The 102,500-nt window shown below is 39.5% G+C and overlaps 9 protein-coding genes, 1 long non-coding RNA gene and 1 pseudogene across 13 annotated transcripts in view; 5 read left to right on the top strand and 6 right to left on the bottom strand.

The window, feature by feature from the left end:
• Positions 1–8,692: 8,692 nt before the first annotated feature.
• LOC146486449 (uncharacterized) lies at positions 8,693–10,752 on the bottom strand. Its single transcript, XM_085097408.1, has 3 exons — positions 10,661–10,752; positions 9,751–10,436; positions 8,693–9,636 (listed from the first exon to the last, which is right to left on the bottom strand). Exons 1-3 carry the CDS (start codon positions 10,750–10,752, stop codon positions 8,693–8,695), a joined length of 1,722 nt encoding a protein of 573 aa, XP_084953534.1.
• Positions 10,753–18,998: 8,246 nt separating this feature from the next.
• On the bottom strand, positions 18,999–28,881 carry LOC146486450 (uncharacterized). The gene is made up of 5 exons (XM_085100989.1): positions 28,656–28,881; positions 26,562–26,628; positions 26,308–26,414; positions 22,189–22,302; positions 18,999–19,066 (listed from the first exon to the last, which is right to left on the bottom strand). Exons 1-5 carry the CDS (start codon positions 28,879–28,881, stop codon positions 18,999–19,001), a joined length of 582 nt encoding a protein of 193 aa, XP_084957115.1.
• A 5,788-nt stretch (positions 28,882–34,669) lies between these two features.
• On the bottom strand, positions 34,670–36,376 carry LOC146486451 (uncharacterized). The gene has a single exon (XM_085100952.1). The coding sequence runs from the start codon at positions 36,374–36,376 to the stop codon at positions 35,594–35,596; it is 783 nt and encodes a 260-aa protein (XP_084957078.1). The 3' UTR covers positions 34,670–35,593.
• A 935-nt stretch (positions 36,377–37,311) lies between these two features.
• On the top strand, positions 37,312–39,870 carry LOC146486452 (uncharacterized; annotated as a pseudogene).
• Positions 39,871–41,279: 1,409 nt separating this feature from the next.
• LOC146486453 (putative ATP-dependent DNA helicase Q1) lies at positions 41,280–44,072 on the top strand. Its single transcript, XM_085097425.1, has 3 exons — positions 41,280–41,621; positions 41,780–42,058; positions 42,423–44,072. Exons 1-3 carry the CDS (start codon positions 41,280–41,282, stop codon positions 44,070–44,072), a joined length of 2,271 nt encoding a protein of 756 aa, XP_084953551.1.
• LOC146486454 (uncharacterized) lies at positions 44,038–52,773 on the bottom strand. The gene is made up of 9 exons (XM_085100768.1): positions 52,407–52,773; positions 52,117–52,287; positions 51,154–51,367; positions 50,387–50,463; positions 49,399–50,020; positions 48,392–48,678; positions 46,763–48,004; positions 45,467–46,111; positions 44,038–45,226 (listed from the first exon to the last, which is right to left on the bottom strand). The coding sequence occupies exons 1-9, from the start codon at positions 52,489–52,491 to the stop codon at positions 44,829–44,831; spliced, it is 3,741 nt and encodes a 1,246-aa protein (XP_084956894.1). The 5' UTR covers positions 52,492–52,773; the 3' UTR covers positions 44,038–44,828.
• Positions 52,774–55,163: 2,390 nt separating this feature from the next.
• LOC146486455 (uncharacterized) lies at positions 55,164–58,322 on the top strand. Its single transcript, XM_085100970.1, has 2 exons — positions 55,164–55,561; positions 56,940–58,322. Exons 1-2 carry the CDS (start codon positions 55,342–55,344, stop codon positions 57,383–57,385), a joined length of 666 nt encoding a protein of 221 aa, XP_084957096.1. The 5' UTR covers positions 55,164–55,341; the 3' UTR covers positions 57,386–58,322.
• Positions 58,323–79,773: 21,451 nt separating this feature from the next.
• LOC146486456 (uncharacterized) lies at positions 79,774–81,807 on the top strand. Its single transcript, XM_085100960.1, has 3 exons — positions 79,774–79,919; positions 80,089–80,130; positions 81,054–81,807. Exons 2-3 carry the CDS (start codon positions 80,111–80,113, stop codon positions 81,796–81,798), a joined length of 765 nt encoding a protein of 254 aa, XP_084957086.1. The 5' UTR covers positions 79,774–79,919; positions 80,089–80,110; the 3' UTR covers positions 81,799–81,807.
• A 393-nt stretch (positions 81,808–82,200) lies between these two features.
• Positions 82,201–83,420, bottom strand: LOC146486457 (uncharacterized). Its single transcript, XM_085100944.1, has 2 exons — positions 82,797–83,420; positions 82,201–82,613 (listed from the first exon to the last, which is right to left on the bottom strand). Exons 1-2 carry the CDS (start codon positions 83,236–83,238, stop codon positions 82,201–82,203), a joined length of 855 nt encoding a protein of 284 aa, XP_084957070.1. The 5' UTR covers positions 83,239–83,420.
• Positions 83,421–91,534: 8,114 nt separating this feature from the next.
• LOC146486458 (uncharacterized) overlaps positions 91,535–102,500 on the top strand; it is a 14,170-nt gene continuing 3,204 nt past the window's right edge. The window contains exons 1-4 of one of the 2 annotated variants that reach the window (XM_085100991.1): positions 91,535–91,689; positions 91,981–92,227; positions 94,029–94,085; positions 96,261–96,808. In XM_085100991.1, coding sequence (XP_084957117.1) covers positions 91,579–91,689; positions 91,981–92,227; positions 94,029–94,085; positions 96,261–96,283 — 438 coding nt within the window. In that variant the 5' untranslated portion in view covers positions 91,535–91,578 and the 3' untranslated portion in view covers positions 96,284–96,808. Of the gene's footprint in view, positions 91,690–91,980; positions 92,228–94,028; positions 94,086–96,260; positions 96,809–102,100; positions 102,158–102,500 lie in introns of those variants that run through there. The other variant, XM_085100990.1, reaches the window with a different exon arrangement.
• LOC146486459 (uncharacterized) overlaps positions 97,813–102,500 on the bottom strand; it is an 11,554-nt gene continuing 6,866 nt past the window's right edge. The window contains exons 1-3 of one of the 3 annotated variants that reach the window (XR_014860516.1): positions 99,301–99,489; positions 98,533–98,595; positions 97,813–98,017 (exon numbers count right to left, since the gene is read on the bottom strand). This is a non-coding gene — a long non-coding RNA (uncharacterized LOC146486459). Of the gene's footprint in view, positions 98,018–98,532; positions 98,596–99,297; positions 99,490–102,500 lie in introns of those variants that run through there. The other 2 variants (XR_014860510.1, XR_014860514.1) reach the window with 2 other exon arrangements.

A 102,500-nucleotide genomic window follows, 5' to 3' on the forward strand; every position in this document is an offset into this window, starting at 1 on the left:
CCCATAACCCTTACACTGCATGGTCACAACACAATCAAACTCTTTGCAAAATTCCTTGAAGTCTTTGGTGGATGTAGAAAGTGTTACGCACTCAAAACAAGTATCTGGATCTGGAAGCTGCTTAATTTCAGTGAACTTGACTGAAATTTTTCGTGGGAAGGAGCCTCCTCCAGCCAAGAACTGGACGAGGTCTTTTAAGGTAACCCCTGAAAAAAAGTCGGCATTGTTAACATCCTTGACTTGATCTTTACCGACCAACTTTGAAACAAATTTATCAGTATGTAAGGCATTTAACCCATTTACTCCTGTACTGGTCAAAGCAAAAAAATCACAATAAATTCCTAAATATCGAATCCTAAGACAAGAAATAAAATTACTATTCAAACGTTCTGCTAGGCAGTTCCATTGGAATGGTAACACCACAACAATTTTGCCCACAGTTTTACACGTTAGGGCGCCATATCTACGTCAAGGAGTAAAAGGGTTAAGGCACAACTGTTGTAATGGCTTTGTCTGTCCCACTCCCCCAAACATTATACCTTTACTTTGAGGGTGAAATAAAGTATTGTTGTTGTTGTTGTTGTTGATCTAATTCCGTTTTGATTGATAATTAACATGTTTTTGTGATCCTACAGTATTTATCAGTCTACCCAATACCACATCCCATTTAGTTGGCTTTGGTCACACTACCAGACTACTGATCCTCAAGCAGAAACAATTATTTCATAGTTTGTTTTGTAAACGTTCTTGCCCATGAAAGGTGACTATTTACATTGTAATGCTAAATACCTGCAGTTTCGTCGTTAGTAGCAATGATGTATTGCCTGAAGAAGTCAAGCACCTTCGTTTCCTCACTGCCCAGCTCACGGCAGTCAAAAGGTTTTATGGCATTCATTATCACTTGTGGATGAAGCTGATGTTGTTCTTGTGTGGGAAATACATCCTCAATATATCTCCGATTCCTCCTCAAGAAATCTGATAGAGACACACTATTAAAGCCACTCAGAAGCTGCTCCAATTCTTTAATACGCTTGTAAACCACATTGTATACAATGCACTCATACACCACTTGAGCTTTCGCTACAGGTGTTATTGTTGCAACAGAAAACCCGCTCTGTACCATTAGATCCAATATCTTGGGATTAGCATTCAGATCTGCCAGATCCTCTTCTGAAGCACTTTTAATGAAGGTTATTGACTCCTTAACCTGAAGGTCTGCAACATCATCTATGGTTGCTACTTCACAGGCAGATTCTGGACACCCTGTTGCTAGGAAAACCTTAACAGGTGCAGCAAGACCTGGAATCTGCTGATGTGCTTGCAGGAAACAATATCCCCATGCTTTACCGACCACACAAAACATTTCTTGCAACTGTGATATGCCCCTTCAGTCGGATGCCTCATGCCACTGAGCAATGCCATTCACATACTGGTACTCCTTTTCATAGCCCTTCTCTCTGAAGAACTTTGCCACGTGATAAGAAAGGAGTATTTCAGCATCAACCACCGATTGATGCTGAAATACAAATGCCTCAAAATTGAGTACATGATTGTGGTCACCACGTTCATGGTGTGGGGTGCCTGTGACCGGATCAATTTCTGGTACATACAAATGTTGTGAGAAGTCAGCACCAAATTCTTTCAATAATTTCACAGTATGCCTCAACTCGTAGGTTGCCACAATGGACCTCAGCATATCAACCATACTCTCAGGGGTATACAGTCGAAACGGCCAAGGAGAGTAACCAGGAGGAATCAAGGATCCACGAATATGTGCAATGGCATTTGGGAGACTCGATCCATCTCTGACTTGCAGGTTGAATAGTACATTATCCCTCCTGTTTACTCATTAGCATTGAGGTAGCCACCCCAGACGAGAAAACCCGTCAAGGTAAACCAAAAGGTGCTAAGAAAGTAAGCAAGAGGGATGGGTGGGAGGGGCACCTTCTGGTTGAGGACTTGGCGAAAATGATACCCATGCATAATGGATGGGGTCTTATATAATGCTAATGACGTCACCAGGAGAGCTATGAAGGCTGACTTTAATGAAACAGCTCAAAAAGCGTGGGTAAAGCCAATGAGGTCATTCCTTTTTTGATAAAGTTCGGCCAGATTCATCGAAAGACTAGCCAGTGTGTCACCCGCACCACCAGGGTGTACCACCTGAGTCAGCTTTATATAATGACGGGCAGATGAAGTGGTTTTCCAGCCCAAATGGTCCATTATTCTACTCATGTCAACACCCGAAAGTGCCAAGGATATTGCACAGCCCCTACACATACCATGCAAAGTAATTTGGCGATGCTTGAAAACATGAGATAACTGCTGGGCATACATTGTCAACCGAACTTGTGCTGCACTGGAGTCAAAATGGCATGATACCACTTCCCCTGACGGATTAACCTTCCTAAACAGGAAACCCTTGTAATCGGAATGTTAATCAATTCACAAACCTGAATGTATGTTTCAGTGGCGACCACCGGGCACAGCGAAAGTTCCGTATAATGTTTATTGAAACAAATATTCGAGTTACCGTCACGCAAAGATTTCGTGAGGACATGATTAAAAAGGAGACCTTCCCTCTGAGGGAAATACAACAAACTCTTTAGTCTTAAACGTGCCGAGATCCCCAGCCCTATCCCCGGCAAAAAATAAGGTCTTATAAAATGCCTGATCTCGAGCCAATAGAAAAAGCTGAGTTGGGGGAATAGACAAGCTGGATAACCGCTTAGAGATCTCAGCGGAAATAGCCGCCAAGTCAGAAATAAAAAACGGTTCTGCTTGAGTGGGTGTGGTCTTGGCCAGAAGCTGTTCCTCCTTCAACACCAACAAATAAGTCCAGTCCAAATAAGTCCATTGTTTAACAATGCCTTTGCGCTGCCATAACATTTAGTATTGGCCACCAAATTGGTAACAGAGAAAGCCGGGGAACCACTAATGTGACAACAGCTTTTCTAATTGAAGGAAACGCAACAAAGGAAAATAAGAGAAATTGGCGGGAAAACATATGCGTTCACCACAACGCCATCACCGATCGAAAGATCTTGATTGAAAACATTCACGCCTGAAGAGTGTGGTGTAGGATAGGAGGTAAAATGATGCAAAAGAGATCCCGACTTATCCAGATGCGTGTTAGAGTCTAACGACATTAAATCCAAATTATGGCCCCAACCCCACCAAACTCCGATTGCACTGTATCCCAACACAAGAGAAAGCATGGAGTCCAATCGCAAGAGTTTTCAAGAAAACCAGTCCGCTGGATTGGAGTTGGAAGGGACAAAAAACATAGCCAAAGAAATATTCTGTTGTGTGACCAAATCGAAGATATGTTTTGCCACCTGAGTTAACTCATGCGAACGTGGACAACGCCCAGCCCATGCCTCGAGAGCAACCTGGCTATCAACCTGCACATCAACTCTGCAATCCTGAACGTCGCATGAGAGAGATTCCAGAGCCTTATAAACTGCAAGCATTTCCTTGACATTGAAGCTGAGTGGAAGGTAGCCCTTGTAAACCCCCTTCTAAAGAAGGCTGGCCTTGATCCAGTGTTCAAGAAGCTATGACCTGTTAGTAATCTTCAATTTCTATCAAAACTGACAAAACGTGCTGTATTTGATCAGATGTGCAATCACATGATGAATTTTGGCCTGTTTCCCCTTGTTCAGTCTGCCTATAGAAAATTCCATAGTACTGACACTGCACTCCCAAGGGTCCAGAATGACATACTAATGAATATGAACCGCCAGCGTGTGATACTTTTAGTTCTTCTAGATCTCAGTGCGGCTTTCGACATGGTAGACCACAAAATCTTACTTCACCGCCTACGTTCAACTCTTGGCATCTCAGGAACGGCTCTGAAGTGGTTTGAATCGTACCTTTCCAACTGATCACAACACGTGTTTTCAGGGGGCTGTCTCTCTGACAGTATCAAGTTACCACATGGTGTCCCTCAAGGTGCATGTTGGGGACCCCTGCTATTTACCATCTATTCTAGCAAGTTATTTGAGGTGATAAAAGATCATCTTCCTGTAGCACACGCATGCGCAGATGATACACAACTCTACTTGTCATTCAAGCCTGACACCTCATCAAGCCAATCTGAAGCAATGGAACTTTGCATAAAGGCAATCAGAGCATGGACGACTACTGACAAGTTAAAGTTGAATGATGACAAAACTGAATTCTTAATAATTGGTACATGACAACAGCTTAGCAAAGTTCATATCGAGAAGTTGTCAGTCAGTGATGTCAGCGCGGCTCCTGTTATTTCTGCAAGAAACCTTGGAACTTGGTTTGACGCCAACCTCAGTTTAGTGACGCACCCCAGGGACCGTCACGAATGAGTAACTACACCAAACATGTGGGACCAAACCTAAACTAAAAAACGCACTTGCGAAAAAACTCCACCCAGAAGGAAGAAACTACCCAAAATAAATACCACTAGTTTGTCTCCACCAGTTTCCTTTTCCACCTGGTTGTCGAGGAGCGCTCCCTGTTGAGGTACATGTGTCGCAGCGCTCACCTCTCCCGAAGCCGGCGTCGACCAGAATGTTCAGCATTTGGCTCTTCTGGAATGGCTGCAGGAACGGCTACTGGAACAGCTCCTGGAATGGCTTGTGGTTGAACTTGCTGTTGAACTTGTGGCTGAACTTGTGGTTGAATTGCCTGCACAACGGCATTTACTTATTGTGGCAAAGCTTGGGCCGGACACGCTGGAGCGGGAGTGGTCATCATAAGCACCTTCTGGTTGAGGACTTTCCAAAAATATACCCATGCATAATGGATAGCGTCTTATACAATGCTAATGGCGTCACCAGGAGGGCTAGGAATATTCAAGAGGTTTGAATAAGTCAATTATAATTTCTCTTGGAATGGCATTATTGGGTCTTCTCACAATTGGTGTCTCATCAGGGTTAACTGGAATTTATAATAAATTAAATTATTATTATTCTAACCAAAAATAGTTTCAACAAAGAAATATTATGTTTTCTACTCATAGCAACAATAACATCACTTTTTACACATTTGCAGTTTTGTAAAATTTCCATACCCTTGGCTTATCTTATTATGCAAGTAAACATTTCAATGAAAGTTGGTATAACTGTTGTTAACATTTACCTCCCTGAAGTAGCAGCATTTCCAGCAGTTTCTGCTTTCCAAGTTTGGACACGCTAATCCTTGAATCGTGTATTAGCTGCCATATGTGGACAGACCTGGTTTCACCACAAGTTCGCAATGTCAAAAATTGATTATCAGGCACTGTACCTAGGAATTAATGGAAGTGGTTGAAAACTAACAGCAAAGTAATACAAGCATTACCAAGTAATAGCAACTATCGTAAGAAAAATATTTACAACATTTGCCCATAGAAAACTTTACAAGTGTTGTAATGTGATGGGTACTTATATGTACAATTGTAACCAGTGTTGTTGAAAACAGCGAAACAATTGGGGAAATCCAGGAACTGCCATTCAAAGTATAAGGTCTGACAACTGTTGTGAGTACAACTGGCTGCAGCAAAACCAAAACCAAGGGTAATTACTCTGGCCTCTGTCAAAACAAACCATTTTCCAATACCAACAAGCCGAAGCCCTAACTTCACGAATGTACTGGTCTTTTAAGCTGTAGTATGGAATGTACTGCACAGGGAGAGCATATGGCTTTCAGTTCCTCCTCTCGTCCGATGCCATTAACGCTAGCAATGGGTCTCAGATACAGACTTGTCACTCTGAGAGTCTTTCAAAGTTGCCACTACAGGTGCAAGACCTGGATTATTTGGGTCCAACTCTCCAAGAAGACCTGAAAGAAGTTGCAGCCAGTTGTTACTCTGTTCCAGAAGAACCTGAAACTCCACGACCTCCCAGTTTAAACATCTAAGAGTTTCCTCTTAAGTTGTGTCCTTTTGCATTTTATCTTCTCAAACTCATAAATAATTCATCAAGAGAAAACAAAGGAAATCACTACCATGACCGTGGTTTGGATATGTGATCCTAATTACCATAAATTTTGCCAACTGTAGCCTTGAATTTCTCCAGGAATTATTGATCATTTGAGAAGCCATATCAAACACTCGAAAGCGTGTTTCATCAGATATCCAAACACCTCGAAGTTGTTTAAATAAACTCGGCTGCGCCTTGTTTTTTCAACCTACTTCTCGGTGTGTGGATATCTGATTAAACACTCTTCCTCGTGTTTGATATATTACTTGAAACTGTTTGGTAGCTTTTTCTAGACCAATGGTTAAGAATTCTATGTCTGTTTCAATGCTATCAATCACTGTTGTAACACTCTGCTGGAGACCATAAAGACCATCAGCTTTTGCTGCCTCATTGAATAGTGCACTTCTTGCATCATACTCCTGTCATAGAGCTTACAACTTCCCATCACCAAGGTCCACGTCACCATTCCATTCTTTTCTCATGGATTCAAGAAGCGCAGCCTTTGTATCAGTTCCGTCTAGTTTGATCCAGAAACGCCCTTCTGGATTAGCAGTGTTTAGTTCCTTTAAAGCTGCAACCTAAGAAGGACATATACTCTAGGCAATGAATGATAACAAGCTATGTTGAAAAGCAACTACATGTTAACTAACTTTAATTTTAGAAATTGTAGAAACATATTAACATGCAGATAATAAACAATGAGGTTGAGCATGATATCATGAATTATCAAAACAGGCCTCAATTTTGATAATTTATAATATCATGCGAAAACCGGATTCAATAATTGTTTTATTACACATTTTTTACACAGCTAAACCCATTTTGTCAGTTCTGAGGAGAACACTTCAAGGGCTAGGTAACCAGGCAGACTTTGAACTTGACATGATAAATGCAATATCTGCAGCATGAGTTTAAAAAATCTGATTTTAAGTTATACTAGGCTTGAAAAACCTATTTAAAATAATTTCATTATCCAAGATAATCATCAAAGATGATGTTACCATCGAGATTTTTAATGCTAATATGCATAATGCTTCGCCTGCATAGATAAATATTACTGTTATACATCAGACTCATTATGAAAAATATGATTTGTCGAGAGCATTCAATCAATTTACAATAGCTTTTGAACTTGACACGAAAAAGGCAATATCTAGGTTGTAATGCACCTGTGATCATAATTACATGTTAAATTGAACAATCAAGTAAAATGTTAATTGCAAAAAATTACTTTGCACAAGACTTTGATGAGGTCTACAAAATGTTTGATGAAAAATAGCCCCCTGATTATTACGCTAAAGACTACTTTCAAAAGGTAAATAAACTGTTCAAATGGAAATGGAGTTAACACGTTATAAGTTCTAATTGAACTAGTACTATGGAAACTACTGTAATTTTATATTTCAGTTTAAAATCAGCAAACTGTTGTAATCCAGCATTATGGCAATTTTATCTGAAGAGTGCTACACTGATCTTGTAGTATGTGGGGAATTTTCCTAGTTGCCCTGTCCCTAATTCCCAGTGACACCAAAGACTCACAAGTATGATTTGAACACGATCTGTATTTCTCTTTCGATCAGCTGAAACCTAGATTGCACAACAACTCATCTGTCAATAAAAGTCACGCGTACCGGAAAAGGTTTGATTACAAGTTATTTTGAGTCCTTCTGGAATGTTCTAGAATGTTCTATGTAAACAATGAACCCTATGCATCGCCCTATTAATAACTTAATCAACAACATTTAATCAGCACGAAAATCAGATAATAGCTTAAAGATGACAAAACAAAACAAAGTCCTAATGTCCGGTTAATGTTCTCCACACACTCCCCCTGTTAAAGTTCTCCGCAACTTTAATATATAGCTCTTGTCAGCGCTTCAGTCCTCTTCATCCTCGTTCACCATTATGCCAACCAGTCGGTTCCTTGCTGTTTGACTTGCTTGTCGTTCCGCTCTGCTTTTATGTGGAAGTGTGCTCTCTGTTGGAAGACCACCGTGCTCAGTGTTACCGCTGACCGGTCTACATTCGTCATTTGCACCACCAATCTCCTAATCACATATCAGCTGAAGGGGTCTCTCGACAACGTATCCATTTCCTGTCAGGATCTTGTATTTCCTAGTGACTCCGTCCTTCCCTACGATTGCCTCTACAATACGCCCGATCCTCCAATTCGCTCTGTGCTTCGTTGAATCCTTAATAAGTACAAGTGAACCAATGCCCATTGTTGCTCTCTGTTTCTCTGTATGATGGGTGTGGTGACGCTCTTGCAGAGCTCGAAGGTACTCATTCAACTAACAATTCTGGACGTTGTCTCGACATGTCTTCAAATATCGTAATCTTCTGGTCATCTCTGTTGCTTCATCCAGGTCTTTGCTGTTTTCTTCTAGAAAGCGAGTTGGTTGCCCACGCAACAAGAGATTTGGTGTAACCACTGGTGTTTCGAAGTCTTCTCCCATGTAACAAAGTGGCCGGTTGTTCAGGAAGGTCTCCACATCTAATAAGACTTCCTCAAGCTCCTCAAACTTCAGTAGTGCTCTTCCGATTGCTTTAGAAAGGCTGTTCTTCATAAGGCCAATCAATCTCTCAAAGAATCCGCCCCACCATGAAGCACGTGACATGTTGAATTTCCATTGTATGTCTTTGGTGGCTAAGTAGTTGAAGAGGTCTTCATCTTTTCGCAGCGTCGACAACCACTTCTTCGCTGCTTGGAAGGTCTTTGCGTTGTCACTCACTATCAGCTCCTGTGCGCCTCATCAGGCAACAAACTCCTTTACGCTTTGCTTGAATTCTTCGACTGTCATATCCTTGCATAGTTTCAAGTGCACTGCTCTTGTACTTGCACGTGTGAAAAGTGTGACGTAAGCTTTACCAGTTTCACGGTTACCGGATTTGTACAAGAGAGGCCCGGCAAAGTCCACTCCAGTGACCTTAAATGCTTCTGTGAATTCCGTTCTGAACTTTGGTAAGGCTGCAGTGGGTGGAGCACCAAGAACCTTCACTCGGTATTTCTTGCAATGGTCACATTTGCGGCGTACGCTCTTGACCAGTGATCTTAACTTGGGAATCCAGTATTTTTGTTGCACCTTGTACATTGTTGTCGCGACTCCCCCATGCAACGTTTGTAGATGACAGTGTTCTATGATGCATCTCGCCAAGGCTGAGTTTCTTGGAATGAAGATAGGAGTGCTGCCCTGAATCCTTTCATAGCACCTTTGAATTCCGACTTCATCTTTGGCGAGTCTCAAATTGGAGGTCATGTCACTTGTTGCTTGAGTGATTCGTACCCATGTTTCCTTTGCTTCGCAAATCTCTGATTTTCTGAGTGGCCCCTCTCGTCGAGTCTTTCTGCATTTGTTTATGAACCGATTCATGTAGGCGGTTATGCGCAGTAGCTTCCAGTAGGGGAGCTTCTTCAACATCTCCTCTTCCCAGTTCTTGATGGTTTCTTGTGACGAATCCTTCACCAGCAGCATCGTTTCTTTCTTGCCCTTCTCAGATTTGGCTTCCTTGGTTTCCAGAATCGCTGGTTGCGCCGGTCTGTTTGATTTGTCAGAGAGCCAGCTCAGTCCCTTGAACCATAGTACGTTGAGTTTACCAGATGCTGACCCTCGAGTTCCAAAATCGCTTGGGTTTTCCTTTGTTGGGACGTAGTTCCATGTTGCATCCGTCAGTTCACCGATCTTCTTCACTCGATTGCCTACGAAAGTTGTCCATTCTCCACGATTTGCCAGTCAGCATAGCACTGTAATGCTGTCCACCCAGTTGTGGTAGAATGAAATGGGGAATGAAACCAACGCTTTGCTCGCATTGCTCTGAAGTTTAGCCAATGTGTGTGCTGCGACCAACTCCAGTCGTGGGATGCTCATCTCTTTGGGCGCTACTCTGGACTTAGCCACAAGTAGGTTTTGGTCTACCGGTGTGGAGTCTTGAAATGTCACAATGTACAATGCAGCACAAACGGCAACCTTGTTGGCATCTGAGAACCCATGAACCTCAAAGTGTGTTCGTTGATGCCTGAAAACACAGCGTGGTACTGTAACAGTTGGAGCTTTTTGTAAGCTGGTGACCCATGCATCCCATTTCCTTTGAACCTCGTTTGGCACCTCTTCGTCCCTTTGTAGTTTGAGCAGACACACTTCGCTGAAGATCAGCTCTGCAGTAATTGTCACCGGAGCACTCCAACCAAGTACGTCATAGACGCTGTTTATCGCCGAGATTATTTTCCTCTTTGTCAACGGCTTCGACACCTTGAGGCATGTCTTGAAGTCAACAGCAAGCGTGTCCTTTGTCTTGTTCCAGAGGGTACCGAAAACCTTCGTCTCACTGTTCTCCTTGTGACCAACCAAAGCTTTGGCATATGTTTCCTCCTCGCCAGGTTTTTTGTTCGAGTTCAGGCCTGCCGCGTTGCTATGCCACTTGTGTAGTGAGAAACCGCCTTCCGATAGAATCTTGGTCAACTCTTCTTTGAACGCGATGGCGTTATCAACTTCATTGACGCTTCTTTGAACGCGACGGCGTCTTCAACTTCATTGACTCCTCCTTGGATGTCGTCAACGTAAGTATCTTCCAGTAATGCTTTTGCCGTGGGGGTAATTTTTTCCTGGTAATCTCTGATGTGCTTCTGTAGTGTCGCTCTAAGGATGTATGGACTGGACGTGGCCCCAAAGATCACTCTCGTAAATCGGTACTCTGTTACATTCCGGCTAGCAAGATTGTCGTACCATAAGATTCTTTGTGCTTCCCTGTCCTTTTCGTCTACTCTGATCTGAAGGAACGCCTTCTTGACATCTCCTGTGATGCAGAATTTCCTCATTCTGTTTCAAAGAAGGATGTCGAGCTGGAGAGGTTGCAACGGTGGTCCAGTGTCCAAGCAATCATTTAAGGATGGACTTTGGCTGTTCTCTCGTGCAGAACAATCGTACACGATCCTCATCTTTGTTGTCTCAGCATTTTCGTGAATGACTGCTTGGTGAGGAATGTAATGTACCACCTCCCCCGTTGGCTGTGGGGGCACTGGCTCGATGATTCCCTCAGTGATCTGGTCCTGCATGATCTTATCGTACTCTGGTAGCTTCCTGGTCCTTTCAAGCTTCCTCACCGTGCTGTTAAGTCGAGCTGCCGATAGATTCCTGTTTGAGGGAAGGGGGACATGCCCCTCTTTCCATGGCAACTTTGTGTTGGAGAAAATCTGCGTGAACTATAGCGTTCGTTTTCGTCTCGGCGTCCGAAAGTCCTAGTACGTCTAATGAGCACAACTTCCCAAATTCTTCCGGTCCAGTCTTCAGTAGAAATTGTTTCTCCGGTCCACATTCTGTCACCAGCTGTCGTCCGAAGATGGTCCAACCAAGCATCATGAATTCAGCGCCACGGTCCTTGTCTGGATTCGCTCCCAAGATCAGTGGTTCTGTTGTCCCTATCCTTTGGTAATCTGCCGCTCCGAGAATGATATGGACTGGAATGGAATCGTCCTTTGTTTCTTCCTCGCTGAAGGTTAGTCTTCTTAAACGGCCATGTTTTCTTTTCAAGGACTGGACACTTGGATTGGGCAGGTAAGTGAGTGTTTCCTTCTCAGCATTGATACATTCCACGTTTAGGGCAAACCCTTCCACAGCAAGTGATTGTATTGTCATGCTGTAACTTCCACGTTCCTTCTAGTTGTTCCGAACATCTGCTCAATGCAGCGTTGTTCTTTTCTGGCGGGCTTCGGGTTAACCTTCGTTTTCACGTTGGTACACACGTAGGAGCTTCCCACTCCCGAGTCGAACATCACACGCACGGTTTCCGATCCCACTTTGGCCAGCACGGTAGGGTGCAGGGTGCTTGAGTGACTCATCAGCGAGCTCATGCTCTTTTCCATCCTTGAATTATGAGCCAGTCAACGGTCGATTTCACGTTGTCACAAATAGAAGTGTGATGTTTTCCCTGGCAGTTTCTGCATCCTCTTGACTAACACTGAGATGCTGCGTGTCCTGTGCCTGTACAGTTCCAGCACAACCCATTTCTATGTATGATTGCTCGCCTGGCAGCTATGTCGAGAACCTTCGTGCAGTTGTGGCTGTAATGATCGCACGAGTTGCAGTACACACAGGTCGGCTTCTGATTTGACCTTGGCCTCCTATTGTTTCCAAAAAGCATCTTTGCTCTCTCTCTATCCCTTCTCCATGGGCGGAGCTTCTGGCTGTCATCTTGACGGTTCTTAGAGGTGTCGTCTTTCGTACCTGTGTCCTCATTTGCTCTCAAGGGATTCCTTTCCACGTACTTCCGAAGGTTTTCCACAAGCTCTTCTAGGCCCCATTCCTCCCAGTTGTCATCTTTCTGAACCAGTACTTCTCGAACAGGTCCCAGCCTATCCATCAAAGTGTACACCAGGCTTTGAGCAGAATGCAACCTTTTCATAGTGATGAGTGTTCGCCCCACGCTGGAGAGCTTGTTGTAGAAGTCGTGGATATTGCTGAGCCTGTGGATACTTGTGATTCCGGCAAGATCTTCGAGTTCCTTGATGAGTGCCCTGTGCACCTTGGTGGCCTTCCCCTAGGTCTGCTCCAGGATCCACTTGGCCTCCCTGAAACCATCTTCGCTATGTGGAAGTCCTAAGATATCATCCTCAGGTTTCCCCTTCACGAGCTCCAGTAAGTGATTAAATTTGCTAATTTCCGATATTGTCGAGCCGTCTTCTTCTACTGAGAATTGGTTCCAAAACAGCAGCCAATCTTTGTAGTCTCCTTTGAAGGGTGTATTTTTGCAATTTTACTGACTGTGGCGAGGATTTGTCGGGTTTTTCCGAAATCCGCCCCTTTAGCGTGTTCCGCATGACTTTGCCCGATTTGTTTTTCGAAGTCTAGTTTTCGAAGATACCATTCTTCCTCCCGTTGTTGCTGTTCCATTACCGCGTTCTCGATTTCCTTTTGTTGACGTAATTTGAGCCTCGTTTGCTCTTCATTTATCTTTTGTTGAACGTACAATTGCTTATCGAGTTCCGCTTGGTTATCTGCCCTAATAAATTCGTCCAATTTCTTTTTAATGTCGAGACGAGCATCTCGAAAGGGCTGGAAGGCCCCCTTGTTTTCTGTTTGCCATCTTTTGATGTACTCTAAGTCCTTATCTGACTCTATCAAATATTCAACTGTCCCCTCCTTCGATTTCTCAAGCCTTGTGATTAATGCTCCAATTTGGTCATGAGCTAGTGAAATGTCCTCTATATGCTCACTCAGCGACAGTTCCCTTATTTCCTCGAGTTTGAGTTAAGCTACCTCTAGTTGCTTGTTAAATTTGTCCTCTGTGAAAGCCATATTTCTGATGATTTCGCTACTCAGCTGATTACGCAACAAAGGAATTTGCAGTGTACCTATTTTCAGCTATTGTTTACATTGAAGTCCGTGTGAAGAAGTCTGTAAAGGCCGATCCAATACTGTCCTGGCAGGGTCGCCACCATTCAGTGTGGGGAATTTTCCTAGTTGCTCTGTCCCTAATTCCCAGTGACACTGAAGACTCACAAGTATGATTTGAACACGATCTGTATTTCTCTTTCGATCAACTGAAACCTAGATTTCACAACAACTCATCTGTCAATAAAAGTCACGCGTACCGGAAAAGGTTTGATTACAAGTTATTTTGAGTCCTTCTGGAATGTTCTAGAATGTTCTATGTAAACAATGAACCCTATGCATCGCCCTATTAATAACTTAATCAACATTTAATCAACACGAAAATCAGATAATAGCTTAAAGATTACAAAACAAAACAAAGTCTTTATGTCCGATTAACGTTCTCCACAAGTATGAAACTACATATTTGAATCATTTACATACATGTACATTCCCATACCTTAAAACAAGGAAACAGTTTTTCTTATGATGACTTATTTTATCCATATTACGTTCTGTAAGCTTGCTTGTACAAACTAGCAAGAATGTTGCTGCCAGATGTCAGCAGAGTTAAGTCTACAAATTGAACATGTAACGTCTCACCTTGATAAATCCCTAGTTAAATTACTCTCGTCCTCCCAACTGCATGATTCAAACGGCCATCCACGCCACTTAATTAGATATTCGAAGTTCCGAAAATTACGAAAATGTAATTGCATTGCAGGAAGGTACTCTACTCTAAGCCTTAAGTAAGGAAATTAAGCGAAAAAGTAAAAACAAGACGATGAATACACGCGGCACAACTAAAATTCTTTACGGCGGGAAACGCATACTTACCCAACGAACCTTCCGTCTGCTGATTATCCTTTCCACTTGGTATAGCTTATCTTTTCTTCTTCTACTTGCGCTAGGTGCACTATTGTACAAAACCACCGAAGAGACTGAATTCAACTGTCTGTAGTCCACCTTACTACACTTTTGACGGCTTCGATCTGCCATCTTTCCTAGTTATGGTTTTCTTTATTTTTTGGTTATAAACTGCCGACACCCCTGCGTGTTCAATTGTCCGAAATTTCTGCCAATGAGGTATGTTTACGTTTACAAAATGAGATATAAAATACCTTACTGTTAATCACATCTTGTTGGGTAATTTAATATGCAGGGATGTGCTCTAGCAGAGATGTGCGGGACTTGGATTCCTCAGGCTACTGGTTTTTATCCTTGTATGACCAGATCAAACAACATCGCTGGTTTCTGGCTTAAACATATTGTGCAATTTTGGCGGCAATTCTTTTAAAAGTGTCTTCTTGTCAGAACCATCAAGCTTGTGAAGTCATCGCAACCGGTTCCTTTCCTGTCAGCATTTTTCTTCTCCCATACATTAAAGGACACACCACAACTGTTAATAGCAGCTTTGAGTGAATCCAAGTGTTTGCTTGTTCTTTGGCTGGGGGGTTTGTTTAAATTTTCCTTTTGGTCCCGGGCGAGTGCTTCTTCAATTAAGTTGTTAGTCAAAACATCTGTAGATACAAGTAAACTGTAAATCATTAGTAACTTCTCCTACAGCTGTAGTTTCCAGGAGTTATTTTTTGCCTCATTAAGAAAGCAAAGTTTTCCCTTCTATTTCCCTAACATTTCAAACAATGTCAGTAGGATGAGTTAATTATAAAAAAAAAAAAAACCAAAAGAGTTTGACAAAACAGACTACATGTACCTGTTACTCTCGGCATCAAGTGAAGCTCATCAAGTGTAACATTTTGTAATGGAATTTCAAGCAAGGGCTGGTGGACACAAGACAACTTCTTGCTCTTCGCAGAGTCCCTCATGGTTTGAAGAGTTCTCACAAGAGATTCTTGCCAGTAGTAATCTCTGTACACACAAGAGAAATAAAAAAATATTGAGTTTATTTCATAACCGAACAATTCATTTAGGCAAACTGCTAGAATGAGTAGGATGTTAATTTACCTGTCTCTCTTGTGAAATGTACACCAAAGGCATGAATAATTGGAGGTTGCATCCTTCATACCTAGTATCAGTAGAAGAAACTGAAAAAACAAACAAGGGTAATAAGGACATAACAAAATCAACACAGTTTTTTGCCATTGTAGCTAATCAGGAGGGAATTTTGAAATGGTCCAAACTTAATTAGTTATTTACACATAAATGCAATTAGATACTTTACCTTGTAGTCTCCACCCAGAAACATTTCAATCGATATCTCCTTTCCATCAACTGTTACCTTGCCTTCCCTTAAAATCTTGTTAATGGCATTAAACAAATCTTTACATGAGGCCTTCAGAAGATCATAGCTTTCTTGACCCTTTTTTATTGCAACTGTATTATTCTCAAATAAAGAAAAATACTAAGTAAATGAAAGAGATGAAAGGAACTTCACAGGGAACAACAAATTGCCATTCACTGCATGATGTGGTACCTTTTGATGACATAACATCATCATTCTCCACAAGTGAGTATGACATAATGACTAAGTTTGTAAGTCTGGATATTCTTGCACAATCTCCACTGATCTTAACTTTACGTTTTGCATCTGGTTCATCTTGGATTTTCTGCAGATCATGATCATGATTACTATTATTGACATGATCATTAACATCATTAATATTGCTATTATAATATTGTGATCATTTCATATTATTAGTATTACTCTATCATTATGATAAATTATTGTGATTATGATGATGATGATGATGATGATGATGATGATTATTATTACTATTATCATACCAGGCATACCAGTTAAATGACTGGCACTGGTTTACAGAACACTAAATCGAAATGCTTACCAGTTTCCTTATTGTGTTCTGAAGTTCACTCTCAAAGTCAAGTTGAGCTCCTTTGCTGTACCAGTGGATCTTCGTGTGTGGATCAGCTCATTTAGCTGGTTCTTGCTTTGTCTCAACAGGTAAGGCCTAGGTAGACTTCCCCCCCACATGCTAATGTGAGTTCATGATAAGCTGCTCTCTTTAATTTTGTCTTGGTCTTCTTTGGGCAACTCTTTGAATGATTTAGGTCCTTGTCCATGGCAATTGATGTTGTGAGTCTTACCATTGTCATCTAGAAATTCCATAGAGCTTAACCTAAGGCCAAAAGTCTCTGCGAAGCATAGAGCTCTTTCAGCCTTAGTTTTTAGCTCTCTTAGCTTCCTCTGCTGTTGTTTTTCTTGGACTTCAGTAAATTTCTTGCCTGTGTTTTCTAATTTCTCAAGTTCCTCCAATTTTTCTACATACTGAGACAAATGGGCATTCTCCTCCTTTACCAGTTTTAAATCATCATACATCTCCTCTACTCTCTCTTTTGCTTTACGTTGTAGTTCCTGGGCTTCATTTATTTATTTCCAAAGTTGATCCATTAGCTCTTGAAGATCTTCATTATCGGGTAACAATTGTTCATTTTTCTCTTGCAATATTTTGTTTTGTTTCTTCTGTTCTTTCAACTCCTCCTCGACTTCAGCAATGTTTCGCACTTCCTCCTTACGTATGGCTATCTTTTTAACCTTGCTTCCAAATTTTTCATATTTTTTTGCCGGAAATTCCAACAAACCCCCTCTTCACTGTGGACGCGAGCCTCCTAAAAGTGGTTTTCAATTCTTTCGCAGTCTCTCCTTATCAAAATCCCAAACCTTTCACCAATCAATGCATTTGCGATGTGAATAAAGTTAACGTCTGCTCCAGTGCTTTCCAGTTGATGACACGGTTTCGAAGCGCTTTTCAGAGTTCTTTTTCATGCTTTTCCACATCACTAGCATCACTGACGTCATTGACATCACTGTCAGAGAGTTCTTGAAATTTATCTTTTTGCCACTTTAAATATTTGAGTATCTCTTTAACATTCATTCATTGTCGCAATCGATTATGTTGCAATCGACAATGAATGGTTATACAATTTTCAGAGGTACAGTAAATTTATTGACTCAAAAACTCGAAATTATTCACAAAATTGGACTTGTACCAACAACTAGTTTCATTGTGTATGACTCCCATCAAAATTCTCAGTTTCAGCAAGAGAGCAAAACTGATTATTCCCACCCACCAACTAGCAAGTGGACTATGGACTAGAAAACCCTCCCAAAATATATATTTACATGTTCAAATAATACTGAGTGAACTTCCCGGCATTTAAAACGTGATAATTTTCCACTTTTGACTAACAATATGCAACGTGTTGCTCCAGAAAGTATCCATACTCCCTCAAAGAGGGTTTTTTTGGTTTGCACCCACCCCCACTCTTTTCCCTCGGAATTTCTAATGGCCCTTAGGGTGGGTATGGATATTTGCTGGGACCAAAGATTTGTGAAATTGCACAAGGTCTATTTACATAACAATATATATTATACTACAGGATATTTACAGCCTTGTAGAACTTTGCATGAGTGTAAGTTTACAATGTCTAAAAACGTGAGATATAATGGAAAATATCTTATTTGTTTCAATAATGGCCTGTTCGGATAAAGAGTGCAATTGTTTTCGTTTTCTCAGAGTAATTTCTTTAGGCTTTGAAACTGCGTCTCCACTCTGCCCCTCCCCGTTGAAAATTACAAACTTTGGTTTGAATGCCAAATACTTTTCTTGAGGTATCACACCGTTTTAACTCATTTATACGCAAGCCCCTTTTAACCAACTCACATTCCTCTTAGGGCATTATTTTGAAATCTCAATTTTGAACTCTCAACTGAAAGTGTGGATCACTGAAACAAACAATGAAAGAATTGAAATTCAAAGGTTCAAAGGTAACTAATAGTAGGAACAGAACAGATGGAAATTCCTACACCATATGTATTTCTAATATTTGGTTGAACCACATCGAAAACCACTGGGCTTGTCGTCCAGAGTGAGGGACACTTCTCGCAATTAATGCTCCATGGCAACCTTGCCGATGAGAGTCCACAAAAATTAAATTGCCACCACAGTCAACAATTAAAAGTACTGCCTTTGCATTTAACACAAAGATGTTAAAGGAAGGTTTTACTTGAAGAAGTGACTGTGTGACATCTTCTAGCTGGTCTACAGGATTGGCTCTGAAGATATTGTACTCCTGCAAGACTCCACAAGCTCGACATTGTTCTCCAACTGCAGATGTGGCCTCCTCTGCAGTTACATCAATGCCTTGTCCATCAAACAGTTCATCGTGAATGTCATTGCCAATCCTGATGGCATCTTGTAGGGCAGTCTGCCATTGTTCATTAAGGAATTGTCCCGAAAGACGTGGGAAACTGTACGCTTGGTAGAGCAGACCAAAGTGCAAAGCAATAAACACACAGTGTTTATTGCTTTGCACTTTGGTCTACACTGCCATGCGGCTCAGAATTCTTGGAGTTTCCACCGAAGGCTGGTCATGAGACCTACACATAGATGTGGATGCAGGTGGATCTACTGCTGCCATTCTGGATGTTCCTGCAGGTGTTTCGGGCTCAGACACTCTGACTGCCCACCCTAATCCATTCACAGGAGGGCCTCTTCCTGATGGCTGTGGATGCACTCTCCTTGGCAGCACATTTGCCCTTACTCTTGGAGACAAACTTGTGAGGTATGTCTTATCCAATGCCTTCTTAACACTCTGGAGGGCACTCCTCTCCCATGTCAACTTCTTCACTAAGTAACCATGGAGGCAGCTACCATTTTCATCCTCGGATACATCTGATTTGTCAGAGCTTGTGTAATCCCATGTGAGGGCCCTTTTAATTGTTACTTTTTTTTTCCTCAAACCAGGGCATGGTTTTCAATAAAGATAGTTTCTCGTAATTTTCTGAAATAAATAAATATAAAATATCTGTCAGCTTCAATAATAATAATAATAATAATAATAATAATAATAATAATAATAATAATAATAATAATAATAAGGGCTAGGGCTGGCCGCCCAATCATTGTTTCGGTAATCTGAGCATCCAGAAGGTTTTACTGCCAAAATAATAGTTTCCCTGCAAGGAGGCCAAAACCTGGGGGGGGGGGGGGGATCATTGTATTCCATGTGTACACATACAAATATTGATGTATACATACAAGTTGATGTCATATCAAACATTTGAGCGCGCTTGAGGTTGTGGGAGTTGGTGAGGTGCTTCAAATATATGGAGAATAGCAATTGTGGACACAGAACCACGTCTTTTTTTAGTTTAAGAAATTGACAGTTATACTTTTGGAATAAGAAACCATGGGACATTTGAAGCAGAAGCTTACAGGACAGGAGAACTGATCCAAAAACATACAAGTCAATTGTCAAGTCAACTGACAGAAGCTGAAAGACCTATTTCAAAACGATGAGTTGTCAGACAAATAACCCTCAGTGACTGAAAGACTTCACTAGCAGTGTTCCAGATGAGAGGGGAGTCTCAGGTCAAAAACTCTACAAGGTCAGCTACGTGACCCGACAGATCAATACAAGCATCAAGAGTTTGGCGCTTCCGGTTGTGACACAATGCATTATGGGATAGGCTCTCCAGAAAAGTGGGCACCAACTCTCGAATGTCCGCCATAATGAATACATCCTGTCCCGATCGCGTTTGTTTACCTCCGATTGATACTGCGTTTTTCCACCATCGAACACTCCCGTTAAACCTTGAATATTAGTCAGCATATAAAGTGGTGAGTTAATCTATTTTGTGGCTATTGATGTTTTTCTCACGAAAATATTGCGGTAAAACTACATGAATTTCGAGTAGGATGTTGGCTGGTGATCGATATGCCTCACGTCTAAAGTCATTCTGTTTTGATTTATTCTCTAGGTATGGGATTTGGGCACCCGAATTGTGTAGTTGTTCGATGTCCCAACAGCGATAAAAAGCTGAATAAATGGGCCAAACAGACCTGTTCATGAATGTTTGAACAGGACACAGACATAGGCATGCGACTGTGAGCCACCATTCAAGCTGTTTCCCTTTCCCACGTCCTTTCCCGGGTGATCTTCCACAAGAAATACGGTAATATAACTAAGAAAAATCGGTGGTGAGGATGTTATGGCATCACTTTCACGAAGCCAGTCTTTCAGAGTAGATGGATCGGGTAAAGAAGATCCATTTCCCATATCTAACAACCAAGCTTTCTCGTTCGCAGTGGTTGCGATCCTTTCTTCAGCAGTCGGTTGGACAGGAGTTCCCATTTCCGAGGCTGCAAACACACGAGCAAACAGTTCTTGCTTGCTTCCGGAAACTTTCCAACATCGTTTACGGCAATAAAGCTTTAGAGCGTCTGAATGCCAAGTTTTAACTTCTTCCTAAGTTAGAGACTCCTCACAACTCATTTCAAACACAAGTTCTTGGCCTAAAATCACGACTTAAAATGTAATTGGTTCCCTCAAACTTATTCACAAAACTTCACTTAAATCTTTAGCCGTACTTAGCTGATTACGAATGCCAGTAGATGAATTGAAGAAGCAGAAATAAGCCAAGATACAAGGTAATCAAACGCGACCGGATATATTCACTATGGCGGACATTCGGGAGTTGGTGCCCACTTTTCTGGAGAGCTATCCCATAAGGCATTGTGTTGCAACCGGAAGCGCCAAACTCTTGATGCTTGTATAAAAAATTTAAAATGGTTTGGTGTGAGCACTGGAAATTTAACCCAATGGAATTCCTTGTTGACATGCTGCCTTAAAATCTTATCGGGAACCCTGTAATCGAGGCCTACAGCTGAATTTGAAGCCAGCTGTTGCATGACCAGTCACACAACCGTTCAAGAGACCTTGTTAGTCAGTTTGTAGCTCGAATAGTACATTTTGTATTACTGTTTACTTATGTTCATACCATTGTTGCTTGTAGGAAAACATTCAATTCTCATTTTCGCAGAAAAGTCAGAAAATTTACAGAATGCTCGCTCAGTTTATGATTCTGTCTTCGAGAAACATGGAATTTATTCTTGTGCAGTTGATTGTTCTTGATTTCACACCTTTCCATGAGAACAACAAATGGTTGTTTTCCTTCAAGCAACAAATGGTATAAATATAAGTAAACAGCAATACAAAATGTTTTATTATTCTTACCAGCGGGGGCAGTTTTAGTGTAAGCTACTCTTAATTATAACATGAGAATGACCATCACAGTTATGGACTCTACTTGAGCAGTACTGAATATAAGGCCTGAAAACAAATTGTATGGGCAGGGTTCCAGATAAGCTTGTAAGGCAGGAAGAGAACTACCAAATTTGTTGGGTCATGAAGCTGACCTTGCAGAGCTTTTGAGCAAGACCCTCTCTTATCTGGAACCAGGACGGGAATTGAACCCATGACCTCTGCGATCAAATATATGATTTTCATATGTATTCACTCTTCAAGTTATATTAAACATTTCAAAGGTTTCCAAGTTCGAACACTGTCTTAGAACAATAAAAATGGCCACAAAAATAAATCCTTTCTTCAGGTGGATAGCCTAAGTCGCAGATGTAAACTTACCTCAGTTAGCAAGGTCTGTGAAGCAGCAGCAAATTCCTTGTTCTGAATTGCTATATGTACCAGAATTTGAGCATGTGCTGTGATTAGCCCATCAAAGAAAGACTTCTGTTGACAGACCAATCATGGCACATACTCAAATTCTGGTACACAGAACAAGGAATTTGGTGCTGAATTGCAGACATTACTAACCAGGGTTAGCGTACATCTGCAATGCATGCTGCAATTGGAAATAAATAAATTTTAAAACCCACAGAAAAATGGAACCACAAAGGCCAAAGAGCCAGACTATTTCCACGTTTCTCAATTGTACTATAGTTATTGACCAATTACTCCCTCCTAGGACAGCTAAATTCCTGCTGTATTTTATGAAAACAACCATGGTAATTGCCTATTTTCTATGCCCTCTGTTCATATGTAAAAATGACGAAAACGAAATTTCCAGGGTAACACTTTTTCAAAACAAAATATGATTTAGCAACTTACATCACGCATTCTCTCCTGCCTTCTGCAAATGATTCTATGTTCTTCTTCCTTTCCTTTTTCCGTCCTGGCCAAGGCATTGGTTAAACTCTTGAAGTATGTGGTAGCAGCACCTTAAAATAGAAAATTAGTCATCCTGGGTTTATGAAAATACCATAAGAAGCAGGAGCTGAGCCACTGGGCCACTTGATATGAGACCATCAATAGTTGCATGTATGTCATGTAAGTCACTTAGAACATATCGTTTCCAAAACTCTTCCCACACACATTTCTGGTTTGCACACATAATCAGAATTCAAGATATGTGTCATGGAACACCAGCTCATTTTTGTTTTTATTTTTAAGTTTCCCCAATTACCCATCCTTAGATGAAAATAAAACTAGGGATTCCATCCATTCAAAACATTGGAAAAAACCACAGTAAAAGTTAACAAAATGACTACAGCCCAACACAATTATTTTAGAATTTCTCTTTTACCCTCCTAAAGCAGACAATGGCTTGGTTGGTTTCCAGTCTTCTTTTACTGTTTTTATATTACCGGTATATACATTTTTGTTCATGTTAACATGTTTTGGAGAAGTAAAGTTATGTTTATTTAAAACCAAAATGAACCAGGCAAAATTTTCCAAGTTCAAAGTTGACACTAGAGCATTATATAAAATCTTGCCTGAAACACAGAGTTCCACTTGATTAAATATGCTTAATACTGACATACTTTTCATTTCTTTTTTTTTTTTATTTATTTATTTATTTTTTATTTATTTAAAGCAAATTTAATTTACAGGGTACAACTTTTACACAACACACAGTAGTAATACGTAAACTACACGTACATTGATACTTGCGCAAACAATCTACACTACTAAAACAATTTTACATGCGCTAGTAAGGATGCATACATTACAATACAAACACTACTTGAATTAGGGTATATTAATAACATTGCTAATTTTATTACAGATAATCATTAACATCAGCAGCATATAAAATTAAAGTAAAAGATTCCATGTGCGATGAAAATTCGGGAGTGCTTTTTTAGCAACTGCAATTTCTTTAAGGATTTCAAGTTTTCCGGAAATGGACAAAAGAAAGGTTTGAAAATCCAAAACATCTCCGCGAAGGCTTGTGTAAAAAATGCAATGCTTGGCTATTAATAAACAATAATTTAGGACTTGCCAATGCTTTGCGCTATCATGCCAGCCGCAGAGTATATGGCTTGTGGATAATGCTATTGTTTCATTTGTTTTTTGGTACCACCAGTCTTGAAACAGCATCCAGAAATCGATTGTTAGTGTACAATTTATTAGCAGGTGGTGCAACGTTTGTTCTTCTGCGTTGCATAAGTTACATATGGGGCTTTCTGAAATGCCGTCTCGATAAAGTGTAGCACGGGTTGGAAGAATGTTATGAATAACTTCATACTGGAACATTATTATTTGTACTTCATTTGTGACTGCAAATGGCATGAGATAAACTTTCTGGATGGAATTTTCTGTAAATCCGTGTCGTAGAATTTTGGTTTCAGCAGTGGGAGGAACGAAGATGATGTTTAAAAGAGAGGAGTAAATAGAACAAGTCGGAAATTAGCCTTACACTTTCACCGATGTAGCGGCCTTTAACATAACCTGTTTGATCGGGGTTTATTAAAGTTGGCAGGACTTTTTCAATTCTCTTGGCTATAACTTTAGTGAGAATCTTGTAGTCGACGTTCAGGAGAGAGATGGGCCTTAGATTTTCCAGAATAGTTTTATCCTTGGATTTTTTTGGGATAAGCGAGATTATTCCATGCTGAGAAGCGAAGTTGTAGCTGGCTAGTAGCGCATGACAGATGTCGGGCCAAAAGAATCGATAAAATTCAGCCGGAAAACCATCAGTGCCCGGGGTTTTGTTATTGTCGAAGTCCTTGAGCGCATTTATGCATTCTTCTTCGCTTTACTACTCCTTCGCAAGATTTTTTTTCTTCTTCGCTTAGTGCGGATACATTTTCTGGGTTAAAAAAAGGCGAGTTTTTGAAAATTTCGGGATTGATGTTGGTGGAACAGTATAACGACTCATAAAACTTTTTTTCTTCTTCTAAGATTTCGAACTGATCTTCTAAGTAACAATTTTCCCCGACTTTGAGTTTTGTGACTGATTTAATATCATGATGACGTTTTTCTAAGCTGTAGAAATACTTTGTGTTGCGTTCCCCTTCTTCGTGCCATCTCACTTTGCTTCTTAGAATTGCGCCTTTGGTTTTCGTTAACCAAATTTTTTGAAGACGTGATCTAGCACGTTGAAGTTCCAGTACGATGTTTTTGTTGTGCGGATTGTTTTCTGCCTTAGCCTGAAGGTCATTTACTTTTTTGTGCAGTGATATTTCTTCATCCCGGTATTTTTTCGCTTTTCATTTAGAATACTTGATTGTGAAACCTCTTATTTCCATTTTTATGAGGTCCTAAAGAAAGCCTTGCCACCCCATTCGTTTTCCCAGATAGTTTCAAGCTCTTTGGAGCAGTATGATTCTTGCAAAAGCATGACACAATGATTTTGATTGTGTAGCCAGCGAGAAACAGTTCGGCGTTTGATCGATTTATTAAGACCTCTAACATTTAGCGACAGGCATTTTAGGTCGAAAGCATTGGCAGTATTGTCAGCGTTCAGTTTGTTGGCGGATTAAAGGAACACAAGCCAGGCGGAGTGATAAATAAACACAGGTTTCTACCCACGGAATTTTGTTGGCACATTGTAAATTGGGACAAAAAATAATTTAACTTTTTCGTTAAATGCATGCTGCAGGAATATGAAGGAACGAAAGAAGAAAACGCATATTTCAAGCGAAGTGGGTTACTGTAACATATAACGTAAACGAAGTATAGCAAAATAGACATACAGACCACAACTGCATAGCGCTTATATAAAAACATGAACAAAGCACTTAGCTTGATGAGATAGAGCCATTTCCCCGGCTCGGTTTTGTCTTTGCTCAAATTTGTCGTGTTGGAATGTTCGGTAAACGAATCAGTATATTAAGTAGAAGTTACTCGATACTCAAGTGGAATATTTGAGATGTTAAAAACGTTGTTATCAATAAAGAGAGATCTGTTGACTACCTTCGCGTCACGACCAGCTTGTTTGGCAGCAAACATGGCTTGTATCAGGGTTTTCCTTTCTTTCTGAATTTCCCGGGCAAAGTCTTGGGTAATATAGGCATTACCGTATCTGGCTGAGGACTTGAGCCGGTTTTTTACATTGAACACAGCATCCCTGTCCTCTCTCACAACAAATCTTGCGATGATCGGACGAGGGCGAGTAGGCGTAGCAACATTGTTTGGTGGTTTGCCAACGCGGTGAACCGCATGGAAACGTATGCCCTCGACGTTCATTTTGAGATCATTTTCTAAAACATCATAAATGATATCCTGGCAGTTTTCGCCTCGACTTTCGGGAATATTCATGAAACGCAAGTTTTTACGTCTTGTATAATTCTCAAGAGCGGCGAGGTTCTCTTGGGCTTCTTTCAAAGTGGGTTTAAGCTTCTCGTTCTCGGCTTGGATCTTTATCAGAGCAGCGTTTAGACTTTGGATTTCGGTAATTTGCTCGTCCAACATGTTTTGATGAGTGGATTTGGAGTCTTTAAGGGCTTTGGACTCTTGTTGTAAGTCCTCGATGCTTGTCCACGCGTCGTTCAGAGATTTCTCGAGTGCATTCAGTGTTGATTTGACGCCAGCAATTTCAAGTTTAAATTCATTAGAAAGTTCAGCGATCTGTGTGTGTAGATTAGAGAAGTTTTCTGCCATACGAGATTCTATGGCAGTTAATTTATCGAGGAGTATTTCCATGGAATTAAGCGAGTCGGTCTCTGCCATTTCCTTGCCTTTCTGTTTGTTTCGTTTCGGAGTTGGCTTGTCGGCGGAGCTTGAACTTGACGAACGTTCCGAACGCTTTGGCATGAATACTGGCGGCCAAAACGACAAGAGTTTTCTATTGCCCGTGTGTTAATGTTAAAAGGACATCACTGGTTGCATTTAAGTGGGCCTCAATGGCCGGGTATGACTCTTCTCAACAGCGGAATCACAGAGCGCGGAGAATACGTCCTTCGGCCATGATTCCCAGCGGATTGCCCACAGCAATCTACTTTTCATTTCTGCTGGAGACCAAGGACAGTTGTCAGCTCCACCTTGATCAGCCACCACTGCTTCAATGACTGCTTTCGTCACATTATCATTCTCTTGTGAAGAAACCCTGGATAAAAGAAAGATAATGTAAAATGTAAATAGAACAATCAAACCTGGACATTGAGACAGTACCGGGTATCAAACCAAACTTCTAAACTGTCCAGCTTCCAGTGTGGTGATAAATTTTGGGGCAAGACAGAACAATGAATATTACCTCTCAGATAAAATAAATCCAGCAAAGCCTTCTCCTCTTTTCATGACTTTATACATCTTCCTGAAGTCTTGCTGTGGTCAGAAATAAGAAACAAAGTGGGAAATTTGACATATTATCTAGCCAATTCCACATATCTAAGATGGATTATAGCAAATAAGCTGCCAAATCAGGTTTTACCATAAATGGTTCAGATTACAATCCACTATCATGCCGAAATTGTTGAAAATTTAAAGCAGACAAAAAGTGTGAATTATTTTGAACAGTATCATTTTGAATGCCACCTTTAGCAAATTACACTTTCCTGCAGATTTTCCCACACACAATCTCAGCTTTTCAGCAATGGCAGGACAACATTTCGACCCAGGCTGAAACTCACCAAATAATAAAATTATTGGCAATCAAGAATAAATGACCACTTGTGATTTTTTCAGAAACTAACTAAATTGTGAGAATAATTAACTAACTAACTAAATTGTGAGAACAATTTATGGTCTTTGACAAATTTATCTGTCCTCATTCAAATAATGTAATGATTTATACAAATATTTAAGCCCTGGCTAAACGATCAATTAACATTTTCATCCAACATCATGTTCTTCAAATATACATATAACAATGGGTGGCTAAATGCACAAACAACGTTAGACCAAACACCAGACAAAGTGAGTCCACAGAGCAATTTTTTGCGTAGTAACGCTGAGATTTTGGTCTCTCGCTGACATCACCACTGACAGTTGGGTCTGACCAAACCAAGAATGTCATGGTGATTTTTATGGCTTGGAAGTCAAATTAAAACCAAGCACTGTCATGTACCATTACTCATAACCGAAATGCCCCTAGAACAACCAAAAGAAAGATATAAAGGCATTTTGCCAAAGGGGAAGCAAACCATAATCTGTAACTTATTTCCCTACTTTTCCAAAACCTATGAGGAAACTATGCCCAATTTTATCAAGTTGCAATCCATTTCAATCCTTGCCATCCGCAGCCAAAGATGCTTATTTATGGTTTTGCTAAATTGGTAAAATAATAATTATTTAAACAAAACTGAACCATTACTTTTTAGTTTTCATTGCTTTCAATATCTTCTCCAGCTTTTCAAAGTAAGACTAAAAACTCGTGACATAGCACAGGTATCCCAAGCTGTATGAGCGTTAAAATAAAGACCTCTGTTTGACCTTTGTAATTTGAGTGTCACAATGAGCGTTATGCAATGGCGTAAATTATAAGGGTTTGTATGGGAATTTACGTATGGCGTTTTAGGTTCAATTCATACCCTTTACATGTATTTTCGATTCCAAAACAAGTTCGTAAATTCCTAGACAAACCCTTATAATTTACGCCATTGCGTAACACTCATCGTGACACTCAAATTACAAAGGTCAAACAGAGGTCTTTATTTTTACGCTCATACAGCTTGGGATACCTGTGGACATAGCTTCTTTAAACAACGCAATGGCGTGTGTTCTGCTGTAACATATACCTGCCAAGTTTTTCTGAGTCAAACGCTTGAGATTTTTGTCTCATCATGACCGGGATTTCCGAAAACGTACGAGCCACTTCCGAATATTTCCGACGATTTTCCGAAAGCTTCCGAACGTTGCCGAAAATGTCCGACGATATTCCGACGACCTTTGAACACTTACGATTCAAGGGGATTGTAGACATATGAAAGCTTTTGCGATTGTTATAAGGAGCAAATAAATAATACATAACAAATCTGAAATGAAATGAAGATTTTTTAGAGCAACTGGTCCGGATTTGTGAGTCAGGCGTGAGATATTGTCCTTGACGCGTGAGATCGATGTCTCTAGTCCCCAGGCGTGAGAGTTGGCAGGTATAGTAACGCAAAAAGAATCCCAACGAACAGAAGATTTGCAAAAAGATCAGCTTTCATTTAAATACAATAAGAGGAAGGATTGACTGCTAATTATGAAACAATAACGGCCCAATGGTTTCGGTGACATTTGATCGTGCACATGTAAACACAACGAAGGCACCAGGGAAAGTTAAATGTCTCACATTCAAGAGCTTTTGTTTTCTGATAGTACATATAGTTTAAACTAGTCAGTGATCAGAATGCTAAAAACATACTTATGCGACACTGTTTCGGCACAGCGACCTCTTTCTTTTTTTTCCTACCTACTGCACTGTTTCCCGATGTGTCCTCGTCGAGTTTCGCCGAGACTCGCTGCAACAGTCTTTCTTGTTCTGCGTCACGCGTTTCAATCATCTTCCAAAGACGACGGTTTTCATTTACGACGTTTTCAAGCATTTGGATGAATCGATCATTTGAGCAGACCGGAATCTCTTCCTCCATTTCAAAATCCAAACCTTTCCAGTATTTCTGTCAACAGAGCTTACAAAACCTGTGTTTGAAAGCTTTTCATCCCCAAACAGAGTGCTTTAGAAAGGACGCCAAAAAATGGCGTCAATTATTCTCTCACCTTATGATTGGCTTCTTGTGATTTCAAACTTTCTGATTGGACAAGTGTTCATAGGTACATCATTTATGTGGGCTTTTTTTATGATGCAGAATCAGTGTCAAGAGAGAAAGCGAGAAACAATCGTGGAAATGTTTTCGAGAAAGCGATCCCGGTCGAGAAAGCAAAATAAGATTTTCTGTAGCCATTGTAACGAGTATTTATCAAAGTCAGCTTTTTGGAAACACCGCAGGTCCTATTATGATGTGCAAAATGAACGATGGATAACTGGTGTAAATAGTACGGAATCTGGCAATGAACAAGATGCAAAGAGAGCGAGGCATATTGCTACTGGCCATGTAGAGGAAAGCCCTGTTTATTCTTCGGGGGAAGAGGAGCTTGAGGAAGCTGCATTGCATGAATTTGGAGGTACTGACTGACTGAACATTTTAATAAAGGGTTCCCAAAATAGTTTGTAATCCCGCTATTCCGACAAAATTTTCCCACAATTCCGTTTGTTTTTATAAGGTTATCCAAGGTCCAAAAATTATGCCCCTATCAATGTTAGTCCCGAGGGAGTGGGGATACAGGATGAGGTGGGGACTTTGATTGACATTCCCTGCCCTGGGTGGGGAATTTTGACAAACTTGGTAGAGAATGTTGCCCCCAGGGTGGGGAAGTTTGATCAAACTTTTAAACTGAGATAAGCTTGGACTTGACCATGGTAAAATACAAACTGCGATGCTGCCTTCTTAAAAATCGGTAGAGCAGAGCCAGGATATAAGTGTTAAGACAAACCATTGGTTTCTTTCGGTGTTCTTTCATCCCATTGAAAAAATTAAACTGAGATTTATAAACCTGAAGTGTTTGTATTGTTTAAGCATTTAACAGGTCAGCCTCTTGGATCTCAATCCCTACAGTAGGGAACTTTGAACTCGAAACGTTACCCCAAGGGTGGGGAGGTTTGACTCAAAATTTACATTTCGGATCAAAGTCCCCACCTCATCTTGATCCCCCCACCCCTCTCGGGACTAACATTGATAGGTGCATTAAGGATAGCAAACATGTTGACTGAGGTAGGAGGGTGTTACCAACATGGCACATTTGCTTTGACCGCGACAGTTGTTCCAAGTTTGAAAAAAAGGTCTGCCGTGGATAGTACGTCGTTTTCAAGGGAACTATCCTAACACCCATACCCTACACAGAGGCACATACACTATGAAAAAGGTTTCTGTTGCTGAAATAGAAGACTACCCTTGACTCAATGAGCAACCTCATCTTCTGAATTGTGTACAGCTGTATCTGACCATATCCCAGAGTCCATATCAGGTTTTATGCATGTGTTCTCTTTTTTTTTTTTCACCGTAAATTGCACCATAACACAAGTGGCTATGGAACCACATGCTGCAAGGGAGTTGTTCCACAGCAAACATTGACAATGTTATGACATAGTTTGTCAGTTTTAAACTGACATTATTTTGTAATTAGCAGTAAACCTGGTAAACGTAAATTGTTAAAAATGTTGCAGAAGTTGTCAATGGCTTTTCTTGATTTCTGGTTGACTACTAAAAGACAATTAAGGGAATTTCATTGACTCAAAAGTTGACAGCTGACATGAGCTCTATGCTTTGCATAAATTAAAATTTTTACTTACTGCAGAAAGTTAAATCAAATTCAAAATAGAACCTGGAAAAAAAAGCCTTGGAGAGATGTAAATTTAAATATGTCTGTACATGTAGTTTATTGATGAAAAAATAGCCAATCGGTGCACAGGAATCTTCACAGTCATTGTAAAAACTAAAATATAACATTTTATTTTTGTTCTTATAGGTTCCCAAGAGGATGTCAATGACTTGATAGGTGATGATAAAGAGTTTATGAGTGCAATGAATGATAGCAGAGAGGACTTAAAATCTGATGAGGTAAATAAGTACATGTATAGTCTCTGAAATTACTGTCTGATTTATTCAATTGAAAGAGAAGTAAATGTTTGCCAGTGGAGCAATGTTTTTTATTTTTTTTAATTTTTTTTAATTTTTTTATTAAAATAAACTTTATTGACAAATCAACAAACCGTACAACATTACATAATCTTTTACAATACTCTAGTTATAGCTGGAAGCACAAAAAAATAAATATGATAATAGTAATAATAATACAGTATAATAAAAACAATTATAATAATAACAATAACAATAGTCGTGATAGTAAAAGAATGGTGATGACCGATTTTAGCAGTAAACACTTCTCTTTTAGTAAATTGGAAAATCAAAAACACAGTAGTGAGCAGTGCCAAGAACGAAAATTAGAAGAAAATTAATGAATGCTGTAAAAAACAATAGCTTCTCAAAAGCAAGGAGGCCAATTGGGAAAAGCATACTAATTTGTTAAAGGCTTGTCATAGAAACTAACAATAATTATTGAAGAGGGGCATTAAAGGATCCCACTTCTTCGAAGTAGGAGCTTGTTTGTAGGATTCAATTTTAAATTGGGACTTGAGGACCGCCAAAAACATATTTAGTTGAGGGACCTTGTTACTGGTTTTGCAGCGCCATATGTAATGTCTGGCAATTAGAAAACAGAAATTCAATTGAAGAGCAAACTTTGTTGTGTCCGGCTTTAGTCCCAAAAAGATTGCGATGTCCTTCAAATAGTCGTGAGGTATAAGTTCACATTCAAGAAGTTTAACAGTCAGAACCCTCCAGAAAAAACTAACTTTTGGACAATACCAGAAAAGATGAATAATATTTTCAGGAGCTTTACTGCAAAAAGAGCATTGTGGGTCTTGTTTGATACCAATTTTTGTTAGAAAAAAGTTAGTAGGAAGAATTCTGTGCAAGAGTCTGTATTGAAAGTTAATGAGGGTCGAACTTTTAGTGCCCTTGGATGCCAAGGTGTAAGCTGCTTTCCAATCAGCCTTACAACCTTCCTGGGAAACGATGGTGTTCCATTTTAATTGGCTTTTCTCTGGTGCATAGCTATTAAGAGAGACAAGTTTCTTGTAAACTATTCTATTACCTTTGGAGCTTTCAAGAAATGAGTTAAGGAAAGAATCCGGTTTAACCGAAACATCTGTACTGGATTCATTTGGGAAATTTTTATTATAAAGACATTTAAGGGCAGATATAAGTCCACAAAATTTCAAGGGGTTTATTTGTATTTTATATAATTCAATAAAATCTTTGAAACAAAGAAACTTGCAAGGTTCTTTCATTAAATCTTTGACTTTTAAAATTCCTCGCAAAAAGAGTTCTTTCTCATAAATTGGCTTGTTATCAATTCTTATTAGCGAGTTATGCCATAAAGGCTGTTCAAGAAACTGTTGTTTTGTTTTTATAAGACCTTCAAAATTGACCTCAGACCAAATTTCTAACAGTTCTGTCGTGAAGTTGTTCTTTACTGGAAAAGTCTTGAGGGAATCAGTCTTGTTTAAATTGCCCTTAAAGATAAAGCTGCCGCCATGTTTTTCGAGCTCAAGGAAGACAATTTCTTTCCATTTTGCTTGGTTCAAAGTATCCAGATACTTTCCAATCCAAGTAGTTTTTAGCGATTTGTTAAAAGAAGATAAGTCAACCATTTTTAGACCGCCATTCTCGTAATCATTTATCAACACGGTTCGTTTAATCTTATCACCCTTGTTGTTCCAAAGAAATCTATAAAAAATGTCATTTATCTCATTAATAAAACTTTGGTTTGTCGCAAGAGGTGTTAAAATATAAGTGAGTTGGGATAAGACTAGACTCTTGATAACCTGAATTTTGCCAATTAAAGTTAAACGTCGGTATTCCCAACAGCTCAGAATATTTCTTATCTTGTCCACCTTTTCTGTATAATTCATATTTAAAGTGACAGCTGGGTCAGTAGAAATCCATACTCCAAGGACTTTGGTTTTAATCTCGGGCCATTTAAAATTCTTTTTGGGGGAGAGTTTTTCTTTCTTACCCTTCCTTGACCCGATCCATAGAGCTTCAGTTTTCTTGTCATTAAGTTTGAGTCCAGAAGATTTACCGAAGCTATTAATTGTATCAAGGGCCGTGGATAAGGAATCTTTGTTACCGTTAAGGATCAGGGTTGTGTCGTCCGCGTATTGGCTTAATTTTATTTCTGTTTTATTCACGGTGATTCCTTTAATGTTAGTATTAGCTCTGATAGCTTTTCCTAGGACTTCAACTGAAAGTATGAAAAGGTATGGCGACAAAGGGCAGCCTTGTCGAACACCTCTTTGTAACTTAAAGAATTTACTTGACCATCCATTGTTTAAAACGTAGCTTTCAATATTGTTATAAAACGTTCGAATCCAAGATATCAAAGAGGGGCCGAATCCAAAGTATTCAAGCGTACGATCGACAAATGCCCACTCAAGTGAATCAAAAGCTTTTTCGAAATCAATAAATAGTAACAACCCAGGGATGTGCTGTTCTGCTGCATAGTTTATGATACTGTCAATCAGTCTAATATTTTCTCCAATAAATCTGCCTTTTAGAAAGCCCGTCTGATCATTGTTAACAAGTTTTGGAATAACCTTCTTTATTCGATTAGCAATGGCTTTCGTAGCTATTTTAAGGTCACAGTTCAGGAGAGTTAAAGGACGCCAGTTTTTAATAAAGTGTGGATCAGCGTCTTTTTTTGGTATAAGTTTAATGATGCCTCGTCTCTGTGATACTGAAAGAGTCCCCTGATCATAGGCGTAGTTAAAGGCACTAATCAAACTAGAAGCTAACTCGTCCCAAAAGGTTTTATAAAACTCGGCTGGCAAACCATCGGTCCCAGGTGTTTTTTCTGAATCCATATCTTTTAAGGCTTCTAGGCATTCCTCTTCAGTTAAAAAACCTTCACAACTCGCGGCTTCGTGATAATCAAGGTGTGTGTCATTCTCGAGTTGAAAGAATTCTCTATCTGGAGGTATTGTGTTTCCTTGAGATGTGTAAAGGGTTTTATACAAGGTTTCACATTCTTCTAGGATTCCAGTTTCAGAGGTGATAAATTCGTTCTCGTTGATTTGGAGTTGACTTGTAGTGTTAAGTTTATAATGCCTCTTTTCAAGGTTAAGAAAGTACTTTGAATTTTTTTCACCTTCATTATACCATCTTGCTTTGCATCTTAGAATCGCCCCTTGAGTGCGCCACCTTACAAATTCCTCTAATTCTTTTCTGTACAATTCCAATTTTTCTATTAAGATATTTTTGTACTGTGTCGTGATCGATGGCAAGTCTAATTCTTTTTCAAGTGTTGCAATTTTTTCTTCTAAAATATGTTCTCTATCATTCTCTTTGCGTTTTTTCCCAATCGCGTAACTGACGGATTTCTCCCGAACTTTCATTTTGATCATTTCCCAAAGAAGAAAGGTGTTAACTGAATTATCGTCTGTATATTCTTCCTTTGTCTGCTCGATAGTTTGTTTAATTATGTCAATATAGCCAGCGTCACTTAATAACGATACATTTAGCTTCCAAAAACCACGACCCCTTGGATTTGTATGCAATGATATGTTCAGTGTTATCAAGGAGTGATCTGTTTTAAAACCTGGTATGATATCGGCTGAGACAACATTACCCATGAGGTTTTGGGAGACCAGGAAAAAATCTAGTCTGCAATGAACTTCTGGTTGCTTTCGGCGCCAAGTGTATCTGCTAGTATCTGGATTCAAAAGTCTCCAAGCGTTAACAAGATCAAATTGTTCGGCAATCTCGCACACGGTTTTTCTTGCCTTGTTATGCGTTCTGGGGAGGCCACCTTTCTTATCTTTCTCTACGTTTAAAACAAGATTAAAATCACCTCCAATTACAACTTCGTCCTTTTGAAAGTCTTCAATGTGTTCAGCAACAGTTTTAAAGAAATCTGGATCATCTTCATTTGGGGCGTAAACATTTACCAGGGTTACGAGTTTTCCATTTGCCATTAAATCGCATATTATATAACGTCCTGCAGGATCAATATAATTTTTCATGATTTGAAGTTCGAAATTGTTGTTGAATAGGATGCCTCTACCTACTTTAGTACTTGACGTGGTGCTAAAAAGGCATTTGTAGCCCCATTCTGTGGCCCATAGATCTTTTGTTTTTTCAGAACAGTGGATTTCTTGTAGCAAATAGATGGAAAACTGTTTGGAACGCAACCAGCTGAAGGTTTCTCTTCTTTTTGTATCATTCCCAAGGCCCCGCACGTTAAGAGAAGCTATTGTAATAACATTCTTTTCCGTTTTGAAAGCAAGTGATAAAAGCGACATTCCTCAGCACTGCTCTTTTGTTAAAATGTGAAAGTGTTGTCTCTGTTGGTTGGTAATTTGAATACTGCTTTGGTTGAAATGTAAAATAGGTTATGTTCATTTATCGATAATTTTCATGAGTGAAGTTTTGATGACAAGAATAAAAGAAAGATAAGGTTACATTTAAAATAAAGGGAAAAAAAGGTAAACACATACAAAAACGAGCGACTGAAAGCGACACAAAAACAAAGAAAACCTTTTTAAAAAAACTCATCGGTCTTCGGTCTTAATGTCTTGAAAGCACAAAACAAGGCTCTGCAATCACTGAAAGAAGAAGATTTGCTCGCCAGGCCACCTAATAGGACAATGTTATAGTACAGATACAATGTTGCAACACAGTTATCTTACTCATTTGCTTGATCACTTGTTTCTAGCAGTTTTCCATAGGGCCAGAATTTGCCATTTATAAAAAGCTTGTCAGGTTGACTCTTACTAAAAGAAACCCTCATACCGTTTCTCTGTGCTTTCTTGAATGTTGGCATCTGCTCTCTTCTGCGTTTGATTATTTCTTGTGGAAGATCCTGGAACATCTGGTATTCGGTCCCTTTAAGGCGCCTTCCCAGCGAAAAAATATCCTCTACATCTTTATACCGAAGGAACCTAGCAATTATTGGCCGCGGACCAGAGTCGCTGCGTCTTCCAGGGAGTCGATGTACACGTTGCATTTCAACTGTGCGGGCATTTCTGTGTTCAAGGTTGTCTTCCATGAAGTTTCTTAACGTTTCCCCGGTGTTCTCATCATCTTCCTCGGGGATGGAAAAAAATTTGATATTTTCTCGTCTGGAATATGCTTCAAGATAGAGGTTTTTAAACCTGAGTTCGTTCATTTGATCGCGAAGCATCTTTTCGCTTTCCAACAGCGAGTTTATTTTTGTGTTATTTTCATCCATCCGATCCTGAATTTCTTTGCAGCTGTCGCCATTAAAGATGCATGATTGTTTCAAGTCCTTTATATCCTTTGCTGCCGTTATTTCAAATTGCTCAAGTTTAGCTGTTCGAGCTTTAAGATTTGCTAGATTGGCTTCGATGCTTTTAACTGAATTCTCGATAGTGTCGAGCTTGTTTAGCCTTTCCAATATTGACTTCAGTTGTTCAGAGATAGATTCAATCTTATTTAAAGCCTCCATCACTTCTTCGCTCGACTCATGCTGCTTCGCTGCCAAGGTCGCCGATTTTGGTGTCCTTTAGTTTTTTCGCGTCAGGGGAAATTGAGATTTTCTCGTCGGAGCTTGTTGAGGATCTGTTTCTGCGTTTTCTGATGAAGCCAGATACAATTTCAGCCATGTGTTGCGCAAATGATTTGTGGAAAAGGCGGCCGGCTATCGAAGCAATGCTCACGCCGCCATCACTTGACCGAGCAATGTTAAAGACTCAATATTTTTGGTTTAACAGACATGGAGAACACTAAGATGAAGTGGTAGTCATGATATAAAGCCCTGTGTGACATTTAATAAACTGTTAGAATTTCAGCAGGAATTTGATATTAGGTCATAAGTCACTTGGAGCCTTATTCCACACCATTCTTCCTTTTGCACTTCTGGCTTTTAGATTCTCTTGCTGTAAATTTACATGTGCCATATGCTGTGAACAAGGGCCTGCAATTTTCACATTATCTCATTTTTTACACAAGGTGTTACATGTATGTTCTTCTTTATGGAAGGGGCATTTAGAGAACACTTTTGAAATTATTGCTAGTATTTCACTGATTTAACTAAGGATTTTAACTCTTGTTCAGGCAACTACCTGCAACAATGCTGGGTCTGACCTGGACAGTTCTGACTCCTGCACCTCCTGTAGTGATGATACAAGTGATACCGAGAGCCTTGTTGGTGACGAAGATCCTGATATGTGGAGTGACATACCAGAAGATCATCTCCTTCAAGATATTACAAATGATGAACCGCTTCCAAAGCCTAAGCAACATTAGTCACCTGTACAGGCAGTTACAGTAATACTTCAGTGGTTGGTTTATTTTCTGTTATTCTGGCAACTTGGCCTGAAGATTATTATTCAAGCAACTTGCAAGATTAGCGACAATGGTCTGGAATGGTTGTTGCGCTTTATGTTTCAGTTTCTTCACATGGCAGGTATAAGCTGCAACAATGATTACATCCGTCAAATGGCCTTTATGTTCCCAAGTTCATTGTATCTTCTAAGGAAATTTATCATGTTTAAACGTGATAACTTTGTTAAGATGGCTGTTTGTTCAAAATGTGCATCACTCTACAACCTTGAAAACTGCACAAGAAAAGTAGGGGGACAGATTGTCTCAAACATTTGTTCCAACAAACCTTTCAAGAAAGGTAAAGAATGTGGAGTATCATTGGCAAAGAAAGTCATCCTGAGCTCTGGAAAAGTGTGTTTTTATCCACATAAACTCTACTGTTTTAACAGTGTAATTGATCAGGTTGAAGGATTGTTGAAAAGGCCAGGAGTTCCAGAAATGTGTGAACAGTGGCGAGAACGTGAAGTGAAAGAGGACATTTTTGCAGATTTCTATGATGGTGGCATCTGGAAAGATTTTCTTAAATACAAGGGAGAAGTTTTCTTGGCTGTACCCAGAAACCTTGCCTTTGCAATTAATGTTGATTGGTTTCAACCTTTTAAGAGGAGAAAAGATAGATCCGTGGGAGTCATTTATTTAGTTCTTCTCAACCTACCCAGGGAGCAACGGTTCAGGTGGGAGAACATCATAGTTGCAGGCATCATACCCGAAATGAGCAAGGAACCTAAATCACTCAATTCATTTTTGGTACCAATTTTTGTAGATGAATTACAGGCATTGTGGAAAGGTGTCGAACTTTCAACCAGTTTAAGCAATACCCCTCTTACATACCGTGGTGCACTTCTTTCAGCGGCAGCAGACCTCCCTGCTATACCAAAGCTAGGTGGTTTCAAAGGATATGCGGCACATCGGGGCTGTTCAAAGTGTTTCAAGTACTTTCCTGGAAGGTTTAAAGACAAGACAGACTATTCTGGTTTTGACAGGGATACTTGGCCCTCAAGACATATTAGCAGTCATAGAATGCATGCAGAAATGGTACGAAAAGCTTCAACTCAAACACAGCGAGAGCGTCTAGCCACAAAGTATGAAGTTTATTACAGTTCTTTATTACAACTTGAGTACTTTGATGCAGTGAAATTTACAGCTATTGATCCCATGCATAATCTGTTTCTGGGAACAGCAAAGCATGTGTTCAAACTATGGACTAAGAAAAACTTGTTAACAAAGAAAGATCTCAAGGTGCTAGAAGAGCGTATCCACTCCTTTGATGTTGGAACTGGTTTTGGTCGTCTTCCCCATCGTATTGCCTCTAACTATGGTGGTTATACTGCTTCACAATGGAAGAACTGGACACTTGTGTATTCAATGTATTGTCTGCAAGGTCTACTTCCTGTATCCATTTGAGATGCTGGCAAACATTTGTCTTTGCTTACCAGTATTTATCTTCACCAGTTGTTTCTAAGGTTGACATTCTGAAGGCTGATAGGCTGTTTGTAAAGTTTGGGGAACGATTTGAAAGTTTGTAAGACACCAAACATGCACCTTCATTGTCACTTGAAAGAATGCATTACTGATTGTGGACCAGTTCATGCATTCTGGTGCTTCAGCTTTGAGCGTTTTAATGGAATTCTGGGATCAATGCAGGTGAATGGAAGGTCAGTTGAGGTACAGTTAATGAGAAAACTTCTGGCTGGACGATTTGTCTGGGATGCTAAATTTCCTACCGAGTTCAAAGATACCTTTATGCCTCTTTTTACCCAGGAAAGGAGTGACACTGCTGAAAGTTTAATTGTGGAAAATGCTACTGCACTATTTAATAGTGCATGTTGCTTGAAGTTAGGAGACTTTCAGTGGAGTGATCTTACGCATGTTACTCTTCCTAGATTATTCAAGCACTTTGCTTTGGATCTTGATGAGCTAAGGGTGCTTCTTCACTGCTACAAAACGTTGTATCCTCATGAAACAATTGAACTGCCCTTTTTGTCCAGGGTTGCTAGGAAGTATTCAAACATCATGCTTGGCACTTGAAAAGTTTGGTTCAAAGATGGACTGTCGTAATCGGCGCTCAGCTCGAATAATGGCTTCTTGGGCTGCCTCTGATCGCTTGAATGATATTTCTACAGTTAGAAGACCGGGAATAGTAACCTTCTATATTGTGCACAGTGTAAAGATTAATGAAAAATTTGTTCAGCATGTGTTTGCTGTTGTTTGGTGGAATAAAGGTGATAAAGACCAAGATTTCTTTGGAAAACCTGTCCAGGTTTGGAAGTTTGATGAATATGAACCCTGTGGACCTGCTCTTTTTATGCCTGTGCAACGAATTGCACAAAAGTATGCTTGCTGTTCAGTGACACTACATGGACACACTAAATTAGTAACCAGTCCACTTCCTAGATTGTTTCATTAAGTTTGTGTTGCAGCAGAAGACCTATTGAGTTTAAAGGGGCTATGCCATGGTGATTGTTACATTTTTGAGCTCAAATAAGAACAAAGGATCTCTTAGTATTATTGCTTAAAACCAAAATTCCCCTAGTTCAAGATATCAGCTAAGCTATTTTCTCAAAAGGGGAAGATGACCCTGATCTGTATTTGGCTATCTTTACCCAGTACAGGAGAATTTCAAAAAGTTGGCCTCCTTGAAAGCGGGCGGGTGTCACAAAAATCTGGGACGGCTCTTGGTGAAGAGGGGCATGCTGTACATTTCTTGGTTTGGGGCTTGATTTGGAGCTTGTTGAGTAGAAACAGAAAGTTCATCCGATGTCACAGCACCAGTTGCTCCAGCGATTGGCCTTGCTGGATTTGATAGACCTTGCAGTTGCTGGTTTTTTTTTTTTTTAGTTCCTTGCATTTCCCGGCTATGGACCTGGCAACCAGCCCTCCAGAGGGTGGAAACTCAAAGCTGCCAAACAGCGATATGTCCTTCAGGGTGCCAAGTTTCTCTGGTGCCTTTTGCCTCTTGATCATCAGTTTCCGGCAGGTGACACTCTTCATTGACTACACAAACAGAAAGCAAATTAAATTGAAGGGGAATTTGAAGGCGACATTATCTTAAAATTTTCATGATAGGGTAATAAAAAGGCAGTCAACTCCAACGTCTTTGTTGCACTTAAAATACGCTTACTTTGTTCTGTTTATTACAACCATCTAGGGGAGGGAAAGAAAAAGAAAAGAGCCACAATGATATAAGTGACAGTACCGTACTACACGTATTTCAATGTCATTGATTTCTTCATATATAATCATGTATACCCTATGTGATATTCCCTTATATGGTCATGAACATGTGCTCTCAGACAGAAGAGATGCCATGTTGGATTCTATGTAGAATGAAGTTGTTGTATTCATTTTTGTCCTGTAAATTAAAAAATTAAAAAAACAACAATATGCTAGTCCCTTTTTGTAATCAACCACTGATAAAGAGCCTGAGATCTCAGAACATAAAGTAACATAAAACACTGGTAATCATAGTATAAATCATGATGTTATGCTACATCATGAACACAATTTAAACAATAACAGCAAACTATTCAAGATAAGAACAGGGATTTTTCTATTTTTCTGATTTGACCTTGACTCCTTTACTCATACACAAAATGCTTCTATAAAATTCCAAAGGAAAACAAAAAATGGCCAATGCTTTCAAGTTACAATCAGTGCAGTGAATAGTCTGTGTTAACAAAACCAGACCACTCTTTGTTGGTTTCCATTGATATGAAGTAAAACTTGCTGCATTTGACAGTGATAAAGTAGCGTGATAGTGCCCCTTGAAAATTTGTAAAATACAATTGATAAATCATTGTTTCTAGTTGCAACATAAGTAAAAGTGGCAACATATGCAGACGCAGTAATGTGCTTTTCATTAGATGCTTTCATTCCTAACAAAGGAACAAATGATCCACATGTTACTGCTTATCCATATGTTGCTAAGTGTCTCTAGTGTGAACCATGCCTAAAGTTTGCTCAATAGCAGCTGACTCGTCCCCAGTCGTCTCTCTTGTCACGCGTGACGGGGAGCGTAAAGGGTGATGGGAAGGCGGAAAGGAGAGAGACGACTGGCAGAACCTGTTTTCAAGATGGCGGACAGAATAATGGCGGACGGAGGGGGAATTTCTAATTTTGAAAATAGACCCTTCCATCATGCTTATTTGGATCGGAAGTTACCCTGCCCTCATATATCTTGCAGAAATGAGGCCGGTAAAGTGTTTTTCCAAGAGATAGGGCTCGCACAACATTTTAGAGTGAAACACGCGGCCGTTTCCTTCGACGAAGAAAAATATAATCGAGAAGCGTGGCGGATGTTTAAGTTGTTTCATGGTGAAGAAACTAAGCGACACTTGGATTGGCTTTCCGCAGAATGCCTACTTCAGGTTTGTTTTTATATTACTTCTCTTGTATGTATGTATGTATTTTACGGTCTAGTTGGCAATGAATATTCATGGTGGAACTAGTTTTTGTTTATAATTTTCCCACGTCGCAGATTTTTGTTCAAAACTATACCCCTATTTCTTTTTTTTCCTTCAAATAGGGAAGTTGTTACGAACGTTTTACTGTTGCGACTGCATATGAAGGTTGCCGAGTCCTTGAACTGGTGGCCAAATCTCCAAGAGAATGTGCCAAGCTAGCAGGCATCATGTTAATGCATTTCGGTCGACTGAACGCATATGGCAATGGTGCGCCAGAAGTAATCGAGGTCAACAAGCCAGGGCTGGCCGTCCACTTTAATGTCTGGTTCTCCAAACGATCTGTCAGTGGCAGTGGCAAGTTAATAACAATAGTGGTGCCAGAGGCTATTCTTATCAAACGGGTAGGCGATTCTGTTTCAGTGATACTTGAAATATTTATTTACTAAAACAGTTGTCATCTCAGACCAAAATAGATGTCAGTCTTTTGCAAAAAAGGCACAACGTTTGACTTGTTTAGACCAATTAACTGCAGCCAGGGGAAAAAAGTCCCGCAGATAGGCCTGTTGTTTGCACATTTCTGGAACCGATCCAATAAGATCAAAAGATGGACCTGATATTTAGTTTTAGATATACCCAAGAATGGTTCCAGAAATGTCCCGTGAAAACACCTGGACCATTTGGATTTCTCCATGTAAATGTATCTTATGTAAATTTATCTTATCATGTAAATTTATCTTATCATTAATAAGGGTTGCTTTCCTGCAGGACCTTACAGTGGATTCACTACAGGACTGTACCATGCCAGTTGATATTCCAGGAATCGACATTGAACTCTCTGGAAATAAGGCACTACACATACTAAGAGGAGTATTTCATTTACAACAATTCAGAGCAAGTCAGCAAGAGGCAATAGAAAGTATTTTAAATGACAAAAATACTGTGCTGATCATGCCAACAGGTGGTGGGAAAACCATTTGTTATGCCATTCCTGCCCTGATGAAACAGAAAATAACTGTTGTAATTTTTCCCCTGTTGGCACTGTTGCTTGATCAGGTCGAGCGGATGCGGTCGCAAGGACTCAATGTCTGCTATTTTATGTCTGACATGGATCCTACTGAGAAAGAGAATATCATGCACAAACTTAATTTGACCCCACCAGAGTACACTTTCTTGTTTCTAACTCCAGAAACTGTCTTGTCACCAACTGTGTTTGAATTAGTGCAAAAATTGTCTGCAAACAATCTTCTTAATTTTTTAGTTATTGATGAAGCCCATTGTATCGACACATGGGGTTTTCATTTCCGTCCCGCCTATGCAGAGTTATGGAAACTTGGAACTTTTGGTCGTCCTATTTTGGCAATGACTGGCACAGCAACGAGACGGACAGAGGATGTCATTTTACGCAATTTGAGATTGTCAACAGAAACCAAGGTGATTCGCCAGTCTGCAAATCGTGCAAATATATTGTATCATGTATTGAACAAAAAGTCAGATGGGAAAGTTGCACTTGTTGAACTCATAAAGAAAGAATATCCAGAGCAGTGTGGTATTGTCTACTGTGCTGAAAGGAGCGAGACTGTGGATGTTGCCTACTGTCTTCAAACAGTGGGAATCAATGCTGTCTTCTTTCATGCTGGCATGGATGTCATTACCAAACAACAAACTGTTGAAAGATGGAAATCGGGAACTGCCCATGTCATGTGTGCTACAGTGGCATTTGGCATGGGTATCGACAAGCCAAATGTTCGATTTGTTATCCACCACAGTGTGCCAAAGGATTTGGAGAGTTATGTACAGGAATCTGGAAGGGCTGGTCGGGATGGCAATGATGCACATTCGTACATCCTTTTTCGGTTTGAGGACAGAACAAAACATTTGAGGAACATTTCGTCTCTTCCCAACAGTGACCGCAAAATCATTTGTCTAGATGGGCTTAATGATGTGGTTAAATACTGTATAACCCCTGTTTGCAGAAGGCAACAAATAGTGACCTACTTTGATGGTAGTGATATCTCTGGCAACCCATGCAACAAGTCATGCGATGTCTGTTCTGCAAACAAACATTTTGCCTCTGTGGACCACAGTGAAGATGCAATTGAGGTTATAAATTGCCTTGAATCAATGCAGCAACTTCATGAGAAAGTCACAACAAAGTTTTTGGTGCTAACCCTTCGAGGGTCAAAGGCAAACACTGTAACTAGTAAGGGATTTCAAAATGTAAGAGAGTATGGGGAGGGAAAAACTAAATTTAGCGAGAAGGAATTACTGAAATTCATACAATACTTAATCACTGAAAGTATTTTACATGAACAGCTGCGCCCTGTAAATGAGAACAGTACCACGCCTTATCTTGTGAAAGGAACCAATGCTAACAAACTCATCAGCAAAGAAATCAGGTTTTCTTTCTATAAATAATTACGTGTTTTAATAGTGAAATTTTGTCTTGAGGCTTAGCGAAAAATGATAATGACATAAGATACATTGTAATTTGTATTCTAATTTCGTTTGTTGTTTTTGTTAAAGCCTGAGAGCCACGTTAAAATGTACATATTTATTTCATTAGCAAGTAGGCACCTTTTGTGCCAGCTGGCATAATAGGCCATTTCCGAGTTGTTTTGAAACTCATTATTAAAGTGAGGCTTCGTGCATAGTTTTTGTTAAGAAAATTAGTTTTCATTCATATGCAAACAATACTAATTTTCTTAACAAAAACTATGCACGAAGCCTCGCTTTAATAATGAGGTTCAAAGCAACTCGGAAATGGCCCATTGAATGTGTGAATTAACTAGATACAATATACTTGCTTCACAGGCTTTGACTCAAGTGAGTGTGTACAGTTTCCTCCCATCACTTCTAATGCGAAAATATTTGATTTTTAGTAACGTACCCCGTCCAAAGAACGCTTGTTATGCTAATTTACCAAATGTTAATGTTGTTGCTGTGTGTACATTTCTTGAGAGGAATGGTCATTCTATGTATCTGGGCTTGAGACCAGCTGGAAATATGATTTTCCAGGCGGATTTAAAAACTGCCAGGGGTGTCCTTGCAATTGACCACTGTGGTCGAGATATGAGCTCTCTCCGCAGAGAAACCAGAGCCTTACTTCATTCTCACTGACTCGACCTTGAGACCTTGAGACCTCTCATCCCGCAGGATTACCACACTAATTTCTCACACCCCTTCTTCCACATCCTCATCCAGTTCATGGTTGCTTGGGTTTTCACCCTCTGGGAGAACATGAAAAGTGCTATACAACTTGCGCCCAAAGTTTTCAGTCACTTTGCTTTTGCCCTTCTTGTACACGTCTACCAGTGTGTTGGAAACCTTGCCATTTTCTTCACCCTTGTTTGAGAGCTTTGGAATGAAGTCTTGATCTCCAGGAGGATCTAAGAACTTCTGTTTGAGGCAGAACCACATTCCCTGCAGTTGATCTGGAAAAGGGTCTTGCTCACTGTGGTGAGTAGTGGGATGAACATTGAAAGCCTCGTGCCCTCCAAATGCATTTCGTACTGCTCCAAGGCAATCCAAGTTGACTGCAAGTAGCTTGAGAACTTCCACACTTGAATGTCCTAACAATAACATGAAGGAAAAGTTGAATCTATTCTTCTCTGGGGGGGGGGGGGGGGGGGCATAAGAGAGCATTATTATTTTTTGGAAAAGAGGGTGAGGAATCTGGCTCTGTCTAATTTTCCATGTGATCACAAAGCTCCTGCTTCAAGATGATATTCATGTCACCTGCATCTTGTGACAAAGACTTCAATAGGAGACCAGTCTTCAGGGCCAATTAAAAATAAGAATGTGTAACTTACCTGATGCATAATTCTTCAGTGGTTGCACCAAGTACGCCTCCACCCATTCATCAAGTGCAATGTTGTGACCGTCCTTCCCTTTCACATTAACAGAACAGTTGTGCTGCAACACCTTCCGGGTCACACTAGGCCAGGCTGCGATAAAATTTACAACATGGACAAAAGCTTCTGTCCAATAATTGCGTTTCTGCAGCTGAGCAAACAGTGGTAGCATTACCATCCAAACAGCTTCACGACCAACACCATCGCCAAACTTCACACTGGACAGGTACAATTCTCTTAAGGGACCAAAGAGGGTAAATAGCTGGCTATGGTAACGGAACTGGACTTTTCTGCTCTCAGATTCTAACCATTCCTTGAAAGAACTCAACAACAGTTCATGATGGTTTTCATTAGTTTTGTCATGAGCAGCAAGTGAGGCCTCGGATGGAAACAATTCACTCTCTTTAAAGGTCTGCACTGCAGCCAGTCCATAGGCCATTGCCACATCCCGTACTGCTTCGTCTATTCTGTTGAGGTTCTGGTGCTGAAATTTCTTGTCTCCAAATGCATCATCTGTTACCTTGTCTCGCTTCATCACAGTCTGTGCGACACACATGAATCCCCCAGGCCCCATAGTTTTCTTGCACACCTCATAAAGGTAACCTTAGAAATAAAAGAGGAAAACGTCTTAAATTTGAATGGTTCTTGCAGCTGGACAAGTCTCCTATTCTTTACCATTTCAATTTGATATTTTGGATTAGCAATGCACAGTATGAAAATTAATCCTTTCTGGCTTGCTATATCAGTGGATAATGCCCTTGGCTGAGACTGATGGTCCTTACGATTTGACATTTGCCCTTAAAGCTTCACATTTTTTGGACCACCACATCGCGGGTATTGTCAATATACAAGCCGCCTGAAGGAATTACTGTCTTCGCTAAATACCCAGCTTTCACTTGTGGAATAAATGTCAATCATCATACAACTGTAGCCAACCTACAGAAACCATTTTTATACTGACCCTTCCTAAGTCATCTCTCTTGTTGGGAAATGCAAAGCGCGAAGGGTGATGGGAAGGAAGAAAGCGTGATACGTCATGCGAGAAAAGAGAGACGACTGGGGCCGAGTCAGGTTTTTATGGATAAATGGTTTGTGTATTATGATTGTAATCGAGAATTGGAAAAAGGGATTATAGAGTCCAGGCTGTCTGTACTCTTGTGAATCTAGCTTAAAGGCATACACCAGAAAACCAACACAGACTCAATTCCCGAGAATGAGTCAGGTTAGTTGTTTGATAGTTTGCATGTGTCTTACCTCTAGCATGTAAATCTCCAGGAACCTCTGCTGCCCATCCATATGCTGACAAGGACTTTTCTTTCACGCTTCTGGTGATCTTGTTGGTGCCCTGGTCACCAACAAGAAGTGTTTTGCAACTCTTTGAGCCTCTGCTGTACACTTTGTCTTCATCGTCTGGTCCAGGAAAATGATCAGCAACAGGGGGATCAGTTGTGGCAAGTTCTGTTGCCTCCCAAACTTTCAAATCCTCTTCATCCTCTTGAGCCAAACTGTTTTTGAGTAATTGGCTGATATTAGCCAGTCCCAATTTGTCTGCAATTTGTTTCGGTCCTGGTACTGACGAGAAAAACTCGTTGTTGCAAATTGCAAAATTCTCCAGTAGAATTTTCACCATTTGTTCATCTCCCTTTAAAACGGCTAATGTCAGTGGAGTTGCTCCGCACCTCTCCTTTACATTGGGATTAATCCCAGCATTTATCAGGGTCTGTACTAATGGCACATTTCCATTCTGAACAGCATGGTGCAGTACAGTGCATCCATGATGATCTGTGGCATTCTCCCACTGTTCACGGTTGTTGCGCAGATATTGCTTAAATTCAACAGCAGCTGCTGCATCAACTGATTGGTTTGCTTGCCACATTTTGTCTGTTAGTTTTGTAAAAACTTTCTTAAATTTCCCATCAATTTTCTGGAATGTGCTTGCATTAGCCATGTTGTTTGACTCATCTTCAGCTTCTCTGTCACCGTCTTCTTCCAAAATTCCTCTGTCAACATCAGGGATTTGTTTTTCAACACGTGCCAATTGTTCTTCAAGCTGAACCATTTGATTTTTATGTTCTTGAAGCAAGTAAAGAAACTCGTGATGCTTCCTCGCAGCTTCGATGTTGAAGGTCTTCAGATTCTCGTCATATGGCAAAACCACTTTCGAATGATTGCACGGCATGCCAAATTCTTTACCAAAATGTTCAAGTACTGCAGCTGTTCCAGTTATGGTGGCATTGTTTTCAATGGAAAGAGGCAGGGTGATCGTTTTACTTTGTCCTTGGTTGTTCTTTTTGGGCACTGGTTGTTTAAGCTTGTATTTCTTCAAGTTGCTTTTGCTGAGGTCCTGTTTCTTCAACCAGGTTTTGAACTCGTGTTCACTCATGGCAGCAATGGGTTTCTCTGACAAAGGGACTGAATTAAGACCAACATCAAGCAGCTTTGTGAAGTATTGATCTTTAGCCTTTTCAAACACTTCCAGCTGGACAGGATTTGAATCTAAAAACAACAGAAACTGCCTTTAATCAATGCAAATGTACAAATTTGCCATGTTCATTTAAAAAATTGCCACAGAAAGTATAATAATACATGTAATTGCTAGGGCTGTGCTCTAGCAGTGACCAGGACTGCAGACTTCTAGAAACCCCACATTTCTTAATAAAGAGTCTCTCTGTGATTGTTTTGATGGCACACCCTTGGATGATACACAATTATTGTACGTCATGTACTTATATTAAATTAATTGACAAATTTCTGAAATAAATAAATAAATAAATAAATAATATATTGAAATTAGAAATTTGAGGTTAATAAAGGGAGAAGAGCCATGGAAAAATCCCTCAGGTTCACAAAAAAGTCAGAATTTAACACTTTATTTCAACGTACCAATGAGGAGATCATCAGCAGTTAACAGTGAAACTGGTCTCTGCGGTTCTTGCGAGGCTTCTTTATCAACTAGCAAATCCTCAAATGCATCGCAATTGGGAATGATGGCACCACGGATAGTGAAGTTCCACATCTTTGGTGCTGTAGACCTGAATAGTCTCTGATGGCGTGCTGTACCTCTGTACATGTTGATGTTGTCCATCAGCAGCATAACTGGAATTTCATTTGGAGCATGTTTCGCCAAGATTTCTGTGTAATTTTCCAGTCGTTTTTTCAAGTAATTTTTTCTGCAAAAAAAGGGTTAACATTTATTAGGTCATAGTTAAGTAAGAAACTGTGGGCAGTGTATGTGTTGTGATTTAATAGAATTTTTCAAGCCGGTTTCAAATCAATTTTAATTTTCCCATGTTAATTACCATAACCTGGAACAAAGGGAAATAAAATTAATCTGGTTTGTAAAATTTCGAACCACATGTGCTGATTCAAATATAGTGTAAGTAATAATCCTGACTCATCTCCAGTTATCATTTTTGTTGGATCAAACAAACAAGGTATGATGAGAACCATCAGCTCTTTATTCACTAACACCTGTGCCTCCTAACAAAATAGTCATTTTACAGCCAAACTTTTACAGCCACCATTTGTTTGCATTGTTACTCGCCAAGACCAGGGTCTCTCCAGTCATGTTTCATATTAAATAATCATTTCTATCTAACCTCAGGTATTGGACATGTTCTTACATAATGATTGAGTGATACCATACGTGTTGTCCCAGTACTTATATATTTTTTGTGGTTCAATTTTATCCTTGGTTTAAATTTTATTTCCCTTTGTTTTGAGGTATGGTAATGTATGATAATGAGTTTAAAACAATGGGAAATAAAAATTAAACCAGGGATAAAATTGAACCACAACATATTCAATACTTGTTACAGAGGGAAGGGGTTTTTACTTACATAGACACACTTAATAGTGAATAATTATTTCTAAATAAAAAGGTAACTCACATGGAATCATAATGAAGAGACAACCCAATTGACTGGAGCATGTTGATGAACTGTTTCCCTGCCCCATATGACATGCAGAGTAGGCCAAATAGAAGTGGGAAGTCGTTGCGACATTTTGAATTTCTGACATTCAACAAGAGAGCCAAGGCATGGTGTCCACGGAGCACTTTCTGTTCATTTGTTTTTTTAACATTTCTTTCACCAGTAGGGTTGCTAACAACCAAAGTCTCCACGATATTCCTCAGCAAGGGGCATCTTTCCTTGACAGCATCAACAAATTCTTTAAACATTGATGTGATGAGTTCATCCACATCTGAATATTGTAAGCTTCTAATACCAATGTTGCAAATGCCTTCCAGGATTTTAATTTCTTGGGCAATTCGTTCTGTTTGCTGTATGGTCAACTTTGCATTTTCAACATCCTTTGCTTGGGCCAGTTCTGCCTCGAAAGCAGTCAGCAGTGTCTTCATAAGACGGTCTCTTTCTTGTGCCTCTCGAGTAAATTCTGCCAGGAGCACTTGAACTTGTAGCATACCCTGAGTGGCAATGGATAACTGCTGCCAGATTTGTGTCATGACTTCTTCAGTTGCTTGAAGTCTCCGCTGGATATTGACCATCTCAGCTGTGAGAAAGAATTCCAAAGATAAATGTATATTTAAAAATAAAAACTGAAATTTTTTAGCTACAACACCAAAGTTTCAATACATAAACACATCATGTGCTGCAAGAAGTTTTGTACCCATGATAAAGAGTTCCTGTTTTGCATGACCCAGTTCAGATCACCTGTAACAGCAATGTCACATTTGCATTTACATGTACTTGGGTTATGAAGGAAAATAGAGTCAAAATTTAGAAAGTATCAGGAATATCTTTTTAAACAATGATAGGATTAAATCAATGGCACCAAACAATAAACTTTAATATGTGTTTACATCACCCATTGTTCATTGTTTGGTACAAAAATTCGTCAATAAATGTTATACAGTACCTGGCAATCCAGTTGTACACTCAGCATTAGTGCAAGATATAAAATGAGACTTGGCTTTTAGATTGACGTAAAAGGTTCTACAAATGCAGTTAAGGCATCATAACAATTTACCACAACTTGCATTAATATCAATTACAAATATTCAATAAGCTGGAAAGAAAATTAAGTAGCACTGCATGTAAGAGGTTTATAACAAAAACAACAAGGCCACAGCTCTGGGCAAAATCAGAAAATATAATTAATGTAGGTGTCATTTCATTCACACTCCACTCTGCACAGGCTGACCCCAGTTGTCTCTCTCAGTGAGAAGAGGAGTGATTGGAAGCATCACTTTTTGTGCTGCCCTGACCACACTTTCTTTTAAGAGAGACGACTGAGGACGAGTCAGCCTACACGCCATGTTCCAGCAGGAGAGTGGTCGTGTAGTTTTGTACTCCAGTTGACACTTACATACTATAGACTATGACACAAATTGTCACCAATTCATCAGTTGTAACCGTTAGCATCATTTTAGAATACTTAAGACAGAATTAACCAACACTGTGAAATGAGAAAAGCTCATTTGAAACCTTTGTAACTTTATCCGCCCACAAAATAATTTCAAAAGATGAAGAGACAATACATCGAGACAAAAACTTCCTTTGTTAGCAATTTTCGGAACTATGTTAAACAATCGCCCATCTTTGTAAAGAAATCCCAATGGAAATGCTTTCTGGCCAATTGGAACCTCAGATTTTTGTGAGTAATTATGCAAATGACAAGGATACGTTCCATCTTCTCTCCTACGCCTGGTTGATACTGTAGGAAATACACGTTTCAGGGTGCGTGTAACTAATGGTGCTGATGCTTCATCAAGGGCAACATAGGCCAACACAATTTCCCGACTGACTTCACATCCTTGCTCCTCCACAAATCCAGTAGTTAAATAGCACTCTAGTTTGGAGCTTCTTTGTTTTACTTCTTTGCCAGATGGTTTACCACCTGAAACATTGGAGCAAGATTAGCCTGGTCACTTATTTACACTGAGTTCTGATAAGGCAAATAAGACAAATAATCCATGGTACGAGTATTGTCTGAATATTATTCATTGTTATTTCTGTCACATTTAAATTTCACACCAGTTATATTTTCAATGTCTCAGGTTCTGTGAACTAAGAATAATACAAATTAACTGGGCTGAGTTGCTCGAAGCATGGTTAGCGCTAACCATTAGTTAAGAGGTATTAAAACCTATAGGTTGTTATGGTAATTAACCCGGGTTAGCGCTAACCATGCTTCAAGCAACTGGGCCCTGGGCTGTAAAATTTCAAACCATAAAAAAGTTATTCCTTCCCCAGTCTCTATTTTCAGTTATCATACATTAAACGAATACTGGTCAACTCGCCTACGTGCAAACTCGCCTATGCCAACTCACCTACGCCTACTGGTTAACTCGCCTACGTAGGCGAATTTAGAACATAGCACGCTTGTTTAGGTTTATGGATTAAAGAACGAGTTAGATAGAACATAAAGTTATTTAAAAGGCATACATTACTTGAGTGAACTCGCCTATGTCAGGAAGAGAAGTCGCCTACGTAGGCGAGCTGACAGGTTGTAGGCGAGTTTGCACGTAGGCGAGTTGACCGGATACCCATTAAACATAACGAAACACAAAGGATATCGAATAGATCGAATACAAAGACAAAGGACAGCAAAGGAAATTAAGTAGGAAATACTAGTACTTGGGTTACCAACAAGAAAGCGTTTTGACTTGGGCTGACTTGGGTTCTGTTTCGAACCATGCTTTGTGCCCCTTCTACTGTCATCTTTGTCGCTGCCGTTTTGTGAACGATCAAAATGGCATGCCAGCCTTCTCCTCGCTTTCACAGGCGTGCTTGATGATGGCACACGAGGTTCATCATCTATACGGAAAGAAATCACACCTTTGCCTTTCAACTAGGCTTTAAAATCTGCAACAAGCAACTGTGTATAAGCCTTAATATGAAATGTATTACCATATGTATTATTTTTATATACATACCACAAATACTAAGCTCGTCTATGGAGTCATTCAGTTCTTGCAATGTGTCTTGCAACGTGCAATCTTCCTGGCCTCCGGACGCCATCTTGGATTTTAAAAAAGTTTCGCCAAAATACTTCTAGTTGCGACACAGATCACAAAAACACGTCAACTTGGCCAGTGAATCGTTATTGAACGCATCTAAGGCGAAAGGAATCGCTGAAACGCCTTCGCACAACTTTTCGACTCTTCTCGCAGCTTTTCGACTCAAGATCTACCAGTCGTTTCTCTCTTTCCCTTTCCTCCTTCCCATCACCCCTTGCGCTTCGCTTTCTTCCCTCCCATCACTCTTCGCGCTCTCCGTTTCCCAACAAGAGAGACGACTGGGGACGAGTCAGCAATAGCAGTAAGATATAACACTTAACAAATGCATAGAACCACTTGCTTGAAGAATTCTTCAATGGAGAATGTTTTTTACAGACCAAAGAATACAACTTTAATATGTGTGTACATACCCCAATTAAAGTTACCGTGTACGTTCAGGGAAAAAAATTTTGGATTTTCGTTTTTTTTTATGGAAATAAACTTTCCAATAAGATCTTTCGAATAAAAAGAAAACTTTTTGAAAAAGAGTGAATATTTGCCCAGAAATTGGGATGAAAGCGATTTCCACCGGAAGTTAAACTCCACTTTGATTGACAGCACGTTGCTGCCAATGTAACCGCCCTGTGCGATTATCGTGCGAAGTTTTGTTTACACTGTAGCCGCCATTAGCTGAGTGGTTGTACTTATAGAAAGTCTTCCTCAGATCCATCCGTTGTTGTACTGAAAATCATTCAATAATGCTGCTGAGGCATGGAATCCCACAAGCCATGGAAGTGTCCGTGGACAAGTTCCAAAAAACGGACGGAAAAAGAGAAAAAGTAAAGGAAAAGAATGCATAGATGAAGAAGTGAGACGAGGTCTTTCAGAGTCCAACAAAGGTTCCTACTATCAGGAGTGGTCCTCGGATACTCCTGAAAAACAGGACAGTTGTGGAGCCAGTAGGCAGACGCTTCTTGGGATCGAAGAAAGAGGCTCGGTCAAGATTTGGACCGATCTTGACAACACTAGTACCGGTGACAGTGATTCATCAGATGACTGAGAAGAAGATGATGACACCGTAGGTGACGAATCTTTGCTAGAGACGCTCAACTTTCTCGATGCTGAGCTTCTCCAGGATGCCTTGAAGGAATCTGCCATTTGCAGAGACTGCAAAACTAGTGAATTAGAGCTTTTGGAGGAGAAGGAAACAAGGAGTGGGCAAGGGCAGGTTTGGGTTCTTCGATGTAAACATGCTGACTGTAAACCGCACAAGCATCCAATGCGTTTTCACACATCACCGAAGAATTCGCGATTTTACGATGTGAATCGCGCCATCGTTTTGGCCTTTAGAGCGATAGGTCATGGCTATTCAGCAGCCCAAAAGTTTTGCAGCATTGTTAACTTGCCAAATCCAGTAGGGAAAAAGCCCTTGTCTCAGCATACAAAGGCGATCTTGAAAGTCGCAGAAGCAATGCTTGAGGAAGAACTCTGTGATGCTGCCTTTGAAGTGAAAAAAATTCTCAGGGATGTGGGAGACATCGAAGATTGTTCGGATGACGCACTAAAAGAAAAACTAGCGGATGCTGGTGCAAGTTTTGATGGTTTGTGGAGCAGCAGGGGCTGGACAGGGCGCGATGGCCTTGTGGCTGCAATCTTGGTCGAATCGGGCAAAGTTGTGGATGTTGTGTATCTGAGCAGTGCATGCAACCAATGCACAAAAATGGAAGAAAAAAGGAAACGCGGGGAAATTTCGAGGCGACAGTTTACAGAATGGTATCTAGGCCACGATGAAAACTGCTTCATGAACCATGAAGGAAGTTCAGGGGTAAGTTTACGAATTGTTTCATTTTTTGTTTATCCTTTGCTCATGAGGGGCACATATTTTTAATAATTGTATGTGAATTCTAGTTTTAGCCCTTTTATCTCTTTTCATATGGATGATTTCTCGTTTCTCGATTTCTTATAATTTAGCTTTTTAGATCTATGTTTTTTTGTTTTTGTTTTTGTTGTTTTGTAACGCAGGACCCATGTTGATAGCAGTTTTTATAACTGAAATGCTCATCCTGCATAAATATGTTATTACTATTATTATTATTATTATTATTATTATTATTATTATTGTGATTGTGATTGTGATTGTGATTGTGATAGTGATTGTGATTGTGATTGTGATTGTGATTGTGATTGTGATTGTGATTGTGATTGTGATTATGATTATTATTATTATTATTATTATTATTATTATTATTATTATTATTATTATTATGAGTTGAACATTCCAGGCTTGCATTTGATTGATTCTCGGCTTGATTTTCGGTGTGGGTTTCAAGAGTTTAGTAAGAATGTGACTTGAGATATTGAGGGGTATCCTAGGGCAGTGGACTTAGCATTCAGGTATTATGTTGTTGTTTTTTTTTCCATATAAAGCCAACTAAAACATAATCAGTAGAGTAGAGTTTTAACACTGCTGCATTGAAGTAGTACACACATCAGACTGTATTTCATATTGCCTGTGGAAGCTAAGGTCTGGATTATTATTCACAGACTTGTTATTTCAACTTCTGTTTTGAATTCACTTACCTTAGAAGGATTAATTTTTAATAGCCCCCAAGTGGCAAATGGTTTCCAGGTACTGTTTTTCAAATACAGCTGTAGCAGTAATTATTGTTATTTCCGGATTAAACGTATCAAAACCTTAGATGACTGTTGATCTGAAATATGATTATTCTGAGCTGCCTCTTTACGTTTTTTTTTTTTTTGAAGAACCAACGTACAAATTCTAATTTAATCTGACATGGCCAACATTAGCTCTTTTGGCCTTGGACTAAGTAAATAATTTATGTGCACATGTTATTACATGTCTTTGTAGGCAATGGAAGTAGAAGGTGCTGTGCGCATTTATCAGTGGTCAGAAGAGAAACACAAGCTCCGTTGCATCCCATATGTTGGTGATGGCGACAGTGAAAGCTACACCATAGTGAAGAATGCAGCTCCTTATGGACCTGCAGTATACATAGACAAAGAGGAGTGCATTGCTCATGTCACAAAGAGGATGGGGTCCAACTTGAGAGCTCTTGTAAATAAATATAGTGGTAAGCTACAACAATGATAAATTTTCACCTATTTGTTATCATCCTGTTTCCACCTCATTTCAGTATAATTGGAAGTTTATGCTTATTAGTTTGCCAACAGGTGCACAAATGTACCTCCTAGTGTCACCCACACCTGTGCGCAACAGACATGCAGCTACTTGAAATCATGCAGGTCATAAAAAAGCCAGTCATATATTTAACAATTTATTATACCACGTGTGCACGTTGGATATAAGATGATAGATAGCCAATGAGGTGCACAGTGCCGAGTTTGCTATAATCATCTAATATCCAACAAGGGCAAGTGGAATACAGTGGAACCTCGCCTTACGGAAACCTCTATAATACGGACACCTCTCTATTACGGACAGTTCACTTGGTCCCTGAGAGACTGAAATCCATATAAAGCCTACCTCTCTAAAACGGACACCTCTATAATACGGACACTTATTCCTGGCCCCTTGGTGTCCGTAATAAAGAGGTTTGACTGTAATTGTTTTTTAAAACAATCAAGTAATATTGGTAGGCCTTGCTGATTTTCTTTTCAAGAGCAACCAGAAAACAATTATGGTCGCGACTTTTTGGGCATAGTATAATTACACGGTAGATCTCAATTGTCAATACCCTTGTAGTGTTGATAATTCCCTTTGTTTCCCAAAACTGCTACAAGCTGACAGAACTGAAATTTAATCACTTTCTGAGTTCACCTTACATAGAAAGGGTGCATAATGGTTCCTTAAAAATTCATCATGAATCGTTGTCATCATTGTTAGCTTTATTCAAAATTACAGTACTCCATTCATTACAAATGCTTCTCGAGAGAATCATGCTAATTAATCATAGCCCTATACAACAGAAGAAAAGAACTAACCTAGCCCCATCTAACCTAAACAAACCAACACAAAAAAAGGGATAAGTAAAAAATGCAAATAGTAATGTTTTCATAGGCGAAGTCTTAAAAAGGCTTAATTCTGACCTGGTCCCGGTTGTTCAAAGAGCGGATAACTACCCAGCAGATAAATTGCTATCCAGCGGATAAAATATACTCCAACCTAGTCATTTTATCCACTGGATAGCGACTTATCCACCGGATAGAGTTATCCAATCTGTAGAAGTGATGACATAGCCTTAACCTTCACATAACTATTGCTTTGCTTAACTGTTGTGATGCATGGTCTTGGAATATCCAAGATCTCAGAAACTTTAGGCAAAGTATGAGTATCACAGATTTTGTAGAATGACCTTGCTATGTATTGTATAAACACAGTGAATGCACTGGGCTGTTAATAGAGATTTGCAAACAAGTGAGAGTAGAAAGAAAATATTTCTATAACAAGAGGTTTTTAAACTAAATTAAGTTGTATTGATCTCAACACAGGAAAGAAACTGTCAGATGGCCAAGGCGCTGGTAGACTGACAATCAGCAGAATTGATGCGATGCAAAGCTTTTATGGGAAAGTCCTCCGGGATAACAGAGGAAATGCAAAGGAGATGGCAAAAGCCACAAGAGCGATTTTGAAGCATTATGCCAGTACCCCAGAGAACCCCCAGCACGAGGACTGCCTCATTGGTAGAGATTCTTGGTGCAGCTTCCAGAAAGATATTGCTTGGAACACTCGCGAACACAAGCCAATTAAAGATCCTCTTCCACCTGCAGTGGGTGAAGTCGCCCAGGAAGTTTTCACTAAGCTTGGAAGTGAGTCATTTTTAGCTGGTTGTGAACGAGTTTCTACACCATGTCACATGGGGCTTAGCACCCAAAGAACGGTATGTCTCACCACAGGAGACTTACTTGGCTGTATGCATCAGCATTCTTTCGTTTAATGCAGGAGCCCAGGCTACCTACAGGAAGTTATGTCCAGCTGTAGGAGGGTTGGAAGAGAATTGATAATGAGCGCATGCGTGGTAGTGACTATAAGGATCAAGCAGAAGTGAAAGCAAGGAGAAAGAAACTGAAAAAGCAGAAGGTAAAGAAGCAAGATGGTTTTGTCCACAAAGAGGGCACAACGTACAGTTCAGGATCTTTTTATGCACCATGAACCCTCAGTGATCTGTGAAACAATTATTATAATACCTCTCTGTCAAAGATTCTGTGGCATTTAAAGCATTTGGTGCTAGATTGGAAGGCCTAATAACAACAGTTTTCCTGTTTGTCTAAAGTAAAAATTGGAAAATCTCCAAACCTTTTCATGTTGGCATGCCCAGGTTTGTTGTTACCCTATGTAGATTTGAGATTTTTTTCCAAAGGCTGAAACTATCATTGCTATTCCTGAGGTAAATTCATCGAAGGATTTTATTGTTGGAAAAAATCCTTTTACACTCCTATGCACCATGCTGTAAAGTTATAACTAATAATTTATGACGAGACATTGTCAGCACCCACTTGTGGGATAATATGTTAAATAACAGAAAATGCTTTCGTTGACAGGCACTGTATATACATGTAAATTTATTCTTTATGACCTTGTCCTCTTAAGAATTGCAAGGCTACGGTCAAATTATTTCTCTTCACAATGATAATCAAACTTGGCCAAATGTCTTTTATATTGTCACTTCCACCAGAATCCTTGGGATTGTTATTGACTAATGTAAATTTGGGACATTGCCATTAAAATACTCTTGATTAAAAAAGTGATAATGTTTTTTTTTAAAGGAATTCCATCTAGGTGAAAAATATGCAAAGTCATTATAGGTTCTCCTTTATTTATTTATTTGGTTTAGATGCATCTTGCATCCTGATTGTTTCTAAATTTCAAGGATAAAAAAATCTGGGCAGTGGTCTCCATCCCTGCTTTTAAAGGGTGTATGTAGATATTTTTTTTTTTTTTGGGGGGGGGGGGGGGTACACAGGAATTCACTTAGTCATGTTGAGAAAATAATCGGTAATCTAGTTAGTAGTTTCAGTTATTTTTTGTATAACACATTGAACTTTTGTTTCATTAAAAATTTTCTGACACGTGTACATAATAGGCAGTCCCAGAAAAAATTCATACCCACCCCATAGAGGGTCATTGGAAATCCCTAAGGGGAGGGGGCTCTAAGGAGCCAAAATTTTAGAAGCAAAGTATGAAGTTAAACCGGGTGGAGTTGGGAGGGGGTGGGTATGAATATTTTCTGGGACTGTGCAATATGCATGAGTTGAAATGTCTAAAAATGTTTTTTAACAAAGGGGTCCCAATCTGGTACCCATAGTCTTTAGGACAGCGTTAGTTGCCAGGAGAGACTGTAGGGAACTGGAAGTGGATTTCTGGGGTAAAACAATACAAGCCGTTACGGGGCAACCACTCCAATTGTCTTTCTTTGAATTCCCCAGAGTCTCCTGGCGACCAATAGCTTGCAAAATAGCTAATTTTGAGCCTAATTTGTTCAGGCCTCAAGTGGTCTCATTTCCATAACTCTACAGAAATTTTGCAGGGTAACTTTAAATGCATCCTGTGCAGATAAAAGTTGAAATACATATGTTCAAATACTTGACTTTGCAATGTTTACCGCCTACACGTTTCCCTTCGGTTGCAATGTATAGCCTGTATATGCCCGAAAATATGCCCCCCCCCCCCCCTCCCCTTTCCTGTCCAAAAACAAGATCCCTGATGTAGTTCAACACTTGTTCTGGAAACGCATACTCGCAATCCTCTGGACCCACTTCGTTTCGCTGAAAACAAAAAAGCCTACAAATTTAAGGATGGGTTTTTCCATTAATATTAAATTCTCACATGCGCTTACCGAAATTCCGGTCATTTTTGATAATTGCTTCGCATGGCTAAACGAGGTTATTTATATGTGCGTATTTTCATAAGAAGGAAGTATTTAGCAGATACTCGGCAACGGAAAATAATATTATGTCACTGTATAACTTCAAATTGCTATCCGGACATGGAGTTAAATCTGGAGAATTGGAGTATAAGTATCCATTGTTCAGAAACGATTGGTGTCAGCACTACATATAGACGAGAGGGATTTAGGGATTAATTGCTTTTACTTACCATCAACACGTGGGCCCAGGAACAATAATGCTAGTAGCGGTTCTTCCTCGCCGGCTTCCCCTTTTTTTTCTGTCTGCAGTGCTCTTTTCAAGCATGTCGGCGAAGAAATTTGCGTCGTACCTATTCAAGATCGAATTCATCAAGGAGAATTCCAGAGCATTGGCATTTTTGCCTGTGCGTGCTGTTACTAAGGCAGCAGTAATATTTAAGGACTTTTCTTTAGGAGTTACAATCGTGTGACAAAATGGAAAGCACATTTACAAGCAATAAGCATACCTAATTTCTGCTATTGCCGTAACCATGCGGTCACGGTGATTCACCGGTACTAGTGTTTCCGCCGCTCTTTCTTCTGATGCTTTATCCCGCGTTTGTCGCTTTGGCTTGGGCCCAACAGCTTTGTGTGATGAAGCCTTTCCTCGTTTAGTTTTTTCCATGATGATTACAAAATACAATATCGTAAAATAAACACCGCAAATATCCAACGAAATGGCGAAGGAATTGATTACTCTGTAATGCGAGTACGTTCAAAATTGCGGGAAAATCTTCACAGGAGGTGACCGGAAGAAAAAGTGCCTTGCAGAATGATTGGCTAATTTTTCGCAAAGGCGTTAGGGGGCGGTACCTGTTTGTGTAGCGAGAATTTTCTTCAAGCGCTGTTTTCTCGAACTTTGATTTCTGCTTCGAGGAGACACTTTCAAGAGTTACAACTCGACAACAATTTGGCCGATTTCTGTAAAATTTGGCCAGATGCTAGAAAAATGTATAATCAACAAAAGCGTGTCGGGGAATTCGACAATTCTTAAAACTCTTTCCTTGACAGCCATTTCTGTGCGTTCACTCCGCATGTTTTTCTTGCAGTTTTAAAAAAATGTTCTGTAACTTTTAAACGCAATCGAATTAAGGAAAACCGCGACACGCTGTTTTAGCCTTTGGGATCCTGACCGTGAGGAAAAAAAATAACATATAAAAATCGCGTTGAGTTGAAAATCTAAAAAGACGAACCGTGCCTTCAAGTTTCGACACTGCAGAAACCTTAGGAATTTATTTTCTTGAAAAAGCAATGGAATATTTGAATACCCAGTTCTATAAACTTTAATTTGATATAGGGTTTTGGGTATCTGTGATGTAACCGAGAGGCGCTACATCCGTTACACTGGAGCCACCCCTGAAGGTACACGGTAACCTTAACTCCCCGAGTTGACTTCCAGTTTCCAAATTGTTGCCGACTCTGACCCCGCGAACGATCTTGTGGCTAATGTGCGCAAAATGCGTATCCAGCTTTGACTTGCCTTCGCCAGCCTCAAAGTTGTTGTATTCAACAAGCCTCAAATTGAACACTTCATTGACTTCAGCGAGGTGGAGAATGAAGGCAGTGTTGTGGTAGTGAGGGCCATTGTCTAGGGAAAGAGAATAAACAACACTTTTGACATTATTTTGTGTAAAAACAACTTGATAAAATCAATACTATAGTCGTATCAGGGGGGATAATATAAAACCTACTGGTACCACACATACAGTGTCAATATTATAAACTAGGTTTGGCAGCCAGCTTTACTATTCCACACAAAAATTCAGAGATGAGACTTTTACCCTGTTTACACTTAAAAGACAAAAGCATTGCATTTCTTTCTGAGGAGATATTTTGTTATCATCTTTTACATTCACTTATCAATTACCCGCTACAGTACTTGTGAATATCTAACATTTTAGGCACTAACTTAGGACTGCTGAAATAATAATACACGTTATAACAGTTCCATCATATGTCCACTCATTGGTTGCATAGCTGTTTTATGAAAGCTTATGCACACATGGGTGTGCCGTAAAAATAGGAAACAGCTGATGCCAACACCTGAGGCTGATGCAAACACACGAGGGATTTTAAGAGAATTCAAAAGTACTCAATGTAAACCATTGGCCACAGCTCAGTTTTATACTTTGTAATTCTCCCGAACTCCTTGTCGTGTTTACATAAGGTTATACACAGAATACCATTTTTCTATTGCTTAAATGTACAGTATACTTATCAGAGAACAAATACACCCGGAAATTAGGTAGTTCGTTCTCCATCCACCGAAAGCCGACATCCATTGCACTCTGATTAAATCAGGCGTCTTGTTTAGTATCTTCGCTCCACAGGTCAATGACCTCTGTAATCTTCTTGTCTTCTTCAACTTGCGCAATGACAAGGAGGCTATGTTACGAAATGCCCCGTTTCTCATACCAATCGCGTTGGATCTCCCGTGTACGGACACCCAGCTCCAATTTCATCTTGTAATCCACTATGACCAATGCCTCTCCAGGCTGTAGATTGTTCAAGACAAACTGGTGATATCCTCCCTGGTGCTTGGTACGCAACAAATGTGCCACATATTGTTCATGCACTTTCATGATGTCATCCAGATCTTTAGTGAATTGGTCTGTACTGGCGACGGATCAAGACAACACACCACTGACAGTCTTGAAGACATCGTAAATGGCAGTGGCATCTGGACAGGATTTGTCGTGAGACTGTGCACATGAACCAAATGCATGATCCATACAAAGTTCTAAGCAAGGGAAGTGCCTCTCTGCTTGCTTACTAAATTGCGTCTTCATGTAACGTTGATGGTGCTCCAGTTTGGACTTCACATCTTTTATTGGCACAGATGTAGCCTTTTCAACATCTGTGCGAAGGGCTGAGAATTTGTCGTAGTTTAAGTGCCCAACCTCATCGCAAAGATTGCACAGCCCTGCCAGCATGGTGTTGTATCGGAAGTTTGCAGGAAGGTGTGTATAGTTGTATGTACGTTTCACCCCATTGGGAAATTCCCAAAGATACTGGTTGATAAGGTCTTTGACATTGTCTTTCCAATATCTGAGTGGTGTTTCCACATTGTCCACGATCACGCTCCCGCACGATGATGTTCTCGACACACTGTCTCTTTCAAAAAACTCTGAAAGTTCTTTCAACAATTCAGGGCTGACGCACTGCCTGGTGAACTTGAACTTAAAGGGAGGGGCCCCCCAATGGCCAAATAAGATTTGATGCACTTTTGCAGCAGTCACTGTCTTAGATGAACAACCAAACATTTCCTGTAAAAGGCATTACGGATAATCTGAAACAACAATAGACAACAGCCGTCTTCTTTCATCTGCCCCTGTTGTGAGTCTGTCAATGGATTTGGCAGCTCCAGTTCGGTTCTTAAACTGATTTCCATTTTTCTCATCGGTCATCGATATTCTGGAGTCATTTAGTGTATTGCCAATGCAGATCTCTCCTTTCAAGTTTGACAACCTTCTTCTTGTTTCTCTTAACTTTTCCTTTGACCTAGAATCCTTGTATTCTTTGGTTAATGCTTTCAGAGTGGGGTTTAGTGCAGCATCTCCAAACTTTCCAGAAAGTCCAAATGCTGAATCACATTTTTTGCTGTTGACTGTATCTCGGACAAACTCTGGCACATTATCATTTACAAAGCAGACATATTTCATTGTTGTATCTTTGAAAGTGTCAATAGCTTCTGCTCTCATTTTCCTTCTTTTACGTTCGCACTGATCCTTGATGGGGACTGTGGGCACCACAGGCGTTTGTGTTCCTTTATCAACCCTTGCAGGTTGACTTGCTACACAGTCCTCTGCTGCAAAGACACCATCCTCAGTAGAGACATCATTATCATGGTACTCCACCTCCCGCTCTGCTGCTTCAGTAGCACCACCACTGACATTTTCACACTGCTCCAAGGCGCCCGCCTGTATAAATATATGCAAAGTATTACATAAGATGGCACAACCAAGTGTAAATTAAGATTGTGAAAAACAAACCCGACATTCTGTCTACAGTTAAGTACAGTTTACAGGCACTCTCTGCTGTTGTGTTGTTTCCTTAGACAAGACACTTTACTCCACATTGTTTATCTCCACCCAAGGCCCAGTTGTTCGAAGCCCGATTAAGCTAATCCTGGATTAACGTGAACTTTGATTCGGGTTTAATAACTAAGCGATAAAGATTCTTCCTAAAGAGTTTTGGCCGTCAGTTTTGACTTAGGCTTTTCTTTGCCTTTAGCTTGAAATTAGGCTTTGAAATCACTTTTAAAGAGCGAAATGAAAACCTCCATTAATTTTAAATCGCAGATTAGCGTTAATCGGCTTTCGAACAACCCGCCCCAGGTGTATAAATGGTACCAGCGAATGTAAGGTAAAAACCTAACAACATGCTGGGAGGGGGACCCTGCGATGGACTAACATCCCATCCAGGGTGAAGTAGTGATGCTCCTTGTTCATTCCTGCTACGGAAACCAGAGCTAGGGTCTGGCCGTGTGGGCCAGTGGTCCGAGTGCGACTTTACTTTATAATGTACTGGCACAATACACGCATGTAAATAAAAACCCCACTTGTTTAGGCTGGAGCTTAGTTTCTGTAGGGTCATTTTCAATAATACTAAATAATCATGGATCAACATGCTACACGCCCAAAAGGCTGGTTCTTAGGCTTCTCACTAGCGCGTAAGCATAACATAAACGTAAGCAAGTGAGAACTCCAGTGACAAAAGCGTATCAGAAGAACGAACCTAGCATAAGCATAAGAAGAACAAACACACTTGTTTTTCTTGTGTCCACTTATGCTTATGCTTATGTCGCTCTAGTTTCAAGTGAAAAAAGCACGAAGAAAATGAGTGAGTTTGTTCTGCTTATTTTTATGCTTATGTCCCTGGTGGTCTCACGTGCATGCTTATGTTTGTTATGCTTGTGCTGTGCTAGTGAGAAGCAGCCTTAACAGAGAAATAATCTCATGCATTCAATACTTCATGCATACGGGCATGTCAGTTAAAGCACTACTATAACTCAGGAACTATTTTCATGATCAAACATGCCATTCTTGACAGATGTAAACAAATTCGGTCCTTTTAAAAAAACCCTTCATATCTAAAGAAGAACACAATTTTCTAACTAAAGTCGCATGCCATGCTAAATTCCTAAAGGTTTTTTCGACTCACATTTATTTGATTGACCTACCTCAAGTTTTTTATACTTGACTTCCATTTCCAGCCAAGATCTACAGGGCTCACAGATCTTCCGCTTTCTATTCTTGTTTCTCTCATCCACGCCAAACTCTTCTTCAATCCATCGCTTTTCCTCGCGACTACACTACCGTAACTGCTCGCTTGGGACATGAACATCGCCCTGCTTCCACTCCACGTGGCGTGGACAATGACACTTCGGCTTAAACATCAGTTACAGTGACTCCGGTGGCTGTAATCACAAATATTTACACTAATTAATAAAATATGCAAGGCTATATACAAATTTACAACAATGTAAGGCAGTTTTCGTTGATTTAGAACGAGGGAAAAAACGAGAAGTTTTTCAAAACAAGATGGCGGTGGCGCTGCGAAATTTGACACGCGAGACGAAAGCTTCGTCACAGCTTACCCCATCGTGACCCATTGATTCTATATTCGGTACATTTCCGGATGCAATCGACCGATTTCTGGGAAATAATCGGCCAAAAATGGATTTCGACCAATCCGAACATCGTATTTTAATTACTTAAGCCAATTAATAGCGGTCAGAAAACGGATGCTTTACATTCCTGGGGCCGTTCGTGCTTTCCCTCTTAGCCGCACCGCTACTTAAATGAAAATTCCCTCACTTGTGTTAGTTAGAAATATAATTTCACAGACTAAATGAATGCAAAAAAAAAAAAAAAAAAGAAACAAACAAAAAAACACACACAACAAAAGCAGCCCTCGACTCCCCCTGACAGACGTCCCTTACATCAATTCAATAACAAAAACTGATGAAAATTTTGAAGACACACCCAGTAAATTGAGCAACAGGTGATATGTGATGATAAAATAATTTGAACAGTGGCGCCAGCAAATGTGGCCCTCATCCTTTATAGCAACGACATTCAAAACATACCCAGTGCTGGAATTCTATCCCATCTTGCCACAAAGGAGTTCTTGTATCTCTTAATACAGGCACTTTCTCATACAATAGTTCAGCGACTTCCTCAAAGGATTTGGAGTTGATACGGTCACCAAGATAAACCAGAACACATGTTACCTTTCATTAATCTTCGTCGAGATAGGAAGCCTAGCTTGAAATCCTGGCCTAGAGGCTGCTGTTTGGCTTTCTTTTGAAAAGGTTCTGAATATTCTCTTGGTTTTGTCCTCTTCAAAGGTGCCTCTACAGGAGAAGACAGCGACTGGAAAGAGGTAACTCTTTATCTATACTAGATAGGGGGCTCAATGTTGACGCATTTGATGCAGGGGATAATCGACAAGACAGACTTGGAGAACAGGCAGAGTTCTGGAACAAGTGTTAAAAAATATACGTAGAATAAGCATTGAGACAGAAAAATAATTATAAAGCATAAAGTCAAGAAAATGACTAGAAGGGAAAGAAGACACAGCAAATGAGTGTTTCTTTATTTGTCTTAAGTGCTGTTGACACTCACAGTGTAGGGTATGCAGCCGTGTCTTGAGGAAGCCTAACAACAACCGTGTGAGACAAGTCACCACTAAATATCATCTGCTCCATTGGTGGGCGGGTCAGAATTGGTTGTTTCTGGGACAGGTTTTTACCCAAGACTTAACTCACCACATTATCGAGAAAGTCCCATTGCTTCTTTCTTGTAGAGAAGTTGAAAGGAAACAGATCCTTTAAATCTGATCGTGATAAACAAAGGAACATTTTTCCGTCCACTTTATTTTCTAAAGTAAAGGAAACAATTTGACATACGTAAGCATGTATAAACAGCAGTCCCTTGCGAGTGAACAGCAATCAATTAACACCACACCTTTTTCTTGGCTTTACTAATTTGCAAGCGTACTTTCTAGTGGTATTGATGGAATTTTTGCAGTACCCAGCAGATCAAATTAACTATCTATAAGACATTTATTTTGGTTTGAATCCATGTTTTGACTGTGGCATAATGGATTAAGAAAGCTTAATTTCAGACAAAGTTACCCCCACCCGCCCCAGGCTTCGGAATAGTAGGTTGTTTTTACAGTTCACATTCCACAGGTCAGAGTTCAGAGTACAGGTCACCGTACTACAGATGAATAATGGCTACTATGCATGTAAGTATCTCCTAGTCCTAATCAATATCCAAAATGTTGTTTCAGATCTAGGAGAAACTGTTTTGTTTAGTTACCGATCGATAAAATAGTGACTTGTTCTCGTGGCCTGTGGAATGTGAACTGTAAAAGAAACCTCCCTTTTTACCAGAGATAAAATCGCCAAACATCCCCAAAAGACTACAGTGCATAGCAAAAATTAATACTGTATAAATAAAAGAGAAGTTACACTTTCTGTATTGATAAATATAGACACTCTTTGTGCAAACGAAGCTCATTTTCGTCGGTGCTAAATTTTGGCTGGAAACTCGCTTGTCAAGAAAGCATAGAATCTACCGTTAAATGGGCGGCTCAAAAGCTTACCTTCGAGAACTTGACATTGATCTAATGGAAAGCATTTCTTTAGCAAAAAAGAAGACAATTCTTGTACTGTAAATAGCTGGAGGTCTTCTGGTTGTGGAGACTGTTGTGGAGAAGGTATTGACGAAACCTCCTCATCTTCCGCCATGCTTGCAAAATGAGCAGCCCATCCTTTATCCAATGAAAGAGCGTGATCTATTTCGCGTCAGCCAATGAGCGAAGCTGTACTAAACTTAATTGTTTTACCGCGCTAACTCGCTTCAGCGCGATAAACTCTGGAGGTAGTTTTCAAAATCAGCAAACAATCAGTAAAATTTTAGAATGGTAAATTGGCATTGCGCTTTTTGCGCCTTCTGTGCTGTCTTCCTCCCTCTTTTGTCATATTAACACGAGCCACAACGATGACAGCGATTTTTTCGCATACTGTGGAATTGGAGAGTGCGATAGACGCTTTCAAAAAGGCGAACTCATTTGCAAAGCACGTGCGAGAAAAGCATGTGTTGTATTTATATAGTTCCAGGGAAAATCTGACGTTGAAAACTACGGAAAACGGAACTGGTAAGTACGATTTACGTTGAGTAGTAGGTGTAAGAGAATATCTCAATTTAAATTGAGCCAGATCTACGTTTCGCGGATGTAATGTATTGCGGGAGTGGTGGTGGGGTTGCGGGGTGGGGGTGCGATTAGTGTGATCTGTTACAGGCTGGTGTGCTCACATTTATATCTATAGACATATAACACGGGTTCTGTCTTCCTCAGAGGGTGAGAGGGGAAGTGGTACTCCAGGGTGTTATCCAGGGTTTTTGGATGGGGGGGGGGGGGTTGCTTTTTTTTGGGCCCTAGAGTTTTGTACTTATTTGTAAAGTTTAATTCACCTTAATTCTGGATAACCCCGCTGGACGCTCTCACTCAATAATTAAGTATTTAAGTAGGTTACTTCAATAATTAAGTATTTGAAAGAAAGGTTGACTACCTTTCTGTGAAGTTTTCAAAGCAACAAAAACATTATTTTAATTGCAGGCTGTTGCTTTGCTGATGATGGCCCAGTTGCCCATGCCTCATATCAAGAAGTGCAAAACAACAATCTCAGTGCCGCAGAAGATTTTAGTTCTATTCCAGAAGGTCCTCATTCTCCCGTTCTAGCCACTAATTTTGAAAACAGCTCACCAAACATAATTCCTGAGATGGCTCGGAATATACACATTCCCCAGTTCTAAACACCAGTGTTGGGAATAGCTTAGAGGAGGCAACAATCTTGTGAGTTTTTTCGCCCTAGTCAGCACAGGCAAATTGTCTGAACTAAAAGCATGTTTCTATAGAGATTGTAGACTAACCTTTGCTTGTTGTCCATTTCCGTGGTGTCAAGGCTATTTGCTTATGACTTGGACATTTTAGTTTTCAGACAATGGAACACTGCTCCCGTGGGCTCCATAACAAAACTCTGGGAAATAGAAGACCTTTTTGCCGTCTTCCGAACCGCTGGAGGAACGATGACGTCTGAAACCCTCGGGTCACTTTCATCTTTGTAAAACTGAAATATCGGTAGATTTCCTCAATGAACACCAACTTAGCAAATTTAACATCAAATAAGGATAACAAAATGCTTCCTCCCATGCCGTACACGACACGTGCAGTTAATAATGAATGAATCTTGCAAGTGCTGAACATCAGTACACATAGTGTGCAGGCATACATTATGGATTTAAATTATGTAATCACAACAAACAAGTAGACACTGTTTTTAGCACTCTTTGATCGGCTACTTAAACTTGTGATTTTGCAAGTAAGTAATTGAAGGCGGGTGGATGTAAATGAAGATGGATGAAAGAAAATGAAGGTGGATGGGCGTAAATGAAGCTGTATGAAGACAAATGAAGGTGGGTGAACGTAAATGAAGTTAGATGAACGTGAATGAAACTGGGTGAGTGTAAATGAAACTGGATGAACCTAAATGAAGGTGGATGAACGCAAATGAAGGAGGATGAAGGTGAATCGAGTCAAATGAAGACGAATGAAGGTGAGTATAGCGATATGAAGGTAAGTCAAGGTGAATAGAGACAAGTGAAAAAAAATGAAGGGTGGTTGGGTTATTTAAAAGTGGATGAAATTAAGATATACATACCGTATACCAACTTGCAGTGTCTATCTGAACAATACCAGTGCATCCATGGAATTGTGACATGGAGTATATTGAATACATTACCGTGTAAGACGGGAGACTGGGGATAGTAGGGTTGTGACGTCAATACAAGATCGCTAGTTTCATGGTTTCTCTGTTCCTCAGTTTTTCTCGTGTGGAAGAAATATTCCGAGGACATTTTGCCTGGGAATGTTGAGTGCCCACAACTAAACAACTGAGAAATAGAGAAACCGCGAAAGTTGAGATCCTGTATTGACGTCACATCTGTACAATCCCCATTCTCTCATCTTGCGCAGTATTGTATCCAACTGGAATTTAAACTTCTCCTTTTTATACGCTTCAAACGCGGGATCAGAAAATGGATTGTGTGTCTTCTCTTCAAACTATATTGTAATGTCAGGTGACGACTGATAACAGTGAAATTTTACTAAAACATATATATATATTTACATCCGGACACATCGAGAAATATTGAAAGAAACTTTCGAGATCTTGATCATTTTTTGTTGCATTACAACAGAGATCAGGAGTCATTTACATAAAACTTTTATTTCGGACATACGTGCTCAGCCAAAAATCTATCGTTTAACGCCGGACTTTATGAAACAGACCCAGATTTCGACCCAAGTTAGGTGATCCCTTGCCTTATTCCACTTGATAATGGCGGTTGCGGCGTTGATTCTAATCCTTGACCATGTGAATCATACTTGGGTGTAACGCATCCTGCAAATAGAGATCCCTGAGATATTGCCAGATAAATCACAAGACGAAGGGAATCAATTTGTCTTGAAAGATTGAAGGGATCTCTGTTTGCATGGTGCGCCTTACGTTGCAGAGTCCAACCATTCAAAGATGTTTTATTCAAGTTTGTCAGGGTAATAAGATTTTGCTTCTGTTTTGCTTTTGTAATGCATTAGGCCTTAACACTCTTGGCCGCTTTAAAGAGGTTCCTTATTTTACAGAAAGGTTTGTTCAGGGAGAAGAGCTTAATCTTCTTGAGGCCCTTATACACCTTAAGACAAGATTTGTCGCCACGAAAGTCAGTCTTTTTTCCCATACGGAACATCTAAGGTCGGTTAATAAAACCAAGTTGTCGGAGATTCGTAACCTACAGCCAAGCAGAAAGCTTGCCACAAATCATTGGCAGCCACTGCGATAACATACGGGATTTTGGTAAATACGGTTATAATTTTAAAAAACGTCAAGTTCACGAAAAGTGCGGTACGAGGTAAGTTCGATAACTCACCGAGCTTACTTTTCGGGTAATCTAATGTCGCCTCTACAGTGTAGCTAAAGAGTTTTTTTTTTTACCTCTCTCAATGTGTTTCCTTAACCCTTTCACCGCTAAAGGCGACTAATGTCGCCGTTTTAGAGGCTACCACTTTAAAGATTGGCCACGTTCTCAAATCCAGAAATCTGGTTATTATGGTCTACTAATAGTGTTAATTAGTAAGTGTTTTAGGCGTTAAGAGCAAATAAACTGAGTTTATCTTCCGTTTGCCGTTCCATATCAACATTTATTTTCAAGCAAAACCAAAAATGCCCGTTTTCTGCGGCATCGACAAAGCTGAAAAACACACATCTTTGCTTCCAATTTTTTAATTCAAAATCTCATTTTAAAACCAAAATTCCTTCATGACAGCAAACCTTAATCTCATGACTAAGCATTTATCTCCAATTTTGCCTCTCACGCGCACAGCTGCTCGAACATCAGCCATTTGATTCGAGCCACTTTTCAAAGCCCGAAATTTCCCCTTTGCATCCGAGTTGCATTCTGGGTAATTTTGATACAACGACGAAATGGAGGTCCCGCCATCTTAATTCAGTAGTTACCCGGTCCTACTGGCAAAATATCGCACACATCGTTTTCTTTGCAAGTCAAATCTCCCCCAAATTGCCTGGGTAGGTCCGAGAATCCACCCACAGAACGGCCAGAGAGACAACTTCACTCGTGAGCCACTATGACTCGATACGAACACTTTTGGCGTCCCAGTCGCTATGAAATCATCTCTCACCTCTGGATTCTTTCAGAGGATTGCCTCTACTCTCCATTCCAGCTTTATGATGCCAGCCTGGGAGCTTCTGCAGTGCAAAATGGCCCGAAAGTACACTTAAAACCGACAACTTACCGATTAGAATGTGTTTGTGCTCGCGAGCAAAACAACAACGGTTCAAATAGGTGACGTCACAAAAAAACTTGAGTCCTCGTTATTGCAGAGCAGCGAACATTTCAAAGGAGATCTTCATATAGGAGAACTAAATCCGTTTTGGTCATCTACATCGAGATAATTGTCCAGAGAGACCAGGAAATTTGGCAGTGAAAGGGTTAAAAAATATGTCTACCTTGTTCAACCAAAGAAAAGAGCAGCGGCAGCAGTTGATTTTCAAACAAGTTTTCTTTAGTTTAATAATAAAAAATCAACAACAATATTTTAAGAGGAGGCCTCCAATCACCTGACGGTGGTTTTCAGGAGGGTCCTGAGTTCGCTTCCGTTTATATCACTTCTGTGCAATTTTACCGACGATCACAGCACTACTCGCGAATAATCAGGCGAGCAGTGGACAATAACAGAGAGACTCAGAGGTATTACTGTAAACGAAATGGTGCATAGCGATATTTTTAAAAGATCCACGAATCGTTTGGTGACATTCAATACGATATTGTGAGATGGAATAGTGATGAACAAAACAGTCGCTAGCCTCACGTTAGTAAATGAACGAAAGGAACATAAGACCTATTTGTTGCATCGTAGGACTGGTGTGATAGCTTGCACGAACGGAAAATCATTCTGAACAACGAGGCCAACACGTGACTGAGAGCGACGGTTAAAGCCGCGACAAGGCTGAGAACGTGAAACAAGACGAGCTGACTGCCAACAGCGAGTAAGAACTTCGCGGCTTTTTGCGACTACTAGCGCAAGAATGCCGGCAGTTGCGAGGAAGCCCAAATAGAAACGAAATAAGTTTTGTGGCTTTTGTCTTTCTAAACGCAAAGAAATGATGAAAGAAAGCGCAGCAGAGGCTTAGCTCGTTGATTTCACATTTTTTGTTCTTAAGTCTCAATAACAAGTCGCGGGTTATTTTTATCAGCTTCTTTGCAGCTGATTAAAAACGCGTAGATAAAATTGTACATTGTACTAGTGTACTGGTATTTTTGGGTAGTTTTAATATTTGCATTTTAGTTTGTATTATGACAGTCACAGGTTCGTTAGCACTGTTTTCTAATTGGCGACACCCTCTTTAAACAAAGTTTGATTGAAAAGTGGTGTTTCAATTTACTTAATTGTCCCATTTCCGTTCGTTATAAGTGTTCAGTCATCAATCTTAACCATCCGCTATATTCGACTTTCCTGCTTTCTTTAACGAAACAGTTAACACGGAGAAACAGCCACCTGCCCACCAGCCCATGGTTAAATGGTTACATACATTGTAGCCCCCAAAGAATGGCACTCTGCATAAGTCACGTCCCTGGATCTAAACAGGCTTGGAAGTAACACGAACATACATTTTTGTGTTTTGTCACTGAAATCTAAACTCAGTAAAGTAAAAGTGATTTTCTTACTGCGATAATCTTGTATGATTCACATAGGTAATTTTACGAAGGCAATGTGCGTGTAGGTCCGAAAAATTAACGGAATAGAAGTTACAAGATGGTGACCTTGCCTTTCGATTAGCCTTCAATAGACCACCTCGTTAGCCATTTTTTTAGGAGTAAATAGATCCCCCATTCACTCAGCTTCTTAACTGCGTTAATGGTAACGCCATGCTAGCACTGGACCATCACAGTTTCTTAGAAAGTAACCCCGTTACACATTAAATGGGCAGACAGTGCTCCGTTCACAATTTGTCCGTAACATTGGCTCTTGGGCCATATGTACTTTATGCCTGCTCATATTGTAAGGGCATCAGACAAGACATGGATACTTTTCTGTTCAGCGCACTTGGCTTACTCAGAATTTTCAGAATCCCTTACAGTTAAAAAAAAATAAAAAATAAATAAATAAAATAATAATAATAATAATAATAATAATAATAATAATAATAATAATAATAATAATGGTAATAAAAAAAATAAAAAATCTTTCTTTATTATAATATTCCAAGCAAAATTGATATTTACAAGTTAAAAGTAGAAAAAAAGAGCTATTAAAACCTATTTACAATTCAATATTTAAAATTCATTTCGATTAAAAAAAAAGCGACTATTTCCAAGTACAACAGAGCTATTTTCAAGCACAATTTTTTAACAATAGTAAGACTAAAATTTTGATGAAATAAAAAAGTTGTTAAAAAGATCCTAAAATACTAATTTACAACGTCACGCCATCATTCACTTTCTAATAATAATAATAATAATAATAATAATGGTAATAATAATAATAATAATAATAATAATAATAATGATAATAATAATAATAATAATGATAATAATAATAAAATACTGGAGCTTGCGAAACTGAACGGCCTTACAAAAAATTTCTCGATAGCACGAAAGCTTCAAAGAACTGAAGCCAGTTCTTTCCTGGCGAGGATTTGTCAAGTTGTTGTCTTGTGGGATTCGTTTCTCGGTGATTAACTCAAAGCTGATAAACGTGGAGATATTGTTTGTTTTTCTACGCTGTATAGTTGTACGTATATGTGCTTTCAGAGGCAGTACTCAGCAAGATAAATAGCAGTCACATTCAATTTTGCACACTCTCAGCTGTCTTTACAGGCCGTAAATTGTGGCGTAAATGAACGGCAAATGATCCTCGATGTGAAAGTGCTCTCGCACAGTGGACCTCCAAAACAGTTAAGGAATGTCATGGACCCAGTCTAATCAAGGAATCTTGCATACTAAGTTTTTGATAACTGCGCAATTTATTAATTTTCTCTCATCAGTTAGCTTTTCTAGCTTTACAGTGACTTCAGATTTTTATTTCGCAGTTAAACACGAATTCATCAAGAATGGTACAAAACATACCTCTACCGTGACCGGGAAACGAAGAATTCTAAAAGTCTAAAATTCCTCTTTTTTGTATTTTATTAATTAATTAAATTTCTTTTGGATGACTGTAAAATCAGTCTTAAAATGAATTCCTTTTACCTACAAGTGTACCTGTGCTGAAATTTCTATGCTAAGCCTGTCCGTTGCGTAAATTGAACGCAGTTATTGATGATTCATGGAAAATGTAACAAAAGAATAAGACTTTCAGTTGATGTTTGTCTTGCGGAATATCTTTGTTTAAAATGAACTCCAGATGGGCGTCTTGGCGGGATTAATTTTTAGGCTTCTTACTGTTGGCCATGTTTTCGTGATTGCTTACATCTGAGTATTATTGGAGATTTAGACTCAGGGCAGCTCTTTTTAAGGCCTAGCTAAACTAGCGGGAAGCATAGACATGACTGTTTTGCTGCTTACTAAGGTAGCTAACTTGGAAAACTGCAATTAGCCATCGGAATAGACAGAGTCATGTTAATTACTATCTCGGAATAAACATTTCCGCCTCTGCTCAGCTGCCGGTGAAGTATATGATTCGGGAGCAAAATTTACGTCCGTGAAGCAGTAACGTTTTTGACCTGATTCTAAAACATTTTCTTGTGCCCGTAAAGCAAGATTTGCGTCCATAAGGTATGTTCATCGCGCGGCTAAACTGGTTGCAACAGTGTTGTCATAGTGTAGCTGAGCCCTTAGTGAGCTTCAGTCCACCATCCAAAGTCCACGTTGCACGCTCTTATTTTTCATGGCGGAATCATTTGCGGTCCAGTTTGGGCGGAACCATTGCGAGCCTGTGGGTCCCCTTTTCTCGCCAGCTTAATCTTATGGTAATCAAACAAGTTTCAATATTTACCAGGCTAAAATCAGAACATCCCATTTCTTTCACATATACCACTCATGGACATTCCAATCCTGTCAGTATGCAGGATGTTTGACACATGAACCTAGTTTAATGGCCTAGTCCTTACTAGTCTTCTTAAGCTCAGTGGTAGAGCATCCGAATTAGTAATCGGAAGGCAATCTATCATGTTTTGATATGTTTTTCAATTCTGTTTGGGCTTACCACATCAATGAAACCCGCGTTGAAGTGTTTTTCCAAACCGCGCTTATAACTCAGAAGCTAATATTTTAGTACATTAAGGGAGTGATGAGAACAGAAACAGCAAATAAGGCTTGAAATTTGAGGAAGGAGCAGATTCTTGGTAAGTGTAGTTATTTTAAATTAAACTGTCTCGTGCTTAAGCTTCTTTTTTACAACAACGAAGCCTTTACTTATTGTCCAAAGTGATGAGTAATTTAGTATCGCATGATATCTCTCTCGAAAATCGTCAACCGTACTTTTGACAAGGTATTTGTAGACAATAAGAGATTAAAATATTTGATGGAAGCCCCAGGGATCGGTACTCTTTTAACTTTTTTTTGTTTTTGCTATATTAGGACTGGAAGTGTGTCATCATGTCGTGAAATAGCTTTTGCTCAAGAAAGAATCATTAAAAGCCAATTTAGTGAGTTTAAATAAGCGCCTCCCTGGGAGAAAAAAACACGTTGCCCTTGAAAGAGCGCCGCATCAAAACGTCCAAAAATTTAGCACGGGCAAGAGCGCTTTTCGGAGAGTGAATGTAGTATAAATAACCAACCAGCCAATATCTCAAAAAGGCTAATGATAATATAAACGTTGCATGTCAATGTTGAAAAGCAAGTAGTAGCATTTCTAGTTATTTTTTCACACAGAATTTGACAGATATTTATACCTGCTGTTAATCGTACTAAAAGCAGACAGCTGTGACTTTCGTGTCATGATTACAGCCCTGAGTCATTTTTTTTTCCGTTGCAGATCAGTGGTATCCTTAGCATTAAAACAATGTGGAGGCTCGTTGTGTTTCTTCTCGTGGTGACGTTCCTGAAAAGTAGTTTTCTGCAGTTACCGGAAAAAAGAGCTACGTAAAGAATGTTTCTATTCTCTATCGCTACGCTCAGCCGAATAGAAATCATTTCTAATGTAAGTGGAATGAGTAATGAACACAACAGTAGTGGAGGGAGCCGCCAGTAATTATCGTTTATTACAATAGTACAGTGCCAAGATACAAGCAAAGACAAAACACAGTCCATATAAAATATACAATTACAAAACAAAATATAAATGCTGAACAGTACAATAACAAAAAGTACAACTCAGCGAGACATTTTCGAAGTAGGATATAGAAAAAATGTCTAGACAAGGCTCGAACTTTACTGTAAATGATAACTAGTAACAACTATATACGGAAAAAATTAGCCTCGAGAAAAACTGGTCGGCGTCAAGTGGTGTGATATGCACAAGGAGTGGTTTATAAAGGCGCATGAAAACCCCTAATGGGAATAGAACCAATACAACCAAATTAACAACCAAAAGAAATACATTTCTATTCTCTATCGCTACGCTCAGCCGAATAGAAATCATTTCTAATGTAAGTGGAATGAGTAATGAACACAACAGTAGTGGACGGAGCCGCCAGTAATTATCAAGATAGACAAAGCGAATGGGAGGAAAAAAGTAAAAAGAAACAACAACAATAAACTAGAGTCCAATGTTCAGAGTAACTAAGAGTTGATGGTGGATATCTTCCCTACAGTAAATATCCTTAGCATTCTCAGACTTCCAACGACCATGCTTCTTAATAACACGATCCGGTAAATCATTATTGGCAGCGGCAGTCGCACCCCCAATCCTAAGGGAATGGAGGCCATAAAGCCTCATATCTAAACCTATAGCTTTAAACTTATTAATAAATAACTCCCTAGCCCTAGAATACGAGAGATTTGAACCATCTCGAAGGGCATAACGCCCATCCTTGCGTTTGTACAGGGAACGAAAAACAAATTGAGTAGAATTTAAACGGTCACCACTAAGCTTGGCATAACGAGACAACATTCCAAATGGGCAAGTAGGATTACCAGTCCTAGCAATTACTCTAGTAGCGCCAGACCCATATTGATCAGACTTGCTCCTTGGGATGAAAAGGGAAAAATAAGTATCACTGAAAACAACATCACACCATTTAATATTAGCAAGCCCATTAAAACGCAAAAAACCAGCAAAGGCAACAAGGCAAATACAAACGTCGCGGATATCAAGCAAACTAGCATCTACACCCGCAAACTTCAAAACGAAAGCATGCAAATGCTCAGGACAAATAGGAAGTCTCTTCTTGGAAGAGACAGAGTTAACAGCGAGACGCTTACAGCCTTCCAAAATAGCTTTAACAAAACCACTATTGCAAGGGTTGCGAACAGCACACGAACTATGGAAAAAATTAATGCTGTAAAAAGTAGAAACAATGGTAGAAAACGAATAACCGGACTGGAGTAAACTAATGAGATAAAGCGCAAAATGATTATCCGAAGCAGGAAAATATTCCACTTCAGGAAACTTGGCAGCCCATGCCTTCCATTTTCGAAAATGCGTGTGATATCCTTTTACAGTCGATGGTGCCCTGCTCGCCGCGAGAAAAACAGGAACCAACACAGACAAAGGCTTCAAAGCTTGAATACCAGCCGCACCATCAGTAATGGAAACTTGTAAAGAAAAACAAAAGGAGAAAAAAATCAAACGGCATAAATTAGAAAACAAAATAATAATCAGGAAATCACGAGAAAACAGTACCCGTGACAAAAACAACAAGGAAAGAAAAATACCACCATAAGGCGGAATGTCCATAAACAAGCCAAAAGGCTATGAAGCATAACACACGAGTAGGCGCTAAGAAGCGCAGCAAACAGACAAAACAAAATATGACAACAATGTATAAACATGACGCTATGAAGCGTGCAAAATATCTTGCAATGGAGCAAACTACGGCAATTACATATAACGCCATGAGGCGTAAGAAACCAAAAGTGCAACGCTATGAAAAACGCCCAAAAGAAATATAACTGACGCTATGAAGCGTACAAAAAACTGAAATACCGCTATGAAGCTCACAGGCAAAAAACTAAATCAAAAAGAACAAGCAGACCAATCGAGACGAAGAGCCAAAACCGCAGATTTAAACCTCAGTGGGCAAAAAATTGTGTTGTGGCCCTCACGAGCGGGAGCAAAAACAAAAGAAGGGTCGGGAAACTCAAGGACTTGAATAACGGATGCCCTTAAACCACCCATGGGAAAAACTATTGGCCAAAAAACTGCAGAAGGCCAGCAAGGGATAATCATAACACCACGGGCCTTGCAAACCTCTAAATGAAAGATAGCGCGACTAATAAGATACACAGGTGGGACTATCCAATTATTGTCACCCGCCCAACTAACACTGAAAGCATCGACACCTTCAGTGCCTGGGCACCAAAATTTAGAATAGAACCTGGCGCACTTAGCCGAAACTGGGGTAGCAAACCTATCAACTGTAAATGGACCGAAAAGAGCAGAAAGATGCCCAAAAAAGACTTAAGAAACACTCCAATCATCATAATCAATAACCCTACTCATGGAGTCAGCATATACGTTAAGCGTCCTGGGAACCCATAAGAAATCGATCGTAACATTGTTAACAGCACAAAACTGGAAAATATCCAAAGCCTGACGCTGAAGCCTAAGGGACGTACTACCTTTGGTAGCTATAATAGAAGCATTTCTACTGTCAGTATACAATTAGACAACTTTACCCTGGATAAGCGGCTTGAATGACCTAAGCGCGTAAAGAATGGCGAGTAACTCCCTTCCATTACTGTCAAGAGACGATTCCATGGGGGAAAAAGCATTGTAAAACAAATCAAACTCCTCCTTGTCGACGAACAGGGCATGTCCCCCACAGGCAAAATCGCTGGCATCAGTACCAATAATACAAACGGGCTGAGTATACTCAAATAACTTCTTACAATTTAACTTAGGACAGTTAACCAGCCAAAAAGCAATTTCGTAAACGCATTGTAAATAATGCTGAAAACGGCTCAAATCAAGGGGGGTATCCCACGCATCGCGAAGCGAAACTGCACTCTGCAAAAATCTAGACATAATAAGAGACACGTTACCCACACAAGGTGAAAGCGAAATAATTTTGCCGACAATGGAGGCAACAAGACGAGGAGTGACGTAGGGTAATTTACCCTTAAATGCACTTAAGGCAGCTAACAGGCGGTCGATACGAGGTTGGGGAATGGACAAAAAAGCACCATCAAGAACTTAAGAAATACCCAACCACTCCAAACAATGAACAGGAACCCAAATAGATTTCTCATGATTAGCCACCAGACCCGCTTTGCCTAAGTCAGAACGAACCGCATCGGCGCAACGCTTGGCAGTCAAAAACTCCTTCTCGCAACCAGCCCCGTCGTCTAAATAAAGCACTAAGTGAATACCCGAGGCCCTCCAATGACGTACCAGCGGACGAAACAATTTAGTGAAAAGATAAGGCGCGGATGAAAGCCCGAAGGGTAAAACAGTAAAACAAAAGTAACGATAAACGTTACCTCCCAAGGGCCACTGAAAACCCAAAAACTGTTGATGGGGATGACAGATATCAATGTGGTGGTAACCAGACTTTAAATCAAACTTAAACATATATCCTCCGCGCACGACATACTGAAGAAAAACTCTCCAGTCCTCCATACTTAATTTAGCCTTGGGAATATGCCTATTAACATGTCGCAGATCAAGGATGAGTCTGGGCTTCCCTTCCGAATTAACAGACACAGAAAGTGGATAAATAGCGAGCTTAAGATCCGACGACGGCGGGTGTCTGGGACGGCAAGCGGAAGTGAAATTACTGCCAGAATTACTTCCGGCTGACGTTGTTGTGAAGCTTCCCGCCGTTGCGGCCTTGTCTGTGACGTGAAGTCGACCATTTTGCCGTTGCGTCTAAAACGTGAGTAAACTTTATAAAAGTAACACAATTTAAACTTATTTTCAGCGAAATTCGTTCGAAATTTTGACAGTTTATTCTTATTAGAGGATGTCTGTGAAAATTCTGAGCAAAAACAAACGAGTTGTGCAAGAAAATTTTAACATTCATTCGTTTGCCTTTCTCTGAACAGTTCACGATCGACTTCGTCATCGATGGCAAAGAAAGCAATCCAGTAAGTTTTACAGTGTTCTTATTTCTTGGTTTATTTCTTTAAAAAAATATCGTAGAGTTCTTCCGGTATAATATTGTGGTTCACTAGATTATTCCACTCGTCTTCTCTCGAGTCGAACAACAAGCCTTATCTTAGAAAGTAATTTTAATCAAAATCGAGTTTTCAGTAAGGCTTTTTCAGACAAAAACAACATTGTTGATTAGATGTCAAACATTTGCTGCTAGAAATTAATTGCTAAAAATACATTTATCATGATAAGTTTATCTGGATTATGCCATTTTCGATTTTATAAACAAACAAGACTGCTCTGATTTGCTCTTGAGAGTTCTGAACTGAACTTATAGACATTTCCAAGTTGTTGAAATAAAATTAAGTTAGCAGACTCAAAAATATTTCATATACACTTAAATAACGCATATAAGAACCTAATCATAAATTTCCGTTTAGATCTCTGTCCATGTGTGCCAAATGTAGTCTAAATTTTGAAACAGGTAATCATTGTACAACTTACATAATCAGAATTGCCTTCTGGACTGAGTGATCTGGCTAGGCATTATAATTATTATTGTGTTCTTTTAGGAATATTAAAAAATAGTTTAGCTTTATTTTTTTGATATTTCATCGGTTTAAAAGCATAGAGAGAAATAGAATAACTTGAAATATGGTTTGTATTTGCAAGTTAAGATTGCAGACATTAAGACATGATAAATATGCTTATTTCATATAAACAATGGACAGTGCCAATTTTCCTCCAGCAACAAATTGAAAAACATTTTTTTCTCAGGAAAACAAGAAATCACATGGCCTAATTTCACAATAGACACCAGTAAGAATCTTCTGAGGCTAACATGGACAACCTCAGGTTCTTAAATGAGGTTTTACTGTATTTTAAAATCTGCATATCTTACTTTCTCAAAATTTAGATCTAACATGGAGTGGACAGAAGATCACGACCACTCTCTTTGTCAAGAAATTCTGGCTCTAGAACCCTTCAAAGCTAAAAAGGGAAGCATTACAAGAGGACAAATCTGGGATCAGATTGCCAATAATCTTAACTCCTTGGAACTTCCACGATTTAAAGTTACCAAGCGCTCGGTGAGAGAGCGTTACATGTTACTCATTGAAAAATTAAAGAGAAAGTTAAAAGAGGAGGAGAAGGCCAGCGGTATCGAGACCAACATGAGTGATGTTGAGAAAGCTTTGGAGGAAATACTGGAAAAGGAAGCTGATGCTGACAACACAAAGGAAATTGAAAAGAAAAAAGCAGATAATGCTAAAGCTGTGGAGATGCGGAATAGGGCAATGGAAAGCATGCGTTCAACACTGAAAAGGAAGGAGAGTGATGAAGTCAAGGATGTGGAGAATGTGCAACCTAAGCCAAAAGTCACAAGGAGGAGCGGTGGGGACACAGTGTCATATCTACGTGAGAAAAATGATATGGTTCAGAAGTGGAAAACTGAAGAATTGAATTTGCACAAGCAGCGCCTGGAAGTTGAGAGTAGAAGGCACGATGAGGCTCAAAAGCAACATCAAGATATGATGCAAATGATGGCCCAGCAAGTCCAGCAGCAACAGAATCAAATGCAACAGTTTCAGCAGATGTTTGTTGCCATGCAACAGCAGCAGTCAAAAATCATTTTGAAGCTTTTAGAAAAACAAACTAAGTAACATGAACATATTGAATGTAGTTGTAAAAGTTCTACCCTGAGTTTTGTTGAAATTTTGAGGATTTTTTGTATGATTAAAGAGGGTTTATTTATATGTAGAGGGGGGAGGTCAGGGGCTGTGGTAATTTATAAATTTGTCTGTGTATTTTGTTGGGAAGTCCCCCTCCTCCTCTACTCTCTTCTTATACTTTGCACCCTCTCAGTAAACAGATTTTGAACCCTCCTTACACTAACTGTTGTTGTTGGTACATATCACTTGATCTGAGTACAAACACTAGAGAATAAATTCCAATACTTTAACAGTTTATTGGCAGATACACAATGTTACATCTTGTTTATTAGTTGTGTATTTTTACATCAATTAATTATTCAATTCGATTTTGGGTACAATTAATTTAAGTTGTCAAGAAAAATAATCCTGAAGGGTTGGTGGATCAACGTCAAAGAAATCTGAAGTGAAATTGCCATACAAGGAAGTCATGGCATTCCTTAAAATCCCACATACAATGTACATCTTTCCCACTGCACTCAATGATATCTTTTGAGTTTTCTTAAAGTCAACAAATTTAAAATAATTAATAATGTCCCCAAAAAGCCACTCTACTGAAATGCGGACACTACTCATAGCCTTGTTGAACTCTTCCATCTGTGGAGTTATACCTGCAGCACGATATGGCACGACAAGGTGAACTCTTAATGGGTAAGCAGGGTCACCATATAAGGCCATGGGGTTACCAGTCGGTGAAAAGGCATGGTTTTCAAGGTCTCGCAGAAGGCCAGAGTCAGCTAGCATTCCAGCATCATGTTTGCGACCCTCTGGAAGAAAAAGAACATATTGGTCGAATTTTATTTTTTTAATTTCCAAAAATTGTATCTTTTATACTACTTTATATCTTTCACACGTAAAACTTATTCCATCTATCTGTCCTTCTGTTTGGCTTTACAGTTTGACAGATGGTTATAACTTGAGTAGAACTTGAAAGAAATAATTTCCATTACCTACTGGCCCATACAGGTTGGCTATCATACCACAAGGCAATGCAACAGACTGGTATTTCAATCCGTGGACTCGTTTGTGTCCGTTGTATACGATTCCCTGGTTTTCTTGTGGTCGGCAAATGGGTCTTACTGTACCATCTATAAAGCCAAAGCAATTCGGCAGGGCACTTCCTTTCCTCTGTATAGCGTCAGCATATGTCTGAAGTAGAGCGGGGGCCATTAGGGTGTTGTTCCATGCCGTCAGACGGTGATGGTGTAAACTATAGACAGTTTCCATGACGTGATTGGTGATCATACAAATTTCAGGAACTGGGCGGCCAAAACGATGGATAAGATCACTGTACCTACAAGGGTACGCTAATCTTCTTAACAGAAGGCAAAGGCCTTCAATTCCGTCGCATACAGTCCCCTGTTCACATGTATAAGAGTCAGGCAACCCCATTACCTCTGCGAGAATAGGTATGTCCCTTTTTCGAAAACGAAATTCTGCCAGGCACTCACTTTCGTCGAGTCCATCCAGATCAAATTGCTCATAATTCTGGTAGGGAAAATCGGGATTCTTTGAACTGTTAGCATCAAACAACAGTAAAAATTCATCTTCTGAAATGTCTCCATCATCGAAACTTGCGAGTAATAATTCACGAGGCCTTTCTAAAGGTAGCCATTACACTTTCTTAACTTCGATAGAAATAAGTAAATAAATAAAAAGGCTTCACAAGGCCTCACAACAGCCCGCCGTCGCGCCCGTGAACTTAAGCCTAATTTTCCCGCCGCTGCAACGGCAACCTCTCCCCAAGCCTCCTCAACCAAGTCCGCCGTCGTCGGATCTTAAGCTCGCTAATAACAGTAGGCGGTGCATAAACTTCAGAGACCAATCCTAATTTAAGCAGATCAGAAATAGCTGACGAGACAAAAACAAAATGAAGTAAAGCCGATCTCTTATTAGATAAGCAAACACTAGACGGGAGTGAATCAAAAGGGATAACATACCCTGAACAAATGGTGTCCAAGACCCAAGAAGGAGCCCCAATGTCCACCCAGAATTGAAAATGTGCTTTGAGACGACCCTTAACAATCGCAGGGGCAACACCTTGCTCGTAATCAAACAAATTTTGACTATAAAAATCTAACGAAGGGTAGTCTATAAACTTATCTTGCAAAAGCAACAGTTCCTTGAACTCCTGATTCACATCATCGGCAACATGACAAGAAGGATGGACGACTGGCTGTGGAGGATTCTTACTCAAAACATTAAGCACACCGGAGGACAAACCATCCAAGAACTGAGCTGAGGAGTTAACGGGCTGTTGATGAACTTGAGCTTGGTGCAGTCGCTTGTCCTGACATGCTTCCAACGGAGAAAGACTGACGAGCGAGCCTGACAGGGCACTCTCTCCACCAATGACCTGAGCCGCCGCAGAAACGACAGGCTCCTCGTGACCGATTGTAGAAATCTGGAGGTTGTTGCTGCGATCTGAAGGACGGTGAAACTGAGAACTGCGGGCGCTGGAACTGCCCGCGGACACCGAAGGGCTGAGAATACGGCTGATATCGGCCTTGCAGGCGTTCAGCATTGCGTCTAACACGAGTACGATTCTTATCTCTCAGAGCCTCCCTCTCCGCTGCACGAATCTTTTTATCGTCTTCCAAATCGAGGGCGACGGCGTTGCTCTAGTAATGCTTAACCGTTAGCCAACCTCCTTCGGAAGAATCGGCGATCCTGATTTTCCTGTTCCTCTCCTTTAGCGAGCTAATGGCCTGGCTTATAATCTGCGATGCCTTCGGCGTATCCTTGTCTTGGACTGCAATGGCCGCGGTCTCAAGAAGCTCGACGATCTCGAAATTGAACTTATAATTCCGCTCGTTGCCGGGATGGGCAAACTTGAGTTCGCTTTCGGCTTTGAGCTGCTTGGAGACTAGCAGTGCACTTTCGGCTTCGTTTGAAGCTTTTTCAAATTTCGCCGAAAGTTCCTCGGTATAGCCCGTGAACAAAAACTTAAAACAACTCCGAGAAAAACTGGTCGTTGTCAAGTGGTGTGATATGCGCAAGCAGTGGTTTATAAAGGCGCATGAAAACCCCTAATGGGAATAGAAACAATATAACCAAATTAACAACCAAAAGAAATACATTTTGCCTTGGTTGATGTAAGTAAGATAATGTGGTTTTCATCTGAATGTTGTAAAATCCTAAGAAAAGTAATCACTCTAATTAAGCAATATGAACAAACGTAGAAACACATTGAACAAATGAGAATTCGAAGGAAATATAACTGAATAACGTTCAGCAAGGGAAAATCTATGTAAGCAAGTCCCGTTGGTTAGAAAAGTGACCCTGGCATTCAGTGCAAAACGCGTAATCCCCATGTTCAATTGATAACGTTTTCAACTTTATAAACGTGTGGTCAGAAATGTAAAAGAAACTTACGCTGTACAACGTATTGCTCATTCATAGTTTATTAAAAGGCAAGAATTTTGATCATTATATATGTTCCTAAAATAATGTAACTGACTACTTACTGTCTGTAAGGTTGGGTGATTCTGAGTGAGCTGTAAATTAACAAGCAATTTGATTTTTTTTAAAAATAGAAATTTGAACCAAGGCCTTTATATCGTTTTGAAAAAAGCGTCGGTGATCTTTGTTCCTGCTTCGTAGCTTGGGAGTGCGGCAAAAATGGGAATGCATCTGAACCTTTGGATTCAAAGGTGAGGTATTTTAATCAAAGTAAAAACCCAGATGTAACGTTCACTGTTTGATGTGATTTCACCTGTGGGTCCTTTTTTCAAATCTTTGACTTTCAGCTACTGATCATAAGGCATTCCTTTTGATGTTTGGTCTGAGAATTACTACGGAACGAAAGGATTCCATGTTGGTTTTCTTTTATGACCCATGAAATGATTTGGCGTTGGTTTGTTGGTTATAACACGTCATGTGAAAACTGATTATATATATCAGATGATGTTCTCCAATCAGTTCACTTTATTCTCACTGTATGTTTGCTTCTCGCTGCAGTTAATGTCTGCGAACAAGGATCCGTCCATACTCTTGTGCTAAGATTACTGTTCATTTTGCTTCTGGGATTTTTTTGACAGTAATCTTGAGGAAGACAAGACTCGCATGGGTAGTTTTCGAGAGTTGTCGAAAGCTGTCCTGCAAAACACTAAAAAAAGTCAACATCCCGAGCAAGCTTTCAGGAAAGATTTAAAGTATGATAGACAAAACGTTTCATCGGCTTTGAAGATACCTTGAGTTGTTTATCGTTGAACGCTCTTTGCCCTTCGAAGGTCGCAGTATCGTTCGAGCCTCTCTCGAAAAACAATTCCTGCTCGGAACAGATAATGCCCGCGCACAAATAACCGTGTATTCAGACTTTTTCGCCCAACAAAATTTATTGTTTAAAATTATGTAATAAGAACCATTTATCATGATAACCTTGCAGATGTCAAGTGAAAAGCTACTCTGAATTCCCAAGAGTTCGCATTGGCCATCAGCAGCAGTGGTTGTTAACTAGGGTTTCAGTACGTATCCATGTGCCTCAATTCGGCTTCTTAAATAACTTGTTTAACACGTTATTGCAGCCGGCACAATAAGTACTTCTAAATTGATCAAACGATGAAAGCCATATTCTTTCATTAAATAAATAAAAATTGTAAAGCAGGTCACCGTTTTGATCGACAGACCATTCATCCAGGGACAGACTGTTAGCACTCTTATAATCTGATTGGCCGCTTAGAAACCATTATTATTGTATTGGAAGCAATTTTAAAACTTCTGGTCTCGTATTCTGACAGTGGACGCCGAGGCTACTTTTCAGTTCAGGAGATAACTCTGGGGGTGTGCGTAGTAGTTCGTACAATTTCCTTAATAGATAAGTAGCCAGAGACAATGCTAAAATAACAAATGTTCCATCTCGGTTGCAATCGAATACCCTTCACCTGACGTTGTTATCATTTGAGGTTTTTTGGCAATAACTGTGAATAAATGAAGGAATGAATAAATAAATGAATGGATTGATCAATCAATCCATCTTTTATTAATTTATTCAAAACACTGGAGCTACGCTGTTCAAGCTCATCATTGCATTAAAGGCAGACTGTCACCTAAGCGCATGCGCCAACTCCTCAAATCGAAACTTGAAAAGTTCAGGTTGAATTTTTCAAGTTTGAAGTGCGTCGACTAGTGGCGGCAGTCACGGTAGAAAACGGAGAAACTCGCCACGAAAGGCGATTTAAAGGAGAGATCGAGCTAGGACGAGGCTGGGTAATATGTCATAAGAGAATATTTAGGAATGAAAGTATATTCAGTCGTGCTTTGAGGTATAACACTTCTCACAAGATACTGATTTGCGGGCGGGAATATGTGGGCGACGATCGACGTTGTTTGCGCAGTTTGTGAGAACGTGTACATTGCGTGTACGCCGTTAATGAGACTTTTCTTCTCATTTGCCCTCTTCACAATTCTTCCGTGTCCGGCTTTAAGTGATTGTCTGTGGTAAAGAAAACAGTTCTGGGAGACTCGAAGGTTACCACTGAAATGATATTGAAGAAAACAATATTATTTGTGGGAGAGGTTACCACAGTGTACAAAAAATATTACATTGAACCCAACTAAATCATCGCCTTCGCAGATGAATTTTCTATCTTTGGAGCTTTCAAATGGCCTCTCAAACTTAGCAATCTTTTGAGATATTTTGGGGGAAATAATATTTATGTCAGACGTTTGCAGTGAACCGAGAGCGTAATTATTAACGGCTCAAAGTCGGTTCCGGTCGCGTTACAATGAGCCCGGCAAATGTTGAGTGAAACGGCAAAAGCTTTGGCCTATTTAACGTCGCCTTTGCCCTCGAAATCATCGCATAGAAATGAAACAACATTCTCTTACTTTTAAATTACTTTCTTATCTTTGGGAAAATAATTTATTTGAGTCTTATTTATGAGAGAGGTTTTCAAATCAGTTGTGTCAATACCAACAAGTGAGTGACTACCGGCGCTGGATCATCCACATCTCTGGACCTTCAAACCATCGATTGCAGCGAATCCTTTCGGCGACTAACATAAATTCGCAGCCCGAGAGAGTTTCTGAGAGAGAACAGTACTGGGCATGTCATCCCGTGACAGTGTCCCTTTAGCAGGGCTTCTGATAATTCGTGGGAAAAAAAGTCAAATTTCGCGGGATTTTTGGAGACAAATTCGCGGAGAAAACGGCCGATTTCGCGGGAATTTTTGGGGCAAATTTCGCCGAAAAACAAAGAAGAAAGCCAAGAAGAAAGATTCCAGAAAAAAAGATATATTGGAAGGATGTCAAATTCAGGGCAAGAAAGAAAACACAAAAGTTCATCCAACACAGGCGGGCACCCTCGGTACCAGATTTACTGTCCGCCTTAGAGAGGTGTCCGCCTTAGAGAGAGTTCATGTAAACTGATACCCGAACAGCAAAACTGAAACCATTGCTTTATTAATTTAATTACAGTGTACAATGTAGTCATGACGGGCCGGCTGTCTCTTTTATATATTCCTTACGGAATCCAACACAGTTCATACACACTTTGAACATTGAACATTATAACATAGCGCGCGCGCATCGTAATCTTATTTCTATTTGCGTCATCATGGTACATTTCTCAACATACGCACGGCCGTGCGTCCATCCGATGACGTGTGCAAGTCGGGTGAAGGAAGCATGCGCGCGCTATGTTATGTTACAGAGAGACAACACCATAAAAAATGTATATTTATAAGAGCTTGTCGAAGTTAATGAAACGTTAAGATTAAACCGTTATGAGAAACCACTTTCACCTTTTTTTTTTTTCAGAGAATTTTGTAATTTATCAGGAACAAAACCTGTTTTCCAGGGATCGTTTACTTTATTTTCACTATGTCAGAAAAGAATTGGTTCATGCTTTTAGCTGTGCGTATATCGAGTTATGGATGCACTTGGGAAGTTTGGAGAGCACTCAAGGAGCGAGAGTTGCTTTCGGCTACGCCTCGAGCAACTCTTACGCTTCTCTCGTGCTCTCCAAACTATACGCACAGCTAAAAGTTAAAGTCATCTGTTCTTTGAAAAGATCATTTTCTTTTGAAGGATAATGATACGTTTTATATAAGAGTGATTTGTCGATCCCCATACTGAAACAATGTATCAAGTAAGGGTAAACTAAACCATAACACAAAGAACGTAGGGAGGTTTTTGGAAGGCTAAAATTATGCCTATTTTTCTTGACATATTCGTTCTGTATGAAACACCCGAGAACTTGAGCAACCGCCGGCAACCCCATTGTCACTGAAATATATTCAAGTTATTTTTTGAGCTCTTTTTTGTTTTATTTTATTTATTTATTTTTTGAACTCTTATACAATATAGCCGAATTACCCACGAACTGTCATTTCGAGTGCTAGCCCTATTTCAGAGTGATTCGCTCTTACGAAGGACTAGTGCTCGATACGTCCGCTCTAGAATTACCAAATATATTCCTTTCCACTCCCCCCCCCCCCCCACTAACCCAGGACCACAGTTCCTTTTAAATATTTTTACGATGAGCATTTTGCATCATTTTTTGCATCATTAAAAATAATAGACTGACACTAAACAACCAAGCTGACTCTATCAGCGCGAAAGTGTTCGTTTAATTGTCAATGTCCTATCGTTCTCATACTTGAACTTAAGTACCTTTCCACATTTCCGATTTTATAAAAACGGGTGTGGATTCAAGAAACCAGGAGCGAGGCTTGAGAAAGGGTACCAGAAAGTTACATATTTTTGTCTGAAATAGGGTCAGGGTTTTGAGATTATAATCATTTTCTTTTGAAGGATAATGATACGTTTTAAATTAGAGTGATCTAAACTATAGTACAAAGAACGTAAGGAGGTTTTTGGAAGGCAAAATTATGCCTATTGATTTTGATATTTTTCTTGATACATTCGTTCTTTCTGTATGAAGCGCAACCGACGGCAAACCCACTGTCACTGAAATTTTATCGAGTTAATTTTTTCAACTCTTACAATATAGCTGAACTACCCATAAACCGTCATTTCAAGCGCTAGCCCTTTTTCAGGGTGATTCGCACTGACCAAGGGGAGTGCTCGATACGTCAGCTCTAGAATCGATTTACGGTCCAATTTACTTTACGAACGTATTTGATAAAACCAAATATTTTCTTTTCCACTCCCCCCCCCCCCCCCCTTCACTAACCCAGGACTCCAGTCCCTTTTCAATATTTTTACGATTAGCGTTTTGCATCATTTGGGTCATCATTAAAAAAAATAGACTGACACCAAACAACCAAGCTGACTCTATCAGCGCGAAACTGTTCGTTTAATTGTCAATTTTATATCGTCCTTATGCTTTCCACATTTCCGATTTTATAAAAACGGGTGTGGATTCTAGAAACCAGGTCTGAAAATGGCTATGAATTTTAGAGGCGAGGTCTGAGAAAGGGTACAGGAAAGTTACATATTTTTGTCTGAAATGGGGTTAGAGTTTGGCGAACCGTGCCGCACACCTCCATCAAAAATTCCGAATAGTACCCCCGAGGGTACTCTCTTGTAGCTCGCTCTTGATAAATGAAGGCACTTAGTGTTGTATTCGGAAAGATACATGACAGTCTTTCGTTTTCAATCATCAATCGGTTAATTAACCAGGTTTAAACGTACACAATATAAAATAATAAGTGGAATATATATTCAATGCATAAAATATGAATGACGATGCCGTGTTTTCAAAGGATTCTAATTAACACTGGCTTATTTGGTGCACCATGTTATGCAGATTGTTGTGTGTTCCTGAAACGGAGTAAACTCTTTCTGTTTTAATAAGAACCTCTTTAAAAGAACGTTGACGCTAAGATTAACTAAAATTTAAGTATATACTAAGAATATTACCCAGGCTGACAGTCCGTTAAGAACATTTATATTCCAACCAAATATTTTTTAAATGAACAGTATAAAATGCGCATAAAATAATACTTGAAAAAATTCAGTCTATATTGTCCAATTAACCCAATTAACAGGTGTCTTGGTCACGTCCGCATAGATTTGTTAAAATACTATAAAAGATTACTTAAGAACTTCTCAGGCTTAAATAGCCAACAATAATAAGAATGTTCAGCCTCAGCCTCAAAATAAGACGTTCTTATAAAAAAAGAGTGTAGGTGAGATTTACCTCCTCCATTCCCCTTCAAACATGATGACATACACAAGGTGAATCAGTTTTATCTGGAGTCGTCTAAAATTATGGCATTTAGAGCACATTTTGCGCATTCTCATACATTCTCGTAAGCTTGATGTTTTAATTCCCTTTTTCCTACGTGCTAACGCAGTCCCATGTTGAAAGTTGACCATATTTGGGTCACCATGAGTATTTAAAAAATATAATTAAAAGTTGCGAATGATTATAAAGAACAAGTTTTATTGTTTTGGAAAGGACATGGTACAGTTGTAAACTTGCAGTTTGATAATTTCACGAGACGGATAAAATGTTCGAGAACGTATTGTTTGTGGATGACGTGAGAAAGTAAACACAAACAGCTAAGCTAATATCGATCACCGGTATTTAAAGACACGTTTCTGTTAAGAAGGAACAGGCAAATACCGAAAAAAAAAAAATTGCGAGAACAGAAGAGAGGGCTTTTGACGGTAAGAAAAGAGAGACAAACAACTATAGTTGGCCTACTGACTTTAATTTTTAAAAATGGCTTTGATTTAATTATTTCCAATTTTTAAGTGGAACAGAACATGGAATATTATACTTTTTCCATTTTTTCTCCCTTTAGAGTGTTTTGTGTTACAATGGTGAAAGAATTGGCGGTTTGGTTTGTTGTTTCTCTCATTCTGTTTGGGTTTGTAATACAAACAGAGAGCTGCGGCAGCGCGAAGGTTACAGCTATCGTTAGGATTAAGGTATGAGAATTTTACTAGGATCTTTTTCTCTTTTTTGGACATGACTACCGTTTTCATAAGATTGCGTTTAGTCGATTATAAAAACAATTATTTTATACTTATTTTAAGTGGGAGCCTATCCCTGGAGGATGTTGCGAGCCCCTGTTCCTTGTGCATTTTTGCTGTTCCCTCTGGCATTTCTTGTAGCCTCTGCGATACACCGGCAATTTGAATTGGAGAGTAGAACGTAACATTTTTAATTTTTGAATTAACTATATACTAAATATTTGTTTCCTTCTTTTATATCTACAGAAAAACCGTAATGGGTGCAATAACGTGGGTGGGGTACTGGTTAAATGTGAGTTTGGACGCCGTAGGCGACGCCACAATGTTTACTTAAATGAATCAAGTCCTGAGGTATCACTGGGTTCCACAGTGATGCCTTCTAATTTTCCATCACAGTCTCCCGACACATCACCAGACGGAAGCGAAAAGTGCCTGGCGTTTGAGGGCTACAAACTCTTTACAAGAGAAAATTTCAACTATCTCGACAAGGACGGTGAGTCGAACTGTCAGAGCAATGAATAACAGAAGTCGAATTACTTTTTTATGGATGGGAGATCATCGCGGTTAAGTAAACAGAACTTAAACGGGTGTAGCAGGTAGCAGGAGAGTCTGGAGAAGTTAAACCCCCAAAACATAGTTCATGTCATTGTGTGTGAAATTTGGTGTTTTACTCTTATAAACTGCGGACGTCTTCGTCCGTTGCTGATGGCGTGTAATAAGCTACAGTTCTCCTTTTTTTCTATCTATCTCTTGATGTGCACACGCGACACTTTTGACATTACTCATCCTAGCATTATGCAGAATGTCACATATAGACTCATCGGTATTAAATGACAAGGTTTCGGATGTGGCTATAATTTAGTAGTCCGAGAATCCAATTGGTGCGCAGAAGGTACTTTTATTGGGGCGAACGTTTCTCCCATTCTCGCGAAAGCCGTGAATACAACTCATCCCAGAATTCGTTCACAGGATGCTGCCAGCAGGAGTCTTGTATTTGAAATTTTCCTTGCAGGGACACTACTCTAAGAGCTTCCAAGGGAATTATTTTGTAAAGTTTTAGTCACTGTACGATTGAAATCGGTACAGATAGTTATTTAATCATGTCAGCGATTTGCGTGCTTTTGTTTAGAAGCTACTCACTTTTCATTCATTTTCTTTGGAAGTTCCAGTAGGTGCTGCTGCACTTTTCATCTTTTCTATTTTTGTTCATAAATCGGTTGTTTATTGTTCGCATGTAAATTTAAAACCAAAAGAATTGATGTACCAATTTGCGCGGACAAATCTCCATTCTAGAAGATCTGATTCTAATGAGAGAGGAAACAACCGCCACGCACCTTGCGAGCAGAGGCTGTTGAATCCCCAAAGAAGGAGGAGAAATCGAGTCAAGTCTTTCAGGACGCTACTGCCTTAACTTTATGGGCTAGTCACTCCCGTTTTCTGTCGTCAAACCGGTTTTGTGGTTTGCAAATTAGCTATGTTGATAAACCGAAGGACAAGGCTACACCAAGACACTACACTAATGAAAAATGGTTTCGAAGTTTCTGCGAAGGACTTTCTTCGGGTTCAGAACCCGAGTTTAACGAGGCTCTGTTACGCACCTTCTGTTTTAGAATTAGTAACCGGAAGAAACCCTAAAGAATACTTCGCGGCTCAAGCTTTGAAATGTTCGAGCGATTCTGGGAGTTTGTGCATGCATGCAGATGTTTTATTTTAAATTTGTTCGGAACCGTTTTTTTATTGTCCAATTCTTCGCTTTCCTAATACCTTTTACAAACGTTTTGGAAAATTACACAGTTCGGGTCAATAAATGCCGTTCATGATGACTCTGACAGAAATTAAAATGGCTTGTAGGAAGCTTTTCTCGAAGCGAAAATTGAACGCGTTTAGTTTTCAGACATAAACGAGGGCTTACCTGAATAACTGTTTTTTAGTTAGAGAGAGATTGTTGTTTTTGTTGCTTGACGGTCGCTTTTTTGAGCTGCCGCGATTTAGCTTTCAGTTCAATTCAATTCAATTCATTTATTTTTGCCATTAACCAAAAAATACAACGTAAATACATTAAAGATGATACACAATATTTGGCTTCTAAAAGCAACAGCTAGCGCATGCCCAATAAAGACTTGACTCGATCTCCGCAGAGCCTCTCTTCTCTCATGGAGTTGAGAAAGGCTCTCCTAGCAGGGTACTACGACGATGTATGCAATTTGAAGCTGGATTTATAACGTACAGACTAACTGTTTTCTTAATTAAAGCGAATTACTAGATCTAGAAGGTGTATTTTTTTCTGGTTCCAGGTGATGGGTCCATATCCTTTGCAGAGTTCGAGCACGTGACCAACGTCCGGCTATCACGTGAGTACTATTTCTGTTAAAGTTTTTTTTTTGGTTTTCATTTTTGGGACGAAAGGATAAGTTCACTGAAGTAAAACAGTTCACACGAATATTCAGTTAATGCGCAAGCACAATGAAGGCCCACAAGGATAATGATCCCTGTTTTTGCTCTTGCCTTTAAAAGGGTCTGTGTATGCAATCTTAAACTTGTGCTTCCCTTACGTTGCTGGTAAGAACTAATCGCCTGGGTTACATTCAAATACTCCAAAGTTAGTTGACTGGTTTAGTTTTTTTTTTTAACAATCTTGAGGCATTCTGATAAACGTTTCTCACAGGATGGGCGTTGTTGCAGAAGGAATTGATAAATTGAATTTATTAACCCTACAAAAGACAAGAAGAAGACCCTACAAAGACCAAAAGGTGGTTTTCGGGTGTAACCTCGGCGCGCTTCTCCCAAGATATCCGCTACAGGCGAGAGGTGGTGCCCCGTTGCTTTGTTTAAGCAAAACAAGAAAAACGAAGAAATGAAGTGAACAGGGCCATTTTACCTGCCGTGGCTGTTATCGACAAGTCTCAGACCAGCGGCGTGTTGTACAAGAAAACACCGATGGGCAAGAATACAATCAATAACATAATGAAAACAATAAAAGAGGACTCATTTTCAAAAAATGTCTGCCTCAAAAAGAATCTAGCTAACCACAGTGTAAGAAAGACCGTTGTAATGGGTCACAACTCCGAGCAAGGCTTTAAGATGACTACGACTGCGGTGATGAAAACGAACAGAGAATCATGTCCAAGATCATCGACAATGTCAAGCCTGCTTTTACTTCAAGACAAGATTTCCACCCACTATCACTATTTCAAAGTCAGTTCAGCTCTGCTTCCAGCCTTGTCTACATTTTCAGCCATTGCAATGTAACGCTCAACGTTGCAGTAAGCCATTCAGTCTCATGTTCCAGGCTTCTGACTCAGTTAAAAGCATTTTTAGTTGTATTTCTGTTGGGAAAAATGCTCCGTTTAAATGAGCTTTGTTTTCTATACTTTTGGTAGTGTATCATGACCCAGTTTTGGAGAATAAAATCTCATTGAATCGATTGGTCAGTTCAATTTGATTGATGATTTCCTGTGGCACTAAACGGGCTTTTTCCAGGTGAAAATAGACTGCCCTTGTGATTTCCTCTGTATAATTTTGCCCTTTAGTGATAAAGAGATAATCGCACGAGTCATCGTACAATTATGGATTAATTGCGCCATTACTCGCATAGTTTTATTGTTGTGCATAGTTCACGCTTTAGTTCACACCATAGTTCGCATATCTCTATTGTTACCTTGGTTACCTGTTCGCTTCGCGAGTGTGTTAGTTTTGCATTTTGATTCTCGGTTGAATAAACGTGGACGCTCGTTCGAAGTTTCTGCCTTAATCATTGGCGTTGTTCTTTTTTTTTTGTTCAAAAATTTGAAAACACTCGTGCAATTAATCCTTAATTGTACTCGGCCTCATGTAATTACCTGTAAAAAAACATGTAGATCAAATTCCCTTTTTCATAATCCGTCGATAATATTATTGTTTGTTTGATACCCCACTAGCGAATATTCACTTAATGATCTTATTATATCAGATATTATTAAAAACTGCATCATTGTATAATGCAATTCGAGGGATTTGATTGGCTTAGCGGCCATGGTATATGAGCAATTATACCATGGCCGAGAAATGGCGACCATTAAATTGCCTTCTGGTCGTTCTTGCACAGCGAAATCAGTAGGATCTAGCAATATTTCTCGGTTTTTTTTAATAAAACAATTATTCCACTTGCGCTTGTTGGATATGAGATGATTATAGCCAACTCGGCGCTACGCGCCTCGTTGGCTATCTATCATCTCATATCCAACGCGCGCTCGTGGAATAATTGTTAAGTATATCTAGCAGGATTTTAAGATTTCCATGTCATTCCATTTTCTATTTTTTTTTAATTTTAAGACTATTTATCGACTAGATATAACGCCTCTCTGTTTCAGAACAACTGTGTCTTGGCTGTCCAGAAATTATGCATTACTCTGGGAGCCTTATACAACCAGGCGCAGATTATTTTTCATGCTGATCCATATCTGTTCTTTATTAATTAATTAATTAATTAATTAATTAATTAATAAATATATTCATTTATTTATTCGATTCATTTACTTTTTTTGCAGTAACGAACCTGACTTGTACCTGAAGCTATAGGAAACATTGCTGGCCTATACGGACATAACGTCTTCGACAGTTTTCGAAAGGAAAAAATGTTTTGTTTCTAAACGAGCATTAAATTAAAGACGTAGTGTGATTATTGTAGCTAAGTTGCAGTTAGAGACGGAAAACATAGGCGCAAGAACACCGCCCATGGTCTTCTGACCAAGAAATCGCAAATACGGCAGCGAACACTTCGATAAAACAATTATTGTGACAACTATGATGCCTGGTTTTCCAAGCAAGCACTAGTGTTAAATAAACAAACCATGACTAAGAGCCCATCTGGGGAGAACGACAAAAAAAGTAACGTTATGACAAGCACGGAATTAACATAAGAGGAACAAATAATAATAATAATAATAATAATAATAATAATAATAATAATTTATATAGCGCTAATTACATAATATATTAAAAAGCGCTCCACAATCACGAATTAAAAATTAAAAAAAAAGCGTCACTAAATGTCATAAGCTCTTTTAATCAAATACTTTTTTAACTGTTTGTCAAACATTTTGAAGCTATTCTTATAGCCTTAGGAATCTCGTTCCACATCGATGGTCCATGAACAAACACCTTAATTCATTTTCTCATTTGGTTTCGGCAAGGAATCACTGAGACATGCGCTTTTGTGCATTGAAGTCGTTATCTTACGGCCATCTTTCTGTCGCGCCTTTCTCACGTCGACATAAAAATACCTAATTTTATTTCGCTTAGAAAACCAGGCGTAGGGATCCTTTTACATTTTATTGTGTCTGCGCTTATGCCTAGGTAACTTTTAATAAAATCCACTGAGAAACGAAGAAATGAATGTGTAGTTGTTGTTATATCTATGCTAATGTCTGTTCTTGCCGTGCTGTCGGTTTTGCCCTGCCGCGAACATATGGGACGAAATGCGTTTCTTATGAAAGCATTTTGTACTAATAATATTAGTATTTCTCATTTTTAAAATCTTAAATACAATCATAATAATAATTTTATCAAATTTATTTGAGCGAGGGGCTTAAGCAGCTTCTTATTTTATGGAGAATGAATTTTATGCTTCTACAGTTGCTCTGTGTTCGGCCCAGCGGGAAGATCCTATTGTGAGACATGTTTGCGTGTACGAAATTTATTTCTCGCGTTTATTTGCAAACAGAATGGAACACCTTTGTTCCCTATCTGACGTTCATCAGTTAAATTTATGTATGGATTTAGCCGGCAGTTATTTTAAACTATTGCACAGTTTGGAAAATAATTTAAAGTGGGACAACTTGTGTTCTATACCGCTTCTCGATCAGAGGTCATGGGAAATTAAATACGTTTTGGTTATAACTCGCTCGCGAAGTTCATGTCAATTTTCATCTTTTCCCTCTCTCTTTTTTTTTAAATAGCGCTTTGTTAATTCGTCAGTGTTTTGACTCCATCTTCACGGTATTCTTTTCTAAAAGAAGTAAGAAGTAGCGCGGGCATGTTTCATAAGGTCATTCGTTGGAGTGGGACAGAAAGAGACAAAGACAGAGAGAACTAAACAGCTTGAATTACAGTAGTTTATTCTTATTTATTCTCATTTTTCCGTTACACTTCCACGTTAATAACTTAATGGTATTTACGATAATTTAATCATGCTTTGTTCCGATCGGGTCTAGTTCCGAAAGGATCATCATTTATCGTTAAGTTCCCTGTCGCAGTCCAAAGTACGGGCAAATTCACAAATGTTCCTCCGCATCTCCTCTCGCTTCTGTTAAAAACAAACATAAATATCCAATGTTACTCATTGCATTGTTACTGAATTCAGTTTCGGGTGAGAATAGCTAAAATGGATACCTTAAAGTTTTCCGCTTTCTTTTTAAAAGAAATTATGAATTCTGATATATAATCGTTTAAACTTTGAGGCATAACTTGCAATGCATTACACACATTTATTTTAGACAAGGAGAGATTTTACGACCGTTCGCATTTCTTTCATCATTATGAAATAAATCGTGAGTACTCCATCATTCTGCAAGTGTGAGAGATGGAGCCAAATTGAATGGCTGAAACCTCAAAATGAAATGAAAGGCTTTTAAGTCTAAGTGGCAAATATTGCACTATGGTTTGTCGTATCGATACGTTTTGTAAACACCTCAAAGTTGATCGCTAACGCACTTAGAGCAAGTGTTTCTTCATTAGACATTTTCTTTGCCGTGGCTGTCGTGCATTCTCTAAGGCCAAAGTAGGTAAACGTGAGACAGCTGAGAGCTTCCCGACGCCTACCTCCGTTATTCCTTTCCTGCTCGCGTCCTCAAAGTAGCCATCGTTGACACGCATCCGGCGGCCCTGAAAGCAAACAAACAAAAAACCAAACAGAAATAGTTTACTCTAACCTCAAAACTCTTACTCTAACCTCAAAGTATCCATCGTTGTAACGCTTCCGGCCGCTCTTTTAGTAAATTCGGAAAGGTTGTTCCATAGCATTGCGCCACTGTACTTTACGCTTCGCTTAACACTATCAGGTTGCGGTTTTGGAGTGCTACATCAATTTCAAAATTTCTTGAATGATAACCTTTATTACAGGAACAGAGGGCTCTAAGATAAAAAAAACAATGCATGGCATTTTGGGTCCAAACTGAAGCTCGATTATCTTTAAAAACTGCGCGGTTACTCCCAGTGTTCGGCCACTACTAAGATCTGCGTTTCTTCCGTATTCAAAAACCTTACAAAAAGCTCTTGTATTCGTAAACATCGTCTTTAAAAACTCCAGTTTCTCGGACGAATTTGAGATGGAGAGAACTTAATCCCAGTAAGAAATAGATGTACGTTTATTGGCTTGCTTCATTCTTGACAAATTACGCGTAAACACACATGATGGAAAATACAGTTCATTACATTTTTTTAAGCCATCAAGTTGTGGTTGAGATACGTGGTGACCGAATTATATGGATTTAGGGATTATTGTATGAAAGACATAAATAGGGATCAGACTTTTGAAGACACAGCTATAGCAGGTTATAGGGATTAGGCAGACACTCATTGACTCACTACGTTTCCAGGTACATAGCCATCAACGTTCATCAACGTGGCTAGGAATAAGACAATCATAACGCAACAAACTGCTGTAGCTTTCTTCATTGTAACGCTTCCAAACGCTCTGAAGTATATGTCGCGATCAAAATTTGGCGTTCCCTCCCGTTGCCGTCCAACAAGATTTTATATTTCAGGTTCTGGCATCTTGTTCGCAAAGTTTTTATAAATGACATTATGAATGGCCAATAAAAATCCACGAACTGTTTGTTGTCAGTTCACCGCCTCAAATATATAAATGACATTATGAATGGCCAATAAAAATCCACGAACTGTTTGTTGTCAGTTCACCGCCTCAAATCTTGAGCTCTAATTGACCAGTTGAAATTGAAGCTATACAAGCAGGTTAATGATCATGCAAGCAAAAAATACGGCGGCGGATAGAATGTGATGTAGACGAGCTCCTAACAACAGGAACGCCAGTCCGTAAGCGATACTTGCGATCCAAATAAAGCTAAAAAATACCTGTAGCTCGCTTAACAGTAACAATGGCCTTGTATTTCATCTGCTTCCTCCAAGATGTTTCGAAGGCACAGCTTCCATGTACGTCTTAATTTGCTGACATAACTGCTTAAGGGGCACAGGCACGAGGATTTTGCTGTACTTTGCTTAAAATTTCTCACATTTTCGACAAAGAATCTTTCTTCTTATATAGGTGTTCTTAGACCACGTGAAAGGAAGATATTAGGTGATTTCGCCGAGGCGTAATAACAAACTATAATCCAACACAGGAAGAACAATTTATTCAAATTACAACCCATTTCCATCCTAGCCATCTGCTGCCGAAGATAATTAATACTAGTTTCTGTGTACTAGTAGGGTAATTTTTTTCCATCTATACAAACTAATTTGTTTTTCGGCTATTCAAAGCGATTCTAAAAGTAGGTAACATTTCCTCTTTAAACTAATGACACTAATTAATGTTACACCTGTTGAAGTTTTATTATCTTTTCGGGGGTGGAAGGAGCTTAAAAGGTGCCGCTCGCGACACTTCCTAGGTAACTATTAAACAAGCAAAATGTTAACTTCTTTTCATTCGGATTTCAGGGTAGTATTTTTATGCTTACATAAAAATGGACAAAAATAAATAAGACTAAGTCAATAGTTACACTAAAACAGGTTAAATAACAAAATTGACAGCAAAAAGTAAAAGATCCAAGTTGCAAAGATTGTCGTTGAATTTTTCAACATTTTTGACAGATTGCATTTATTCCGGTCTACCGTCCCATTTTTTCGCCTCATAATACCTGAAAGAATGGATGCCGTGTGTTATTGCAACTCGAAGATCAACTTTTTCACATACATTTTCCTTTTTTTCAGCCCACCAATCCTTTTTTGTGATAGACCGTTCACCTGTTTAGTTTTTTTTTTAATAGCATTAGCAATTTTAATTTCGGCGTCTCACCCTTTTATTAAGTATTTCCATTATTTAAATTACTCGGTGCTTCGACCAGTTAAAAGTTTTAATTATCTTGTTACCTTGCCAGACTTTTAATTGCCTTTTTTAACAACAATTTGCCTGGTGAATTTGTTAAAATTCACTTCATTGGCCTCAGACTTCCACCTGCTTTGGACGTTGTGAGGGTTGTGGGATCGCGATGCAAGATGGGACAAGAAAGTGACAACTTGCCAGTCACTCTGGGCGAGTTCTCTTCAGAGGATGAAATCTCTACAAAGCTGTTTTTTGGAGCTTTATAATCATTAGCAAATTTAAATTACAATAAATTCAGCTTCCCTGGACCTTGTATCGAGCGAGCACCATACCCAAGTCAGGTTTTGCTTCCTGTGGGCAAACACAAATGGCGAAATCCTTGTTGGCGATTTGTGAAGGTCAAAAGATACTCCGAAATGCGAAATACCCTCATAGAGAGTCAATAATAAGATTTAATCAAACCTTTGCTATTCTTTGTATCTTTTCTGCTGACGGTGGATACGCCAATTAGTTTTGATGATAAACCGAAGGACAAGGCTGAGTCCACTACACCAAGGCAAAATGGATTCGAAATTTTTTGCCAAGGACTTTCTTTGAACCCGTGTTTGACGAGACTTTTACGCACCTTCTGTTTTGGAGTTAGTAATCGAGAGAAGCCTAAGGAATACTTCACGGCCTCTAAGACTTTCTTGGAAATTTTCGAGATATTCTGGGAGTTTATGGTAATGTAGATTGCTTGCATTCATGTTTGGTTTTAACTTGTTTGGAATTGTATTTTATTGACCAATTCCTCGCTTTCCTAAAAGCTTTTGCAAAAAGTTTAGAAAATAAGTTAGTTCGGGTCAATAAATGCCCTTCAAAATGAATCTCACAGCAACTGAAATGGCTTGTAGGCAGTTTTTCGTAGAAGCGAAAATTGATAACGTTTAGTTTTCAGAGGTAAACAAGAGGTAATCAAGGGCTGATCTGAAAAAAAAAATTTTTTTTTGTTATAGAGAGCTTGTTGTTTTCGTTGTTGGGCAGTCCTTTTTTTGAGCTGTCGCGATTTAGCTTAGGCTTGGAACTGATTATAAAAGCAAAAACTAGCGCATGTCCAATAAAAACTAGCTACGACCTCTGCAGAGCCTTTCCTCTCTCATGGAGTTGAGAAAGGTTCTGCTAGCAGGGTACCACGACGTTGTATGCAATTTGAAGCTGGATTTATAATATACAGACTAAATTTTTTCTTAAGCAAACCATAACATTCCTAAATCTCGATGGACGGACGGTAAGAAGGTAGACTAAAAAGCATTATAAGATCTAGAAGGTGCATATATTTTCTCCTTCCAGGTGATGGGCCCATATCTTATGCAGAGTTCAAGGGCGTGACCTATGTCCAACAATTACGTGAGTACTCGGTTTCTGTTAAGGTCTTGTTTTGGTTTTCTTTTTTGCGACGGAAGGATAAGTTCAAGCAAAAGAGGCCACAAAAATATTTTTTGAAGCGCAAGCACAGATTATCATCCTTGCTTCTGTGATTAAATTTAAAAGAGTTTTTGTACGCAGTAATACTTACGTTGCTGGTAAGAGCTAATCGTTTGGGTTGCATTAAAGTACTTAATAGTTAGTTTACTGTTTTATTTTTTGCTATGAACAAACTTTGGGCATTCTGGAAACGCTTCTCACAAGATGGGCCTCGTTACAGGAACGATTAAATCCTTAAGGCGGACACATGCAGCGCAGTCAAAAG

This window comes from Pavona decussata, unplaced genomic scaffold (assembly GCF_977016875.1).
Source record: "Pavona decussata unplaced genomic scaffold, jaPavDecu1.1 SCAFFOLD_21, whole genome shotgun sequence".
Taxonomy (NCBI): Eukaryota; Metazoa; Cnidaria; class Anthozoa; order Scleractinia; family Agariciidae; genus Pavona; species Pavona decussata.

What these genes read in the sequence shown, in the direction of transcription:
- LOC146486449 (XM_085097408.1), bottom strand. Translation starts at nt 10,752, where the DNA reads ATGAGGAAATTCTGCATCACAGGAGATGTCAAGAAGGCGTTCCTTCAG. An exon ending in GAAGCACAAAGAATCTTATG is followed by an intron (nt 10,437 to 10,660) that starts GTACGACAATCT and finishes CGTTCAAAGAAG; the next exon opens with CGTCAATGAAGTTGATAACG. An exon ending in CACATTGGCTAAACTTCAGA is followed by an intron (nt 9,637 to 9,750) that starts GCAATGCGAGCA and finishes CAACTTTCGTAG; the next exon opens with GCAATCGAGTGAAGAAGATC.
- LOC146486450 (XM_085100989.1), bottom strand. Translation starts at nt 28,881, where the DNA reads ATGGAGGAAGAGATTCCGGTCTGCTCAAATGATCGATTCATCCAAATG. An exon ending in GCCGAAACAGTGTCGCATAA is followed by an intron (nt 26,629 to 28,655) that starts GTATGTTTTTAG and finishes GACCACAGCAAG; the next exon opens with ACTTCAGGAAGATGTATAAA. An exon ending in GGAGAGAATGCGTGATGTAA is followed by an intron (nt 19,067 to 22,188) that starts GTTGCTAAATCA and finishes TATTTATTTCAG; the next exon opens with AAAATTACGAGAAACTATCT.
- LOC146486451 (XM_085100952.1), bottom strand. Translation starts at nt 36,376, where the DNA reads ATGGAGGCTTTAAATAAGATTGAATCTATCTCTGAACAACTGAAGTCA.
- LOC146486453 (XM_085097425.1), top strand. Translation starts at nt 41,280, where the DNA reads ATGGGAAGGCGGAAAGGAGAGAGACGACTGGCAGAACCTGTTTTCAAG. An exon ending in CCGCAGAATGCCTACTTCAG is followed by an intron (nt 41,622 to 41,779) that starts GTTTGTTTTTAT and finishes TCCTTCAAATAG; the next exon opens with GGAAGTTGTTACGAACGTTT. An exon ending in AGGCTATTCTTATCAAACGG is followed by an intron (nt 42,059 to 42,422) that starts GTAGGCGATTCT and finishes GCTTTCCTGCAG; the next exon opens with GACCTTACAGTGGATTCACT.
- LOC146486454 (XM_085100768.1), bottom strand. Translation starts at nt 52,491, where the DNA reads ATGGCGTCCGGAGGCCAGGAAGATTGCACGTTGCAAGACACATTGCAA. An exon ending in GTCAAAACGCTTTCTTGTTG is followed by an intron (nt 51,368 to 52,116) that starts GTAACCCAAGTA and finishes CCAATGTTTCAG; the next exon opens with GTGGTAAACCATCTGGCAAA. An exon ending in TGCTGATGATCTCCTCATTG is followed by an intron (nt 48,005 to 48,391) that starts GTACGTTGAAAT and finishes TGTTGTTTTTAG; the next exon opens with ATTCAAATCCTGTCCAGCTG.
- LOC146486455 (XM_085100970.1), top strand. Translation starts at nt 55,342, where the DNA reads ATGGAAGTAGAAGGTGCTGTGCGCATTTATCAGTGGTCAGAAGAGAAA. An exon ending in TCTTGTAAATAAATATAGTG is followed by an intron (nt 55,562 to 56,939) that starts GTAAGCTACAAC and finishes ATCTCAACACAG; the next exon opens with GAAAGAAACTGTCAGATGGC.
- LOC146486456 (XM_085100960.1), top strand. Translation starts at nt 80,111, where the DNA reads ATGGCAAAGAAAGCAATCCA. An exon ending in ATGGCAAAGAAAGCAATCCA is followed by an intron (nt 80,131 to 81,053) that starts GTAAGTTTTACA and finishes CTCAAAATTTAG; the next exon opens with ATCTAACATGGAGTGGACAG.
- LOC146486457 (XM_085100944.1), bottom strand. Translation starts at nt 83,238, where the DNA reads ATGGGGTTGCCTGACTCTTATACATGTGAACAGGGGACTGTATGCGAC. An exon ending in CAACCTGTATGGGCCAGTAG is followed by an intron (nt 82,614 to 82,796) that starts GTAATGGAAATT and finishes TTTTTCTTCCAG; the next exon opens with AGGGTCGCAAACATGATGCT.